The following is a 122,203-nucleotide window of genomic DNA, read 5'->3' on the forward strand; positions in this document are numbered from 1 at the left end:
TGATGAGAATGAAACCGTATGTTCTGTTTTTGGGTTTTTTTTTTTTTTTTTTTTTTTGGTATCTGGATGGAACAATCTAAATGACATTAAAAGATTGTAACTTCCAATGGCGAAGGATAACAAGGAAAACAATTAAATAATAAACGTACAAAGCCAACGAGGGTATATGTCCATAGCATCAGCTTTACTTAAGATCGTATGTGATCATTAATAGCAAATCCCATGCGTTGGTGATCGAAATTGATATGTTGCTTAACAAGTTAAGTTTCTCTGTCAAAAATTAATTACATAGATATTTTCACTGTTCAAAGATTGGCTAGTTTAGTCGCGTGTAATTGGATGGGACATGATATTCGTGTTCTGAGCAAATTTTTTTGCTGACTATGAACACGAATTATTCAACATTTATGAAAATATTCAAACATTCAAAAGTAGAGCAAGCTAGACCAAGCCAATGCCGTTGGCATGTTATAGCATCGGCGTAAGCCCATGTATTTCAATATTTTATTTTCCTTTTTATCCTTAATGATTTTAAAACCGACATGATGTCAAATAACTTTGTCTAAATATTGTAAATTAAACAAATGTTAAATAAATCATATAGAAAATATAACAACATTTTCCAACACAAGTCCCAAAAAAAATATACCAAAGCCAATGTCGTTGGCATGTTATAGCATCGGCTTAGACACATGTTTTCTAAATTTTATTTTCCTTTTTATTATGAATGATTTTATAACCCACATGATGTCAAATTACTTTTTCTAAAGATTGAAGATTAAATAAATGTTAAACAAATCATACAGGAAATATAACAACATTTTCCAACACAAGTCGAAAAAAAATATACCAAAGCCAACGTTGTTGGCATGTTATAGTGTCGGCTTAGACACACATTTTCTAAATTTTATTTTTCTTTTTATCTTGAGTGATTTTAAAACCCACGTGATGTCAAATAAATTTTTCTAAATATTGTAGATTACCTTTACAAATATTGACAAAAAATAGAAATACAAAAAAATTAACCAATGCCAACGCTATTTACATGTATTATCGTCGGCTTATGTCTCATTTTATTTTTTATTTTAATATTCCTTGTTACCTGTATTGATTACAAAATATTTTAAATAGCATTTACAAATAATTAGATGCTTGAAGAACCAACTCGCATCTTTTCATATTGGATGTATTTATTTATTTATTTTGTTTGGACTCTTCTTCATTGTTTAGGTTTTTTGAAGATACATAATATTGTTGAAGCAGATGCTAGGGTCGGCATTGCCTTATGCTTTCTTAAATAGTTTTTTTTTTTTAAAATTGATTTATGCGCGTGTTCTTATCAACGGTCTGATCCATACCGTGTCCACCACTCTGGTGGCCGGAACAGATTCGTGGTTACTTCTAATGTTCTCATTGTTGTCTGTTGATGCCTCTACAATCATCATTCCAATTGTCTACAGTACTTAAGTTATGGATTCATGTGCTGAAATGGCCTCGTCGCTAATGATGCTGATACAGCAGCCTCGACTAAAATGGCCGCACCCAATCCTACATCCAAATAACACAAACGAAGAGGACATACAAGGATGGAATGTATTACGACGGATGAGCCACCTCAATAGAATGAGTTCAGAGTTGCAATAAACCGTCCAGCCGTGCACATGAACAACTTGGAAGGGTCTCTGGTTAGAAGTACAATACCAATTTCTATTTGTCAGTGGAAAGACATGCCTGAAGACCTCAAGAACAGCCTATAGAAAGAGATAAAAGTAATACATGTAAAGTTTATTTGTAAATTAGTTATGAATTGGTATTGCTCATTCAATATGTATATGAAATCTGGAAGTGTTTGTTAATTTGTAATTCGCATAAATCTTCCAATAAATATGAGAGTTTAAAGAAGCAAACTCTCGTAGATTGTGCTATGAAATGGAGGAGATTCAAGAGTGATATGTATGTAAACTATGTCAGATCGTATTTGGGCACGCTTGAATTTTTGAAGCACCGACCACAAGTATATGATTTTATAACCCAGGACGTTTAGGATGAGTTTGTAAGTCAGAGGGTGACCGACAACTGCCAGGTATTTTTGTATTCGCCAACCATTAATGTTTAGTTCTCCTTATATATCCAAATGCACTTCAATGTTTGCTAGCATATTTAACTTATTGCATGTGTGTCAATTTTTTGTAGGAAATAAGTAAAAAATTTTCCGAACGAAGACAATTAAACAAGTATCCACATCGAATGGGTGCATTGGGATATGCGAGATTGGAAGTGCTCATGGTCTGAAAAATAATAATGTTAGTTTTGAAGTTCATATATTATTTAATTTCATCACATGTGAAATTCATATTTATTTTCAATATTCGTAACAAAAGGAAAGATGCACCCAAGATTACATAGGCCAAGAGGACCTATGGACTCGGCACGAATGGGAAAGGATGGAAAATTTGCAAATGAAGATGTTGAACGTGTAGTGGAAATGATTGTAAGTTATGTTATTCATGATACAACTGTTTGAAATTAATTACATATGCCTAAACGCTACACATTATTGTTGTTGACATGCAGTGAAATTATATTATTTTCTTGTAGGATGGCTTAAGGAACCAAGCCAACAAAGGGGAATTTGAGTCCTCCCCTCTGGATGATATCCTTATGCAAGCATTGGGGACCGAGCAGATTGAAGGTCGGCTTAGGGGTCGTGGCAAACATTATATCGTTAAAAAAATTTTCGACATCCATAGGCCACATCCCAAAAAAGTGGCTAAGTCCGACGAAATTAAGCAGCTACGGTTGATGATCCATGGTTTGTGGGAGGCCATCAAAGGGAATCCCAACGTTGACAAGCTCAATAAATTAGCAGAGGCATGTGGTTTTACGCTCGAATCAAATCCTCAAACACATGGGGAGCAGTCATCTCCCAATGAGGCACACAACGAGGATGTGATACATGATGATGATGTTGGCAATCGTCTGACGCCATCACATCATGACCTCAATGCTCCTCCTGTCTATCCACCACGAAGGACAATTTCAAAGGTTTTTTAACAACTCACAAATAAGTCAACTTTAAATTTGTCAATCATATATAATTTTTCTACTTTTATTTTCACTATTTAAAAACTATTGAACTTGTGTATTTTATTGTCACATCCATGTGCAGTGTACAATTAGATATGTAATAATTAATTTGTAACATTGTTTGTTATGTAAGGTGTTGAATGCCAGCTTACCCAAGGCAGTTTCCAAAATATTATAGCACGTGGCACTGTTGTAACACCCTGTCCCGAAATACACTAAAATTTCTCAAATTTGACCAAGGTTGACCGGTTTTGACAGTCGTTGACCGAAAAAGGGTCAAATGTTGACTTTTTACTCCCGATGGAATCTCACATTGACTGAGGTACCGTTACGAAGTACACATTGTCACAAGTCCATAGACTAGTAGCACGTTAAAAACGGAGCTACGGTTTGAAAGTTATGGGCAAAACAATTTGAGGTCCAAACTGTCCAAGGGATGCCGGAGTTGACTTTTTGTTCATGCAAAGTTGAGCTTTGACTCATGCATGGTTGTGAAGTACTCGTCGATACAAGTTCATAGACTAGCGGCACGCTTAAATTGGACATCTGGTTAAAAAGTTATGGACATGTGAAGTTTTCTAAATACCGTAATATTTTAATATATTTGGCTTGAGTGAATAGTATATGCCACGTGTCACAATTTCAGCCAATCCTGTGAGTAAACAGTGTCACCCACAGGTGGCTTTTATTTTGGCAAAACACGGGAGCCGGGGAGAGGAGAGAGAAAGAAGGGATGAGAGAGAGAGAGAGAGAGAAAGAGAGAGCTAGAGAAAGAAACAAACCGGCCACCACCGTTTACCCATTTTCGGTCATTGGAACAGTACACGCACCACCCCACCTTGAAGCCCACCTGAAAACCGGCCGGCCAGCCAAAAATCACAGCCAACCGACCGCCGACGCACCCGGACCGAGGCTTTTTCCGACGGCGGCGCCGATCACTTCAAACCCAGATTTCTCCCTATTCCGACCTCTGTTTGCCTCACCACCGGTCCCGTTGAGTTACACATCACCAGATCTACCTTCCCACAAAAAATCACGGCCAGTGGCCACCGGACGCGCCGTCGGTGGTGGCGGATTCCAGTGATGACGGCGGCCCACCGAGAAATTGACTTTCTGGCGAGTTTCCAGTTGCATCGCCCCTCCTTTCCCACTAATTCTGACCCTCTGAACCCAAATCCAGTGTCTACTTTCCTCAGTTCACGACGGATTGTGAGAATCGAAGGCTTAAAATCTGTGAGCTTTCCGACGAGATTCCGGCCACCACGGGTCCGATCTCCGGGAGGTAAGCCTCAATTCGTGATCCTCGTTCCACAAGCTTCGATTCGGTATATTACTCGTCAATTTTGGTTAACGTTTATGTTAAACCCTCCGGGTACCGAGTATTATTTATCCGAATAAAATATTAATTTATTTGAGATGTGTAATGTTGTTGTTCGAGGAGCACATATGCGTCATGGAATTGATCCCATGGAGGATCTTGGGTTAATTATGTGCTCCAGGTGAGTGACCCACCTTCAAAATTATTTTGGGTGATTAATTATATATTTTGTTTTAATTGATTATTTGAAAAATATGTTTTATGTGTTGGTGATTTAATAAAATTACTCCTTAAGTTTATATTGTTAATTTATGATAATTTTAATGTGTGTTTTGGTGCCCAAAAAAAAAATATATATATATATATATATATTTGTGAATTTAAAGGAATGGTGGTTTTAATTCCTTTAATTTATGGTTATGTTTATTATTAGATTTATTATGCATAATTATATGATTTTAATACCTTATGAATTTATGTGATTTAATATTTACTTTGGTATGGATTGATTGTATGGATTTGAAGGAAATTATTTATTTTAAATTTATTATATATTGAGGAATTGTGGAATCTAATTAGTTATGAAGTTTGTGTGGGTTTAGAGGATATGTTAATTTAAATTAATTTTTGAGAATTTGAGAAAAATATGGATTTAAATTATTATGTTTCAAAAATATTTATGCATTCAAATACTAATGGCTTGACCTTATGCCAATGAAAAATTTATATATTCAAATTGATGGATTTGAACTTGATGGATTTTAAAGTGGTGGATTTATGATGAGGATTAAAGAAAAATGTGAGAATGTGAGTTTGAAAAATGGTATAATTTCCACGGTAAATTTTGGAAAAACTGGGTATTTTAATAATAATATAGTTATTTGTTTTAGATGCACCATACACATACTAGTGTTCTGTGTATATGGATGTGATTAGTGCGCACATGGATATAATGAGCGCGCAGGTGGGTGTGAGTAGTGCGCAGGTGATTTATGGGGTTGTCCTGTGGTTACCATCAGATGATGGTAGGCCACCCCTCCATGGCCGGGACACCTGTTAGCAGCGGCGCGGTGGGACGCCACCCGACCATATGCCGGTTTCTCTCTTTAACCTCTTGTCTGGTGGTACCTTGGAACCCTAGGTACCGTTGGCGCCACTGGTATATAGTGGGTACATCAAGTGATTTTTAGAACATGGATTTCAAAATAAATATTTGAAATTGTATTTAAATTAAGAATATATTTAATGTTGTTTTTATTATTTATTTAAATTTAAAGCTTTACACAAATTTTATGAAATTGTTATCATGATTTTATTACCTATTCTCATTAATGTTTAAAAGTTATTTGCCTTGATTTTATCATTTAAATCGATTGGTATTTTAAAATAAATTCTATTATATTTTTATCATTTGTTTTATAGATGTTTAAATTGATTTAAATTGTTTCTTTGATTATTTTCTTGATTTAAACAATAAATTTTATAATTTATATATTGGGTTTATTTTTGTTCTTATGCCAAATTTCTTTAATATAAGTTTATTTATGATTTTATTTATTGTATCCAATGATGTCTTATTCTATATTTCCATTATAAAATTTGGATATTTAAATTCTTGTATATTATTTGTTTATGACATTTATTAATCATTTAGTAATTATTATGAAATTATTTTTATTTCTATTCCTATTTTCATTATAAATTTTGGATGCTTGATTTATTATATTTTATTTGACATTTAGTTAACTAAATGTTTCCTTGGTTTTCGGGGAATACAAATAATGGGATTTGCGAAAATGTTTTAAAATGGAAACTTTTCCAACGGAGTGAATGGTGAGAGTTTTGAGAGAAATATTATTTTCAATTAATTATTATTTATTCTTAATTAACCAAATGTAATATAATTATTATTACTATTATAATTGTACAGTAGATAGGGTCACTCACTGAGATGATTAGCATCTCATATTTTTAAATTTCATTCTCCTAGGTACAATGATTAGGTACAATGATTGGGAGACGTTGATCGTCCGGGGCGAGTCCGATGTCTCGGTTCATTGCCGAAAGTCCAAGAAGCATTTATTTCCTTTTTCCTCTTCATCTTGTATTGCTTCTTTATCTGACATTGTATTAATTCCACATTTATTTGTATAATGCTCTGTATATTGTATTGGACATTTAGCTACTAATTATGCACTGATTTACTGTTATTCATTTAGAGTGCTGCAAATTTGTGGAATTAAATTGTAGTAATGTGGGAGGAATAAGGGGATGTATATAGAAGTGTGTTTTCAATGCAGGAAATTTGTGGTAAGTCCAACCCTTAGGGGAGGTTATGCCGGATTTTCCATTGGAAGGTCCAGTAGGATTTCCCTGGGATCAGGACTTGTCTAAGGTTCCGGTGAGGAATTTTGGACGGGTCCTAACAGATGGTATCAGAGCCAGTACTCTGATCCATGTGCCAGGGAGGATGCTGGGCCCCAAGGGATGAGGATTGTGAGATCTCACATCGGTTGGAAAGGGGAACGAAGCATGCCTTATAAAAGGGTGTGAATACTTTTCACTCGAGAGGCCTTTTAAAATCGTGCGGGCTGGACCCAAAGCGGACAGTATCTCATGCGGGTGGACTGGGCTGTTACACTATGGCCCCTTCTCTCCCAACGGATAGATGCGATGGTGTTATGCTTGGTTTGCATCGTTTGAAGGTCATTGTAGATGAGGTGTTCCAGCCAATTGTCCCTTTGCCTATTCTGACGTCTAACTATATGCAAGTCAGAGAAGCCGCATGTGCATTACTTGCATGACCTTCAAATCTTGTTATTATCCCAAATATAGAGGTACAATTTCATGGGATTATTTGTGATATTTGCATGTATAACTTTCATCTATGTAGGGTGTTGCTGATGTACTTAAATAATGTTCCATTGATATTTATAGGGAATGTCCAACTTACCATATGTACCACTAATAGAGGATACACATGTGGAGGAGACACACGTGGAGGAGACGCACGTGGAGGAGACACATGTGGAGGAGACACATGTGGAGGAAGTTCCATATGGTTCTAACCCACCACCCGTGGAGGAGACACATGTACCACATGTGGAGGAGACATATGTATCTCCCAGGGAGGAAACCCATGTCGAGGATGACTAATGTGGTGATCTCTTAGTTTTTACCCCACCCATCCGGGTGTTACTAAGCCAGATCAAGGCCATGGATATAAATAATATTTGGATGTTCGACATGGAGAAAGAAAGTGTAGGGGATGTAGACCAGTTGTGCGTAGTGAAGGCTGACATCCTTGATTTTTGTAACATGCGGGAAATATCTGCAGAGTGCATATTGTTCTACATTAGGTAACAAAACTACATCTATGTATAGAGTGTCTGAAATTTCAATTCAATCAATTATAATTATCAATATCAATTTTTTTATTTACTTGTACATACTTCAAATGATTTTAGTAGACATTTATATACTAGATTGGAAACCACACATGGTGCACGAAGGTTTTGCTTTGTTCATCCTGGACTGACTGCACCGGTTGGTTATGCAAACCCAAATGCTAGAACGAAAAATATTGTGGGTAGAGGGAGATCTGCAATTCACAACCAATTATGGTTCTTTCCGCACTGTTCAGGGTATGTGATGTTAAGTTCCAATAATTAGTTAGCCAAGTAATTTAATAGTTATGCACATATTAACTAATAATTTATTATTGGTTTGTAGCAATTATTGGATGTTAGGGGTTGTTGACCCATTCTACGCAACAGCTTGGTTTTTTGATTCTTTGGCAAGTCATAACAATGAAATCAATAAGGACTTAGGAAGATGATCGACAAGTAAGTTCAATAGAAACTTAATTTTAATAATTTATTTGTAATGAAATTTACAAAAAAATTCATAATATTATAATAATGCTACAATGTATGTGTTGATATAGTGCATTCGTTGCATGGAAGAAAGAGACCAGAACCGTAACCATAAAAAAAAATTGACTGGCAAACCCATACACAGGTAAATTAGGATGGTTAAAATTGAGTATTATTGTTGTTTGTTTACATACTTATCAAATACAAGTAGTATTTCTTACATAATATGATGTTAACATTTATGATTGCAAATGTAGACTTCTAAGCAGCCTGGTAGTACGGAATGTGGTTACTACATAATGATGATAATGCGGGACATCATCAAGGACAAATACCTCGCAAAAACTTAAACTCACATGTGAGAACCACCAATTTGCCTGTACTTCAGTGCAATTTATTTATTTTTATTAAACTGTTTTGTACATATGTATCCAATTTGTAATAAACTAATCACATGTGTAGTATGAGGGAGTGAAGTGGCCACAAGATGTTGTCAACCAATTACGAGCTGAATGGGCATCTGCTATGATCAAAGCTATTTCAAACTCATGACAATTTCTGCTTGGTGGCCTCATTGGGTTTTGTAAATTTTGTTCATTCTTTGGTACTTATTATTGATTTATTAAATAATGATTTTGTAGCTTTTGTAAAAAATATTTTTTATTTATGTAGTGTACTGGTTTTTTTATTTTTCGTTTACAAAATCATTTTTTTTAATGATTTTCTTCCTATCGTTTAAATTCCTTTGTTATAATTTTGTCTTAAACAATTCATTCGAATAATTATAAGCATCAATGGTAATGACAATAGTGAAGGCTAAAAAGGGAAAGAAATTTAAAAAATGAGGCCTAAGCCAACGCTGGTACACACCAACGGCGATGGCGTTGGTATTTTTAAAGTTTTTCCACTCTCTTTTAAACTATCATCTTTTTAATGATTTTTTTACTTTTGTTTAAATTCCTTTGTTATTAGTTTGTCTTATACAATCCATTCGAATAAGCACACCCATCAATGAGGCATACACCGACGTTGGTATATGTGAGCAGTGTTGGATTCGGCATTTTTTAAGCATTTCATTTTTCTTTTAAAATTTGTTAAGGATACAAAAAAATAAAAAGGAGGCCTACGTCAATGCTGGTACATGTAAATAGCGTTTGCTTTGGTCATTTAAAATTTAAATTCCTTTGTTATAATTTTGTCTTAAACAATTCATTCGAATAATTACAAGCATCAATAGCAATTACAATAGTGAAGGATAAATAGGAAAAAAAAAAATGGCTTACGCTGACATCGGCTCATGTCAACAGCATTGGCTTTACTATTTTTAAATTTTGTCAATTCTCTTGGACAATTTGTACTTTTTAATGTGCACTTATTTGACCCAAATCAGACGAGAAATTTACAGGCATTAAATTAAGATGATGATGATGATGCAAAAATGTAACGTCAGCATTGGTCCCTTGGTAGTCGTAAGACATCATCATTTTGTTCTACCTTGATTCCTTACATGATTTTGCAAAGTTTGTTGAATTCCTAAGTAATTATTTCGACCAAAATCGTTGCAAAAACATGTAAGAATCAAACAAAATTACAAAGGCAATACACTGAATAAATTCTCTTAAGCCGACGCTTGGTCATGTACCTAGCGTCGTAAGACGACGATGACGCAAAAACGTAATGTCGGCGTTGGTCCCTTGGTAAACGTAACACATCATCTTTTTGCTCAAGCATGATTCTTTACATGATTTTGCAAAGTTTTTTTGAATTCCACAGTAATTATTTTAACCAAAACCGGTGCAAAAACATACAAGAATCAAACAAAATTATGAAGGCAATAAAGTCAATAAATTATCTTAAGCCGACACTTGGTCATTTATCTAGTGTCGGCATTTATGAGTAAGACGACGATGAAGTTAAAATGTAACATCGGCGTTGGTCCCCTAGTAAACGTAACACATCATCTTTTTGTCTAGCTTGATTCTTTACATGATTTTGCAAAGTTTTTTTGAATTCCTCAGTAATTATTTCAACCAAAATCGGTACAAAAACATGTAAGAATCAAACGAAATTACCAAGGCAATACACTCAATAAATAATCTTAAGCCGACGCTTAGTCATTTACATAGTGTCGATATTTATGATTAAGATGACGACGACGCGAAAACGTAACGTCAGCATTGGTCCCCTGGTAAATGAAACACATCACCTTTTTGTTCTACCTTGATTCTTTACATGATTTTGCAAAGTTGTTTGAATTCCTCAGTAATTATTTCGACCAAAATTGGTGCAAAAACGTGCAAGAATCAAATGAAATTACAAACGAAATAAACTCAATAAATTATCTAATGCCGATGCCTGACCATTTACCTAGCGTCGGCGTTTATGATTAAGATGATGATGATGCGAAAATACAACATCGATGTTGGTCCCCTGGTAAACGTAACACATCATCTTTTTGTTCAAGCTTGATTCTTTACATGATTTTGCAAAGTTTGTTTGAATTCCTTAGTAATTATTTTGACCAAAATTGGTGCAAAAACCTACAAGAACCAAGAGAAATTACGAAGGCAATAAAGTCAACAAATTATCTTAAGCCGACGCTTGGTCATTTACCTAGCGTCGACGTTTATGAGTAAGACAACGATGAAGTTAAAACATAACGTCGGTGTTGGTCCCCTAGTAAACGTAACACATCATCTTTTTGTTCTAGCTTGATTCTTTACATGATTTTGTAAAAGTTTGTTTGAATTCCTCAGTAATTATTTCGACCAAAATCGATGCAAAAACATGCAAGAATCAAACGAAATTACAAAGGCAATACAATCAGTGAATAATCTTAAGCCGACGCTTGGTCATTTACATAGCATCGGTATTTATAATTAAGATGACGATGGCGGGAAAACGTAATGTCAGTGTTGGTCCCCTGGTAAACGTAACACATCATCTTTTTGTTCTACCTTTATTCTTCAAATGATTTTGTAAAACTTTGTTTGAATTCCTCAGTAATTATTTCAACCAAATCGGTGTAAAAACTTGCAAGAATCAAATGAAATTACAAAGGAAATACACTTAATAAATTATCTTAAGCCAACGCTTGGTCATTTACCTAGAGTCGGCGTTTATAATTAAGATGACGATGATGCGAAAACATAACGTCGGTGTTGGTCCCCTGGTAAACATAACACATCATCTTTTTGTTCTACCTTGATTCTTTACATGATTTTGTAAGAGTTTTTTTGAATTCCTCAGTAATTATTCGGACCAAAATTGGTGTAAAAACTTGCAAGAATCAAACAAAATTACAAAGGAAATACACTCAGTAAGTTATTCGAAGCTAATGTTTGGTCATTTACCTAGCGCCGGCATTTATAATTAAGATGATGATGACGTGAAAACGTAACGTTGGCGTTGGTCCCCTAGTAAACGTAACACATCATCTTTTTGTTCAAGCTTGATTTTTTACATGATTTTGCAAAGTTTGTTTGAATTCCTCAGTAATTATTTTGACCAAAATCGGTGCAAAAACGTACAAGTATCAAACAAAATTATGAAGGCAAGAAAATCAATAAATAATCTTAAGCTGACGCATGGTCATTTACCTAGCGTCGACATGTATCATTAAGACGATGATGACGTGAAAATGTAATGTTGGCTTTGGTCCCCTGGTAAACGTAACACATCATCTTTTTGTTCAAGCTTAATTCCTTACATGATTTTGCAAAGTTTGTTTGAATTCCTCAGTAATTATTTTGACCAAAATCGGTGAAAAAACGTACAAGAATCAAACGAAATTACGAAGGTAATAAAGTCAACAAATTGTCTTAAACCGATGCTTGGTCATTTACCTAGTGTCGGCGTTTATGAGTAAGACGACGATGAAGTTAAAAGGTAACGTCAGTGTTGGTCTCGTGGTAAACGTAACACATCATGTTTTTGTTCTAGCTTGATTCTTTACATAATTTTACAAAAGTTTGTTTGAATTCCTCAGTAATTATTTCGATCAAAATCGATGCAAAAACATGTAAGAATCAAATTAAATTACAAAGGTAATACACTCAATAAATAATCTTAAGCCGATGTTTGGTCATTTACATAGCGTCAGCGTTTATAATTAAGATGACAATGATGCGAAAATGTAACGTCAGCATTGGTCCCCTGGTAAATGTAACACATCATCTTTTTGTTCTACCTTTATTCTTCACATGATTTTGTAAAAGTATATTTGAATTCCTCAGTAATTATTTTGACCAAAATCGTTGCTAAAACTTGCAAGAATTAAGTGAAATTACAAAGGAAATACACTCAATAAATTATCTTAAGCCGATGCTTGGTCATTTACCTAGCGTTGTCGTTTATAATTAAGAAGACGATGACGCAAAAATGTAACGTCGGCATTGGTCCCTTTGGTAAATGTAACACATCATCTTTTTGTTCAAGCATGATTTTTTACATGATTTTGCAAAGTTTGTTTGAATTCCTCAGTAATTATTTCGACCAAAATCGATGTAAAAACGTAGAAGAATCAAATGAACTTATGAAGGCAATAAAATCAATAAATAATCTTAAGCCGACGCTTGGTCATTTACATAGCATCGGCGTTTATTATTAAGACAACGATGATGCAAAAACGTAACATCAGCGTTTGTCCGCTGGGAAACGTAACACATAATCTTTTTGTTCTAGCTTGATTCTTTACATGATTTTGCAAAAGTTTGTTTGAATTCCTCAATAATTATTTTGACCAAAATCGGTGCAAAAACTTACAACAATCAAATGAAATTACAAAGGAAATACACTCAATAAATTATTTGAAGCCGATGCTTGGTCGTTTACCTAGCGTCGGCGTTTATAGCTAAGACGACAATGACACGAAACGTAACGTCAGCGTTGGTCCCCTGGTAAACGTAACACATCATCTTTTTGCTCAAGCTTGATTCTTTACGTGATTTCGGAAAGTTTGTTTGATATCCTCAGTAATTAATTTAACCAAAATTGGTGCAAAAACTTGCAAGAATCAAACAAAATTACAAAGGCAATACACATAATAAATTATCCTAATTTTCTAGACGTACGCCGACGAGTGGTCGTTGATGTAGCGTCAGTGTTTCTACCTACGATGACGATGAAGTGTCAACGTAGCGTCGGCATTTGTTCCCTAATAAAGATAACATATCTTTTTGTACTAGCTTGATTCTTTACATGATTTTGCACAATTTGTTTGAATTCCTCAGTAATTATTTTGACCAAAATTGGTACAAAAACTTACAAGAAGCAAACGAAATCACAAAGGCAATACAGTCAATAAATTGTCCTAATTTTTTGCCCATAATCCAATGATTGGTCTTTGAACTAGTGTCGGCGTTGATACATACGATGACGATGTAGATAAAAGGTTGCATCGGCGTTGGTCCCCTAATAAAATAACATATCTTTTTGTTCCTGCTTTATTCTTTTCATGATTTGCAAAGTTTGTTTGAATTCCTCAATAATGATTTTGACCAAAATCGGTACAAAAACTTACAAGAAGCAAACAAAATCACAAAGGCAATACAGTCAATAAATTATCCTATTTTGTGGATGTAAGCCGACAAGTGGTCATTGGTATAGTGTCGGCGTTGTTCCATAAGATGACGGGTAGTCGTCAACATAGTATCGACGTTAGTCCCCTAATAAACGTAACATATCTTTTTGTTCTACCTTTATTCTTTACATGATTTTGCAAAGTTTGATTGAATTCCTCAGTAATTATTTTGGCCAAAATCCGTACAAAAACTTACAAGAAGCAAACAAAATCACAAAGGCAATACAGTCAATAAATTATCCTAATGTTGTGGTCAATGATTGGTTGTTGAACTAGTGTTGGCGTTTACACATAAAATGATCAGGAAGAGAAACCATAGCGTCAACGTTGGCCCCCTACTCAACATAACATATCTTTTTGTCTAGCTTTATTTTTCACATGATTTTGCAAAGTTTGTTTCAATTATAATTTTGTCTAGATCGGTACAAAAACTTACAGAAGCAACAAAATTACAAAAGCGATATAGTTAATAAATTATCCTAATATTGTGGTCGTAAGCCGACGAATGGTCATTGACCTAGGATTTTACAAAGTTTGTTTAAATTCCTCAGTAATTATTTTGTCCAAAATTGGTGCAATAACTTACAAGAAGCAAACGAAATTAGTCAATGAGTTATCCTAATGTTGTGGCCTTAAGCCAACGAGTGGTCGTTGATCTAGCGTTGGCGTTTATATGAAAGACGACGATGAAGCTTCAATGTAGAGTTGGCGTTGGTCCACTAAATTATCATAACATCTCTTTATGTTCTTGCTTTATTTTTTGCATGATTTTGCAAAGTTTATCTAAATTCCTCAGTAATTATTTTGTCCATAATCGGTGCAAAGTTTGATCTATCGTCGGATTTTCTGATTGATTTAATCTTAGAAATTTTTGTAAATTTTGAGGTTTGTTAATGATTTTTGTAACAAAACCTTAGTTATTATCTTGTCTAAAATTATTTAAAAAATTTACAAGCATCAAGGGAAATTTCAATAGTAGTGAAGGATAACAAGAAAAAAGGCACTTGAAAAAAAAAAAACAAATACAAACGCCGACGCTACAATATCTAAATAGGATCGGCATTGGTGTACATTTCGATTGTTTTATTTGTTTAATTAGATTTTTTTTAACAATTTTCTATATTTTGTTTACAATTATACGTCATTTTTTTGGGTCTAAAATCATGTTGCAATTTAACAAGATCATCAAAATTATAACATTGACATATAACAAGAATTTTTTTGTTCTAAAGCCAACGCTTGTTTGTTTTCGTAGCATCAGCGGTGGTCCATTTTTTAATTTCTTCATTTTCTTTGTAACTTCTTTTCTTTCTAATATATTTTTTATTTTGTTTAGAATCCTTTATCATTATTTTGTCTAAAATCATTCAAACAATTTACAAGATCAATGGAAATTAGAGTGGTGAAAGATAACATTCATAAACAAGTAATAAAAACAAGGGGTAAGCTTTACATGTCAAACCACAACTTTGCTGATTGATTTAATCATAGGAACTTTTGTAAATTTTATGGTTTGTTAACGATTTTTCTAAAACATTTACAAGCGTCAATGGAAATTTCAATAGTGAAGGATAACTAGAAAAAAAGCACTTAAACAACAGAGTCGAAAATAGCCGACGCTATTATTTATAAATAGCATCGTCCTTGGTGTACTTTTTAATGTTTTAATTTCGTTCATGATTTTTTTTTTATTATTGATTTTGTATATTTTGTTTAACATTATTTGTGATTATTTTGTATAAAATCATTAGAAAATTTACAAGCATCAATGGAAATTACAATAGTGAAGAATAACAATAAAACAAAATTTAAATAAAAAAATATAATACGTCGTCGCTTTTACATGTATGTAACGTCGGTTTTGGTTCAAGTGTGTCAATTTTGATTTTTTTTTTTTAAATTATCTTATGACTTTTGTTTCAAAACCTTTATCATTATTTTGATGTAATGAGAAATTTATGGAATCGACAAGTTGCACTAAACTTTACCAAGTGTTTCCATTAGTACCATTTTATATTATTCATTTAAAATCGACAACAAATAGAAAAATGCCATTTAATTAATGAAGTCATAATGCATTGTTCAACAACATAAGTCAAATTTTTTTGGGATACATTTGCTTCTTAACAAGGACATAGCAGAATTTAGTACATAATTAGTTTACCAACACACACATATATTGTCACTTGGTTAATAGCCAAACATTTTAAATAAACTAAATAATAAAATTACCGCAACTATAACAATCTTAAGGTCATATTGGTGGCTCCTCTTAGTACTCTTCTGAATTGCTTCAAGAATATTATTAGATTTCTCCACTTGCAAGGACAAACGATGAATTTTACCGATAAGTATATCCATTTTGTCAACCTTAAGCTCTCCTTCTTTTGTCCAAATGAATTTACCACATTCTTTTTCCTATGTCAATTGAATTTATAAAATGAAAACCGAATGAAAATTTAATTAATTTATAAGCAAAAACAAATGACAATTCAACACATTCACAATTCTGTATGACCTGTTTCCATCTAAGCATTTCCAAAATTGACGATTTGGGTTCTTATCTGTCCGTAATGTTTTTAAATGCATATATTTTTCACATGAGCACATTCGGATCGGTTGAACTTCACTAGTATTAGTTGACATGCTTACACAACCAATCTCTAGCTGTGACTTCTGAATAAGACAATGCAAGATTTAATAAGCCATTGGTTCACATTAAATAAAATAAAATAAAAATAAAGCAGAGGCTCACAATTACTAACCTTTGGGATTGTCAAGGAGAAGGCCTGGACAGTGGAAGAAAAGAATATCTAGGGCTGGGAGCGGGGAGATGGCGAATTTTATTTGGGAACTTAGAAACACTGAGAGATGGTGGGATTTGAATGGAGAATTTTGAAACAGTTCGAGATGGTGGATTTTATTGAGAATTTTGAAAATTTAAAATCGTAAGAGATGGATTTGGAAATTTTGAAATGATGAGGTCTGTGAACAGTTGTGCGGCGCGGGAAATAAAATGGGAAATCTAGCCTTTCATATATTGTTGATTTGAGGAAGTTGTTGCCGGAAAGAGTTATATTTGGTTTCTCTGCATCTACTGGAGAAGTGATAGAAATTCATAACCTTCTTTCTTGGTCATTTAACTCAACCTTGGTGGATGAGAGAAATCTCTTATAAACACGTAAAAAGTGCTTGATAAAAGAGGGTGTTCGGATGTTCTATTTATCTTTTAATAGGAGTCTTTAGAAGTCATAATTTCTCTTAACGAGAAATTGTATTTTGGTGTTAAATATAAGACAAATTTGTCTAATCAATACGAATATTTTCAGTTCTTTTGTTATAAAATTTGAAGTCTATGTTATCTATATATATATACAATGAGATTCAAAAAAAATAAAGAAACGAAAGTTAAAGATAAATGATCAATTTTAAAACTTTTGAATTTAATAAGTGATAATATATGATATCAAATTTAAAAATTTTAAATGATCGAATCAATCTATTTTCAATATTTTTAAATAATAGTAAGTCCACCTGCGAGAATCAACAACCCATGTTGACCGCAACTTACTAGTAGCTCGCACTGCCCTTTAATTTTATTTACAGAAATCATCGCTTCATTTATTCCAATTATTGATTTATTTATTTATTGGAGCTTTCCAGGAAATCCAGGTTGATTAACTTTCTAATTGCTGACATTGCTGTTTACAAAATAAAATATTATTTTTCAAAAAAAAAAAAAACAACTATTTGATATAAAAGCGGAGAGACCAATACAATAGATATTGAAGCCACAATTCGCAGTGGAACATGCAAGAAAAGCAATCAACAATAACAAATTTGTTGGCGTTGTACGACCAATTATTGCTACATTATTTAAACATTAGAAGTTGATATTCCAAGCTCGCAATTATATTCACTTGCACATTATTCTTAAAATGCGGCGTCAAGTCTTCGTCTATAAAATTAGGTCCACAAAATATTACTTTCAATGAAGTTTCTTAATTGACAAATAATGAAAATTTTTGTTTGAAATTCGAGTACAAACCAGATATTCATACACATATATTCACCAAGTATTGAATTAAGGTGTTGAGGTTTCTACTTCCACTTTATCTCCTCCCTCTCTTCAGTGTTTGCCTTTGCTTGTTTTTGGGGGGGCAAAACACATGGCAATCTCTTTGTGGATATCTCAAACTACTTCACCTACTATATTTTGTATACTTTTCTACCTTCCTTTGGCTTATCCAATTCACTTTAAAGTAGCTGGATTTGTTCCCAATGAACCAAATGTTCTATATTTGGGAGATGCAAAACCCGAAGTTGGAACAGTTGAGTTCAATGATGTTCAATATCTCTGCCGTGTTGGTCAAGTAATCTCAGCGAAAAGAGTTCGAATTTGAGATGCTGACACTAAAGAGCTCTCTGACTTCACATCACATTTCACCCTCACCATGATACACTTTACAGTAGCCAGTGTTGCATTCTTTCTTGCTTCTGTTGGATTTCAGATTCCGCCAAACCTGCTAGTGGTTTTCTACGCCTATTCAATACCACCACCAGTGACTCTTCGGTACCAGATTGTTCACGTCGAATTCGACTCTTTCTCGAACCCTGATTGGGATCCTCCTATTGAGCATGTGGGGATCAATAGTAACTCAATTTCTTTAGTTGTCTACACACCTTGGAATGCAAGCTTCCATAACAATGACATCCGTGATGTATGGATCAAATACAATGCTGCTTCTCAAAATCTAAATATCTCTCGAAGCTACCAAAATACCTCTAATCCCAAAGAGAAAACTAGTCTTTCTTACAAAATTGACCTGATGAAAGTTCTTCCAGAGTGAGTCACCGTTGGTTTTTCAGTGACCACTGGTCATTTTGTAGAGCGGCATGTACTTCTATCATTGGATTTTACTTCAACATTGAATACTACGGAAACAGATTAGCATGAGAATGAAAAGGATAAACTAGTACCGGTGGGTCTAACAGTTTCACTAGGTGTTCTAGTGGCAGGGCTAGTTATAGCCTTTGTGTTCTTTTGGAAGTGAAAGTGAAAAAATAGACAAGTAGAGGAGATGGTAAACTTAACATTAATGAATGATGATCTTGAAAGAGGAGTAGGACCGAGAAGGTTTTCTTACACCGATCTAGCTTCAGCAGGGAACAACTTTTCGAATGTTAGGAAGTTGGGTGAAGGAGGCTTTAGCACTGTCTACAAAGGATATCTGAAATTGTCAAGCGGGTCTAAGCAGGGAAAAAAAGAGTACATAATAGAGATGAAGGTCATTAGCAGCTTGAGACACCGAAACCTAGGGCAACTCTTTGGTAAGAGAGGTCCTCTCAATTGGGCCTTGAGATACAAGATATGTCTTCGAATAGCCTCTGCATTGCTGTATGTTCATGACGAGTGGGAACAATGTGTCGTGCATAGAGATATCGAATCAAGCACTATGATGCTAGATTCCAGCTTCAATGTCAAACTTGGAGACTTTGGATTAGCATGATTAGTGGACCACGAGCTCAGTCCTAAGATAACTGATAGGACCGACCCCGGGAATCTTCCCAGGATCCCCCGGGTAGTCCCGCCTAGTGAAATCCCACTGGACAATCCCTATAGAATATCCAATGGAACCTCATCTTTAAACATGAACAACAAACACAAGCGATAACAATAATATCTCAATATGTATATAAAAATAAATAAATAAATCCACAACCGCGTAAAGTCTACAACCGATCTACTGTACTATAGGCCATAACTACACGCATAAGTACCATATGATCACTACTGAGTCCCATATCTAAAATCAGAGCATTCTAAGAGTATCAACGAAGTCCAGGAGTACAAATAAGTAATAAATAAATCCAGAAGATAACAGTAGATAAAGGAAAGATAAATACGGCTGCTGTCGTGGAAGGAACAAAACGATAAGCTATGCGCGAGGTAGACTGCTACTAGTTGCTTGGGCCTAAAGGAATGAATTTAAAACAATAAAATGTAAGATAAAGAAATCTCAGTGAGTGGCATAATTAATAGAAAAATAATAATTTATTTCTGAAAAATGTTTCTCTCAAGACCTCTCGTTCCACTCGTTTGAAAAGTTCCCCTTTAAAAATCGTTTCACAAAATCCAAACTTGTACCCCAATTAATATCATAAAAACCGATGCTTAAAAATATAAATGAACAATCATTGTAATATATGAAATGTCTCAAATCAAGATATAAATATTGAGCATAAAATATAATAAATACAGTTCCAAAAATAAATATGAAAATGCAGAAATCACCACAATATTTGTAAATCAATAATATATACAAACATATACAATGTACCACACGATGTACCAATCTATAAGCCGTGGGATACACCCACCTCACGACCCTCAATATATGAACGGTGTCGTGAAAATAATAAATAACTGTTGGGATGTACCCAACCTCACGGTCCGTGGCAATAATAAACCGTTGGATGATACCAGCCTCACGGCACCGTGGTATCCGACCTCACAGTCTATGGTAATAATAGATAACCGTTGGATGAACCAACCTCACGGCACCGTGATAACCCAGCGCGTTATAATATAATACTAAACCAAACTCTGGTACTATATGATACATCAATTTAAAATAACCGATACAGTATCATAAATCATAATTTAATATTCATGCTCAACCGCTTATCTAAATATTTCCAAAAAACTTCAAATCATGATTTCTCACTAAAATAAGAAAATACCACAGTAAAATATATTCACCATAAACCGATTTTAAGCATCTAAAAATTTATAAAATATTTGAACATGCTTAAAATCATATAATTTTCAATATGCCTTCTCAAATCAATTAATTTCCAAAGTGATTTAAAACCTCAATTCAAATACCAAAAAATTTAAATACCACAAGTTCATTCATGATCTCATTAGAGTTGCCAAACGTTTAAAATATTGACAAAAGTTATACAAAATGATAACACATATATGTAAAAGCAGATCCTCATGCATCCATAGAATAAAAATTCAAATCCAATGATAGGTATAAGTAAAATACTCAAACCACATATATATATATTATACTATATACCCAAAACATTTTTAAAACTAATAACCACTCACAGTACTGTAGATGCTAACGCCTGCTCCTTTACAGGATCGCCTCAAGGCTCAACTCGAGTGGCTGTAATATAATAAAATATTTCTCAGGCTCCAAACAACTAAACCAAAGACACTTGTATAGCCCAAATGTCTCAAAATGATTTACAGTACTATAAAATTGTGTAAATTGGACACCGAGCAGTCCAATTATACCCCGTGTCCTTAGGACCCGGTACATAAAATTGGAAATTTTCACCTGAAGCCTAATATTTCAAAATCGAATCACCTAATGGGTCCTAATAATATTCAATTTCACTAATTCAACTCCAATTTTAACTAATTTAACCCATTTTGTCCAAACACAGTTCCCAACTTATCCGAAAATTAACTAATTGACCCAAAAATAGAAAAATTATCAAACAACCTCCAAAATTTACAAACTTTACATTGACGGAAAGCCCAAGAGACAAGGAACCTACTAGTATGCTCACCTTGGTCCAAAGTTTCCTCCGATGGCCAGAAAACACTGTTGAAGCATCGGCCGAATTTTCCATTGTCAGATCTTTCAAACGATGAGGAATCTGAACAAAATAACCATGGAAATGAGCTCAGAGGGGTCAAAAATAATGGAAAAGGTGTATGGGTTGGTCTGAAATGGCCAAGAAATGAGAAAATCCGACGACCAACCTCGTCGGTCGCAGCGGACTTTGCCGGCCCGATCTGCGCACTTCCGGCAGCTTCTTGCCTTTAAATTTCATGGCTGAGCTTGCCTTCAAGTGACCTTTCTAGTTGGCTATGTGTGTAAGTGATGGTTGGCCAGAAATGGGCAAAACGGCGATGACTCGGTTCGACGGTAAACGAGTCGAAATAACCCAATTCGGACCCACAGGTCTGAAGAGAGAATTTCTCGGGTTTTGTGGAAGAAATGGGTATTTTGGGCTATTTTTCCTGTTTGACACGCTTACCTAGTCTTATATAAAGCCTTGGGTCACTAAGAGATAGAAACTGGGGACTGGCTTGGACACTAATTTAAAACTTATGCTTAAAATTTTTCAGAACCATAACTTTTTATCCGTAACTCAGAATTTGGCCTGCCATTAGTCTATGAACTCGTATCGATGAGATCTACACAATGGTATCTCAGTCAAACCAAAAATATTGGCTATTGAAAAAGTCAACTTGAACCCATATATTGTTTACAAAAAGTCAACTTGAACCCATATATTGTTTACTTGGTCAAACTTGGTCAAACTTAGTCAATTTAGTTAAACTTGTTTAATCATGTATATTTTTTTACTACGGGGTGTTACAACGTATCCCCCTTGAAGAAATTTCATCCACGAAATTCATACTTTAGTTTTGGAAGAGGTAAGGATACTAACTCCGCATTTGATCCTCTCGTTCCCAAGTCGCCTCCTCGACAATTTGGTTTCTCCAAAGAACCTTCACCAAAGCTATAGTCTTGTTGCGAAGCCTTTTCTCTTCCCTTCCTAAAATATGCACTAGATGTTCCTCATAAGACAAGTCATCCTTAAATTCAATCTCCGGTGTCTCCAACACATGTGATGGGTCTGAAATATACTTGCAGAGCATGGAGATGTGAAAAACATCATGGACTCGAGAAAGCTCCTCCGACAAGTCAATCCTGTAAGCCACTAGACCTATCCTCTCTACTATCTAATACGGTCCAATGTAGCAAGGACTTAACTTCCCTCGTTTTCCAAAATGTACTACACCTTTCCAAAGAGAGAGCCTTAGAATACTCGATCGCTAACCTCAATCTTGAAATCCTTCCTGCACACATCCGCATAGCTCTTTTGCCTATCTTGTACTGCTTTCAACTTGGCCAGTATAATATTGACCTTGTCCACTGTCGCCTATACAATCTCAGGGCCTATAAGTTTCCTTTCACCCGTCTCATTCCAACATAAAGGAGTTCGACATTGTCTCCCATACAATGCCTCATAAGGTGACATCTCAATGCTCGAGTGATAGCTATTGTTGTAGGTGAACTCTGCTAAAGGTAGATACTCATTCTAATTCCCCTTGAACTGTAGCACACATTACCTCAACATGTCCTCTAAGGTCTGAATAGTCCTCTCAGATTGTCCATCGGTCTGAGGGTGAAAAGCGATACTCAAATTCAACTTGACACCTAGTTCATTAATTAATCGATATAATCGATATTGGCACTCCATGCAAGCTCACTATATAATTCATAAAGAGTTCCGCTAACTTTTGAGGAGAAAACTTCTCACGAATGGGTAGGAAATGTGCAAACTTAGTGAGTCGATCCACGATCACCCAAATACCGTCATGCCTTTGAACTGTGGGGGGAAGCTTGAATACAAAATCCATCGTGATGCGTTCCCATTTCCATTCTAGGATGGGTAAGGGCTATAGAAGTCCAAAAGGCTTTTGTCTCTCTACTTTCATTTATTGGCAAATGAAACACTTGGATACATAATCAGTAACTTTTCTTTTCATCCCTGCCCACCAATAATGCTTTTTCAGGGTATGGTACATCTTGATGCTACTAGGGTGCATGGCATATGCAGAACTATGCGCTTCATCCAGTACTTGCCTTTTCAGCTCTTCATTTTCGGGAACATAAAGACTAGAACCAATCACCAATGCTCTATTGCCTCTGATAGTGAAATCCGACTTCCCCCTTGTTTAACTTTCCTTCTTATGCTCATTAAGTAAGGGACTTCAAATTGGACCTCAAAAACACTTTAATATTGGTCGTAGTCAAAAGCTAGTAAAAATTCCTCATGAAGTATGCATGCACAAATTAACATCCAACTGTGCAACTCAAACATCAAAGAAATGGTGCAATCATAATCCTCGAGCAATCTTATCCATCTCCTTTGCCTTAAGTTCAACTCCTTATGAGTAAGCAAATACTTAAGGCTCTTATGATCAGTAAGGGTTTAACAAGCAACTCTATACAAGTAGTGCCTCCAAGCTTTCAATATAAAGATCATTGCAGCAAGCTCTAACTCATAAGTCGGATAATTCAGCCAGTGCTTCTTCAACTGTCTAGAAGCATAAATAATAACTCATAACTTTCTAAAAGAAAATCCATCCATCAATTCAAAAAGAAGGCTTAGAACTTAAATTTAATTTCCTCAAAACAAATGCTAGTGTCACAAAGTTAAAATGTAAATTACTCTCTTTGCCTCCGATTACACTCCTAGTACTTGCAATTATAAAATCCATTTTCCTCATTGATTATCCAATTTCCTTAACCTCGACAAACATCTTTCTTTTAACCAAATTCATCAAAGTCATAAAACAAAGTTCCTTATATTTATTCCAATGGAAAGCTTTAGATTGCTTATAAAGCCTAAAAGAAATCCTCAAGATTGTCAACACCAAGAAATATGAAGCTAAAAGATCAAGTCCAAGTCCTCTCATAATCTCAAATATCATTTTTGAAGATACCTCAAATTCTTCCAATTTCAAACACACTCCAAGAAGACATATCTCGAGTAATAAAGAAATTTAAATATTAATTTTAATATCACAACCAAATACTATAAACTAGTTACTAGATTCTCAAACCATAAGAAAACATTCATTACTTGCTTATATTCTAGTTATGCCCCAAAAATCATATTCCTTAGGAGATTAAGTTATCATCAAGAATATCAACCACCTTAGATCCATAAAACATCATCGATATAAAACCCTCAATCCTTAAGAAAACAAAATATCAAAACCAAGATCTAAAATCATCATCCAAAAGTAGATGCTACAAAACCAACTTATGAAATTCAACGCTTAATTCTCAGTAAATTGTCCTACACAAGATCACCAAAATGCATAAACAAACTTTATCTATACTAGATTCTAATATTAAGAACCTTAATTTCCATGCAACGAAGATAACTACTCTTAAACACCTGACGAGGTTAAAATAATCCTCTTATGGATGTGGAACTTTTCAGGTAACACCCCTAACGAACTTAAGTCATCTCGACTAGTGTAACATATTCACGTAAAACAAAAGAGTGTGTGGTCCTTGAGCCAATAAAATATGTCTGTCACAACCAAGCATAGATAATGTACCTGTCACAACATCAAAGTGATCCTCCTAATTGATCATAGTGTATACCTTACCTCTGGTAAGTTGTCATCCCTTCTGACCTCTGCCTTTGGCTGTGGACGAAGACTATTGTCTAGTGTTGGTAGAATCTCTTGAAGTCGGGCCTGTTTATGTATCATGTACTTTGTACCCATCAATTAGCTGAAATTGTGCACCCGATCGTAAAGCTCTAGCATGACCATATTCTCGATAAGGTTAATCATTTTTAAAGTGTTCCGACTGCTTGTAATGAAATCATGATCCATCCCACTGGCACTACCCATCATGAAACCTGCCACATAAGCTACCTCGGACTGCAGATCTCTAAAAACAAAAAAAGCTGCTATTGTTGTTCACTGTCCATTGTCCTGAACCCTGAGTGGTGTCTCAACTTTAACCACTTAATCTTAATAAAGGTTGGAGAACAAAGCTCAATGTGAAATGCAGTCTTAAACTATGTTCAAGGGTGATGTCTCCTAGTCCTTTCATATGTCCACCACTTCCTCGAGTTTCCTTCTAGCATAAAGCTAACTAATGTGACCTTATCCTCATCCAGAGATTGCATAGGATCCATGGAGCCATCACAACTAACTGCTCCAAGTCTACAAGCCTACTTAACAGAATACCTAATAAACTCACTCCTCTCGAGTGATCAAGTCAGGCGCTCGACAAGATGCTCCAAATAAGTGGACGCATCTGTACCTCCAATTATAGCATGCTGGCAACCACGTCTGCCTCCTCCCGACATCAAGAAAAAGTTCTATATCATAGAATAAGCCAAAATATATTTAACAACCAACAAAAGGGTAGGTATGGAAGGTAAAATACAGGATGAGTTGTACAGTAATGCATAACCCCAAGGAATTTAGAACCTAAAGCTCTGATACCAAGCTGACAGGACCGACCCCAGAAACCTTCCCAGGATCCCCCGGGTGGCCTCGTCTAGGGAAGTCCCACTGGACAATCCCTATAGAATATCCAATGGAACCTCATCTTAAAACGTGGACAACAAACACAAGCAATAACAATAATACCTCAATATGTATATAAAAATAAAATAAATCCACAACCACGTAAAGTCTACAACCGGCCTACTGTACTACAGGCCATAACTACATGCATAAGTACCATGGTCTCTATGAGTCCCATATCTAAAAACAGAGCATTCTAAGAGTATCAACGAAGTCCAGGAGTACAAATAAGTAATAAATAAATCCAGAAGATAACAGTAGATAAAGGAAAGATAAATACGGCTGCTGTTGTGGAAGGAACAAAACGATAAGCTGTGCACGAGGTAGACTGCTACTAGCTGCCTAGGCCTAGGAGAACGAATTTAAAACAATAAAACGTGAGATAAAGAAATCTCAGTGAGTGGCACAGTATAATAGAAAAATAATAATTTATTTCTGAAAAATGTTTCTCTCAAGACCTCTCGTTCCACTCGTTTGAAAAGTTTTCCATTTAAAAATCATTTCACAAAACTCAAACTTGTACCCCAATTAATATCATAAAAACCGATGCTCAAAAGTATGAATGAACAATCATTGTAATATTATGAAATGTCTCAAATCAAGATATAAATATTGAGCATAAAATATAATAAATACAGTTCCACCAAATAAATATGAAAATGCAGAAATCACCACAATATTTGTAAATCAACAATATATACAAACATATACGATGTACCATACGATGTACCAATTTGTAAACCTTGGGATCCACCCACTTCACGACCCTCAATATATGAACGGTGTCGTGGAAATAATAAATAACCGTCGGGACATACCCAATCTCACGGTCTGTGGCAATAATAAACCGTTGGATGATACCAACCTCACGGCACCGTAGTAATAATAATAAACCATCGGATAAATCCGACCTCATAGTCCAGGGTAATAATAGATAACCGTTGGAGAAACCAACCTTACAACACCGTGGTAAACCCAGCTCGCTGTAATATAATACTAAACCAAACTCTGGTACTATACGGTACATCAATTTAAAATAACCGATACAGTATCTTACCGTATCATAAATCATAATTTAATATTCACGCTCAACCGCTTGTCTAAATATTTCAAAAAAACTTCAAATCATGATTTCTTACTAAAATAAGAAAATACCACAGTGAAATATATTCACCATAAATTGATTTTAAGCATCTAAAAATTTATAAAATATTTGAACATGCTTAAAATCATATAATTTTCAATATGCCTTCTCAAATCGATTAATTTCCAAAGTGATTTAAAACCTCAATTCAAATACCAAAATATTTAAATACCACAAGTTCATTCATGATCTCATTAGAGTTGCCAAACGTTTAAAATATTGACAAAAGTCATACAAAATGATAACACATATATGTAAAAGTAGATCCTTATGCATCCATAATGAACATTCAAATCCAACGATAGGTATAAGTAAAATACTCAAACCACATATATATATATATATATATATATATATATTATATGCTCACCTCGGTCCAAAGTTTCCTCCGGTGGCCGAAAAACACTGTTGAAGCATCGGTCGAATTTTTCGTTGTCGGATCTTTCAAATGGTGAGGAATCTGGACAAAATGACCGTGGAAATGAGCTTAGAGGGGTCAAAAATAGTGGAAAAGGTGTATGGGTTGGCCTAAAACGGCCAAAAAATGAGAAAATCCGACGACCCACATCGCCGACCGCCGCGGACTTTGCCGGCCTGATCTAGGCGCGTCCGGGAGCTTCTTGCCATGAAACTTCACGGCTGAGCTCACCTTCAAGTGACCTTTTTAGTTGGCTAGCACGTGTAAGTGGTGGTTTTCCGAAAATGGGCAAAACAGCGATGACCCGGTTAGATGGTAAACAGGTCGAAACAACCTAGTTTGGACCCACGGGTCTGAGGAGAGAATTTCTTGGGTTTTGGGGAAGAAATGGGTATTTTGGGCTTTGTTTTCTATTTGACATGCTTACCTAAGCTTATATAAAGTCTTGGGTCACTAACAGACAAAAACTGAGGACTGGCTTGGACACTGATTTAAAACTTATGATTAAAACTTCTCAAAACCATAACTTTTTATCCGTAACTTAGAATTTGGTGTGCCACCAGTCTATCAACTCGTATCGACGATGGTACCTCAGTCAAACCAAAAATATTGGCTATTGAAAAAGTCAACTTGAACCCATATATTGTTCACTTGGTTAAACTTAGTCAATTTGGTCAAACTTGTTTAATCATATATATATTTTTAGTACGGGGTGTTACATAACAGGGTTGGCTGGGACATTAGGCTACTTGGCACTGGAATATATAAGCACAAGAAGGGCTAGTAAAGAGTCAGATGTGTATAGCTTTGCGATGGTTGCCTTAGAGATTCTCATGGAAGGAAATCAGCAAATCCGATGGAAGAAGAGTCATAAATGAGATTGGTAGAGCAGGTTTGGGATCTTTATGGGAAAGGAAACCTTATTCTGGGCATGGATGAGAGGCTGCATACAAAGTTTGATCAGAGACAAATAGAATGTTTGATGATTGTGGGATTGTGGTGTGCTTACCCTGATCAAAATTTGAGGCCATCAATTAGGCAACCAATTCAAGTGCTTAGTTTTTAAGCAGCATTGCCTGAGCTTCCATCTAGAATGCTTGTCCTTTTTTATGATGCAGCTACACTTCCTTTCAACTCTCCTCAGCCTTTTCCAACATGAAGCCTTTGAAGCGGGTCGTTGATTTGTAAAACCATACTAGGATTTTGTTTTTGTGGAGCATACTTGTAAATTATTACTTTTATACAAGCATGCTAATAATAAAACTTTGTAAAGCATAAATGTTAAAGCCCTTATTTGTATGAATTAGAAAGCCATTTTTTCATCAAAAACACAAAGCACTGCATTCGTTTAGCAAATTTGAGGCTTGCAACATCTTTGTAGAGTTGATTTTGAATGTCATAATTAAAATGCAAAATATATATATAATTCAAAACAATTATTTGAACTTTTTAAATTACAATAAGGGACAATTCTTACTAATCTACACCTACTTTATTAGCATTTTATAAAAATCAATAATCATTTGGCATCAAAATTTGTTAAACTAATTTGGCATCTTTACTATTATTTATAGAATATAATTTATAATCATACCTTTGTTCAATGCATGCCTGATCCAGTATTTCTTTCTCAAATCTCTGCTAAGCTAAAAAAATTTGAATAATTAAACGCTTTAAAGGAAATAAATATGAAGCAGAGGTGAAGACAAGAAAATTCAAAGATGCTAATGCAAAGCTGTTACAAAAAATAGAACGAAAATAATAGTAATAAAAGAATAAAAACAAAACATACACAGATTTATGTGTAAAACCTTTAAAGGAAAAAAACCACAGGCAAAGAGAGGTAAGCTCTTATTGATAAAGATTGATATAAAAGATGAGCAAAACATAGAGGTAAAAAACTCTATATATCCGAAAATCCCTGAAAGTCCTATCGGCCCTCGACCTCCGCTACCACCACAGAGTCCTAATTTTTCCTCAAAATAAATTTCATCAGATGGGTCACACCACGATATTTTCAGATCAGATCAATAAGAATTCGAATCACCAACTCTAACAAAAACCAACAAGTAAATCTTCATAATATTTAATCCGTCTCCTGACTGACTGATGGTTATGATGGCCATTTTATAAATATTTGTAGTTAGTCTGCCTAACTTGATGGACAAGATATATCAATTGTGCCCCATTCTTAGATTACATTAATTAATTATATACATATGCTGTTTTTACTTTACATATGTCGTTCAGGAAAGTCTTCTGCTATTAAATTCTGTGTTAATTATAATCATAAAGAAAACGACAGACTTGTTTGAAAATAAATGAATAAAATAATGAAAAAAAGACTAATTTAATATTTAATAGAGATGCGAGGTAGAATTGTAAGTCCAAATCAGCCAATGAGAATGCACCACTTTGCTTGGGTTGCCTCTTACAGTCAGATCGTTGACTGTGGATGAAGATTGGGCCGTTTCAGTAATACTGCCTAGTCCCTATCAACGGCATCTACAACCCGGCCCATTTCCGTTACTACTCTTTTGATGTCAATTTATTAATTTATTATTATTATTATTATTGTTACAGAGATTACAATATATTTTAATATAAAAGGAGGGGAGATTTAACTTTAACATAAACATAATTGACTTCAGGATTTGAAAACATATTTTCGATGATTTTACTCGGGCCAAGTCTGTGAATATAATTTATTTTATTCATTTTTTGCTTCCATTTTTAATGACTGTTTCTAGATATAAGAAATTAAGTTTTTTTTTTTTTTTTTCTCCAAAGGGGAATTTTAGCGAGATCAAAATTTGAATCTAGAATTTGGGTGTGTATTCTTGTGGTTCTACTACCATGGGATCAAGGCTTTTTAACTATTTAAAGGTTGGAAAACTAAATTATTATCTTAGTCCTGGTTGATCTACCTTTACCAAATTAGCCTCAATTTCCATGCTAGTTTTCTTTTGTTTTCTTTTTTAAAGGAAATATGAAATAAACTAAGCCGAAGCATGGAGTACATCATCTTCCAGAAGAGGATGGCCAGTCAGGTGGAAATTTTTTAGTAATTTCCATGTTAGTTCAAGTCTCTGGCATATGGTAGATTTACATCTTAATTATACCAATAATTCATTTACGCCAAATGTTATTGAACATTAATTTTTTATTATTATTATTTTATCTCTTTTCCGTCATTGATTCCGATCTTTATTAGACTTTCCGATTAATATAATGTTTTCCATATTTAGTAGATTTTCTGATTTATATAATTAAGACCAGATGATGAATAAATTCATTTGTTTACAAACAAATACCTATCTTAGATTTAGTCAAAGCTGATTCTGCGGAAAAATCTCATTGATCTGTACTTCTACGCCACGTTTAAAAGTAATTATATATTCATTTGTTTTTGTTTGTACCTACAATGAAATTGCATAGTGGTCTTTCTTTATATTATCATCCACTCAATTAACTTTCTTTGAAGCTTCTTCTTACCAATCACACAAAATTAAGAAAGCTTTGTCTGAAATTAATTACAGCATCATTAAAGTAACTTGCATATACAAGTATACGCATAGTTTCAGTGTCTACCTTGTTTCTCTGAAACACATATGGGAACCTCAAGAGCTGCACAATTGCTATTCTGTATCCTTTTCAACCTTCCTTTAGCTTATTCAATTCAATTCCAAATACCTCGTTTCGAACCAAGTAATCCAAATGTTCTTTATCAGGGAGCTGCTGATTCACTTATCTATATTTAATTTTAATATTTTACCATTAACATCTATTGACACATATAATTTTGGTAAACGTTTTCAGTAAACAATTTGGCACATGTAACCAAGTTCAAAATTAACGAGAAAAAGGAAAAAAGAAAAAGAAAAACCGTAAAAAAAGCTCAATAATCAAAAATATCTTTTCTCACTCTTCTTACTTTTGCAGTCATTGTTTGGTATTGAATATTCATGGGATTCAAAACTCAGGCTAAAATGCTCAATACTATATTCAAATGTCATTGGTAATGACTGGCCGGCTCAACAGGGCTGATGTAGCATCATATTATATCTGAAACTTTTTCGTGTAAAATTATATATTAACAACACCAGCAACGGAACTTATGATGAATATATATATATATATATATATATTTAAAAACTCTTTGTAGATTCAGACCAATACAGACGGCAACCGGCGTTTTCTCTGAGGTTAGGTACAAATCTAAACATAAATGATACAAACTAAAAATCTCTTTAAGCCACTTGTCTCATTCCATTTTTCAATATTCTCCAAAATCATCTTCATCTTTTTTGTCTTGTTAATTTGTATCGTCTTCGGTATCCGCTTCTGTTGTTTTATAGAAACCCATTATTCAAACCTAATTAGGAAAAAAGAAATCAAAATTAGATACATAGTATACCTTAAGGATGCTTGAGTTGCAGTATAGAAAAGGCCAAAAAGAAAATTAGACAACCATATAACTATATGGGGCTTGATATATTTACCATAAACAAAAAAGTTGGGGCATAATATATTAGACAAATTTTATCAATATAGACAAATCTTGATAACGGTCACCATGGCATTGCATTTAACGGCTCATGATATACTTAGCATTTGATCAAACGCCTTAGAAAGTCCCATTAAGGAGGCTTTAATTACTAGGTCGTCAATCTTAAATTGTGTGTGATCTAATTAAGACCTGGCAAGTAATTGAATAAGAACAAATAACGCTGCTTATCCACTAAAATTGTCATTGTTAATAAGACCGAGTTACTGTAATTAGGACAACCATATAGTTGAACTACTCCTTGATCTCTCCACCCCAAAACCAATCCCTCTGTTCTCTTCCTCTGCTTTCTTCCTCTGTAGACCTTTCAACAATGGCTCTTTCCAACCCTTATCCATACCTTTTCAACGTCATCGTCTTCTTCCTGTTGCTAATCACGAATGCCAAGTCCGTTTTCTTCAACTTTACCTCTTTCCATCCTAACATGGTTGACATACAATTCGAAGGTGATGCATTTCCATCCGGTAATGTTCTGCAGCTCACTAAGAATCAAGCTGATGGTCCCCTCACTGGCAGCATAGGCCGAGCGTCGTATAACAAACCGGTGAAGATTTGGGATGCAGGAACACGAAAGCTTACAGATTTCACCACCCATTTCTCATTCATCATGAAACAACTTGATGCCCAAATATATGGTCATGGCATAGCCTTCTTTATTGCACCATTTGATGCAAAGCTTCCTCAGAATTCAAGTGGGGGTTACCTTGCACTATTCAGCAATGATACTGCTTTCAATCTCTCGAGCAATCAGATTGTTGCTGTTGAGTTTGATAGTTTCTGGAATGAATGGGATCCGAGCTCTGATCACGTAGGAATCAATATCAACTCCATCATCTCAGTAACAAATGTGACATGGAAAAGTAGCATTAAAAACGGATCAATAGCAAATGCTTGGGTAAGTTATAACTCCACCACTCAAAATCTAAGTGTTTATCTTACGTACGCTGAAAATCCAAAATTTGGTGGGAAATCTAGCCTTTCATATATTGTTGATTTGAGGAAGTTGTTGCCGGAAAGGGTTAGATTTGGTTTCTCTGCAGCTACTGGAGAAGTGATAGAAATACATAACCTTCTTTCCTGGTCATTTAACTCAACCTTGGTGGATGAGAGAAAGAAAAGCAAAACAGGAGTATGGATTGGTATAGCTGTGGGATTTGGTGTTTTGGCCAGTGGGTTAGCTCTACTTTGGGTAATCTTGAGGATTACAGTGAGGAATAAGGAAAAGGAGGCATACGATGCCTCCATGGATGACGAATTTCAGAAAGGAACTGGTCCAAAGAGGTTCACTTACCGTGAACTGAGCCGTGCAACCAAAAACTTTGCAGAGGAAGGGAAGCTCGGAGAGGGAGGATTCGGAGGTGTCTACAAAGGTTTATTAGCTGAATCCAACACAGAAGTGGCAGTGAAGAGGGTTTCAAGAGGATCAAAGCAGGGGAAAAAGGAGTACATATCAGAAGTGAAAATCATCAGCCGTTTGAGACACAGGAATTTGGTTCAACTCATTGGTTGGTGCCACGAACAAGGTGAGTTCCTTCTTGTCTACGAGTTTCTTCCCAATGGAAGCCTTGATTCTCATCTATTCCACGAGAAAATCTTGCTAACTTGGACTGTAAGGTACAGAATAGCACTTGGCTTGGCCTCTGCTCTGTTGTACCTTCATGAAGAGTGGGAACAATGTGTTGTGCATAGAGATATCAAGTCCAGCAATGTCATGTTGGATTCAAATTTCAATGCTAAACTCGGAGATTTCGGCCTAGCAAGGCTTGTAGACCATGAATTAGGGTCCCAAACAACAGTTTTGGCGGGCACCATGGGTTACTTAGCTCCAGAGTGTGTCACAATTGGTAGAGCTAGTAAAGAATCCGATGTCTATAGTTTTGGGGTGGTTGCACTTGAAATCAGCTGTGGAAGGAGGCCAGTTGAGCCAAAGGCAGATCCAAGCCAGGTAAGGCTGGTTGAGTGGGTTTGGGACCTCTATGGTCAAGGCCAAATCCTTAAAGCAGTTGACAAGGGATTAAAAATGGACTTCGATGAGCGACAGGTTGAGTGCTTGATGGTTGTTGGGCTATGGTGTTGCCATCCTGACCTGGCTAACCGGCCCTCTATAAAGCAGGTGATAAGTATTCTGAATCTTGAAGCTCCATTGCCTAGCCTGCCTGCAAAGTTGCCAGTGCCAATGTACTATGCACCTCCATTGCAAATGTGTAGATTCTCATATGCATCATCTGGTTCTCCACATACAGGGTCAATTACAGATCGAACTCAATGTTCTTGTAGCAGTTGCACTACTTATTCATCCACATCAGCAGGCTCTTCTAAATCTCTGTTGAAGTCTCATAAACCTGGGATGTAAAATGTCAAAGCTTCTTTTGTTTCAAGTCCAGTTGACGGAAAGCAAATAAAATAGGGGAAAAAAAAAATAGTAGTTAGCGAACCTCAATTAGATATTAATTATTGTGTGTGCTGCTTCAGCTATGGTAAGAACTTCTTGGTTGAACTGTAGTTCATTTGGTGATTGTATTAATTAATTCTTTGGAGTCTATATTAACAAAAAGCGAAGATTGCAATCTAAAGGATGTAGTGATAAGTTGTATACTGGTTGTTTAGCAGGTGGGTTGTTTGTGTATTTTTGTCAATTATTTGGTCTTCCAAATCCTGTATTTTGCAGATCGGCAATTGCATCTTTTTCTTCCTTACAACGACCATGACCGCTACTGATAATAAGGATTAGGTCAGGACATTATACTTACAACAAAGATAGAAATTACAAGTTAATAAAACAAAATGAAACTAAAAATGACTGTGTTCTGTATCCCAATGCAACGTCTTTATCCCCCCAATGAAGAGATACAAGTTTACCATAGTTCAACCGAAATAAATCAAAACAAAGAGACTCCGAACACGTGCACCGTAATTCAGAGTTACACTTTTCTTGCTTTTCATCTTTGGTCCACAAGAGTATTCTAAACCCCTTTAGACCACCCAAATCTCTCTTCCCAGCTGAAAGAAACCTAGATTTCTAGCCTGCAGAAGAAGATTGAGGAAACACAAGAAATAGAATTTCTGAATGTCGAATACCTTGATTTCTGAAGCTCTGATTTGTTTTTAGAAACCAAACACCCCTTCCACATGTCAATACCCGAACCAATGAATTCTAGCCACCTATGATACAGAACACATTGCTTTTTGTCTCCATGAAAACTGATATTTGTCTCCATTAATAACTATTTTTAGCGGGATCCATACTTACATGTCAATTAGTAATTGACTGCATTTAAATTAATTTTAACATTTTAAAAATTAAAATCCTAAATGGAAACCTAATAGTAACTAACATATAATTGTAAGTCCCACTAGTGATGGTATCATGGTGAGAAATATAATTTTTATGATATTAGCTTTTAAACTAACAATGCGTTTCACATGCAAAGCTTTCAAATCTTTACCTTTCGTCCTTAACTTTGATTTGTTTTCCTAAAATTTGATTTGATGATATACTGAGAATATACTTTTAGGTCTTTGATTCAACCAAGTCTGGTTGAACCCCTTTTTTTTAGTTAATATATTCTAATGCCTAAAATAAAAAAATAAAAAAAAATTAGCAGATTTGATTTGTATTCACACTTTCGACAGGATGTTCAGAGAAATCAGTTGAAGAACATTTTGGAATCTTTCACGTACTATTTTTAACTTGGGATTTATATTTATTTATTTAATTTTTTATTGCCTTTAACAAAGTATGACAAAGAAGACAGTGCATTTCTAATTTGCTATATTTTATTCGAGCTGCTTTATTATTATTATTATTGTTATTGTTATTATTATTATAATAGGTTGGAGTTGGTCAAATCATCCGGATTTTTATCGGTAAAATAAACCAATTCAGCTATTCTAAAACTATTCCAGCAAATAGTCATTAGCCGGCACATACTTGTTTGAATTTTTAATGTGTGTGAACTGGTCATAGATATGTTCTCACTTAATTGATATCTACTTTTCAATTATGCAAATATTTCCATTTGACTGATATTTGCGGTGATGCGTTTTTTGTCCGTTCTCTTATAATGCTTTGATTGGCTCATTAAATCAAAAACCATTTTTCTCCCATTGGACCTAATTGGATAAGTATTATATTTTTTTTTATTAATACCATCATTAATATTGAATATATTATTTTATTATAATAATTATAAATTGTGACATATGTCAAGCCTGGGTAAGCATGTTGACGTGTCTATGGACATGTGTCAAATGACAATATGTTCTGAAAAACTACAAAAAGGGTCCATTAATTTTGGAGCTAGTAGATTGTGTATACAAGCTTTTAGCTTGATGAGTCACTTGAGAAAACTGGTTGTAAAGAGCATATATAGCTCAATTGGAGATTCTAGTTAATAACAAGTTGCAAACCATGGATTCATCATCAATTGTTGCTTTTTTAGATATGAATTGGTAAGTTGATCTTGTAAAAACGTGCATGCTTATTATATTGATTATTAAATCATCAAACAAAGTTTTGTTTATTTCGCTTCGTTAACAGCATGCAATTTTATCGATATTGACCAGCAACTCACCAGTAACTCCTGCATATGGAGTTATTTTTTTTAAGAAAGACTACAAGAATTTTAATCTTTAGTGACAAAATTCTTAGCAATAAAAGTAAAATGAAAAACTGTCATGTAAGATCTGTATTTATGATAAAAATAAGTCTGTTTAGCTATTAGGTTTTAAAACAGTTTTCTGTTTATTTCCAAAACAAAAAAATTACTTGTTTGGCCATCAATTTTAAAAAATAAATTAAAAAATTTTTTTAAAAACATTAAAATGATATTTTTTGTCTTTTATTTTTTAATTTTGAAAACTACTTTCAAACATCACTGATCAAACACTATTATTTTTAAAAAACAAATAAAAATAATTTTTTTTATTTTTTATTTTTAAAATAATATTTTAAAAATTAAAAACAAAAAACATGGTCAGGGCCTTAAGTTTTTTCGTCACTAAGATTTGTGGCCAATAAAACAATTTTGCACTAATGACAATCTATTTCTCAAATTGTAAAATTACAACCAGACCCCCCAGAAAGAGTGTACAATGAAAGAACAAGAAAAGTAGATTATGACTTTTCAAAAACTGAGAGGATAATGATGATATTTTAAAAACCAGACAAATTAAATTATAATCAAATCCGTTTTCAAATCAGGTGGATGAAATGAGCTCCCAGACGCTTTTTTGCCAATCAGTGGGCAACTTTTTTCTTCTTCTGGTAGAACCGGTCTACATCTTGATTGTCTTCTCTAGGAATATGAATGGCACTATTATGATAAGGTATTTTTTCCAAATTTTGAAGGAGCGCTGTTATATCATCAAATATGGTAGGCGTGTCACATGTTAGAGAGTAGTTGTGCGAGATTTTAAAGCCATCAATGAGAGCTTTCTGGTTGAACGTGCAAAAAAAGCAATTGATAGTAACAAGTTTAAAGCTTTGTACGATTTTTCAAAATAAGGAGTTTATGGTTCAAGCTCGCAGTAGTGTCGATTCATACATTATTATTTGAAGAGCTTTTATGTGGCCTATAGTTTCAACATTTTTTTAATCTACATCTATATTATTAAATTAGCATCCAAACGTTCTCATGCGACATTATTCCAAAACCTTCAAATTAAGTTTAACTTTTTATCTTCTAAATTACATTAACCATAGCATAATTTTAATTCTGATTATACCTTATTTAGGAAGAGGAATTTCCTTGTGCACCGGCATTTTTAAGTTAAAGAATCATAACCTGTAAGATTTACACTGATGCTAACTGCTTACGAACTTTTGAAACTTAATATTGTGCAAAGAAGTTGAAATTTCAAAGGATTGGTGTCAAACACCCTCATTTGAATACACGGCATCAACGTCAAGTCTTACGTTTAAATTATCAAGCTAAAAAAGTCTTCGTCTATAATATCACGTACAGAAATTACTCTCCATGAAGTTTCTTAATTGACAATAATGAAATGTTGTTCGAAATTCGAGTGTCACACGAATTTTTTTTCTAATTTTTTTTGTGGAGTGAGAAAATCTGAAACCCAAAGAAAGAAAAGAAACGAAAAAGAAAAACAGAGAAGAGAGAGAGAAGAAAGAACTATGTTTAGTTTTCTGGAAACTTCGATGCAACTATTTTCATTAACTATGTTGATATTTATACAATAGACAAAACTGTATATTTTGTTGTTTCATTTTTTATTTTATTTTTTTGTTTTTTTGTTTTTAACATAAAGTGGTTGCTGTTTATGTCATATCAGTAAAAGCATTTTGACGTGGCTACTTCTTACAACATGGAGTTACTCGGATATTTATTTATACATATTCACTAAGGATTGATTTACACTATGGTTAATCAAGAAATTGATGAAAGAAAAAGTATCGTATTTATTTGGTTATATATTGAATTGCTACTAGAGATTCGAGTTTTGGATTTGAAAGAGAAAGTCAATGGCGTGTGTATATATATATATATATATATTATAATATATGTACTATATAAATAATTTTTTGGTCATATAATAAATTGGTGGAATGAGAAATTTTGATTTGGCAAAAGCAGTGCCATTGAATTTTTCCTGAAGGACCCACTCTCTGCTTAAAAGAGTTATATACGAACTTCACTAATCTTTTATTGCAAGAGAAAGAAAAACATCTCTATAATTATTAAAAATATGATGAAAGTGGATTATTAAAGTCACGTGTTAGTTTTTTTAAGATTTTTATTTAATTTTAAGAATAAATCATTTCTTTTAAGGAAAAAAAAAAAATAGAAGTTGGGTAAGTCTATTGTCGAACTGTATATATTATTCACTGCTCTTACTTTTGCAAACACAGGGCAAAACCTTATAACAAATTGGCTTACAATGGTTTATCGGACGGTCATAATCCAGTAAACCATATGCATCACCAAGCTTTATAATGGATGCCCATCACATTGCATTTAACGGTTCACGATATTATATATATAACACTTCTAAGAAAATTCCACTGAGGGTTTTTAATTACTGGTTCATAATTTTAAACCTACACTCTGTGTATCTGGTTGGTTTTTATTTTGTGATATTAACATCTAAACTAAAATCTGGCAAGTAAGTAATCAGTGAGTACACTTTAAAGCTGACCATTCAATTGACCTCGTCAATGACACCAAGTTCTTATAAAAAAGGGAAAATAACACCTTGTAATTAGGACAACCATATAGCGAACTAGTCGTTGGCCACTCTTCCCAAAATCATCCCCCCTCTTCTCTCCCTCTGCATTCTTGCTCTATATGCCTTTCCAACCATGGCTCTTAACCCATGTCCATACCTCTCCAAAATCATCTTCTTCCTGTTGCTAATCACAAATGCTGAGTCAGTTTTCTTCAACTTTACCTCTTTCCATCCAAACATGCCTGAGATAAAATCCGAACAGGATGCATTTCCATCCAATAATGTTATTCAGCTCACAAAGAATCAAGTTGATGGTAAACTTAACGGCAGCCTTGGCCGAGCCTCGTATAGTGAAAGTATGCAACTTTGGGATGCCAGTGAAAAGGGTTGTTGTTGACTGATAAAGGAAAGTTATTTTTTATTGAATAAGAAACTAATATTTATATACAGGTACAGTTGGTGTAGATGACTATAAATGAGTACTGATAAAAACTATTTACAACACAGATAAGGGAATCTTGAAGATAGATTCACTTGAACTACTAATCTCTATCATGCCCCCTCAAGCTAAGTGTGGAAAGAACACTTAGCTTGGGTCGAAGAAACTGTAACCTTTGTTTGGATAGTGGCTTGGTGAGAGCATCAGCAATTTGCTCTTTGTTACAAATGTGACACACACGCAGATCACCTTGAGATACCTTTTCACGGACAAAGTGGAAGTCAACCTTGATATGTTTCATCTTAGAGTGAAGAACAGGGTTGGCACAAATGTACGTAGCACTCACATCATCACAATAGATGATTGGAACTTGAGGTATAACTAATTTCAACTCAGATAACAAAGATCGAAGCCAACATAATTCAAATGTAGCAATAGCAACCGAGTGATACTCAGCTTCAGTAGAGGAATGAGAGATCGTATGTTGCTTCTTGGACATCCAAGAAATTGGGTTGGAACCAAGATACATGACATATGCAGAGGTTGAAGTACTGTCATCCTTATTACTAGCCCAATCAGCATCGCAAAAGGCTTGAAGAAATGTGGAAGTGTTACGTGTAAGAAATAAACCAAAGGAACTTGTACCTTTAATATACCAAAGAAGTCTTTTGACAGCAGCCCAGTGAGTTTCAGTAGGCTTATGCATAAATTAAGACAATTTATTGACAGCAAACGAAGTATTAGGACGGGTCAGAGATAAGTATTGAAGACTTCCAACAACCTGGCGATACTGAGTGGCATCGGTCAGATTAGTTCCATCCATGAGAGTTAGAGTAGCAGAGGTTTCTTTTAGATCATGATTTAAGCCATTGAGTACATAAATTGTTATCTCTTCATCTTTGAGTGGTTCATTAAGTAAGGCTAATTCGTCTACTGCTGCTTTGATTTCAAAAATATAAGTTGTGATACTGCATGATCCTTGTGGTCGAACAAGGTTTTCCCTCCATAACTCACATGATGTTTTAGCTGAAGCCACCATTGATGCAAGGTCAGGAGACAGAGAGGCAAGGAGAGATCCAAAAAGAAGGTAAGTGCGTAACCATAAAGGAGAGAGCCATCAACATAACTGGTAAGTGCGTAACCATAAAGGAGAGCATCCCATTGTGCTTTCCAAGTGAAGAAGTTAATTGGGGTGAGCCGAATTGGTGCTTGTGTAGCAACGTTAATGAAGACCAAATTGGCAAAGTCATAGGTAGGAGTATCAGTCAGAGAAGAGTAAGAAGCAGAAGAGATGGGTGTGTGGTCAGCCATAGCAAAGAAAAAAAGGAAGAAAAAAAAAGAGAAAAGAATGAAAAACTCAGCACAGATTGGATCGGAAAAAAAAACTTTGTTAGTGCTTTTAATGCTCTGATACCATGAAAAAAGTTGTTGACTGATAAAGGAAAGTTATTTTTTATTGAATAAGAAACTAATATTTATATATAGGTACAGTTGGTGTAGATGACTACAAATGAATAATGATAAAAACTATTTACAACAAATAAGGGAATCTTGAATATAGACTCACGTGAACTACTAATCTCTATCAGCCAGAACAGGAAGGCTCACAGACTTCACCACTCATTTCTCATTCATCATGAAACAAGTCGATCCAATACAACAAGTAGTGTCCGGTGATGGCATGGCCTTCTTTATTGCATCATTTGAAGCAAAAATTCCCAAGACCTTAAGTGGTGGTTACCTTACACTATGTAGGGGTAGAAAATAAATAACTTCTATTATATTAATGACATTTACAACACAACTACATAGACACACATACATAATAGCACACACATACATAATAACACTTGGGACTCTTTAACACTTAAAACACCCGACATACTTTAATGACTCTAACATACTTTACTGACTCTAACATGAGAGCTCTCTCACTCTGGGAGCCTACTCTACCCACTTGAGTAGCTCACATTAGATGGCAGCCATCTTTCCTTTATATAGCTTGCCCATGTCGGTTGCTGACATTCTTAAGGCTTCTAGATTTCTCCACAACGTTGGTGCTCCACATTGCAATCTTAGATATTTTCTTCACCAATTCCAAAGCTTTACTTGCTGTCCATGTACATAAAACATAATAGAGAATTCTAGAAATCTAAATCAATGTTGAATATCCTTCACACTATTCAGTGGCAAAACTGCCTTGGATGCCTCAAGAAATCAAATTGTTGCCGTAGAGTTCGATACTTTTTCGGAACGAGTGGGATAACAGCTCTGGTCACATAGTATCAACTCCCTCGTCTCAGTGGCAAATGTAACATGGGCAGATGGCCTTAAAAGCGAATCAACATCAAATCGTGGGTAAGTTACAACTCCACCACTCATAATCTAAGTGTATTTCTTACATACGCTGAAAATCCAAAATTTAGTGGGGAGTCTAGCCTTTCATATGTTGTTGATTTCAGGAAGTTGCTGCCTGAACGTGTTAGATTTGGTTTCTCTGCATCCACCGGAGATGTAGTAGAAATACATAACCTTCTTTCTTGGTCATTCAACTCAACCTTGGAGGATGTGAAAAACGAAAGCCCTGTGGATGATAAAAACAAAGCCCGGCGGTGGATAAGAAAAAAGAAAAAAGAAAAAGAGGCAAAACTGGAGTGTGGGTTGGTTTAACCGTAGGATTTAGTGTTTTGGTCTTCAGATTAGCTCTACTTTGGGTTATTTTGAGGAGGCAGGTAGGAATAAGGAAATAAAGGAGGAACACGAAGCCTCCATGGATGACGAATTTCAGAAAGGAACTGGGCCAAAGAGGTTCATGTACTATGTATTGAGCCGTGCGATAACAACTTTGCAGAGGAAGGGAAGCTCGGAGAAGGAGGATTCGGAAGTGTCTACAAGGGTTTATTAGCTGAATCCAACCCAGAAATTGCAGTGAAGAGGGTTTCAAGAGATTCAAAGCAGCGAAAAAAGAAGTACATATTAGAAGTGAAAATCATCAGCCGTTTGAGACATAGGAATTTGGTTCAACTCATTGGTTGGTGCCACGAACAGGGTGACTTCCTTCTTGTCTACAAGTTTCTTCCCAATGGGAGCCTTGATTCTCATCTATTCCATGGGAAAGTCACGCTAACTTGGACACTAAGGCATAAGATCGCCCTTGGCTTGGCCTCTGCCCCGTTGTATCTTCATGGAGAGTGGGAGCAATGTGTGTTGTGCATAAAGATATCAAGTCAAGCAATGTCATGTTGGATTCGAATTTCAATGCTAAGCTTGGAGATTTTGGCCTGGCGAGGCTTGTAGACCATGAATTGGGCTTACAACCAACAGCTTTGGCAGGAACTTTAGGATACTTAGCCCCAGAATATGTGGCAACTGGTATAGCTAGTAAAGAATCCGATATGTATAGTTTTGGGGTGGTTGCTCTTGAAATCTGCTGTGGAAGAAAGGCAATTGAGCAAAAGGCAGATCCGAGCGAGGCAAAGTTGGTTGACTGGGTTTGGAACCTCTATGGACAAGGCCAAATTCTTGAAGCTGTTGACAAGGGATTAAGAATGGACTTCGACGAGCAGCAGGTCAACTGCTTGATGGTTATAGGGCAGCGGTGTTACCATTCTGATCTGGCTATCCGGCCCTCTATAAAGCAAGTGATAAATGTTCTCAACTTTCAAGCTCCATTGCCAAGCCTGCCAGCAAAGTTGCCAGTGCCAATGTATGTTGCCTCTCCATTGGAAATGTGTGGATTCTCATATATATCATCTGGTCCTCCGCATACAGGGTCGCTTACGGGCAAAATGCAGGGTGCTTGTAGCAGTTGCACTACTAATTCGTCAACATCAGCAGGCTCTTCTGAAACACTATTGAAATAATCACAAAGCAGGGATGTAGAATGTCAAAAGTTTCTTCTTTTTTTTTTTTTTTTTTTTTGTTTAACGACCAGTCGAAAGAAAGGAAGAAAATTAAGAAAGGAAGAAATTAGTCAGCCTCAATTAGATAATATTGTTGTGTGTGCTCCTTCATTTATGCTAATAATTTGTTGGTTTTTTTTATTTTTTTTTGTTTTTTTTTTCTTTTTATGCTAATAACTTGTCGGTCGATCAGTAATTTAAGTGGGGACTATGCTAATTCACTCTGTGGAGTCAATATCCTCACAAAAAATCTTTCGATCTGAAGGATGTAGTTAAAAATTGTATACTGGCTGTTGTTTAGCAGGTGGTTATTTATTTTTCCTTTTTTTATTTTTTAAACATTTGCTGCAAATTATGAATTTTGCAGATTAGCAACTGTATCTTTTTCAAAATTAGACATCATTGCACGTTATGATTATCTATCCGTTCCTTAGCATATCTTTGTTTCTTTTTTTCTTTTTTGCATTACATATCTTTTTCCTTTTTTTTTGGGGGGGGGGGGGGGGGGGGGGGGGGGCGGGGGGGGACCAAATATGTCTTTTTTGCAATACATATCCTTTTTTCTTTCTTCTTTTTTTTTTTTTTTTTTTTTTTTTGCAAAGACATATTTTGTTTCTTTCTTTTTTCTTTTTCTTTTTTTTTTTACACGTTTTGAAGCACATTTCCACTCCACCATGCACTATCATGTCGCTTGTTTACAAAAAATAAAAAAAAAATCAAAAATAAAAAATGAACACTTTTGTGATACTGGCTAAAAACACTCCAACTTTCAAGTCAAAAAGTGTTTTGAATATTAATGTCAAAGTGTTGATGGAGATAGCGAAAGATGGGCGTACCTAATCCTGGAAGAATAAAAGTGTATTACAACCGTTCTTTTGACATGTTATTACCTTGTTCCACAAGAAAAACCGACTTCCAACCCTAATGGGTTAGACCACAAAGCTATATATTAGGGGGGAAAAAAAAAAGGAGAGGATTTCTTAATAACCTTTAGTTGAAAACAATGTCAGATTGTAGTTCCACGAAGTGAGATATTGAATCTATCCAAGTGTTGGTCTTGAAAATTTGTTAAGAAAGTAACATGGATGATCAGGGATAAGTTAAGTTTGGAATTATTACATTGCACACATTGTTGCTTCTTGTTGATTGATTCTTTCAAACATTCCATGACGAGGATGCAAGGCAAGAAAGGGTAAGATGAATGGACAATATAGTAAGGTGGATTGTGATGACTAGGGGTGAACTAGTGTGATGCTATCGGGGTAAATATAAGCCGGTGTGAGGCATTAGCAGGCTATTTTATCAACGAAGGCCACATGGCATCCAATCCTACATCATTCATATGTGGAATAGTAATGGTTTAAATGTAAAGTAAACATTTTCTTAACAACCAGGCCTTTTCAAAGCAGTTGGTTTCAGAGTTCGAAAAGTTAAGCATACTCTAATACAAATAATTCTAAAATGGTGGTGTCTTGGGAATTTTCATTGAAAAATCCCATACATTATGGAGTGCAGTAAAAAAAATTATAGACAATATCGATAGAGCATGAGAGTGGGATTGTAACAATCATCCCAAGAAATACCTAAAATTTTTTAATTTTAATTAAGTTGACTTGGTTTGACTAGCTAAACTGTATGTGGATCCTAAATTTGACTTTTTTGTATAACCAGGTTTCAGCTTTGACCAGTATACCATTGAATAGAGCTCGTTGACATAAATTCATAGATTAGTGGTATGTCCAATTTTAAAAAACAGTTTAAAAGTTATGAATTTGGGAAGGTTTAACTTCAAACTTTTTATCAACATCAAAATCAATATCAATTATGTCTTAAAAGGGCTTGGTTGTGTATATATACTAGGGTACCAGCTTGTATGTGGGGAAACAATACTCAAAGTACCCATATATACTAGTTTTCTCCTTTCCCATTGGCAAAACCCGATCTGCACACATCCAGTGTGCAACAGAGCAATCAGGCCAAAATACCCAAAATTTGACCCAATCCTTTCTCACTGCAACCTCCACCGGATTATCCATCCCACCACCAGCCGATCAACCAAAACCCAAGCTAGAATATGCCTCCACAAGTTAAGCTTTGAGCAAAAAGCCTTCAAGGCCATTTTGGTCCAAACACTGGAATCCAACAGCTTTTCGACTTTGGGACGTCCTAATCTACTAAATTTAGACATCTTGAATCCAAATATGGCCTTGATTTTGCTTAATTCCAAGCCATTTGTGAGTTATGAGGATTTGAAGTTTTGGCTGGGATTTTCCAGCCACCATCTACGATAATTAATTGAGGTAAGTTCATCATTATGTTACCCATCTTTTAAGCTTTTCATTGGTATAAAGTTTGTGAATTTTAGACCTCATTTAAATATATTTCCATTTTTGGATCAATTAATTAAATAGCGAGTAAAATTGAATAGTGTTTGGATAACATAAGACTAAATTGAATTTGATTTTGTATAATTAGATATTAATAGATACCATTGGAGGGTTTAATTCATAAAATTAGCCTTTCGATAAAAAACTACAATTTTGAGTACGTGATCCTAAGGATTCACAATATAATTGGACCACTTAGTATCCAATTTAGGTAATTTTATAGTTGAATAAAAATATTTTAAAATATTTGATACGCACCAATATCTTTGGTTTGGTTTTTTTAGCCTAAAAATAATTATAGGTACCCCACATTACACTTAGAGGCAACCCTACAGAAAAGCAGGAATAATCATCTCCAATATTTATGAGTGGCTTACTTTTTACATGAATTTGGACAAACTAGTCTGAAATGTATCAGTAGCAGCCTCTTTTCAAACACTATTGAAATAATCTCAAAGCTGGGATGTAGAATGTCGAAAGTTTCTTCTTTTGTTTTACAACCAGTTGAAAGAAAGGAAGAAAATTAAGAAAAGAAGAAGTTAGTCAGCCCAATTAGATAATATTGTTGTGTGTGCTCCTTCATTTATGCTAATAATTTGTTGGTTTTTTTTTAAATTTTTTTCTTTTTATCTATATATTGAAATATTATTCGATATTGCATGTGTTCGTTTGTTCACATTTTAAGTGGGATTCCATTAGATATTCTTTAGGGATTATTCAGTGGGACTTCACTAGGCAGGATCATCCGGGAAAGCCTGGGAGGGTTCTTAGGGCGGGTCCTATCAGTAAGCCTGACTATATATATATACACAATAAACTTGACCCTTGGATTATTTCAAAGGCTGAGATAAAAAATTCATTTATAATCGTCTAGATCCCAACATGATTCACTTTGCCTAAACAAGTTTAAGATTAAAAAATAGATTTATGATTCACTGAATCCCCACAATATTCACTTTTCCCAAATAAAAGAATTTAGTATGTCATTATATCTATATTTAACCACTAATTGATTTTTAAATTTAGCCATTGATATGATTCAATGACTAATAAAGGAGAACCTAATGTTAAAACTATCAAATTGACTTGATGTAAGCTGGCTTTAAATATACGTACATACAACAATGCTCTTATTATGTCAACCTAATTATCATTGAGACTTTTTTTTTTTTTCAGCTTTTGGATCATTTCAAGGACTAAGATTAAAAAATGCATTTGTTATCATCTGGGTACGTAGAGGGTTATATCACTGAATCTATATTTGATCAACAATTGAATTTTAAATTTTAACTTCTGGTGTGATCAAATGATTAATAATGAAAGATCTTATACTAAATAAATTAGGTCAACCTGATATAAATCTAACTCTCTTTATGTATATGTGTTAACTACTAGTTGTTATTTGAGCTCAAATCATTTGAAATAAACCAATTTCAGTTGCAATATAATTCAAAGACCCATTATGATTCACTAGAAAATCCAGCGAGAGTTATTAACCCATGTTGATCGGCAACTGACCACTAGCTCCCACTTCTCCTGAATTCTCTTTACTGAATATTTATTTGGATATATTTCATCAAATTTGGAATAATTAAAGTTTAATCTTCTAAGTCTTGAAAATTAGAATTAACACTCTATAGAGGATGTTAATATTATAAGGAAAGAAAGTAATAATTTTAGGACACCTAAATGGAAGTTAATGACATTTTTAAAACTAGAAAGATCAAATTGTATTTAAATTAAAATTTAAAGTAGATAAATGAAATTAATCTATTAGGTTTGCTATAGAAAGAATTAAGTTCACTTTGTAAAGTGAAAACTTAACACTTAACATCATTTCAAAAGAGCCAATTTGGCTCCATAGTGGACACTTCTTTATAAAACAAACCAATGTAATAGACCTGTACACTCCAACATACAACTAACCTTCTCGAAATGATATTTGCCATTAGGTTATTACCTTATGAAATCAATCTGGTCTTTTTTTTTTTTTAATTTAATAGCAAAATCAATTAACCTATTTATCTTTATGCTAACTTTCGTTAAAACCCGGACAAGTATTGCAAATGAAAGGATGGGCTTGAAAATAAAACCTGGACAAGTACTTAGATTACATGTATTTAGAAATTTTAATTGAGAACTTAGAAGATACAAGTAAGTATACAAACTAATCTTTTATAGTGGCGTCAAGTCTTTGTTTACTAATGCAAAAAATTGATATGCTCGTTATGTAGTTATTTCCTTAGATACTCCTCTTTAGAGTTTGATCTCTTTTTACCCTACCTCACGAGGGTTTCAGAGAGAGGGAATGGTATTAGAAATTTTTCCCAGGGAGAGATTATATTTCCCCTTCAACCCTTCAATCCTTCCTGCTTTTACATTTGTCCCTGCATTGATGACGTTTGGCAAACACAGAAATGCGATTTGGCGACATGTGGGGAGCTCATGGACAAATATTTCCCTTCCCTGATATCTCCTAGCGGGTCAATTGGGTATTTACTTTTATCACCATTTATCTACCTTAATGAGCCCATGAGAAGAGATATATCTTGTTTGCCAAACACTAGTTTTTTCCTTATTTTACTCTTAATAATAGGCCTTATTAAACAATGTGAACTTAATTACTGTAGGTTGCTTTTCCATAGATACAATAATTTATATTGGAATAAATTTGATAAATTTTATTCTACTAGATGTATTATGTTAGGCGCATGACACTCTATTGCATGTAATATTTATGAATTTTTTTCACTGAATAATTGGTAAGAAATAAACGTAAATTTTTATTAAACATATGAGAATTTTTTTTCAAAATTTTAAAAAAATTTCTATATAATATTATTTTTTATACACTATCATTTAAATATATAAAAAATATAAATTAACTTTATACAATATTTTTAATATCTAAAATATTCATAATTTATAAAGTTTTAATTAATCACTTACAAATCGCTTATAACTTTACAAAGTTTTTTCATAAATTGATCGATTACAAATTCAACGACACCACTCTATCAAAGCTTTTCACAATGCTTTTCGAAGAAACTAATAGCCATAAAACTTTCACAAAATTTTTTTTCTTTGGACATGAAAAGATATATTTGTTGGAGTATTAGGTTACATATTTTTTTAATACATTTGAGATATTTAATTATATATTTTCAAATATATTTAAAATGTTTATATCTGAAAACATTTAATCGTATATTTTTAAATGCATTTTAAATATTCATTTATGTTATCAGATGCACGAAATACTTTCTATGAAGTTTCTTCGTTTCAAGCATCACTTCGGTATTTATTAATACACATTTTCACCTACGATTCAGCATTGATATATGCTTAATAATTTGGTCAACTCAATAAATTAAATAAAGGAAAAGTCTCATAAATATTGTGTTAGAATTCAGGATTCAAAAGAATCATGGACTGGTATATACTTTTTTAGTCATACATTGAATTAGAATAAGAAATTGTAGTTCAGAACTTAGAAAGAAAACGTGCCATTGAATTGTCCCAAAGGGACCCACTTTGTGCTTAAACTATAAAATATACAAAGTTTTTTTTTTACCAAAAGAAACTAAATATTCAAAGTTATTATTATTATTATTATTTTTGGCAAGAAAAAAAAAATGTCTTACAAGAAGTATTCAGAATTAATGCAAATGTAAGTAGATAATTAAAAGTCATATAATTCACTGATTTCCAAACAGAGGGCATGACTTCGATCCCCCCCGCCATATAAAAAAAAATGTAAAAATAAAATAAATAAATAAAACGAAAATTAAGTATAAATTATTAATAAGAACAACCAAAAACAAAAAAAAAAAAAGATCTTATCACTCTGTTTTCTCCCTGCTCTGCTTTCTTCGTCTGTATGCCTTTCAACAATGGCGGTTTCCAACCCATGTCCATATCTCTTCAGGATCACCTTATTCCTGTTTCTAACCACAAACGCCGAGTCATATTTCTACAACTTTACCTCTTCCAATCAAAGCATGCATGACATACTTAGGGAAGGTGATGCAATTAAATACGAAAATGGTCTCCAGCTCACAAAAAATCGACTCGACAGTAGCATCAGACAAAGCACCGGCCGAGCCTCGTATGATAAAAAAGTGAAGCTTTGGGATGCCGAAACGAATACTCTTACAGACTTCATCACCCATTACTCATTCATCATAAATACAGCGAATGGGGGCTGGGTCGGTGACGGCATGGCCTTCTTTATTGCACCATTTGATGCAAGACTTCCTCCCAATTCGCAAGGGTCAAACCTTGGATTATTCAGTGCTGAAACTGCCTTACATAAGTCAAAAAATGATATCGTTGCTGTGGAGTTTGATACTTGTCAGAATGTGGAGTGGGAACGGAGGAATTATAACGTAGGAATCAATATCAACAGCATCATTTCTGAAACAAATGTGTCGTGCAATAGTAGCGTGAAGAACGGAGAAATAGCAAATGCATGGGTAACTTACAACTGCACCACTAAAAATCTAAGTGGTTTTCTTACATACCCTAAAAACCCAGAATTCCATGGGCAATCTAGCCTTTCACATACTGTAGATTTCCGCCAGCGGTTGCCAGAATGGGCTAGATTTGGATTCTTTGCATCCACTGGATCTTTTGTAGAAACACATAACCTTCTTTCTTAGTCATTCAACTCAACCTTGGTGGATGACAAAAAGAAAAGAAAAGCAGGACTTCGGATTGGTTTAGCCATCGAGTTTAGTGTGTCGGGTTGTGGATTGGCTCTATCTTTGTTTGTTTGGAGGAAGAGGGCTCAGAGGAATAGGGAAATAAAGGAGGCATACGACTCCTCCACGGATGTTGAATTTCAGCAAGGAACAGGCCCAAAGAGGTTCATGTACCATGAACTCAGCCGTGCCACCAATAACTTTGCACACGAGGGCAAGCTTGGAAAGGAAGGATTTGGAGGAGTCTACAAGGGATTAATAGCAGAATCCAACGTGGAAGTGGCTGTGAAGAGAGTTTCAAAAGGATCAAAATAGGGGCAAAATGAGTACATATCAGAAATGAAAATCATCAGCCGTTTGAGACATAGGAATTTGGTTCAACTCATTGATTGGTGCCACGAAGAGGGTGAGTTCCTTCTTGTGAACGAGTTTCTTTCCAATGGAACTCTTGATTCTCATCTATTATGAGGGAAAGTCACGCTAACTTGGACTCCAAGGCGTAAAATAGCCCTTGGCTTGGCCTCTCACCTTATGTATCTTCATGAAGAGTGGGAGCAATGTGTTGTGCATAGAGATATCAAGTCAAGCAATGTTATGTTGGATTTGAATTTCAATGCTAAGCTTGGATATTTTGGCCTAGCGAGGCTCGTAGACAATGAATTGGGTGCCCAAACTACAGTTTTGGCAGGCACAATGGGATACTTAGCCCCAGAGTGTGCTACAACGGGTAAAGCTAGTAAAGAATCCGATGTCTATAGTTTCAGGGTGGTTGCCCTTGAAATCTGCTGTGGAAGAAGGCCAGTTGAATGAAAGAGTGTTAGTGTAATGTCACTTTTGTTGCTATCATAAGTTGCTTTATGGTGATTAGTTACTATACTTTTAGCTTTTTGGTAAAAATACCATTGTATTAGGTAGCCAAAGTATGGCTTGTCTTTTGGTGGTATGATTACTGTAATAGTTGGTGAAAAGTAGGTGATTTACTGTTGTAAGCTTGTGTTTATATATTTTTGTCCAGAAATAAACGAAGTAAGTTTTCCACACCAATTCAAGCTTCTTTTTCTTTCCTTTTCATTTTGCTGTGTTTTTTTGTCTAAAAATCCCACAAATGATATCAGAGCTCTAATGATCTTAGTGGGGCTGTGAATGAAATAGCAAAAAAATACAAAAAACTTCCTTCTACCTTTCCTCCCTTTTTTAAAATGGCTTCAACTCATTTTTCTGCTCCATCACCTCCTATATTTTCTGGAGAAAATTATGCCATGTGATCTATAAAAATGAAAGCTTACCTTCAAGCTTTTGACTTGTGGGAAGTTGTAGAAACCGATAGAAATCCTCCTCCTTTGACAGCAAATCCTACTATTGCACAGATAAAGTAACACAGTGAGGACGTTGCAAAAAAATTTAAGGCTTTATCTGCTTTACATGTTGGTGTTTCAAATGTGATGTTCGCCAGAATTATGGCTTGCACTACAACCAAAGAGGTCTGGGACAAGCTGAAAGAAGAGTTCCAGGAAAGTGTAAGAACAAGACAGATGCAGGTATTGAATTTAAGAAGGGAGTTCGAAACTTTAAGAATGAACAATTTTGAGTTGGTTAAAGACTTCATTGACAGACTCATGAAGGTATTAAACTAGATCAGAATTCTTGGAGGGGAGCTAAGTGACAAAAGAGTGGTGGACAAAGTGCTGGTCAGCTTGCCAGAAAAGTTCGAAACAAAGATCTTATCCTTGGAGGAGTCAAAAGACCTAAATCATATTTCTTTGTCAGAGCTTGTTAATGCTTTACAAGCAACTGAACAAAGAAAATCTATAAGACAAGAAGAAACTTCAGAAAGTGTTTTTCTAGCACTACAAGAAAGCAACACTCTAGCAAACAATAATTAAAGGAAGCAGCAAGGTGGAGGAAATAATGACAAAGGACGATATGGTGCTAGTACAAATAGAGAGGGTGAAAGAAAGAAGTTTGTGATGTGCTCTCATTGCAAAAGGACAACCATTCTAAATAATATTGCTGGTTTAGGTCTAATGTTCAATGTAAAGCTTGCAAACAACTTGGACATGTTGAAAAAGTTTGCAAAAACAAAGGAGAACCAATACAACAAGCACACCAGGTACAAGTTGCTGATGAAGCATGGCAAAGTGAGGAAAGGCTCTTTGTTGCTACATGTTATGCAGAAAATGGTAACAAAGAAGCTTGGTTGGTGGATAGTGGCTGCACTCAATATATGACACATGGTGCTGATCTCTTCAAGAGCTTGGATAGAAGCTTTGTTTCCAAAGTCCAAATAGGAAATTGAAGTTTTATTCAAGTTCAAGGCAAAGAAGATGTGGCTGTAGAAACTTCAATAGGTACTAAACTCATTTTAGATGTGTTATATGTACCTAAAATTAATCAAAGCTTATTGAGTGTGGGACAAATGCTTGAAAATGGATATTCTTTGAAATTTCAAGCTAAGTCATGCACAATATATGATCAACATGGAAATGAAATTCTAAATGTTGGAATAAAGATAAAAGCTTTGTAGTGTAATGGAATTGGGAAAAGAGTGAAGCTCAAGCCTCAGAAGAGAGTTTCATTCAAGAACATGGTGAAATTCAGGAGGAGGCTGATTCAAATGATGAAGATGTTGTTAGCATTCGAGGTACAAGACCCTTCACTAATGTATCTGAGAGATGCATCTAAGGTACAAGACCCTTGGCTGATGCATCCGAGATAAGCATCCGAGGTACAAGACCCTTGGCTGATGCATCCAAGAGAAGCATCCGAGGTACAAGACCTTTGGCTGATGTGTATAAGAGAAGCATCCGAGGTACAAGACCCTTGGCTGATGTATATGAGAGAGGCATTCGAGGTATAAAAGCCTTGACCGATGTCCAAGATACAAAACCCATATCTAATGTCCGAGATACAAAACCCATGTTCGATGTCCAAGGTACAAGACTCCTGACTGATGTCCTAGATACAAGACCCCTGACCAATGTCTGACTGATGTCTGAGGTAGTAGACCCCTAACCGATGTCCGAGGTATAAGACCACTGGCCGATGTACGAGATACAAGACCCCTGGTCGATGTCCAAGATACAAGACCCCTGGCCAATGTCCGAGATATAAAACCTTTGACCGATGTCTGAGGTACAAGATCATTGATTAATGTATATGAGAGATGCAATCTAGCATTGTGTAATCCAATTACTTTCTATGATGCAAATCAGTTTGAGACATAGAGAGAGGCCATGGAAACTGAAATCAACATGATAAACAAAAACAAAACTTGGGAATTGGTGAACAAACCTCAAGGCAAAAAGGCAATTGGAGTGAAGTGGGTCTTTAGGACGAAACTCAATGCAGATGGTACAATAAACAAGCATAAAGCAAGATTGGTAGATAAGGATTATGTGCAGCAACCAGGTATTGATTGTGGAGATACGTTTACACCAATTTAAGCTTCTTTCTCTTTTGTTTTTGCTGTGTTTTTTGTTCTATAATCCCACAAATGGTATCAAAGCACCAGTTGTGGGATTGCACCAGTTGTAAGACATGAGACAATCAGATTTCTACTAGCACTTACTGCTCAAAAAGGTTGGAAAGTTTAACATTTAGATGTGAAATCTGCATTTCTAAATGATTATTTACAAGAAAATGTATATGTTGAACAACCTGAAGGCTTTATTGTTAAAGGAAAGGAAGACAAAATGTATAAGTTGAAAGAAATGGTGAAGTGAAGCTGGTTCATTGTAGTTCTGAGGTCCAGCTTGCTGATATTTTGACAAAAGCTTTGTTAAGAAACAGGTTTGAAACATTAAGAAATGATCTTAGTGTTTCCAGCAAAAGTGCTAAGGAGGAGTGTTAGTGTAATGTCACTTTTGTTGCTGTCATAAGTTACTTTGTAATGATTAGTTACTGTACTTGCAGCTTTTTAATAAAAACACAGTTGTGTTAGGTAGTCAAAGTATGACTTGTCTTTTGGTAGTATTATTATTGTAATAGTAGGTGAAAAATAGGTGATTTACTGTTGTAAGCTTGTGTTTATATATTTTTGTCCAGAAATGAATGAAGTAAGTTTTCCGCACCAATTCAAGCTTCTTTTTCTTTCCTTTTCGTTTTGTTGTGTTTTTTGTCTAAAAATCCCACAAAGGCAGATCCAGGCAAGGTAATCCTGGTGGAGTGGGTTTGGAACCTCTATGGACAAAGCCAAATTCTTAAAGCAGTTGACAAGGACTTAAGATTGGATTTCGACCAGCAGCAGGTTGAGCGCTTGATGGTTGCTGGGCTATGGTGTTGCCATCCTGATCCGGCCTTTCAACCCTCTATAAAGCAAGTGATAAATGTTCTGAATTTTGAAGCTCCATGCCAAGCCTGCCTGCAAAGTTGCCAATGCCAGTGCTAGTGCCAGTGTGTTTTGCCCCTCTATTGCAGATGAGTAGATTCTCATGTACACATCTGGTCCTCCATATACAGGGTTGCATACAGGCAAAATGCAGTGTGTTTGTAGCTGTTGCACTACCAATTCATCAACATCAGCAGGCTCTTCTTAAACTTTATTGAAATAATCACAAAGCTTTAAGATAAAATGCAAAAAGCTTCTTCTTTTGTTTTATGTCCAGTTGAAAGAAAGGAAGAAAACTAAGAAAAGAAGTTAGTCAGCTTTCAATTAGATAATTGTGTGCTCCTTCATTTACGCTAATAATTTGTTGGTGTTTTTTTTTTTTTTTTATATTCTAATAACTTGTTGGTTGATCAGTTTTAAGTGGGGACTATGTTAATTCATTCTTTGGAATCTATACGTTCACAAAAAATCTTTCAATCTAAAGGATGGGGTAATAAATTTTATACTGGTTGTTGTTCAACAGGTGGGTTACGTACATCCGTTAATCATTTGGTTGCAAATTGTGAATTTTGCAAATTAGCATTTAGAAGCTGTATATTTCTCAAAATTAAAGATCATTACACATTATGATTATCTATCTGTTCACTAGCATATCTTGTTTATACCCTTTTTTTTTTTTTTTGCCTTTTTTGCAATGCGTATCTTTTTCTTTTCTTTTTTTTTTTTTTGGGGGGGGGGGGGACCAAATATGTCTTTTTTGCAATACATTTTTTTTCTTTTTTGCAGTGCATATCTGGTTTCTTTATTTATTTATTTATTTTTCTTTTTACACGTTTTGAAAGAACATTTGCACACCACCATGCACCGCAATGTAGCTTCTCTCCATTTCTATGGTACCAGTAAAAAAATACTCTAACGTTTAAGTTAGAAGTTGTTGCTAGGGATAGCGATAGATGGGTGTACCTTATGTTAGAAGAATAATAGAATATTTCTAATCTTTCTTTTGACATGTGATTTCCTTGTTTCTTAAGGAAATTGGCTTTTAACTTTAATGGGCTAGACCACAGCACCGTATATGACGAAACTAGTATTTTTCAATAACATTTAGTTTAAAACAACACCGTATTATAGTTCCATGAAGTGATATATCAAATCTGTCAAATTGCTGGTCACAGCAGATCTATTAAAATTAGAATTTAACATTTAATATCATTTTAGAAGGGTCAATTTTGCTTCAAAATAGACATTTCTTTGTAAAACATGCTAATGTAGTAGATTTATACACTCCAACACACAACTAACATTTTCGAAATGATATTTGGTATTAAATTCTTATTTTATAGAGTAAACCTACTCCATTTTATAGCAAAATTGATTAACTTATTTATCTTTATGCTAACTTTCATTAAAACTTGGACAAGTATTGCAAATGAAATGAAGGGCTTGGCAATAAACCTGGACAAGTACTTAGGGTGCATGTATTGAGAAATTTAATTGAGAACTTAGAAGATACGAGTAGCATATAAACTAATCTTTTTATAGTGGTGTCAAGACTTTGTTTATTGTTAATGTAAAAAATTGATATGCTAGTTAGGTAATTATTTCCTCATATATCCCTTTTTAGAGTTTGATCTCTTTTGGTGTATTTAATTTAGAATTTGAAGGATTTTAAAAGTTTTTAAAAGTTTAGAGGTATTCGATTTAGATTTTAAAGGAGTTCATACAAGTTTAATGATATTCAATTTAGATTTTAATGGATTTTATAAAAGTCTATTAAAATCCAGGTGTATTGAATTAGGACTTTGTAGAATTTTTTTAAAATCTTATGATATTCAAAAAATCATTGATTTTAAAATATTTTAAAAAATGATGGATTTTAATGGATTTGAAAGAATTTTAACAGTGAAATTGTGAAGAAAATTATCAATATGAAATTCAACCTTAAACCCAAATATTTCGTTAGATTCTTATAAAATTTTTATGAAGTCTGTAGAATTCCATAACAATCTACCAAATCCTTTAAAATTTATATCTCATTTTAAATTTATCAAATTCCAAATTGAATACATCCCTATTAATCTACCTCACGAGAGTTTTAGGGGTAGAAAATGGTAATAGAAATTTTTCCCAAGGTGAGATTATATTTCCTCTCCAATCCTTCCTGCTTTTACATTTCTCCCTGCATCGATGACATTTGGCCAATGCACAAACGCTTTTTGATCACTTGTGGGGAACTCATGGACAAATCTTTCCCTATCCTGACGTCTCCCAGCCGGTCGATTGGGCATTTAATTTTATTACCATTCGTCTACCTTAATGGGCCCATGAGAAAAGAAATGTCTTGTTCGCCGAACACTAGTTTTTCCTTATTTTCCTCTTTATATTTCCTCTCCAATCCTTCCTGCTTTTACATTTCTCCCTGCATCGATGACATTTGGCAAATGCACAAACGCGTTTTGATGACTTGTGGGGAACTCATGGACAAATCTTTCCCTATCCTCACGTCCCAGCCGGTCGATTGGGCATTTTATTTTATCACCATTCGTCTACCTCAATGGGCCCATGAGAAGAGAAATGTCTTGTTTGCCGAACACTAGTTTTTCCTTATTTTCCTCTCAATAATAGGCCTATTAAACGATGTGAACTCGACGTAGGTTGCTTTTCCATACAAACAAACATTTATATTGGCACAAATTTGACAAATTTTATTCTACTGGATGTATTATGTTAAGCGCATGACACTCCATTGACACTCATTGACACTCCATTGCATGTAATATTTATGAAATTTTTTCACAGATTATATATATAATTGGTTGCCAAATCCCAACATAAGCCGGGCAACAACAACGAAATTAACGTAAATTTGGTTATACATATACATGAAATAATGTTGTCCGTAAGGACCCCTTTGTGCTTGGGTGACCGAGAAAGGGACGCCCCATAAATTTCGAAGGAAAAGTCTTCATTTATGTTATTAGGGGCACGAAATACTTTCTATGAAGTTTCTTCATTTCCAGCATCACTTCGATAATACACATTTTCACCTACGATTCAACATTAATTTAGAGCATTTCAAGAAGCTCTTCATCCATTATATATTCTTTATTTTGAAGAGTAAATATTTAAAATCAAAATTCAACATATTCGGTATTTTGATTTTTTAAAATACAAAATGGATTTGACTTTCCAAATTTGAAAAGTCAGAAATATTCTTTATTTTTAATATTATATTAATATTATTGAATATTTATCAAAATTCAACACCATTATATTGTATTAATATATTTTAAAAATATTTATTGTTAAAAACAAAAAATAAAAATAAATATAACAATAAATGTTCATTATAAAAATAAAAATAAAAAATATGATACAGAAAGCATTTTAAATATTCCAATTTTTATATTTAAATATGCTCTTTATATTTAAAAAGTTCTTAAAACATTAGATACAAAAAAAGTCTCAAAAATATTTGGTTAGAATTCAGGATTCAAAAGAGTCATGGAGAGATATACTTTCATTCTCATATATTAAATTAGAATAAGAAATTTAGTTTGGAACTTAGAAAAACGTGCCATTGAATGTTCCAAAAGGACCAACTTTTTGCTTACACTACAAGATATACAAAGTTTTTTTTTTTTAATACAAATGTAAGTAGATTATTAAAAATCATATAATTCACTGATTTCCAAACAGAGGGCATGACTTCGATCCCCCCCGCTATATAACAAAAATAAAAATAAAATAAATAAATAAAACGAAAATTAAGTATAAATTATTAATAAGAACAACCAAAAACCAAAAAAAAAAAAGATCTTATCTCCTGTTTTCTCCCTGCCCTGCTTTCTTCCTCTGTATGCCTTTCAAACAATGGCGGTTTCCAACCCATGTCCATATCTCTTCAGGATCACCCTCTTCCTGTTTCCAATCATAAACGCCGAGTCATTTTTCTACAACTTTAACTCTTCCGGTCAAAGCATGGACGACATACTCCCGGAAGGTGATGCAATTAAATACAATGATGGTCTCCAGCTCACGAAAAATCGACTCGACAGTCCCATCAAATCAAGCAGCGGCCGAGCGTCGTATGATAAAAAAGTGAAGCTTTGGGATGCCGGAACGAATACTCTCACAGACTTCACCACCCATTTCTCATTCATCATAAATACAACGAATGGTAGCTGGGGCGGTGACGGCATGGCCTTATTTATTGCACCATTTGATGCAAGACTTCCTCCGAATTCGCAAGGGTCAAACCTTGGATTATTCAGTGCTGAAACTGCCTTCAATAAGTCGGCAAATCATATTGTTGCTGTGGAGTTTGATACTTATCAGAATTTGGATTGGGATCAGCGTGAAGGTCACATAGGAATCAATATCAACAGCATCATCTCAGAAACATATGTGTTATGGAATAGTAGCATGAAAAACGGATCAACAGCAAATGCATGGGTAACTTACAACTCCACCACTAAAAATCTACGTGTTTTTCTTACATACGCTAAAAACCCAGAATTCCATGGGGAATCTAGCCTTTCATATACTGTAGATTTCCGCGAGTGGTTGCCGGAATATGTTAGATTTGGATTCTCTGCATCCACTGGATCGGATGTAGAAATACATAACCTTCTTTCTTGGTCATTCAACTCAACCTTGGAGGATGACAAAAAGGAGAGCAAAGCAAGACTTTGGATCGGTTTAGCCGTCGGGCTTAGTGTTTCGGGTTGTGGATTAGCTCTCTTCTGGTTTGTTTGGAGGAGGAGGGCTCGGAGGAATAAGGAAATAAAGGAGGCATACGATGCCTCCATGGATGTTGAATTTCAGAAAGGAACTGGGCCAAAGAGGTTCATGTACCATGAACTCAGCCGTGCCACCAACAACTTTGCACACGAAGGCAAGCTTGGAGAGGGAGGATTTGGAGGAGTCTACAAGGGATTATTAGCAGAATCCAACATGGAAGTGGCGGTGAAGAGGGTTTCAAGCGGATCAAAGCAGGGGAAAAAGGAGTACATATCAGAAGTCAAAATCATCAGCCGTTTGAGACATAGGAATTTGGTTCAACTCATTGGTTGGTGCCATGAACAGGGTGAATTCCTTCTCGTCTATGAGTTTCTTCCCAATGGAAGCCTTGATTCTCATCTATTCCGTCGGAAAGTCACGCTAACTTGGACTCTAAGGCATAAAATAGCCCTTGGCTTGGCCTCTGTCCTGTTGTATCTTCACGAAGAGTGGGAGCAATGTGTTGTGCATAGAGATATCAAGTCAAGCAATGTCATGTTGGATTCGAATTTTAATGCTAAGCTCGGAGATTTTGGCCTAGCAAGGCTTGTAGACCATGAATTGGGTTCCCAAACAACAGTTTTGGCAGGCACAATGGGATACTTAGCCCCAGAGTGTGTCACAACTGGTAGAGCTAGTAAAGAATCCGATGTGTATAGTTTTGGGGTGGTTGCACTTGAAATCTGCTGTGGAAGAAGGCCAGTTGAACAAAAGGCAGATCCAAGCGAGGTAAGGCTGGTGGAGTGGGTTTGGAACCTCTATGGACAAGGCCAAATTCTTGAAGCAGTTGACAAGGGATTAAACATGGACTTCGATGAGCGACAGGTTGAGTGCTTGTTGGTTGTTGGACTATGGTGTTGCCATCCTGATCCTGCGTTTCGACCCTCTATAAAGCAAGTGATAAATGTTCTGAATTTTGAAACTCCATTGCCAAGCCTGCCAGCAAAGTTGCCAGTGCCAATGTATTTTGCCCCTCCATTGCAAATGTGTAGCTTCTCATCTACATCATCTGGTCCTCCACATACAGGGTTGGTTACGGATAGAACTCAGTGTTCTTGCAGCAGTTGCACTACTTATTCGTCCAAATCAACAGGCTCTTCTGAAGCTCTATTGAAATCTCACACAGCTGGGATTTAGGATGCCAAATGTTCCTCTTTTGTTTCAAATTTAATTAAGGAAGAAGAAGTTAGTGAGCCTCAATTAGATATTAATTATTGTGTGTACTCCTTCAATATCTATGGTAAACAATTCTTGGTTAAACATTAATTCAATTGGGGAGTGCAATAATTAATCTAAAGGATGTAGCGTGTAATTGTATACTGGTTGTTGATTGTTGGTGGGCGTATTTTTGTCAATCATTTGATCTTGCAAATCCTGTAATATTGCATATTGACAATTTTTTTCTATTTCTTCATTAGTATTAAATGATAAGAATTAGTATGAATGAGAATAAGAATTAGGCCATTTCAAGTTATAATTGCAAAGATAGAGGAAGAGCCTAATTAAGCATAAAAATCTTTCTTGTTCATTTATATATATATATATATATATATAAATATGTGTGTGTGTGTATATGTTTTCCTTCTCTGTGTTTTCTTTTGGTAATTTAGGAGCATATACAAATAATAGCAATGATTTGCCGACTTATCAAGTATTAGATTTGTTGCCTCCGTTTGCTTTGGGTTCTTGAGAACTCCAGACTCCATAAAAAGGTACCCAAACTGCAGTAAAAAAGCCGATGAGTACAGAAACAAGGTCTCCACCATGTATTCAAATCCTAGCAACGCCAAACGGTGTTTCCCTACTTTGATATGATCGAAATTCACTGCGTTAAGTACAACTATGAATTTGATTAATGTCTAGCAGCCTTGCACAAAAAGAAACAAACAAAGAAATAATAATATTAGTTTTTTCTTTTGAAAAAAAAATTAAAAAAGGGGTGCGATGGTGTGTGCTAGTTTTTTTGTCCGTAGACAAGAAGATGACAGTCTAAGACGACTTTTATAATTCAATACCCCAACTAACGGCTTCTTGCCGCATCACTAGCAAAACGCAAAGCATAAACTTGTATCAGTTTTGTAATCGGGCATGAGCTTTAAAACCGAACGGTGCTGCTTAGTATTCGAAGAATGTGAGAAATCAGTTGCAGAATAACATTTTGAAGTCTTTCAAGCACTAATTAACTTGTGGGATTAACTAAGGCTTTGGTCAAATCAAGAAATTAATAAAGGAAAAGTCTAGTAAATATTTGGTTAGAAAAATCAGGACCCGAACGAAAAATCAGTGGCGTATTTTTTTCATTTTGCTGAATAAATCAATGACGTATAGCAAATAGGATTACCTCGGCAAGACATTCCTTTCATTTTTCCTCTATGTTTACGGAATTTATTTCTTTTTGGGGTTATAATTGATGGTTGTTTATCAATTTCATCTTTGCTATAGAACTGAACATGAGAGTTTATTCTCATCTAGCTCATCGCAATTAAAATGATTAAAAAATAATATATGTGTATTTATATGTATATATTTAAAGAATAATATATTGATAGTAGAAATACCAAATAAATATATTGATATGTATTAATTAAATAAATAAATCTTTAAAAGCATAAATATAACTAAATATCAACAAATAAAAAGTTAAGATATGGTATTTGATATTATCTTGATATATCTATTTGACATTTTTGGTATTATTCTCTCTCTCTCTCTCTATATATATATATATATATACTTTTCTAGTCATAGATTTTAATTCATAACGTGGAAACATTAGAATGTTTCAAAGGGACCCACTTTGTGTTTAAATGAGTAATATACAATTTTTTTAATAAGTAATATAGAAAGTTAACTAGTTTTCTGGGTAAGAAAAAGAAACATGTCCTTTTTCTTTTGCTAAAAAATAATGTCTTACTATAATTATGGAGAATATAATGTAATTAAGTAGATAATTTTATATAGAGTTTAAGTTTTGTTATTTGTTATTAGTTGAACATGGTTGACATGGCTATTATTTATTGATTGCATTTAATTATATATTGGTTTCTTAATCTAAAAAATTAATATGAAAAAATAAACCTTTTTAAATTGCTAAATGACATATGAATTGCATTTGTGATGATTATCAGTTTGTTTAATATTTTTATTCAATTTAAATTATAAAAAAAAAATTTAAGAAAAATATAGGGAAAAAAAAATCTTGGGTGATCTATTGCTGAATTCAATTTAAATCATAAATAATTTTGGATGCACCTACAAAGTTTCCAGCGCCCTAAAATCTATTGCCAAATTTGTTAAAAAAAAAAAAAAAAAAAATTGTCTTTCACTACTCTTCCGTTTGCAAACTCAGGCTAAAACCGTAAAACTGAGTGGCTAATTAAATATATTATTACCGGATGAGCTAAAATCAAAATCTTGTGATTAACGATTCATCATAATAGAATACGTAAGGATGCTTGTATAGCAATGTAGATATGGCTAGTACATACAAGAAAAGTCAAAAAGAAAGTTTGAAAACCATATAACTTAATGGTTTAATAAGTTAATTAAAATCCTGTCCTTATTTAAGCTTCATCTAAGCTTTAAAAGATTCAAAGACAAGTGTCCATCAATCCATTCAAAGGTTAAGATTATTTTTCTTTCTTTTTAATTTCAAAATTTCCAAATATAGTTTGTTTTTCAATAAATATTTAGTAAATACATAAATAAATAATGATCAACTACTTATTAATTAAAAACAAAACTATAGAAATGTTAAAAAAAACAAAAAAGAAAAAAGTGCTTTTAAAATCTTTACATATAAGAATTGAAGAAGAAATATTTTCTGAAGCTCCTTTTTGAGAGTGTTCAGTGGCCCCGTAGAGGTAGAAGTAAAACCAAGTTCAAAATCTTCAAAAAAAAATATATTCAAAATGAATGAAAAAAAAAATCTAAAATCTGTTTTAAGTATTACAAAAATCTGAAAAAAATATAAGTTTTTTCAAGAAGAATAAAAATTTAAAAATGTGTACAATCACTAAAATAATATTTCCAACTTATATAGATTGAAAATACTTACTTATAACTAATGTTATTGGTTTTGCTTCATACTTAAATTTGTATAACTTTTATATCAAAATACTCCTTGTTAAAATGCACTTTTATTATCAAAGATTTCTTTTATAAGTATAAAATGTTAAGTATTCAAAGTAATTTATATTTTAAATTTTTTTATTAGATAATTATATTAATTAATATTATTATTACATTTTTTAAAAGGAGGAGATTCATGGATTAAAAAAAAAAAAAAGTTGCATTAGAGACTAAATTTACATATTTATTATATTATGTGCTTATTGGAAGTTTTAGAAACTAAAAATGAGAGAAAAATAATCTTAACCATACAATAGATTAATGACCACATATTTTATATGTAGACTAAACTTTATACTTGCATTTGATGAAACGCCTAAAGAGTCTATAACAGGGACCCATAAATATTTACCCAAAACAAAAAAAAAAAAAGGGACCCATAAATTACTTTGGTCATCAATAATCTCAAACCGTGTATATCTATCTGGTTGGTTTTTTTTTTTTTTTTTTTTTTCCTTTGTGATATCATTAAGTATTGAATTAGAATATTATATTAAGCTAAGTATTCACTAAATTGACATAGATGATAAAATACAGGTTACTGTAATTAGGAAAACCATATATAAATTGTTTGTGACTCCTTGGCCTCTCTCCATCCAAAACCTCTCTGCTCTCCACCTCTGCATGTATGCCTTCTCCAAGAATGGCTTTTTCAACCCATGTCCACACCTCTGCAACATCATCTTCTTCTTGTTTCTAATCATGAATGCCGAGTCAGTTTTCTTCAACTTTACTTAATTCCAACCAAACATGGCTGACACAGAATTCGGAAATGATACAGTGACAGCCAGTAACGTTGTCCGGCTCACAAAAAATCAAGTTGACGGTGAATTCCTTCTTGTCTATCAGTTTCTTCCCAGTGGAAGCCTTGACTCTCATCTATTTCGCATGGAACGTAAGGTACAAATAGCCCTTGGCTCGGCCTCTGGTCTGTTGTAGCTTCATGAAGAGTGGGAACATTATGTTGTGCATAGACACATCAATTTAAGCAATGTCATGTTGGATTCGAATTTCAATGCTAAGCTTGGAGATTTTGGCCTTGCAAGGCTTGTAGACCATGAAATGGGTTCCCAAACAACAGTTTTGGCAGGCACAATGGGATACTTATGATCAAACAATGGGCATGTAAGATGTTACACTGTCATTGGCGTGCTTTCTCGACTCACGTTCTTTGGACCCAGTCTTTTGCTTCACTTATAGAAAGGAAGCCCAAGCCCAGAATTAGATGAAATTGGGGAAAAGGTTTTTCACCACCTCAGTCCAAAAAATCAAATAAAATAAATATGCACGTTTTGCAGGATACAACTTCCTTGTTATCCAACTCATTCTAATATTTAAGGGAAAATAACATATGAATGATTCTAGCCTATAAACATCCTAACATTTTAGAAACATTTTGAATTTTTTAAAGGCACTCTGTCTATTGTAGAGGAAAGGAAAAAAAAGAAAAAAAAAAAGAGCATATATGATTATTATTATTATTATTATTATTTTGTTTTCGGATGAAAGCATATACTATAAAAAATTTGGACAACTTCTACAAAAATTCCAATGACAAATGAAAATTTATCATTTTACATAGGTAATTAGTGACAAAAATTTTCGTTGTCATATTTAATGATTTGATAATTTCATTGGTGATAAATTTTTATTTTGTTAACTATTTTTATAACTAATTGCCTTTTAAATTTTAAAGGTAAATTTTTTTTAAATTTTTATGATATTAATAGTGATAAAATTTTATGTTTGTAATTAATTTTAAGATATTGCATGTCATAGATAATATTTTTTATGTCACAGATAACTTTTTTTACTTGTCAGTTTATATAAGTGATTGGTGATAAAAAAAAATTTGTCATATTTACTAATTAAATTATTTAATTAGTGATAAATTTTTATTTTGTCACCTAGTACTAATTGCTTTGGAGGGAATTTTTTTTGAATTTATTTGATGACAATGGTGACAAACATTGTTTTGTAACTATTTTAAATATAAATATAAAAGGAAAAGAGAGACACCCCCTCGACGAAGCTTTCTTCTTCTCCAGCCAGCAGCCCCGATGCTTTGCAAAACCCACGCAGGCCGGATTTCCACCGGAAAATACTTCCAATCTCGACGCCGATCCACCACACCGCCGCCTCAGCCACCAAGCCTAGTCTACCAGTGACTGAGCCACGGGGAAAATACTCCAAATGACTGCTCGACGCGCTGGGGAAGAGCTAGACTCGGGCGATCAGTATTTCAATCCAGTCACCGGAAATCAGTGGTTCTCAGACCTTAAGGCCGCCCTTTTCCACCATTAGTGGACTTCTTAAGCTCGAATCGAAGCTCGGATTGGCTCAAAATTTGTTCGTTTGCAAAGTACGAAGGAACCCACTTTGACAGCAACTTTCAGGGAAAGTTTACGGTCACCGGCGGCCACCTTTGAGCAAAGTAAGCTCACAAACTTGTTACTCTCTTTACAAGATTCATTTCAGTATATAATTTGTCCATTATTGTTGGTTCTTTAAGATTTTGCCATTTTTGAGCTGTGATTTTTCCTGGAATTAGATGGAAGTTTCATTCAAGGATACTGCCAACTATATATGATAGTATTCAATGCATGATATTGTACGCTTTTGTTACTGGTTTTCTCCAAGCTCAATTCGTTTCTTTTTCATGACTATATGTGTGTGTGTGTGTATATATATATATATCTATGTTGTTAGTTCCAGATGTGATTGACCATGGTGAACTGAGAGAAAGAAAAGGGCTAGCTAGCTTCTTTTGCTTGGTATACAAAGTGAAGTGGGTGGACAGGTGGAGGGGTGTGTGTGTGTGTGTAAATAAATAAAGGTGGTGCGTATAAATATTAATTTGTAAATTATTATTTTTTTTTTATTTTTTTTTTTTTGGGTTAGAAAATTTGTAAATTATGTTAGTGTAGAAGGAGATGTGTATGGTATGGGATTTAAATTGAATTGAATAGGGGAGTAAATTAAAGGTGGTGGTCGAGAATGTAAAAAATGAATTCATCTATAATCTCCACTGAGCAGTAAATATAGGCAACTGACTTAGTCCCAATATGCCTGCAGCTGTTCCCAAAGAAATTTACTTCTTTCACCTGTTTTTGCCTTTCCCCTTTATCATCTATCTTTTTCCTTATCGTTCACTTTTGCACTATTAATAAATATTATATTCATTTCTTCTTCTGCTGTAAGTTGAAATATATATATATACTAATTTGAGAAGAAAGAATGTGAAATGGATGCTCTGCATCCAAAAGCATATTCTGTCTCATTTGAAGCTTTAAGTTATTTCTTGCTTCCTCTATATTAGGGCAATTTTGAACTCTCCATATTCTATCAGAGTTCAATTCCTCTGCTTATGATCTTACTACCTATTTGCTTCTGCTCTAATATATATATATATATATTATATATATCTACACTATATATATATATACTATAGTGCCTTTTTTTTTTTTTTTTTTTTTTAAAAGAGCTCCATTTTGTAATTAATGTCTGCAGGTTTTACCAACTCCAACCCATTTGGCCATGGTCATGGAATATGCATTTGTCGGCTGTTCACTTTTCCGGGGTGGTGGTTGGTGTATTACACAGTCATGACTTGTTTCTCTTTCTTATTCTATAGGAGGGTGGACTGACCTACACAATAAAAATTGGCAACTTGATGAAGGTAAGCTGCAATATGCCATCGTGGATGGTCTGAGATGGCTTAAAGATGGGAAGATTGCTGGTATAAAAGTTCTTTCAGCTTGATAGATTTTTGGGTGAAATGGAATAAATATGTTTTGGATAAAAAATGGGATACTAGGTATTGGGTTACTATAATTTGGGTATTTGGATATTTGGCAAAGGCTAAGTGGGACACACATGAGTGAGATAGAATGTAGAATATATATATATATATATATATATGCAAAGAGAGAATGTTAATATAATGGGCTAGTAGTAGTGGAATAGGTGGAACTAATGAAATAGCTTGCTAGTTGATTAGCTGATTTGCTTTGTTCATTACAAGTGTTCATACATATATATAGGCAGTGTCTGCACACTCACATAAGTACTCTGTTTGTTTTATATATGGGCATATTATGTAATTGTATAAGCTCTGATTGGTAGATAAAAGTTTGCAATTATTTTTAGAAATAATTTCAGGAATGTACTTTTCATTTATACTTCTTAAAATCTATGTACTAATATTATGTTAGTAAATATTTGGTAAGTTGGTGCCAATGATGCAAATTCAGCAGCTTGAGCAGATGGGCATGCTCTATCTCTTCTGGCTGCCAAGACGAGCAAAGCTGGACCAAGTTATGGTCAAGCTCATGCTGCAGCTGCACACATAAGAAAACGTATCGGGGTTGGAAAAAGAGAAATAAATTCCTAATAAAAGACAAGGTAAATGCCTAAGCTAATTTTATACTTCAGTTTTTTTCCAACTGCCTTGAAAAGAGTAAGTTCAATGAAATATTTGTCCTCCTCTGTTATGCCAATGGTTGCGGCAAAGAAGTTAAAAGTTTTCTTGTCCTGGCCTAGTTTTTAATTGGAGATTTTTCATCTAAGAATTGTTCATATATACTTTTCTAGTCATAGATTTTAATTCATAACGTGGAAACATTAGAATGTTTCAAAGGGACCCACTTTGTGTTTAAATGAGTAATATACAATTTTTTTTACTAAGTAATATAGAAAGTTAACTAGTTTTCTGGGTAAGAAAAAGAAATATGTCCTTTTTCTTTTGCTAAAAAATAATGTCTTACCAGAATTATTGAGAATATAATGTAATTAAGTATTATTAGTTGAACATGGTTGACATGGCTATTATTTATTGATTCCATTTAATTATATATTGGTTTCTTAATCTAAAAAATTAATTTGAAAAAATAAACCTTTTTAAATTGCTAGATGACATATGAATTGCACTTGTGATGATTATCAGTTCTTTTGAGATTTTTATTCAATTTAAATTAAAAAAAAATTAAGAAAAATAACCCAAAAAAAATTGGGTGATCTATTGCCGAATTCAATTTAAGTTATAAATAATTTTGGATGCACCTCCGAAGTTTCCAGTGCCCTAAAATCTATTGGCAAATTTGTAAAAAAATAAAATAAAAAAAGAAAAAAGAAAAAAGAAACTGTCTTTCACTACTCTCCCGTTTGCAAACTCAGGCTAAAACCATAAAACTAAGTGGCTAATTAAATATAATTTTACCGGATGAGCTAAAATCAAAATCTTGTGATTAACGATTCGTCATAATAGAATACGTAAGGATGCTTGTGTAGCAGTACAGATATGGCTACGTACATACAAGAAAAGTCAAAAAGGAATTTCGAAAGCCATATGACTAAAGAGTATTATCAGTGGTAATTGTTGGCAGTGAATATATGGTTTTTATATATATAGGATATACTTCCATATAAATTGTTTTTATTTATATATATATATATATATATAGGTTTAATATGTATATGGTTTTTATATATATATATATATATAGAATTTACTGTTATATATATTATTTTTATTGCTCTCTATATATATATATATCTACTGTTATGTAAGATGGTGACAGTTATCATTAGTAACAAACATCATTTTTTATAATAAATGGTTTAATAAGTTAACTATGGATCCTATCCTTATTTAAGCTTCATCTAAAGATTCAAAGACAAGTGTCCATCGATCCATTCAAAGATTAAGGTTATTTTTTTCTCTTTTTAATTTCAAAATTTCCAAATATAGTTTGTTTTTCAATAAATATTTAGTAAATACATAAATAAATAATGATCAACTACCTATTAATTACAAAAAATCAAAAAATAAAAACAAAACTATAGAAATGTTAAAAATAAAATAAAATAAAAAGTGCTTTTAAAATCTTTACATATAAGAATTGAAGAAGAAATATCTTCTCAAGCTCCTTTTTGAGAGTGTCAGTGGCCTCGTAGAGGCAGAAGTAAAACCAAGTTCAAAATCTTCAAAAAAAATATATTCAAAATGAATGAAAAAAAAAAATCTAAAATCCGTTTTAAATATTAAAATAAAAATTTAAAAATGTGTACAATCACTAAAATAATGTTTCCAACTTATATAAATTAAAAAAATTACTTATAACTAATGTTATTGGTTATGCTTCATGCTTAAACTTGAATTTGTATAACTTTTATCTCAAAATACTCCCTGTTAAAATGCACTTTTATTATCAAAGATTTCTTTTATAAGTATAAAATGTTAAGTATTCAAAATTTTTTATATTTTAAAATCTTTTATTAGATAATTATATTAATTAATATTATTATTACATTTTTTAAAAGGAGGAGATTCAGGGATAAAAATAAAAATAAGAAAAAAAAAAGTTGCATTAGAGACTAAATTTATACATTTATTATATTATGTGCTTATTTGAAGTTTTAGAAACTAAAAATGAAAGAAAAATAATCTTAACCATACAATAGATTAATGACCACATATTTTATTTTATATGCAGACTAAGCTTTATTCTTGCATTTGATGAAACGTCTAAAGAGTCTCCAATAGGGACCCAAAAATTTTTAGCCAAAAAAAAAAATAAAAAATAGGGACCCATAAATTACTTTGGTCATCAATAATCTTAAACCGTGTATATCTATCTGGTTGGTTTTTTTCCCTTTTGTGATATCATTAAGTATTGAATTAGAATATTATATTAAGCTAACTATTCACTAAATTGACATAGATAATAAAATACAGGTTACTGTAATTAGGAAAACCATATATAAATTGTTTGTGACTCCTTGCCCTCTCCATCCAAAACCTCTCTGCTCTCTTCCTTTGCATGTATGCCTTCTCCAAGAATGGCTCTTTTCAACCCATGTCCACACCTCTGCAACATCATCTTTGTCCTGTTTCTAATCATGAATGTCGAGTCAGTTTTCTTCAACTTTACTTAATTCCAACCAAACATAGCTGACATAGAATTCGAAAATGATACAGTGACAGCCAGTAACGTTGTCCGGCTCACAAAAAATCAAGTTGACGGTGACCTTACTGGCAGCGTAGGCCGAGTCTCGTACAACAAAACAGTGAAGCTTTGGGATAACAGTACAAGTATGGCTCACAGACTTCACCACTCATTTCTCATTCCTGACAGTATAGCCTTCTTTTTTGCATCATTTGAAGCAAGACTTCCGAACAATTCAGATGGGAGGCACCTTGGATTATTCAGTCTTGATGAAACTGCTTTAAATGCCTCGAGCAATTTAACTGTTGGTGTTAAGTTTGATAATTTCAAGAATGGATGGAATCCGAGCTCTGATCACATTGCAATCAGTATCAACTCCATCATCTCGGTACCAAATCTAGCAAGGAAAAGTAGAAGGAACAATACCAAATGCTTGGGTAATTTATAATACGCAAAATTCAAGGGGGAATCTAGTCTTTCATATATTGTTGATTTGAGGAATTTTTTGCCGGAACGGGTTAGATTTGGTTTCTCTGCATCCATTGCAATAGGAACAGAAATACAAAACCTTCTTTCTTTGTCATTCAACTCAACCTTGGATGATGAGGAACAGCGTATAAGCTTGGTGGATGAGAAAAAGAAAAGCAAAGCAGAACTGCGGATTGGTTTAGAGGCCGGGTTTAGTCTTCTGGTTTGTGGATTATTTCTAGTTTGGTTGTTTGGAGGAGGGCTTGGAGGAATACTGAAATAAAGGAGGTATAAGGTGCCTCCATGGATGTGGGATTCCAGAAAGGAACTGGACCAAAGAGGTTCATATACTGTGACTTGAGCCGTGCGACCAACAAATTTGCAGAGGAAGGCGTGCTTGGAGAGGGAGGATTTGGAGGTTTCTACAAGGGTTTATTAGCAGAATCCAACATGGAAGTGGCATCAAAAAGGGTTTTAAGAGGATCAAAACAGAGGAAAAAGGAGTACATATCAGAAGTCAAAATCATCAGCCGTTTGAGACATAGGAATTTGGCTCAACTGATTGGGTGGTGCCATGAACAGGGTGAATTCCTTCTTGTCTATGAGTTTCTTCCCAATGGAAGCCTTGCCTCTCATCTATTCCGTAGGAAAGTCTTGCTAATTTGGAACGCAAGGTACAAAATAGCCCTTGGCTCAGCCTCTGCTCTGTTGTGGCTTCATGAAGAGTGGGAACAGTATGTTGTGCATAGACACATCAAGTTAAGCAATGTCATGTTGGATTTGAATTTCAATGCTAAGCTCGGAGATTTTGGCCTTGCAAGGCTTGTAGACCATGAATTGGGTTCCCAAACAACAGTTTTGGCAGGCACAATGGGATACTTTACCCCGGAGTGTGTCACAACGGGTAAAGCTAGTAAAGAATCCGATATGTATAGTTTCGGGGTGGCTGCCATTGACATCTTCTGTGGAAGAAGGCCAGTTGAACAAAAGGCAGATCCAAGTGAGGTAAGGTTGGTGGAGTGGGTTTGGAACCTCTATGGACAAGGCCAAATTCTAGAAGCAGTTGACAAGGGATTGAGAATGTACTTCGATGAACGACAGGTGGAGAAGCCTATGCAAAGTTGCCAGTGCCAATGTATTTTGCACCTCCATTGCAAATGTGTAGATTGTCATATACAGCATCATCTGGTCATCCATATACAGTGTCAGTTACAGATAGAACTCAGTGTTCTTGTAGCAGTTGCACTAATTATTCATCCACGTTGGCAGGCTCTTCTGAAACTCTATTGAAATCTCATAAAGCTGGTATGTAGAATGCCGACGCTTCTTCTTTTGTTTCAAGACAACCGTTTTAAGAAAGGGAAATAAATAAGAAAAAGTGAAGTTAGTGATTCTCAATTAGATATCAATTATTGTGTGAGCTATTCCATATATGTCTGTAACTTGTTGATTAATCAGTAATTCAGGTGGGGTTCGGGACTGTATTAATTAATTCTTTGGTGGCTAACATTTTTTTTTTTTTTTTCTGGTGCAATATAAGGATGTAGTGAAAAATTGTATACTGGTTGTTTGTATTTTTCTTTCTTTTTTTTTTCTTTTATTTATTTGGTCTTCCAAATCTTGTATTTTGCATATTGGCGATTGTATTTTTTTTTTTCAAAATCATAAGGCCATTACACGTTATTGATTATCTACCAATGCCTTATCAATATATCTTATTTCTTTTCTTTTTCTTTTTTTATAATATATACATATATATATATATATATATATATATTTATATCTTCTTCTTTTTTCATTACAACTCGAAGAGGAAGGATTTTCAACAAGGTCTAGATTTGAACCCTGAATTGGAGATATAACCTAGGAATATTTGTTTTCACACATTATTAATATATCTTGTTTCTTGAGTTTGAATTTTAGATACTATATCGTAAACCATATTTTTAAAGTTGTATTTCAAATCATATCATCGTCTATAAATTTAAATATTTATAATTCTGATAAAAAACTAAAATAAAAAATAAAATAACAATAATGAATAATCATTGATCAAAAAAATTGGTTTAAGTTATTGAATTAATATAATTTTATTTATATATTTTGTATGTGTTTTTTTTTTTTTTTGGATAATATTATAATTGGATTATGGCTAAGCTCTTGGGTTTTTTCGAAAAGTAGCCATCCCGTAAATGGTTTTTTGAAGAATAGCAAAAAAATTTTTTTTTTAAAACTAGCCATCTTGGGACAAAAATACTCTTGATAAAATTGAAAATTACGCAATAGATTTTTTTTACCCTTTCCTTCTTCCTCTACACAGTCGTTCATGTTTGTGCAAGGGTTTCTCTAACATGCCACAAACACTCTTTGCATCTCATCTCCTCTCACTCTCATTTTCTTATATTTTCTCATATCTGAAATTAAACTCAAGTAAAAATTTTATCTTTTTTCTTATTAGATGAAACTAAGGAAATATGTGTTTTTTCTCTTTTTTCTTGTATTTTTTGTTAGTTTTGGAATTTTTAAGCTTTTATTTAATATGGGTATGGAATAATAATTTATGAGCTGTTATATGTGAGTTTAAAGATATTTAGGTGGCATATGATTTGAAAATGGGGGAAAATTTATGTAAAACTGAAAAATTGCATAAAACAGTAAAAACGAAGGAAATTTGGTGAAAAAAATGAACTTCCGCCATTTTCCTCTAGTTTGTCTGTTTTCGCAAGTTTGTCGCTAATTTTTTGCCAATTTTCCGCCAGTTTTCCGCCAGTAGGAAAAAGCTATATTTGGCCCAAAAAAAAAAACAGAATCAACTTTTTTAATAAAGTTAATATGTTTGTTTAGTATTATTCAAATTTTTATATATTTATTGATTTAGTTTAATGTTATTCATTTAATTTTGTAGTAAAATGGAATATGATGATATTGTAATTACGGTTTTATACAATGGAACATTGGTACAAAATGATGGTGGTAATTGGGAATATCGAAATGGTAAACATATAATGGTTTCCGTCGGCCAGAGATGCACAAAGTCAGAGTTAGAGGATGAGATTTTTAATTCTATTAAGATAGATCGAAATGAATATTTGCTAAAGCTAAAATGGATATATGGACGATGTGCAGAAAAGTTGAATCCTACAGAAATACGCTGTGATAGGGATGTGAAATGCTGTCTTCAAGAAGTGAAGAATGCAGGGATGATAATGATGCGGCCTCCAATGTATGTTGAGGTGATTTTGAAAGTTGAACGTGTATGTAGAAATGTTCATCAAACAGCCTTTGCTTCGAATAGTGGGAGTAATCTTCATTCTTTTTCTTGTCCTCCAATTGGCGTTCGACTACCATAAGTTTTTGGTACTAAACCTATTCAGTCTACATCTCAGGAAATTATGCTTCAAGAAACTCAATTTAGAGATCAAGTTGATGTTCGTGGGGCCTGGACATCATTTAACATCCACGAAAGAGTTGATGTTGGAGGTGACTATGCTAAATGGTTTCCTAACGATGAGAAGTATGAGCAGTTGCATAATATTGATCATGATGAGAATTACAATGCACCAGGGGATGATGTTGATCATAATGATGTAGATTTTGTCATGAGTTGCCGGACAATGATAATGATATGCGTCCTGAAATGAACAATGAAGGAGTTGATGATGTTAGGGTTCATCATGCTACAAGTGACCACATATCATCGAGCAACAGAAGTGGTTCTATGGCCATATTTTCGTCAAAGTTCACTGGCTGTGAGAGCATAGTAGTTGGACAATTATTTCACAACAAACGTGACTTACAGAATAAACTGAGTAACTATTGCATGCGAGAAAATAAGGAGTTCAAGGTGACACAGTCAACTACACAACGGTATGAGGTTGTATGCTTGGAAAATACTTGTAAATGGTGACTACGTGCAACCACATTTAAAAATGGAGAAATATTTGTTGTGAGAAGTTTTGATAATGTACATAGTTGCTCGTTAGATATCGTGCATCGAGAACATAAGCAGGCCAGTAGTCGGGTTATCGGGCAATGTATCAAATCTAAATATGAAGGTATTGAATGTGTTTACAAACCCAAAGAAATTCAACATGATTTTTTGCAGAAATATGGGGTGAATATAAGCTACAACAAAGCATGGAGAGGTAAAGAGTATGCACTTAACAGTGTTAGGGATCTCCAGAGGAGAATTTTGCTAAGTTGCCTGCCTACTGTTATGAGTTAGTGTCAAAGAACCCTGGGATTTTTACACGTATCAAAACAGACGATAATAACAATTTTGTATATTTCTTTATGGCGATTGGAGCAAGCATTAGGGGATTTAAATCCCACAAAAGACCCGTGTTGGCTGTTGATACAACTACATTGAAAGGGAAATACAAAGGGTACATGTATATTGCATCGGGCATGGATAGCAATAAACAAATATATCCTTTGGCTTTTGGCATTGGAGATGGAGAGAACGAGCAAGAATATACATGGTTTTTCCAAAACCTCAAGGATGCCATCGGAGATTTTCTGGATTTGGTGTTTGTGAGTGATAGATACCCCACTATTGAAAGGGCATTACGCAAAGTTTTTCCCAATGCATACCATGCGTTATGCACGTACCATATAAGTAGAAATATTAAAGTAAATGGACATGCGAAAGATGAAACAATAATACAATGTTTCATGCTTGCAGCTAGTGCATATTTGGTTGAAGATTTTGAGTTTTATATGGGGCAAATTGAGGCAAAAAACAGTAAGGCTACCCAGTACATTCGATCATGTGACCCTACAAGGTGGGCATGTTCTCTTTCTCCATGTAGAAGGTACACTATCATGACCACCAATATTGCAGAAAGCTTGAATGGTATTTTGCTAGATGCTAGAGAGATGCCAATAGTAGTATTAATTGAGCACATATGGAATTTACTGCAAAGGTAGTTTTATGAGCGACGTACTGCAAGTGCAAAATTGAAGAAGCCTGTGACTGACCATATGGAAGAGCAACTCAAACTATGAAATTTAGAGTCCATCAGACTACGTGTGAAAGTCATTAATATGCATGAATTTCTTGTGGAAGGTGGGAGTTTGAGGGGTACAGTTAATCTCCAATAAGAAACATGCTCATACAAAGTCTTCGATCTTGATCAATATCCTTGTGATCATTGTATTGCTGCTTGCAGAGACCACAAAATTGCTCCTTATGGTATGTGTTCTCATTACTACACCGCGGATGCATATCGTGCACCTTATGATGAGTCCATTTACCCTGTGTTAGATGAAAAACAGTGGCATGCCCTAGATGACGTGGCAAGTCATATTGTTCTTCTACCAAGATGGACACATAAGCGAGCTGGTAGGCCGAGGATGCAATGCATACCATTCGAAGGTGAAGATGTTATTGGACATAGATGTAGCCGATGTGGTGGCGTTGGACATTATAGGCAGAGATGTACGAATCCATTATCTTATGCTTCGAATTAGAAAGTTTTAATTTAGTGTTATGGTTTAATATGTTTTGATAATTATTTCATATCTTGGATATTATATTTTCTACTCCACGGTGGAAGATTTATTAGCAATCTTTTTTTATTTTGAATTTAATCCCAAATGAAAAGAAGCTTTCTGGAGTTGATTTTCAATCTTTAGTTTACATCTCATTTTATGAAATGTCCAAATGATTTTGAAAAGAAAAACAAATATATATCTTTTTTTCTTTTCTTTAAAATGGTTATTGATTTTAAATGTCAATACATTTTTTGTTAAATCCATCTTCATCTTATATAATATTTGTCTCCACTCTCAATTTTTTTACCCCACTATTAACTTAAATAATCTATTAAAAATTGATTTTCCAAGTGGAGGAAATTAGTTTCTGATAGGAGTAAAAATTATTCAACGATTTCCGGTTGGAGAAAATTTTTTCCAACAGGAGGAAAATGATTTCCGCTTGGAGGAAAAATTTTCCGCTGGGTGGAAAATTATCCAGAGGCTTAAATTGATCTCCATATGGGATTTTCGACTGGAGGAAAATTTTTCCTCTAGGAGAAAAATTTTTCCGCCTAGAGGAAATATTTTCCGACAAGTGAAAAATTTTTTAGAATTTACAATTGAGCTTGTAAGACGTTTGTGCATAATGGAATTCTAACAAATAAACATGGCACATTTTCTATAAAGTCAATTAGTTATCCTTACATCAATAACACATCGTTATCTTTGTTAAATGAACATTATAAACGACCATTATCTTTACAATTAAAAATCTAATATAATAAAAAATATGCATCTATAAACATGACAAAAGGAAAGAAAAATGCATCACCACCCAGCTCATATGCTTAGTTCTTTGTTGTAAGCCTCATATGCATACTTCCTCCTAAAGAACTCCATGTCATCTTGTGTGAATGTCACTGGTAATCTAGCATGTAAAAACTCGATGGTCTTGAGTGTAAACATGCCATAATCACCATTACAAAAAAACAATTATTATAACATATATTAGTATTATTAGAACCATATTCAATAGTTAATATTTATTCAACAAACATGTACGTATTAAGGGGCTTTACCCATTACTTTGCTGAGGGAAATTTTGTGCCAATTCACATGTAAACTCATCAACAGAGTCTACAAGATCCGGTCGCTGCTCATAAAAAGATACAGACCGCAGTAAATAAGGTAACATAATGCATAATTTCTAGAAATAAATTTCTCCCCTGTTTCGATTGCCAGCCTTATTTGAGTCACACACAGTCATATGATACTCTTTCAAGTCCATGTGCGCTACCAGCCAATGTATGTTGTGCTTGTTTAGTGGAATCAACAACTGTCAATACATTGCAGGATTTCAGTTAGCACAACAAATAAAGGAAGGCACATGAATAAATGAATAGTTAACATTACACAATTTGGACATGTATATTGTACATGATTTACGCATTTCCATGGCTTCGACTCCTTCATTCAAATACCCAATACATATTCTTGCATTGCATATGAGAATTGGAACGTAGATGGATTGGCGAGGAATTTTCCATAACACTACTCAATGTATACCTACAACAAAATAAATTATTAGTTACCTAAAATCACAATAGCCATATATAGGACACTTGGCCTTTAATACATCTTTACTTACCCAAAATCCTCCATCTATCACCTCAAAACTAGGATAAAAAACATCAGGGAATCGATTGGCACGTACACGAACTAAGTAAGGCAGGACTTCCATATGCTGCATTGAAAGACGAGTTAATTTTAAATTACATCCATGCAATTGAACAACTATCTATGGAATTTATCAAATTATAAAATAAAAATCTTGATCAAAAAAATACTTACATCGTGATTCAGCCACTTCTCACTGATTATAAGCAACTAGAAAAAGTCTTTACCTGTAGACAAAATGTCCATATCAACCTTTGCTGCCCAACCGAACTTCATAAATTGGTCAAAATTTTTTACAAATCGCGTGGGTACTGGTTTGTATGGGTTGAACTTCAAAGTAAAAGATGCACCGGATAAAGTGCGTTGTAGTTTTTTCCACAAGCCTCCAACACTGTAAGGAGTTGCAATAGCTGCTGCCGCCTTCCTATCCCACCTCCCAATATCTATACTTTGCTTAGCAGCTGCTGCCTTTCTTGCATGTCTCCCGGCTGGAAACTTTGATGGAGACACTTTCTCGATAATCGTAACACTTGGTCCTGCATCGTCTACAATGAATGGACATGATTGTCTATCAACGGGGGTCGCATCAGGACCAAACTCTTCCTTATTTTCATCCCCTTCAACGTCCGCTTCCATCCCATCTCCCAACCCGTCAGAACCAACTTCCACTCCTTGGTGCTTCATTAACTTATCAAGCTTGGTCTCCAAACTTGCAAACTCTCTAAGCATGGCGATTCTTAAATCCTTAACGTCTTGCTGTACATTAGCCACTTCATCTTCAAGGATAGTTAATCTCTCTCTCAAAGGTACCTAAAAGAAACAATAATGATTAGTACTTGCAATAATAAAAAAGATAAACATTCATACAATTTATTCAAACCTCATCATGGGATGGAGTCGTTGGAGGTTGGGATGGAGTCGATGGTTTAACACGAACATGAGCAGCAACTCCTGCAGTCGATGATGAAGGCTGGTCTGTCGGCTTATCTCCCATTCGTCGCCTCCCTCCTTTACCCTTACTTTCCACAGATGCCTGTTTTCGTTTCTTACTTCTTCCACTACTTGTAAGTGGAACACCTTCATCTTTTTCACCATGACTTCCCTATGGTGGCTTATCTCAGACAGCAGGTGCAACACTATATGGGGTAGTGTCATGATGTACATCCCATGCAATTTTGCCAATATATGCACGCTCAAATTCAGTTACATTCATTAAGCCATGAACAGGATACTGCAAAAGACAAAAGGGATTATCATCAAGTGATTATTAAGTAATACTAATATTTCTACAAATACTGCAAAAGTCTATAAATAATATTACTATGTTGGAATGTATATATATATATATATATATATATTTATATTTGTACATATAAGTGGAAGAAATCATATACTTACATGACGATGATCGAAGAGTTCAGTGGCCTTCTCAAATATTGGCACTTGTGAAATATGCCAATTAAGAATTCTAGGAAATGCCATGTCCGGCAACTTCTTTCCAAATGCTTAACCTAACGAAAGAATTGTCTCAAAACCCCAAATCTGTCAAACAATTAATTAATAATGAATAAGTAAAGAAATACACACCATAAATACAAGTGTAACAAACTTTAAATAATAGTGTAACAAACTTACCATGAAAGCCAAAGGAAACCCACAAAGACTATAACTCTTTGACTTGCTTAAAGCCATTTGCTCTCTATGCTCAAAAGTACTCTTCAACGATCTAATGGTGGTGGCATATGATAAAGTACCCCATGGATAGTTATTGAAGTACTCTAAATTGTCCACCATCTCCAAGTGATTATGGGGTGTAGTGGCCATGCTTTCTTTGCCTAGAAGAACTGTCTCTAGGAAATATAATAAAGCCAACTTCAATATATCATCGTCGGCTTCATCATCGTCTTGACATTGTGCGGTCATGAAAGCTTCGGTTATCTCTGAGTTAGTGACCTTTCGCTTTTCGTCAAAATATGTGTCACTAATACGAGTAGAGATGTTAACTTGCCTATTGGTTTCGTAACCAAACCATAGACTTATAATTATGGTGAAGTCTCTCCACGTAAATCTAGCACCACACCCTCCAAAATTGAATACCACAGAATCCTTGTCGTCGTAAACACATTGCCTATACAGCATGTTGTTGATGATGTGGCCACTAAATTGTATCTCGTTGGCCTTCAAAAAGTGGCCAAAACAACTATCCTCGAACTTCTTTATTTGGGTTGGAGTCAGCTTGAACTTAATATCCGACACGGCTTTTCAGAAGTTCGATCTACAATTAACCTTTGCCCTTGTTATCTCCGAGTCACAAAACCTTCATTGGTAATCTGAATCCATTTATCTGCAAATCAAATACAACAAAGCATAACATATGGAGGAAACGTTTTTTCCAACATGAGGAAAGCTTGGAGGAAAAAGTTTCAGCTTGGAGGAAAAAATTTCCTCCTGGCGGAAAACTTTTTCCTTCAGGCGGAAAATTTTCCAAAACCTAAATGACATACACCTAACGGGATTTGTGTAAAAATATAATGAAAATGGCTAAAGAATCTTTTCGAACCAGTGCATATGTGGATTTAAAAACTACAATATCTTCTATATATTAGTGTACATTATACATTATGAAACAAACCAACTATGGGCATGTGACATTGCTTCCTACGGATAACCTATAGTTCTAACACATATATTATGGTTTCACATTCAAACCTCCCATTAAATTCAAACAAAAACACAACTTCATAATAGTTTTAATTTCACATTTCACATTCTAACCACACAACACAAACATTTCCGTCACACCAAATAACACAATATTATAAGCATAGCTCATAATGACAAAGGTTCAAAATTGAGCTATTTATAAAGAGATGACTTATCATCTCTAAAATAATCCATCATGGAAATTATCAACAATTCTGAAAAACCATTCAATCAGCACAAATAAACGTTCTCAGATTAGTTCGTTACATTAAAGCGAAATTAGTTTACAACATTTTTCTGTTTTAATCAGAGAAGCAACTTACATTAATGGGGGACAAACCGCCACCAATGCTTCTCTATTTATTTATATATATATCTCTCTCTCTCTTTCTTTATCTCTGTAAGTGTGTGTGTAATTTTCTCAGCAAACACTTGTAACTCTAACGATGGCAACTTTTGTCCTTCAATTTTCTGCTCATTCCATCACTTGCTTCTCCAATGTTGAAAAATATAGAAAATCAATATTAGTAAGGATCCCAACAAATCTTTCCTTCGACAACTACTAAAGATAAAAGAGAAATTCCAGCACCTGAAGGCAAATTACAACAACCTCTATATAAGATCAACAGGGGTAGAAAAATAAATGTAATACACAATTCATACATATTTCCAGTTGAAAAAATGCATATGTGAAAATGAAATCCAACAAGTTATATGTTTTTCAACGTATGCTCAATGAATCCTAGAAAAGTAGAGAAGGAAATGTGTAGGCTAGAACCCAGAGGTATTGACCACAACAATGACAAGCAATTTCAATGATATAATACACCTACAATTCACGAATTGAATTAGAACAGGTTACTAATTCAGAAAAACAAATTAGAATTACAGGATCAATAATCCCATATACAAACAATTTTCTAAGAGCAAAAACCATATTTGCAACTTATGTAACCTCTTTTTTCTATACATGTATTTTTAAACTACATCTGAATTTAAGCCACAGAAATATAAAGAGGTTAATTTCTAAACGACATCCTGTTTGCATAGCCTCTTAAGTTTATAAAAGACATGCATATTATAATTGCAGATACACAGCAAGAGGCTATTCAAAAAATTAGTAAACAACTAGATCTTCCTTGCATTGTTAAACCATAAAGTTTACATGCTTAAGCAAGCAGAAATAATTTTCTATAAGATACTTAAATGGTGATTTTAGCAATCAAAATCTTCTCATTCTCAAGAAAATGTCTCATTAATAGCTACAGGTGTTTGCTTTGTCTCCCACAAAAATCAAGAAAAGGTTTTCTGGAACTAGAAATAAAGAAATCCATGGACCAAGAATAATATTATGCATATCAAGCTTTTAAAATCAAGTTATGGTATCTGCTAAGGGCTTGTAGAGAGTAAAAGAATGATTTCTTCACCTATATGCTTCAACTATAAATGATGAGTTGCACATCTAAAAACTTATTCAGGTACTTAGAGAAGAACATGCCAAATGCCTATAGAACACCCTAACCATTTCAATTTCACACTACTTCCCAGATATATATGCGTAGCACTGATGAATTCCCTTCCTCAAATCATCACCATGTGGACTAGACTAGAGAGAGTAATTGGCACCAACTTACATAATAAAATGAAACAGTCAACATCAAATATTTAGGCATGTTATCCAAAACAAAATGCCCTCAGAACCGTATTAGACACAAACACAACCACTCTCATCGTCGTCTTCATCACCATCATCACCTCCACACCCACCAACACCTTCACCACCACCACCACTAATGCTGACGCTGGAGATCTCCTTATCAGACATAGACATCAAAGTCTATTTATCTATTATATGTAGAAAACTTTTTTCCTTATCAAACCTATAAAACCAAAAAAAAAAAATGACAAAAAAAAAACCACTTTTTTGGTACATAATGTATAAAAATGAAGAGGGAATAATAAGGAAAACAAAAACCCAGTTGAGAACGGAATCAAATTGAAAGTTTTTATAGGGAATAGGTGGAGATGTTAAAGTGAAGGTAAAAAAATAATAATAATAATAATAAGAGAGCGAAACTAACCTTTGAAGAAGTTGGACTATACATCATAAACAACGGGAAAGGAGGAAGATTTATGGGTCCCGAGCTTCCTAGTTTGGACTTGTGAAAGTGGAGGTTGCTTCTTCAACCTCAATAACAAATCGAAAGAAAGGAACTGTGAGTAGAGTCGAATGGTGTGTTTCGAAAGGGAAAGGCTAAAAGAAAAAGGGAGCGAAACTAACCTTTGAAAAAGTTGGACTGTGCAACATCAACAATGGAAAAGGAGGAAGATTTTTGGGTCCCCAACTTCGTAATTTGGACTTGTGAAAGTAGAGGTTGCTTTTTCAACCTCAATAATGGATAGGAGGAAAGGAATTGTGAGTAGGGTCAAATGGTCTATTTCAAAAGGGAAAGGAAAGCCCTAGCTGTGTTTGAGTGATGTGTTTCGAACGGGAAAGGTAAAGCCCTAGTGTGTTCGAAGGCCTTGCTGTGTTTCAAAAAGGAAAGGAAAAAGGAAAGAAGAGAAAATAAGTGTTTTGGTAGGGAAAAAAGATTTAAAATAATAATAATAATAAAGGGTATTTTAGTCCGGATGTCCTAAAAGGTGGCTAGTTTTTTTTTTTTTTTTTTTTAAATGGCTATTCTTCAAAAAACCATTTATGGGATGGCTACTTTTCCAAAAACACCCTACGCTCTCCTTTCTGTATGACTAGATCCTTGTGTATGATCAAACAATGGGCATGTAAGATGTTACACTGTCATCGGCGTGCTTTCTCTACGCATGTTCTTTGGATCCAGTCTTTTACGTCACTTACTTAACAGAAGCCCAAGCCCAAAATTAGATGAAATTGAAGGAAAAGTTTTTCCCCACCAAAAAATCAAATAAAATAAATAGGCACGTTTTGCAGGATACAACTTCCTTGTTACCCAACTCATCCTAATATTTAAGGGAAAATAATCTATGAATCATAATTCTAGCCTATAAACATCCTAACATTTTAGAAACATTTTGAATTTTTTAAAAGCACTCTGTCTATTGTAGATGTAAAGGGGGGAAAAAAAAAAAAAGAGAAAGCATATATGATTATATATGATTATTATTTTATTTCTTCTATAATCATAAATGTTTCAATTGAGCTTTCTAAAATCAATTTTGACATATTTATAATTTTTATTTGAAAAATTATTTCAATGTGGTTCAATTGAGTTAAAGTTAATGGATTCCACCAAATTAAGGTTATGTGCACCTCACTTGACCTATCAAAAATTATTTTTTATTATTTTTTAAATTTTATTTGTTTATTTTGTACTAGTAAAAGAAACAAATAATTTAGTATCCCCTAAAATAACTTAATTTCATTTTGGATCCTTAAAATCAATTTTTTCATATTGATAAAGAATATTAGATGTTTAACAAAATTTAAGAGCTAAAAAAAAATTAGATGCTAAAAAAATTTTAAGAACACGACAGAAATACCAGATAGTAAAAAAAAATTTTACAGTCTTAAAAAAATATCAAATATTTAAAAAATTTGAAGAGTCCAAAAAAATACCAAATAGCAAAAAAAAAAAAATTAAAGTATAATAAAAAAATATCACATATTCAAAAAAATTCCGAGAGCTTCATAAAAGTATTAGATATCCAAACAATTTTGAAAGCCAAAAAAATTACCAGTTGGTTAAAAAAAATCTGAGTGTTTGAAAGAATACTAGATATTCAAAAAAAAAAAAAAAAAAAAGAAACCAAGAACCCAAAATAAAATAAACTAGATGTTAAAACAAAATCTAAAAGTATGGAAAAAATCATGTGGTAAAAAAAATACTGGATATTTAAACATTTGATACTTTTATTAGATTCTCGAAATTTTTTTTAATATCTAATATTTCTTATCATGCTTTCAATTTTTTTTTTCATCTAGTATTTTTTTGAACTCTCAGATTTTTTTTGAGCCTTTGGTATTTTTTGGTATTTTTTGATATTGTCAAAATTGTTTTTAGTATCCTGTCTTTTTATTGCGTTTTTAAAATTTTATCAGCATATAATTTTTTTTTTTTAAACTCTTAGATTTTATTAAATATCTAATATTATTTATCAATGTGAGAAAATTGATTTTAGAGACCCAAAATGAAATTCAGTGATTTTAGAGGATATTAAAATGTTTTTTTCTTTTACTCCCACAAAACAACAAATGAAATTTAAAAAATAATAAAAAATAATTTTTGAGTGCACGTGACCCCAATTTGACGGAATTCATTAAATTTAACGCAATTGGACCACATTGAAATAATTTTTCAAACAGAATATATCAATGTGTCAAAATTGATTTTAAAAAACTTAATTAAAATATTTGTGATTATAAATGATATTAAAGTGCATTTATCCCTTATTATTATATTATTATTATTTTTTTTCGGATGAAAGCATATACTATAAAAAATCTGGACAACTCCTACAAAAATCTCAATGACAAATGAAAATTTATCACTTTATATAGACAATTAGTGACAAATTTTTTTTTTTGTCACATTTAATGATTAGATCATTTCATTGGTGATAAATTCTTATTTTGTCAACTGTTTTTGTAACTAATTGCCTTTTAAATTTTAAAGGTAAAATTTTTTTAAATTTATATGATATTAATAGTGATAAAATTTTATGTTTGTAATTAATTTTAAGATATTGCATGTCACAGATAATTTTGTTTACTTGTCAGTTCATATAATTAATTGGTGATAAAATTTTTTTTTGTCATATTTAATGATTAAATTATTTAATTAATGATAAATTCTTATTTTGTCGCCTACATTGGTACTAATTGCTCTTTTGGAGGGAAATTTTTTTTGAATTTATTTGATGACAATTGTGACAAACATTGTTTTATAACTATTTTAAATATAAAAATAAACAGAAAAAGAGAGACATCCCCTCGATGAAGCTTTCTTCTTCTCCAGCCAGCAGCCCCGATGCTTTGCAAAACCCACGCAGGCCGGATTTCCACCGGAAAATCGTTCCAATCTCGATGCCGATCCACCACACCGCCGCCTCAGCCACCAAGCCCAGTCTACCAGTGACTGAACCACGGTGACAGTACTCCAAATGACTGCCCGACGCGCCGGGGGAGAGCTAGACTCGGGGATCAGTATTTCAGTCCGGTCACCAGAAATCAGTGGTTCTTAGATCTTAAGGCCGCCCTTTTCCACCATTAGTGGACTTCTTGAGCTCGAATCGAAGCTCGGATTGGCTCAAAATTTGTTCGTTTGCAAAGTATGAAGGAACCCACTATGACAGCAACTTTCAGGCGAAGTTTACGGTCACCGGCGGCCACCTTTGAGCAAAGTAAGCCCACAAACTTGTTACTCTCTTCACAAGATTCATTTCGGTATATAATTTGTCCATTATTGTTTGTTATTTAAGATTTTTCCATTTTTGAGCTGTGATTTTTCCTGGAATTAGAATGGAAGTTTCATTCAAGGATACTGCCAACTATATATGATAGTATTCAATGCATGATATTGTACGCTTTTGTTACTGGTTTTCTTCAAGCTCAATTCGTTTCTTTTTCATGACTATATGTGTGTGTGTGTATATATATATATATATATATATCTATGTTGTTAGTTCCAGATGTGATTAACCATGGTGAACTGAGAGATAGAAAAGAGCTAGCTAGCTTCTTTTGCTTGGTATGCAAAGTGAAGTGGGTGGACAGGTGGAGGTGTGTGTGTGTGTGTGTGTGTGTGTGTGTGTGTGTGTGTGTGTAAATAAATAAAGGTGGTGCGTATAAATATTAATTTGTAAATTATTATTATTATTATTATTTTTTTTTGGTTAGAAAATTTGTAAATTATGTTAGTGTAGAAGGAGATGTGTATGGTATGAGATTTAAATTGAATTGAATAGGGGAGTAAATTAAAGGTGGTGGTCGAGAATGTAAAAAATGAATTCATTCTGTAATCTCCACTGGGCAGTAAATATACGCAACTGACTTAGCCCCAATATGCCTGCAGCTATTCCTCAAGAAATTTACTTCTTTCACCTGTTTTTGCCCTTTACCCTTATCATCTATCTTTTTCCTTATCGTTCACTTTTGCACTATTAATAAATATTTTATTCATTTCTTCTTCTGCTGTAAGTTGCTATATATATATATATATATATATACTAATTTGAGAAGAAAGAATGTGAAATGGATGCTCTGCATCCAAAACAAAACCATATTCTATCTCATTTGAAGCTTTAAGTTATTTCTTGCTTCCTCTATATTAGGCAATTTTGAACTCTCCATATTCTATCAGAGTTCAATTCCTCTGCTTATGACCTTACTACCTATTTGCTTCTTCTCTAATATATATCTATATATATATACCTATATATATTATATATATTTTATATATATCTACACTATATATATATATACTACAGTGCTTTTTTTTTTTCCCCCCAAAAAAAAAAATGAGCTCCATTTTGTATTTACTATTTTGTAATTAATGTCTGCAGGTTTTACCAACTCCAACCCATTTGGCCATGGTCATGGAATATGCATTTGTCGGCTGTTCACTTTTCCGGGCGTGGTAGTTGGTGTATTACACTGTCATGACTTGTTTCTCTTTCTTATTCTATAGGAGGGTGGACTGACCTACACAATAAAAATTGGCAACTTGATGAAGGTAAGCTGCAATATGCTATCGTGGATGGTCTGGGATGGCTTAAAGATGGGAAGATTGCTGCTATAAAAGTTCTTTCAGCTTGATAGATTTTTGGGTGAAATGGAATAAATATGTTTTGGATAAAAAATGGGATACTAGGTATTGGGTTACTATAGTTTGGGTATTTGGATATTTGGCAAAGGCTAAGTGGGACACACATGAGTGAGATAGAATGTAGAATATATATGCGAAGAGAGAATGTTAATATAATGGGTCAGTAGTAGTGGAATAGGTGGAACTAGTGAAATAGCTTGCTAGTTGATTAGCTCATTTGCTTTGTTTATTACAAGTGTTCACACATATATATAGGCAGTGTCTGCACACTCACATAAGTACTCTGTTTGTTATATATATGGGCATATTATGTAATTGTATAAGCTCTGATTGGTAGATAGAAGTTTGCAAATATTTTTAGAAATAATTTCAGGAATGTACTTTGCATTTATACTTCTTAAAATCAATGTACTTTGCATTTATACTTCTTAAAATCTATGTACTAATATTATGTTAGTAAATATTTGGTAAGTTGGTGCCAATGATGCAAATTCAGCAGCTTGAGCAGATGAGCATGCTTTATCTTTTCTGGCTGCCAAGACGAGCAAAGCTGGACCAAGTTATGGACAAGCTCATGCTGCAGCTGTGCAAATAAGAAAACGTATCGGGGTTGGAAAAAGAGAAATAAATTCCTAATAAAAGACAAGGTAAATGCCTAAGCTAACTTTATACTTCAGTTTTTTTCCAAATGCCTTGAAAAAAGTAAGTTCAATGAAATATTTGTCCTCCTCTGTTGTGCCAATGGTTGCAGCAAAGAAGTTAAAAGTTTTCTTGTCCTGGCCTCGTTTTTAATTGGAGATTTTTCATCTAAGAATTGTTCTTATTGCTTTTGAAAGATTGTTCTCAATATTGATGGAATTTTATACTCTGATAGTGTGATTATTACTGATTCTCATATAACTATGATTGATAGATTTGTAATTAGTGGTTGGGAAGTTGGGGGAATTGAAGAAGAGGTCGGAATGCTTGGCAGGTAAAGGACAACTTATAGGAACTTAAGAAGTCTTGAGCTTGTTCTTTACTGTTTGCTAATTAAATTAGTTTTCTACTCAATGATTCATTTTTTTTATTATATAGGATCCTTGGAGACTATATTAATGAAATGCATTGGAAGATGGAGATTGTGAAGTTTTAGTGGGTATAGGCAACCATCTTGTATATGTATTTATTTTTTCCCTAGAATTACAAACTGTTTTTGTTTATGTTTTTCTTTTAATGTAATCTTGTTGTATTTGGTACACATTATATGGTATTATTTGTAGTACAAGATAACCGTTTAATAAAGTATTATTCTTTTATGTTAATTGTATTTCAAAAGTATCATGTTATATTTGTAAATGATAATTAATGATTGATATTATTTTTAGTTACAAAACTATTGTCACCAAATAAAAAATGTAGTTTCGGTGACAAATGCTGAGTGTATATATAATTATATATTTCCAAATGTTTGTTTGACATAAGGAATAGTAATAACCAGTAAAAGAATAGTGAAATTCGAAACAAGACTACAGTTTTAGCCATAGAGCTGAGGCCAAAACCATCCACAGAAAACCTCCTGGTATGGAGGCAGTGTAATTGGCGTCCACGAAAGACCATTCTTTGGCAAATATAACACAAACTATTGACATGTCTCCCAACTTCTTGTCTTACAAATGTTTATTTTGTTTTATTTTATTTTATTTTTTTCCCGAATGTTTATAGTTTCTGTCATGTAGTGAAGAACAAGTCAACCAGAGGGGCCTCTTCTGTTCTATATTAAGGATTAATACCCTATGTTTTTCTTGTGTAGCTCTACTTTGGATAATCTTGAGGTGCACAGTGAGGAATAAGGAAAAGGAGGTAGACGATGCCTCCATGGATGATGAATTTCAGAAAGGAACTGGTCCAAAGAGATTCACTTACCGTGAACTGAGCTGCACAACTAACAACTTTGCAGAGGAAGGGAAGCTCAGAGAGGGAGGATTCAAAGGTTTATGAGCTGAATCGAACACAGAAGTGGCAGTGAAGAGGGTTTCAAGAGGATCAAAGCAGGGGAGAAAGGAGTATATATCAGAAGTGAAAATCATCAGCCAGTTGAGACATAGGAATTTGGTTCAACTCATTGGTTGGTGCCGCGAACTAGGCAAGTTCCTTCTCGTCTACGAGTTTCTTCCCAATGGAAGCCTTGATTCTCATCTATTATGTGAGAAAGTCATGCTAACTTGGACTGTAAGGTACAAAATAGGACTTGGCTAGGTCTCTGCTCTGTTGTACCTTCATGAAGAGTGGGAACAATGTGTTGTGCATAGAGATATCAAGTCCAGCAATGTCATGTTGGATTCAAATTTCAATGCTAAGCTTGGAGATTTCGGTCTAGCAAGGCTTGTAGACCATGAATTGGGGTCCCAAGCAACAGTTTTGGCGGGCACCATGGGATACTTAGCTCCAGAGCATGTCACAATTGGTAGAGCTAGTAAAGAATCCAATGTCTATAGTTTTGGGGTGGTTGCACTAGAAATCAGCTGTGGAAGGAGGCCAGAAGGCAGATCCAAGCCAGGTAAGGCTGGTGGAGTGGGTTTGGGACCTCTATGGTCAAGGCCAAATCCTTAAAGCAGTTGACAAGGGATTAAAAATGGACTTCGATGAGCGGTGCATGATGGTTGGTGGGCTATGGTATTGCCATCCTGACCCTGCTAACCGGCCATCTATAAAGCAAGTGATAAATGTTCTGAATCTTGAAGCTCCATTGCCTAGCCTGCCTGCAAAGTTGCCAGTGCCAATGTATTATGCACCTCCATTGCAAATGTGTAGATTCTCATATGCATCATCTGGTCCTCCACATACAGGGTCAGTGACAGATCGAACCCAATGTTCTTGTAGCAGTTGCACTACTTATTCATCCACATCAGCAGGCTCTTCTAAAGCTCTGTTAAAATCTCATGAAGCTGGGATGTAAAATGTCAAAGCTTCTTTTGTTTCAAGTCCACCAGCTGAAGGAAAGGAAATAAAATAGGGGGAAAAAAAAAATAGCCGTTAGTGAGCCTCAATTAGATATTAATTAATGTGTGTGCTCCTTCATCCATGGTAAGAACTTCTTGGTTGAACTATAGTTCATTTGGGGATTGTATTAATTAATTCTTTGGAGTCTATATTAACAAAAAACAAAGATTGCAATCTAAAGGATGTAGGGATAAATTGTATACTGGTTGTTGTTTAGCAGGTTGGTTGCTTATGTATTTTTGTAAATCATTTGGTCTTCCAAATCCTGTATTTTCTATATCAGCAATTGTATCTTTTTCTTCCTTAAAACGACCATGGCCGCTACTGATAATAAGGATTAGGTCAGGACATTATACTTACAACAAAGATAGAAATTACAAGTTAACAAAACAAAAAGGGCCAAAAAAAAAGAAGAAAAAAGAAATGTCTCTGTTCTGTATCCCAAATTCAACGTCTTTAACATAGGACCCCTTCTGTGTTTTGTTTCAATGCGCACCAAAATGAAATAATGCCGCTTGATTATTCTAAAGGGACCCCTTAGTGCTTGCGTGAACGGGTAACGGACGGCTCTTAAATTTCAAAAAAAAAGTCTTCATTTATGTTATCAAGTGCGCCTAGTACCTTCTATAAAGTTTCTTAATTTCGAGCATCACTTCAATAGTCCACATTTTCACCTACGATTCAGCATTGACTTAGGCTTGATAATTTGGTCAACTCAAAATTTAAATACAGAAAAAGTCTCAGAAATATTTTGTCAGAATTCAGGATTCAAAAGAGTCATGGAGAGGTATATAATTTTATAGTCATATATTAAATTAGAATAAGAAATTTTAGTTCGGAACTTAGAAAAACAACCAAAACTAAAAAAAATAAAATAAAATAAAAATCTTATCTCTCTGTTTTCTCCCTTATCTGCTTTCTTCCTCCGTATGCCTTTCAACAATGGCAGTTTCCAATCCATGTCCATACCTCTTGAGGATCGCCTTATTCCTGATTCTAATCACAACCGCCGAGTCATTTTTCTACAACTTTACCTCTTCCAATCAAAGCACAGACGGCATACTCTTTGAAGGTGATGCAACTAAACACAATGATGGTCTCCACCTCACAAACAATCCAGTCGACCGTAACCTCAACCAAAGCAAGGGTAGAGCCTCGTATGATAAAAAAGTGAAGCTTTGGGATGCCAGAGCGAAAACTCTTGCAGACTTCACCACCCATTTCTCATTCATCATTAAAAAAATGGATGGTATTCAATATTACGGTGACGGTATGGCCTTCTTTATTGCACCATTTGATGCAAAACTTCCTGCCACTGCATACGGGGGAAGCCTTGGAATATTCAGTTCTGAAACTTTGTTCAATAAGTCGAGAAATCAAATTATTGCTGTGGAGTTTGATACTTACAAGAATGAATGGGATCAGAGTGATGATCACGTAGGAATCGATGTCAACGACATCTTCTCAGAAGAATCTTTGCCACTGAATAGAAGCATGAAAAACGGTGAAATAGCAAATGCATGGGTAACTTACAACTCCACCACTAAAAATCTAAGTGTTTTTCTTACATACGCTAAAAACCCAGAATTCCATGGTCAATCCAACCTTTCACATACTATAGATTTACGGGAGCATTTGCCGGAATGGGTTAGATTTGGATTCTCTGGTTCCACTGGATTAGGAGCAGAAATACATAACCTTCTTTCTTGGTCATTCAACTCAACCTTGAACCACGTGGTGGATAAGAGAAAAAACAGAGGCGAAAGAGGAGTGTGGATTGGTTTAACGGTGGGATTTGGTGTTTTGATCTGCGGATTAGCTCTACTTTGGTTTATTTGGAGAAGGACGGCAGCTAGGAATAAGGAAATAAAGGAGGAAAACGATGTCTCCATGGATGATGAAATTCAGGAAGGAACTGGGCCAAGGAGGTTCATATACCATGAATTAATTCGTGCGACTAACAACTTTGCAGAGGAAGGAAAGCTCGGAAAAGGAGGATTCGGAAGTGTCTACAAGGGTTTATTAGCTGAATCCAATACAGAAATTGCGGTGAAGAGGGTTTCAAGAGATTCAAGGCAGGGGAAAAAGGAGTACATGTCAGAAGTGAAAATCATCAGCCGCTTGAGACATAGGAATTTGGTTCAACTCATTGGTTGGTGCCACGAACAGGGTGAGTTCCTTCTCGTCTACGAGTTTCTTCCCAATGGAAGCCTTGATTCTCATCTATTCTTCGGGAAAGTCACGCTAACTTGGACTCTAAGACATAAAATAGCCCTTGGGTTGGCCTCTGCCCTGTTGTATCTTCATGAAGAGTGGGAGCAATGTGTTGTGCATAGAGATATCAAGTCAAGCAATGTCATGTTGGATTCGAATTTCAATGCTAAGCTTGGAGATTTTGGCCTAGCAAGGCTTATAGACCATGAATTGGGTGCCCAAACTACAGTTTTGGCAGGCACCATGGGATACTTAGCTCCAGAGTGTATCACAATTGGTAGAGCTAGTAAAGAATCCGATGTCTATAGTTTTGGGGTGGTTGCCCTTGAAATCTGCTGTGGAAGAAGGCCAGTTGAACGAAAGGCAGATCCAAGCGAGGTAAGCCTGGTGGAGTGGGTTTGGAACCTCTATGGACAAGGCCAAATTCTTGAAGCAGTTGACAAGAGATTAAGATTGGATTTCGACCAGCAGCAGGTCTGTCGCTTGATGGTTGTTGGACTATGGTGTTGCCATCCTGATCCGGCCGTTCGACCCTCTATAAAGCAAGTGATAAATGTTCTGAATTTTGAAGCTCCATTGCCAAGCCTGCCTGCAACGTTGCCAGTGCCAATGTATTCGGCCCCTTCATTCCAAATGCGTAGCTTCTCATTTACATCATCTGATCCTCCAAATACAGGGTCGCTTACAGGCATAATGCAGTGTTCTTGTAGCAGTTGCACTGCTAATCCATCAACATCAGCAGGCTCTTCTGAAACTCCATTCAAATAATCACAAAGCTTTAATGTAGAATGCAAAAAGCTTCTTCCTTTGTTTTATGTCCGGTTGAAAGAAAGGAGCAAACTAAGAAAAGAAGTTAGTCAGCCTTCAATTAGATAATTGTTTGCTCCTTCATTTATGCTAATAATTTGTTGGTGTTTTTTTTTTTTTTTTTTTAATAAAACATGCCAATATGGTACATCTATACACTCCAACATACAACTAACCTTCTCGAAATGATGTTATAAAATAAACCTACTCCATTTTATAGCAAAATTGATTATCCTATTTAGCTTTATGCTAACTTTCGTTAAAACTTGGACAAGTATTGCAAATGAAAGAACGGTCTTGGCAATAAAACCTGGACAAGTACATAGGGTGCATGTATTGAGAAATTTTAATTGAGAACTTAGAAGATACCAGTAGTATACAAACTAATCTTTTTATAGTGCCGTCAAGTCTTTGTTTAATGTTAATGCAAAAAATTGATATGCTCGTTATGTAATTATTTCCTTATATACTCCTTTTTAGAGTTTGATCTCTTTTTACTCTACCTCACGAGGGTATCAGGGAGAGGGAATGGCATTAGAAGTTTTTCCCAGGGTTAAATTATATTTCCTCTCCAATCCTTCCTGCTTTGACATTTCTACCTGCATTGACTACATTTGGTAAACGCAATAATGCGTTTTGATGACTTGTGGGGAGCTCATGGACAAATCTTTCCCTATCCTGACGTCTCCCAGCGGCTCAATTGGGCATTTAATTTTATCAGCATTTGTCTACCTCAGTGGGTCCATGAGAGCGATATGTCTTGTTTGCCAAACACTAGTTTTTCCTTATTTTCCTGGTAATAATAGGCCTTTTTAAATGATGTGAACTTAATTAATGTAGGTTACTTTTCCATACATACGAACATTTATATCGGAATAAATTAGATAAATTCTATTTTTCTGGATGTATTATGTTAAGCGCATGACACTCCATTGCATGTAATATTTATGAATTTTTTTCAGAGAGCATATATATAATTGGTTTCTTATAAGTGAGATTTTACTCAGTTATTTAACCCTTAATGATTAATTAATGCTAAAAGAATTCAAGCTTTATTTTATTTCCAATGTATTTTGTTGAAAATTTTAAAGGTTAGCTTTAGACTGGAGTTAGTGGCATGTTATTGACAAAAATATCAAGTTTGGAGCAATTTTAGCTAACATGGAATGTTCCATGCTATGAAATAACGTGTACCCCATACTCCACGCCATGGTTTTGTGCCAAAATGGAGTGGAGCCTCACTCCATGCCATGCCCCACTCCACAGCACCCTCCACGCCAAAGTCCACTCCACACCACCCTCCACGCCTAAGCCTTTTCATCACCTTTGTTTTTTTTTAAATAAAATAAAATAAAATAAAACTTCTTTCCTCCAATATTTAATGTCCTCCTATGACAGTGTCAATTGCAGATCTATGGTGACTGTTTTTTTATAAAGAAATTAGTGATATGGAACTTTAAAGCCTTTTTTTTTTTTTTTTTTTTTGTGGGGGAATTGTGGAGTGTTTGAATTTTAGCTCACATTTTTTTTGGAAAAATTAGAAAAAAAAAATGCAAAGTAAAAGATCCTAGAAATTTCTGAAGCAACTTAGTAGACTTCTAAAAATAGATAGAGTTTCACTGGCAACTAGATGCTTTATGGCAATGCATAAGAATTATTTGAAAAATAATAATAATAATAATAATAAACTTATATGTCATTAGAGCCTAGCTGCCTTGGAGAACCATTAGATCTTCATTGTAGGCTGGAACTTGAAGGCAAGGTGACGGTGACTTTTTTCTAGTGGTAGGGGCGGTGATGCTAAATATATAAAACCCTAACCCTAATAAAAGAAAGAGAAAAATAAGGAGAGAAGAAGGTAAAGGGGTTTTTGGGAAATTATTATATATGGGAACTGTATAGAGCTCAAACGAAATTGTAAAAAGAATCTCTCGTTTGAATAACTTTTGTCTCAAAATAATCTTTGTTGAAATGCACTTTTATTATTAGAGATTTCATTTAGAAGTAGTAAAGTCAAATATTCAAAGTTTTTTTTATATTTTAAAAATTTATAATAGATAATTATATTATGAATATTCTTATTACATTTTTTGAAAGGAGATTTATGATTTTTTTTTTTTATCAATGAATCTCTAAAAGAAGTCAAAAAAAAAAAAAAAAAAAAAGAAGTTCCAATAGAGACTCAATTTTATGCATTTATTATATTATGTCCTCGTTTAGAAGTTTTAGAAACTAAAATAAAAGGAAAATGATCTTAACCATATAATTGATTAATGGCCAAATCTCATTAGATCCTTAAAAGCTTAGATGAAGCTTACATTAGAAGAGGATCCATGTCCTATGTTATATATATATATATATATATATGCATACTAAGCTTTATATTTGCTTTTAATGAAACGCCTAGAGTCAATAATACGGACCTATAAATTACTTTGGTCATCAATAATCTTAAACTGTGTATATCTATCTGGTTGGTTTTTTTTTTTTTTTTTTTTTTTCCTTTTTGATATCATTTAGCATTTTAATTTAGATATGGCGAGTATTCATTTATAATATTATATCAAGTTGACAATTCACTAAATTGACATAGATAATAAAACACAGGTTACTGTAATTAGGAAAACCATATATAAAATGTTTGTGACTCCTTGGCCTCTCCATCTAGAACCTCTCTGTTTTTTTTCCTCTGCATGCATGCCTTCTCCAAGAATGGCTCTTTTCAACCCATGTCCACACCTCTGCAACATCATTTTCTTTCTGTTTCTAATCACGAATGCCGTGTCAGTTTTCTTCAACTGTACCTACTTCCAACCAAATAGGGCTGACATAGAATTCGAAAATGATACAGTTGCAGCCAGTAACGTTGTCCAGCTGACAGAAAATCAAGTCTACGGTGACCTTATTGGCATCATAGGCCGAGTCTCCTATAATAAAACAGTAAGGCTTTGGGATAGCAGTACAAGTATGGCTCACAGACTTCACCACTCATTTCTCATTCCTAACGGAATAACCTTCTTTATTGCACCATTTGAAGCAAGACTTCCTAACAATTCAGATGGGAGACACCTTGGATTATTCAGTCGTGATGAAACTGCTTTAAATGCCTTGAGCAATAAAACTGTTGCTGTTGAGTTTGATAGTTTCAAGAATGAATGGGATCCAGGCTCTGATCACGTAGGAATCAGTATCAACTCCATCATCTCGGTACAAATCTAGCAAGGAAAAGTAGCATTAAAGATGAAACAATAGCAAATGCATGGGTAATTTATAATTCCGCCACTCAAAATCTAGGTATTTTTTATTACATATGCTAAAAATGCAAAATTCAAGGGGGAACCTAGTCTTTCATATATTGTTGATTTGAGTTATTTGTTGCCAGAACGGGTTAGATTTGGTTTGTGTCTGCATCCACCGGAATGGGAAGAGAAATACATAACATTCTTTCTTGGTCATTCAACTCAACCTTCGACCATGAGGAACAGCGCATAAGCTTGGTGGGAAAAGCAAAGCAGGACTGCAGATTGGTTTAGCGGCCAGATTTAGTGTTTTGGTCTGTGGATTAGCCTTAGTTTGGTTTGTTTGGAGAAGAAGGGCATGGAGGAATACTAAAATAAAGGAGGTATACAATGCCTCCATGGATGTTGAATTCGAGAAAGGAACATTGCTAAAAAGGTTCATGTACTATGACTTAAGCCGTGTGACCAACAAATTCGTACAGGAAGGCAAGCTTGTAGAGAGAGGATTTGGAGGTGTCTACAGTTTATTAGCAGAATCCAACATGGAAGTGGAATTGAAGAGGGTTTTAAGGGGATCAAAACAGGGGGAAAATGAGTACATATCAGAAGTTAAATCCATCAGCCATTTGAGACATAGGAATTGGGCTTAATTCCTTGGTTGGTGCCATGAACAGAGTGAATTCTTTCTTGTCCATGAGTTTCTTCCCGATGGAAGCCTTGTTTCTTATCTATTCCGTGGGAAAGTCATGATAACTTGGGACATAAGGTACAAAATAGCCCTTGGCTCGGCCTCTACTATGTTGCAGCTTCATGAAGAGTGGGAACATTATGTTGTTTATAGACACATCAAGTTAAACAATGTCATGTTGGACTCGAATTTCAATGCTAAGCTGGGAGATTTTGGCCTCGTAAGGCTTGTACACCATGAGTTGCGTTCCCAAACAAGAGTTTTGGTAGGCACAATGGGATACTTAGCCCCGGAGTGTGTCACAACTGGTAGAGCTAGTAAAAAATCCGATGTCTATAGTTTCAGGGTGGTTGCCCTTGAAATCTGTTGTGGAAGAAAGCCAGTTGAACAAAAGGCTGATCTAAGCGAGGTAAGCCTGGTTTGGAACCGATACGGACGAGGCCAAATTCTTGAAACAGTTGACAAAGGATTAAGAATGGACTTCAATCAACGACAGGTGGAGTGCTTGATGGTAGTAGTGTTGGATTTATGCTTTTGGAGCAAGCTAATCCATGATCAGGAGCCTTGATTAATAATGGATCGTGGGATCTCTAAACTAGCTCATTAAATGATAGAGCCCATTTAATTAATTATTAAGTTACAAGAAGGAGCCCATTAATTGGGCCCAAGGTATTATGAAACCGTAGGAGGATCAAGATTAGCATTCTATAAATATACTGCTTATTAGCCTTTAGATAGAGGTTTTTACGTATTATTTTCTAGAGATTGAGAATCTCAGTAGAGAATTAAAAACACCTTGAGAGAAAAATAGAAATTGTAACTTTCAGAGTGTTTTTCAAATTAACTTTTTTGTTTCTTTTGTGATCAGGTGCGCCCACACACAGATCTGTCAGTAGAGAATAGTTTGGAAGGTCCTATGCATAAAGGTTAGTAAAATAAATGGATAATGACATTATTTATCACATGTTTTATTCAATCTTGATCAGGCTTCCGATTTTTACATAATACCAACAATTGGTATCAGAACCGTGATTGAATCGGTGTGTGCTAAATCGAATCCAATTTTTTTTTTTTTACAGTTTTATTTTCATGTTTATGTGATGTATATTAGAAATATGGCACCTAGTATTCTATTATTCATATTATTTATAATTTTTGTATTATGAATGAAAGATTTGGTTTTGGTCTTAATCCATGGTAGATTTTTGCTTGTATTTTTTTTGAGATGTAACAAGGAGGCTAATCATAAAATTAGGGTTTCCTCCTTGATTGATTTATTTATTTATTTATTTTTCCTGTAATTTTTATTTCAATTTTTTTATGTAAATTCGGATTTATTGCAAAAATATATAAAAGTATCCGGGAAAAAACTGTATATACGTTTTTGTTTGTCATTTTTCATGCAGATTGGAGCTGCGCCTTGACAAACCAACTCCATAAGAAGTTGAAGGACATGAAGAAGGATTGGTGGGAGGAGAATGGTTGCCGGAAACATCTTCATGCGCCACACACGCCACCTAAAGTGGCTGAGAGTGGGATTCACGTGCCTTAATTCATCTGGAGCGTGGAGGTGCGTGCATGGTCAGGCTTTGATGATTTTTGGTGCGATGGTTCTTCCGGTGTCTATCTATCTTCCTGTAAAATTTCATGATGATCCTAGGTTTGTGTGGCAGCTGGCGGCGGTTTTGGTGCTCCAGATCAGGGGACATGTTAGGGCTTTATGTTTTTTGGGCTAAAAATCCTAGAAACCAATTATAACCTGGCCCACATCCCATAGACTTACAAGACCTGAAGAAAAGAAGAAGTACGGATTAGATATCAAGTTGGGCTTCTTAGCCTTATTGGGCTTGTAATTTTCTTTTCTAGGAAACCATGGATTAGGGCCTATTAATTATTCTATGTTTATAATTGTATAAATTATATAGATATAACATATGATATATGCTTAACATGCCATTTAGAATAGGTGATGCCATATAATTGCATCATTTGATATATACATGTGCATAATAATATTTGTTTTATCTAGATAATATTATTATGGAAAACCTTAATTAATTAATGTAACATATTGAATGGGTGAATGTTAAAAATTAATTCAATTAATTTGAAAACTGCGGGCTCCATTAAAGGTCCAATAATAAAATGATTATGTGATGCCCCAACGGATAAGCATGATCGGATTTTATTGGATTGGATCTAAAATAATTTCAAAATTTTAATAAGATTGTACAGCCTAACGTCGACAATGCTTAAATATCAAAGATAACTTTGAAATTAAAATTAACGATTATTACATTCAATTTTAGTGACATTAATAATCCTCCTAACGATGCTCTATTAGTGTTATTAAAAGCCCAAAGATTATTGAAACAATGGTTGATTTCTAAAATTAATTTTGAATGATGTGTGTTTGTGTTATTTGAGAAAGCTCTATTTAAGGAGGTAGGTTTTTAAAGAGTCTAAAACTCACCTCACATTTCCTGTGAGCTAACTTAGTAGGACATTAAAGCATACCATGTTCAAAGTTTAATTTATTACAAATGTCTTACCCAACGTAAGTATTTGTAATGGAAATTAAATTATTGTTACAATAAACATTAATAATAAGTACTTTAAGGGATTTACATATTTGTATGTTTGTTGTGTTGATTACGTGTTAATATGTGTGCATTTTAATTTTCAGAAAATGGCATCCTTTAATCCTCTTGCTACAATTTTAAATAAAAAACTATTGGATGGAAATAACTACGACCTATAGAAAACCAATCTCTACATTGTCCTTGATTTTGAGAGAATTAAATTCATTACAACAACTCTGAAACCCCAGGAGCCCGTTGCTAATGCTTCAGAGGAAACTAAAAAGCAATTTGCAGAGTGGCAACAGGCGAACACAACAGCTCGCTGTTATATTCTTGCCAGCGTTGCAGAGCATCTGCAGAAACAACTTGATAATCTGAAGTGTGTGTAAGAAATAATTCAAACTCTAGATGGGATGTTTGCTAAAAGTAGCAGTACTGCTAGACAAGCAGCTATAGGGGCACTAATGAACACTCGCATGACTGAAGGAAGTGTGTGGGACTATTGTCTAGAGATGATGGCGCATATCAGTACTGCGGAAGTGATGGGGCTAAGCTAGAACAAGAGATGAAAATAGACATGATCTTGCAATCTTTATCAGGTAGTTTTAGTCAGTTCAAAATGAACTATAATATGAACACACTAAAGCTCACTCCTGTTGAAGTGATGCACGAGTTTGAGAGTGCTGAAAGGTCTCTCGGGAAGCAAGTAAGTGCTTATCATGCTAAAAGTTCCTCAAAAAGGGAACAGGTCCAGCTACCAAACCAGCTGCAATGAAGAAACTGAAAGGCAAATGCTTCGAGTGCGGCCAGAAAGGTCACTAAAAGAATGATTGCCCTAAAATCAGGTATGGGTAGTCTAAACGTTGTTAAGGTTTGTTTAGTGGAAAATTACAATGATAAATGGATCATTGATTCAGGAGCCACTAATCATGTTTGTTACTCTTTGCAGTAGTTCAAATAAAGCAGCCCACTTAATAAAGGACAAAGAAGTTTGAAGTTGGAAAACAGAGAATATGTCTCGGTAATGGTAGTAGGACTAGTGGAGTTATATTTTAATAATAAAACTTTATGTTTATCAGACTATTTATTTGTTCCAGATTTTAAGAGAAATTTAATTTCTGTTAGTTGTTTAGTTGAACATGGTTTAACAATACAGTTTAAATTCTTCAATTTCAATCAAGAGTAATAATACTTTTATTTGTTCCAGATTATTAATGAATGGTCTATATTTTTTAACTTCTTTATCTTATAGTATAAATGCCATTGAAAATACTGATGAAGAGCAACTTCCTTTATCTAAGAAAAGGAAGGTTTCAAATGAAACTTATCTATGGCATTTGCGATTGGATCATATTAATTCTAGCAAAATTCATGATTTGGTTAAAAGTGGAATTTAAAATTTCTTAATCTTTGAACCTATACCAGTATATGAATCATATTTAGAAGGTAAAATGACAAAAAAGGCCTTTTCAAGGCGAAAGGAAATCATGCCACCATACAATTAGAATTGGTACATACTGATGTATGTGGACCAATGAGCGTTCAAGCCAGAGGCAGGTATGAGTATTTCATCACATTTACTGATGACTCCTTAAGATATAGTTATGTTTACCTAATGCGCCATAAGTCTGAAGCTTTTGATAAATTTTGAGATTATGAGGCTACGGCAGAAAAGCAATTGGGTGTCCATATCAAGCAGCTTCAGTCTGACCGAGATGGTAAATACTTGTCTAGAGAGTTCAAGTCTTACTTGGCTAAAAAAGGGATAGTTTCTCAATTATCATCTCCGGAAACGCCCCAACAAAATGGAGTCTTTGAAAGGAGAAAAAGAACCCTTTTAAATATGGTGAGGTCAGTGCTTAGTTATTCATCATTACCTAAATCATTCTAGGGATATGCCTTAGAAACAGCTGTATACATACTAAACCTGATTTCATCTAAATCTGTTTCAAAGACACCCACAGAATTATGGAAAGGGCACAAACCTAGTTTAAACCATATTCAGATATGGGGTGCCCGGCACATGTCACCATATTCGGATTTGGGGTGCCTCGACACATGTCTTAGCATAGAAATCTCAAAAAAATTGGAATCTCGTACAGAATTATATATGTTTATTTGCTACCCCAAAGGAACGAGAGGTGAAATATTTTATAATCCAAAGGAAAAGACGGTGATGGTGAGTACTCATGCCACTTTCTTAGAAGAGGATTATATGAACAATTTTAAACCTAAAAGTAAAGTGCTTCTCAAAGAGCTTGACTCGGTTCGAGATCCATCAGAAACTCCTAGTTTTCCACTCCTATTTTCTGTTGATGTTCAAAGAGGGAAAAATGTACAAACTGTACCCGAAGGTGAACAAACACAGGAAACAGCTCAAGATCCAATTCAAGAAACTCAAAAATAAGAACATAATGAAGAGATTGGTAATCCACCAGAACCACAAAACTTGGATCCTCCTGTATATGTACAACAACCAGTGCAGCAAACTCGTAGTGGGAGAATGATACATAAACCTGCAAAGTATGCCTTGTTAGGAAATACTTATTAAGTCGTTCTGAATAATTCTGATGACGACCCTACCACATACAAAAAGGAATTGGAGGATGTTGATGTGCAAGAGTGGAGAAAGCCATGGACCGTGAGATGGAATCTATAGATTCTAACTCAATCTGGTCTCTTGTAGAAGCACCTAAAATGGTAAATCCAATTGGGTGTAAGTGGATCTACAAGAGAAAGAGAGGACCAGATGAGAAGGTTGAAACCTTCAAAGCTACATTGGTGGCAAAAGGTTATACCCAGAAAGAGGACATAGATTATGATGAAACCTTTTCATCAGTAGCCATGCTTAAATCTGTCCGGATTCTCTTAGCTATAGTAACAGCTCTCGATTATGAGATCTGGCAAATAGATGTCAAAACAGCTTTTCTAAATGGGGAGCTGGAAGAGGACATCTATATGCAACAACCAGAAGGGTTCATAACAAAAGGTCAAGAACACATGCTTTGCAAGTTGCATAGGTCAATTTATGAACTTAAGCAAGCATTCAGATCATGGAACATCAGGTTTAATAAAGTTATCAAATCATACGGTTTTGGAAAAAGCTAGATGAACCATGTGTGTATAAAAAGATTCAAAGTATAGTGGTAATCTTTCTGGTTTTTTACATAAATAACATTCAATTAATTGGAAATAGTGTGAAAGTGTTGTCAGACGTAAAGGGTTACCTAAAAAAGCAGTTTGACATGAAGGACTTGGGTGAAGCTAACTATATTCCAGGAATCAAACTGTCAGGACCCGTCCAGAATTCCTCCCCGGAACCCTAGACAAGCCCTGACCCCAGGGAAATACCACCGAACCTTCCAACGGAAAATCCAGCAGCACCTCCCCTAAAGGAAGGACTTACCAAAAGTTACCTGCACTGAAAACACACTCTATACTCATCCCCTTATTCCTCCCGCAAACTACAAATTGATTCCACAATTCACAGCACTTCACAACAATAGCGGTAAACCAGTGCACATAAGTGTCCAAATAGTATACAGAGCTTATGAAGTGCTATTTAACAGAAATACAACAAAGACGAAAGAAATAATACACTGAAAAGAATGAGTACAAAGGTACTTCTCGAAACACGATAGCAGCGGAAAATTGGTTCACTCCGAAAGAACGTCTACCACCTCTTGCACCTAAGGGAACGGAACTTAAAAACGTGAGATGCTAATCATCTCAATGAGTGACCCTAACTACTGAACACTTTTAATGATAATAATAATAATAATATAACAAATAAGGGAATTAAATAATTACCAACGATTAATAAATAAATAATAATAACTGTTGGAAATAATAATTTCCCTCAAAACTCTCACCAATCACTCCGTTGGAAATATTCCCTTTTTAAAACGATTTCACAAAACCCGATATTCGTACTTCCCGAAAACCAAGGGATCAAACATTTGATAAACAATAATTAAATAAATACCCCAATATATAATTAAAATGTAATAAATTATAATAAATAATTTTTGAACACCTTTGGGGTTTGAAACTTTACTTAAAAATTACACTTGACGTACCACACCATATACAAGTGATGCCCTTCGATACCCAGCGTCCCGAGCACCGACTGGCGGGGAGGTTAAAGAGAGAAACTTGCAAACGGCACTTTGGCGTCCCGATAGTACCGTTGCTAAAACCGTCATCTCGGCCAAGGAGGGGGGCGGCTGTGGCCAATAACAAACTTGCTTGCCTACGGTCCAATGGCAACTACGGGAGACATAATACTTGCACGCTAAACCACATAATACTTGCGCGCTAAACCATGTGTCCATACACCAGAACACCAATACTGTATGAGTGCGTCTAAAATAATTATTAAACCAACCGTACCGTTTTCCAAAATTACCGTGGGAAATATATCAAAATTTCACACTTACCATCCCACATATTTTTATTTAACAAACTGGTACGAAAACATCGATAACAAATAAACCATAATTTTCTCGTAATACGAGGTTCAACAATTAAAATACCGCGGGCATAATTATAAAATTTAACCACCAATTTAACAAATATTTTCATAAAATATTTAAACCAATTATGCCCAAAATAATACTTAAAACCACGTACGACTATTACCGAAATATACTTTGCTCATGCATAATAATTCAAATTAAATCACAATAAAACCATAACTAAATTGTACCACATGAGCATAATTTAAATACCAATTAAACATAATTAATTGCCCAAAATATTTTTAAAGGTGGGTCACTCATCTTAAGCGCGTAAATCAGCTAAGATCCTCCACAGGATCAACTCCACTACTCGCGCGTGCACCTAAAACATCCACAGTATACCAACCAAATATATTAATATTTTAATCGGGTAATTCCCAAATGGGTACCCAGGAAGCGAACACAACGACGACTAAAAGTTACGAGTTATATACCGAATCGAAGCTCGAGTGATGAGGATCACGGGTTCGGTCTTACTTTCCGGTGATCGGATCCGAGGTGGTCGGAATCTTGCCGGAAAGCTTTCGGGTTTCGACTCCTCAATTCTCCCAAACCGTCGCGAATTGGCGGAAAAAGATGCCGGATTCGGGTTCAGGAGGTCGAACACAGTGGACAAGGAGTGGCGGTTTGACTGGGTACTCGCCAGAACAGTAACTTCCGGCGAGCCGCCGCGGTCACAGGCAACCGTCGCCCGCGGCGGCGCGTGCGATGGCCGTTGGCTGAGATTTTTTGCAGATTTGTAGATCGAGGGGAGAGGAATCCAACGGGACCGACGGTGAGGCAAACGGAGGCCGGACGGCGAAGAAATCGGGGTTTGAAGAATTTCGGCCCCTCGCGGGAAAAAGCTCCGATCTCGGCACATCGGAGGTCCAGTGGCCGTGAAATTTGGTGGGTAGGCTAGACTTGAGGAGGTGGTGAGGGGTGGCTAGCACGTGTGGCTTGAAAATAGCCGGAAAGGGGTCAAACGGTGGTGGCCGGCGATGGAGGGAAAAATTGCCGCCGATCTTCACCGCCTCGATCCGGGCGCGTCCGGAGACCAACGGCCGTGAAATTTTGGGGTTTTGCCGGAAATGGAGAGAGGCGTCCGTTTGGCCGGCGCGTGTAACGTGAATCGGCCGGAAAATTTGAAGATTCCGGCAGCCGGTCGGTTTGTCTCTCTCTCTCTCTTCCCCAAGATTTTTGTCAAATAAAAGCCACCGTGGTGATACTGTTCATTCCACGTGGACCAATCAGGTGCTGACATGTGGCGTTACTGTGCACTTAAGCCAGATATAATAAAATATTATGGTATCCCGCGAACTTCAAACGTCCATAACTTTTTAACCAAATGTCCGATTCAAGCGTGCCGCTAGTCTATGAACTCGTATCGACAAGTACTTTACAACCATACAAGAGTCAAAACAAAATTACACCACAAGAAAAAGTCAACTCCCGACACCTTTTGGACTGTTTGCACCTCAACTTGTTTTGCCCATAACTTTCAAACTGTAGCTCCATTTTCGACGTGCTACTAGTCTACGAACTCGGGGCATCATGCACTTCGCCACGGTACCTTGGTCAACTTGAAATTCCAACAGGAACAAAAAGTCAACTTTTGACCGGCTCGGTCAACATGCACGGATTCCGGTGCGATTTAGGACGGGGTGTTACACAAACTTTTTGCGATTGGAAGAATAAGATGTTAGCTCTATCCTAAGCTTCCTACATTGACAAAATAGTGACCAGGTTTGGCATGGAAAATTCCAAAAGGGGTTTTCTACCCTTTAGACATGGAATTTATCTTTTTAAGGAGCAATCACCAAAAACTCCCGAAAAGAAAGAACTCATGAGTAAGAAACCTTATGCTTTGGCTGTTGGTAGTTTCATGTATGCCATGCTCTGTACCAGGCCAAATATCTGCTATGCAGTGGGAGTAGTAAGCCAGTACCAATCAGATCATGAAGTAAAACACTGAACTGCAGTGAAGCATATACTCAAGTATTTAAAGAGAACAAGAGATTATATATTGGTGTATTCCAGTGGGAGTCTTGAAACACTTGGTTATGCAGACTTTAATTTTCAAGGGGATATTGATTCTAGTAAATCAATATCAGGATATGTGTTTACCTTAAATGGGGGAACCATTTGTTGGAGGAGTGTTAAAATAACTTATGTTGCTGACTCCACAACTGAAGCTGAATATGTGGTTGCATCTGAAGCTGCAAAGGAAGCGGTATAGCTCAAGAAATTTCTTTTGGATATTCATGTGATGCCAAATGCAGATTGGTCCATTACCCTTTACTGTGATAACAATAGGGCCGTAGCACAATCTAAAGAACCCAGGTCTCACAAAAAGCAGAAACACATATTAAAAAAGTACCACTTGATCCGTGACTTCATTGATAGAGGAGATACAGTGGTTACTAAAATACCATCTGAGGAGAGCCTAGCAGACCCTTTTACTAAGACTCTTCCTGAACGAGTGTTTAAGAAGCATGTAAATTGTATGGGTTTTAAAAGAATCCCAGTCTTACTTTAGAGTAAGTGAGAATTGGTTACATTTATCCTCTAGGAGCAAGACTAATTGTAATATCATTTTCTGATTTAATAGTATGAATCTTTTAAATTTTTATGCACACTTTGTTTTACATATAAGGTTCAGATTAATTATGTAGTATATGATCATATGGATACGTTCATAGAAGACATGATCATAAGTTCTCATAATTAATGAATTGTCTCACAGTTGTTAAATAAAGCTGGATACTTTATTTAGATTGCAATATTTTATGAAATAATTTGTCTTGATTATTATAGGATATTAGAATGAATTATGGTCATTCTGAGAGGATCAGAACAGATTTAATTAAGGATAAATTTCTGTAAAAGGAATTAAATCTCAAGCAATATTGGATATGTTATTTTTTCTTAATCTTGAGTATATTATAAATAGGTAATTAAGTGACTATGATTCTTTGAGTTATCAATATATGAGGTCTATTTTGAACCGCCAATATCTTGATGATTTGGGAATTATGGTTCATTGATTACTAAGTATTTATGAAATATACAAAATGGAATTTGTATGAAATATCCTCTTGACATGTTTTGGTACTCGGATATTGAAAGTCACTGGCCAATGTATTAGATCCGTTAGAGAAACTGATAAATCAGGAGAATAAATAATTAATTGCTTAACAGAAATTATTATCGATTAATTATTGATATTTTACAGAAGAAAAATACATTTGATATAAACGTTATTAATCTTGGAGTTCACATCTAGGCTTTTAGTGGAGTAGCACTAGATGAGATCAAAATCCCAGGCTTGCTCAGAGTAAGTGGGAGATTGTTGGATTTATGCTTTTGGAGCAAGCTAATCCATGATTAGGAGCCTTTATTAATAATGGGTCATGGGATCCCCAAACTAGCTCATTAAATGATAAAGCCTATTTAATTAATTATTAAGTTACAAGAAGGAGCCCATGAATTGGGCCCAAGGTGTTATGAAATCCTAGGAGGATTAGGATTAGCAGACTATAAATATACTGCTTACTAGCTTTCAGATAGAGATTTTTACGTATTATTTTCTAGAGATTGAGAATCTCAGTAGAGAGTTAAAAACACCTTGAGAGAAAAACAAAAATTGTGAGTTTTAAAGTGTTTTTCAAATTAACCTTCTTGTTTCTTTTGTGATAAGGTGCGCCCACACATAGATCTATCACTAGAGAATAGTTTGGAAGGTCCTGCACATAAAGGTTAGTAAAATAAATGGATAATGACATTATTTATCATATGCTTTATTCAATCTTGATCAGACTTCCGCTGTATACATGATACCAGCAAGTAGGACTATGGTGTTGCCATCCTGATCCAGCAAATCTACACATCTACATTGTACTTTGAAACTTCATTGTCAAGCCTGCCTACAAAGTTGCCAGTGCCAATGTATTTTGCACCTCCATTGCAAATGTGTAGATTGTCATATACATCATAATCTGGTCATCCATATACAGGGTCGGTTACAGATATAACACAGTGTTATTGTAATAGCTACACTAATTATTCATCCACGTTGGCAAGCTCTTCTAAAACTCTATTGAAATCTCATAAAGCTGGTATGTAGAATGCCAACGCTTCTTCTTTTGTTTCAAGACACCAGTTTTAAGAAAGGGAAATAAATAAGAAAAAGTGAAGTTAGTGAGTCACAATTTGATATCAATTATTGTGTGAGCTACTCCATATATGTTAGTAACTTGTTGATTAATCAGTAATTCCGGTGGTGTTGGGGACTGTATTAATTAATTCTTCGGTGGCTAACAAATTTTTATTTTATTTTTTTAATTTTTGGTGCAGTATAAAAGATGTAGTGAAAAATTGTATACTGGTTGTTTGTATTTTTCTTTTTTCTTTTTTTATTTATTTGTTCTTGCAAATCTTGTCTTTTGCATATTGGCGACTGTATACATTTTTTTTCTTTTCAAAATAATAAGGCCATTACACGTTATTGATTATCTACCTATGCCTTATCAATATTTCTTATTTCTTTTCTTTTCTTTTTTTATAATATATATATGTGTATATATATATATATCTTTTTTTTTTTTTTAAATTACAACTTGAAGAGGAAGGATTGTGAACAGGGTCTAGATTTGAACCCTGAATTGGAGGTATAACCTAGGAATATTTGTTTTCATACATTATCAATATATCTTGTTTCTTGAGTTTGAGTTTTAGATACTACATCATAAACCACATTTTTAAAGTTGTATTTTAAATTTTATCATCGTCTATAAATTTAAAAATTTATAATCCTGATAAAAGAAATAAAAAATAAAATAAAATAACAATAATGAATAATCATTGTTCAAAGAAATTGGTTAAATTATTGAATTAATATAATTTTATTTATATATTTTGTATGTGTTTTTTTTTTTTTTTTTTTAATAATGTTATAATTGGATTATGGCTACTCTCCGTTTTGTATGACTGGATCCTTGTGTATGATCAAACAATGGGTATGTAAGATGTTACACTGCCATTGGTGTGCTTTCTCTATGCATGTTCTTTTGGACCCAGTCTTTTGCTTCACTTATCGAAAAGAAGCCCAAGCCCAAAATTAGATGAAATTGGGGGAAATGTTTTTCCCCACCAAAAAATCAAATCAAATAAATATGCACGTTTTGCAGGGTACAACTTCCTTGTTATCCAACTCATCCTAATATTTAAGGGAAAATAATCTATGAATCATAATTCTAGCCTATAAAACGCTACATTTTAGAAACATTTTGAATTTTTTAAAGGCACTCTGTCTATTGTACTGGGTGAAAGCATATATGATTATTCAGTTAAACTAAACTATAGGTATATGTATTACATATTTCCAAATGATTGTTTGACGTAAGGAATAGTAATAACCAGTAAAAGAATAGCGAAATTGGAGACAAGACCACAGTTTTAGCCATAGAGATGAGGCCATAACCATCCACAGAAAACCCCCTGGTATGGAGGCAGTGTAATGGGCGTCCACGAAAGACCGTTCTTTGGCAGATATAACACAAACTATTGACACGTCTCCCAACTTCTTGTCTTACAAATGTTTATTTTATTTTATTAATTTTTTTTTTCCCGAATGTTTATAGTTTCTGTCATGTAGTGAAGAACAAGTCTACCAGGGGGGCCTCTTCTGCTCTATATTAATACCCTTTGTTTTTCTTGTGTAGTGGGTCGGCTTAGGGAAACCTTATTATAAAAATAAATAAATAAATAAAAAATGAGAAACCAGTGGTAAGGTTTGTACACTCTTCTAAATGTTCTAATTATAAAATTGGAGTTAGTTGGAATTTTTATCTAATTGGTTAATCCACTGGCTTTTTTTTTAATAGGATTTTGATCAGAAAGAAAAGGATGGAGAATCTGAGACACTGAATAGCATTTTGATTTGTTTATTAATCTTAATAAATGTCATTAGGTTAACAATTAGATTGCAAAAAAGTCAAAAGGGCTAAAAAAAAAAAGGGTATCTAATACTAAAAAGTGTTACTAGATAAGTTAATCTAGTAGGCAACATGAAAACTAAAACAGAACTACCTAACGAAAAGCTTTGATTAAACTAACAGGAATTTATGTTTTATATTTTCCTATAAGTGCTAATACATTCTATTGTTGGGATTCAGCATCCATGTGAGAACGGGATAAAGTTAGGAGCTTTATTAAAGAGTTTATTTCATAGCCTAAATATGATAATTAAGTTCAAGCAAATCATATTCATTTTTGAAAAAATTATTGTATAGTTTTCCGATTCAATCAAAGTTAAACTGAACACATGTAGTCTTTATGATATTCACACACAATTTTTTGTTTTGTTTGATGACCTAAATATGATAAATTACAGAACAAGATTCATTTCTAGTTAACCCAAGTCAATCTGCTTTATATTGAGAAACATTTACAGGAGAGAGTATGAGTCAACAATTTCATTAAATGAGGTGTAATTATATATAGCAATCATAAATATAAAGTGATTTACCAAAAAAAATCATAAATATAAAGTGTAAAAATACAGCACCCTCTAAATGCATATAATTAATTAATCAATTAATTTTAGTCCACTATATATCTTCTCTGTCCACCACGTTGGATAAACTTATATATTCGGCACTGTGACTGAGTTTTTTTTTTTTTTAATATATATAAATAATAGTGTGACTGAGTTAGCAGGCTTTTTCTGGCCCATACTCCTCTGTTTTTTCCATCAATTAGATTGAACACATATCAACTTTGGACCGCTCAAGCTCTCTACCCTTTTTGGTCATGCAGTCAACAATTATTATGCATTGCATTTATAAATTCTTCCTTCGCATGTCGCAATTCATTTATAGTCCCAACAAAAGCACTCTCACACCCATTTTGTTCTTTTGTGGTCCTTTTCATAGAATTGCACAAAAAGAAAAGAAAAGAAAAGAAAGTGTCATGTAAGCAGAGGCAAGAAGGGAACTGTGGATGAAGCAAAAAAGTAGTGGATCGGAAAGTATTGAGTACAAAATATGTCACGGGAGGCTGTTGTGTGAAAATGTGGCTCCCATGTTCAATGCTCGTGGATTCCCCTTTTTTTTTTTTAATTTTTTTTTTTTAACAGCTTTCTTTTTCCCTTCGGTGCCTTCTTGACTCATCCATTTTAATTAATTTCGTTTAGTCATATAAATCCAAATGCCACTTTGGAACTATCCATACATATATATATATATAGATGTATGTATGTAAAAGGTATATATGTTGAAGGCTCTAGTTGGGTCCAAAGTGGGTTTATACCTGACTGTTGAAATGGAAGACAGAATGCTTGGAGATGAAAAAAAAAAAAAAAAAAAAAATTCTTTGACGCCGTAAAAGATGGAAAGCTAACGAATTAGAATTCAATGAAATGTTTGTGTGTGGATGATATGTGTTTGTAATTAGCAAGAATTTATAAAGTCGTAATTTGTCCCTTCACACCATATTTGACGTTTATACATGTAAAACATATTACATGAAAATATTCATAACAAAAGGACTGCCAAATGAATAACGTTTCAACATAAACAAAATTAATTAGTTGTGTAATTAATTTATTGGTTAAAACGTAACATTAACGTTGTGATTTTGATTTGTTAATTAATGGGTCTAATTAAGATGTCATTTTTCACGGCAACAGGATCATAATCATTGATGGGTATGAAAAAAAGATTGAAGTTCATTTTAGTCTACTTGATTTGCTGTATGTTTTGAAATAAAAGCTTCGCGTCCATGATTCGTTGGCTAGCACATGAACTTCTAAACTTTATAGTTTCTGATCCACTAACGAATAGAGACTATCCTCCAAAAACTATAGAGTATATCCTTAATTATAAAATATGTGTACGTTGTTTTCATGTTTGATGTTTTGCTATTTAATTAACATGCATGCTGGAACTTCTTCTTCCTCTTTTTCTTTTTTCTTTTTTTTTTTTTTTTTTGCATATATAAAATTTGGAAAGCTGGAACAGTTTTTGATAAATGAATAAATTCAGAATTTGTATTTATATATACATGTCAATCTCCAATTGATCTAAGAGCATCAACATTTGGCTCAAATTAATTGTTGAATTATTATTATTATTATTATTATTGTTACTATTTTTTAAATATCAGACATTAATTTGACTCAATTTCATAGATAATGGTATTAAAAACTTAAAGCTCGAGGCCAAAAAAGCCCTGTCTGAGCAAAGCAAAACGACTTGGCCGATTATTCACCAAAATAAATTAAAAGAATAAAAAGGAATTGGCATGCGAATTTTCTTCGTATATATACTTTGGTCAACCTGATTAAAAGTCGACAAAGGCAACCATGGAAAATTGTGGTTTTGTAAATGAAATCACGCCGTCGAGTCCTCAAATAAAAAGCTATTAATTTCTATTTTTCTTCATCATAGATTTCTTGAAATAATAAACTGCTCTACGTTCCATTATGTAGCTATCTCGGTTTTCCTCGATTAATTTGGTAGGGTTTGGTTTTTTTTTGGTTGCTCTCAATTATAATATACCACGATGATAATATTTGTTGTAGTTAGGCAACCGTATTTTGCATAATTTAATCTAGAAATTCAACCTATAAGAAGCGTCAATTTGGTGCATCAAAGTATTTTATATTTTAATCCTCGTTCCAAGTCACAGAATTGTCAAAATTTTTGGTATAACTGCACAAAACCACACGGTTCAAACTCAAAAAAAATAAAAAATAAATCAATTCAACATTTTTGTTAAGAAGTTCAAAAAAATTTCAAAAAGTCGGTACAAACTCTAATAAAATGTCAATGGGATTAAGTTCACAATACCCTTCCAACATACCAATTCCATTACTGTTTCCCCAATAACCAAATTACCAAATCTGTTTTGGGAAACCAAACAGTGCCTAACTTGACCGTGAAAATTCCATCAAAAGCAGGGGATTATTGGAATTTCCACCAAATAAAATCATTAAAAAATAAAAAAATAAAAAGTCAATTAAGTTTAACACCAAATGAAAGAAGTCCTTCTTGGCTTTCGGTTATGTTAAAGATCATTCACTTGGCATTATATATATGCCTGCCCGTTATTTTTTGAAGCTCTCGAGCTTCCATACAGAATATATAACGACCAAAGAGAGAGAGAGAGAGAGAGAGAGAGAGAGAGAGAGAGAGAAGAAAAAACATATACCCTCTTTCTCTGCTTTTTTGTTTTCCCGTGACTTTCAAAATCTTTCCTTTCAACATACTGATTTTTGCTGTAAATATTCTCACATAATATTCATCAAATTAATTAAGGTATAGAAAAAAAGCCCACCATTTTTTTTTTTTTCCTTTTCCGAAATTTACAAGAATTTTCTTCTTGGGTTTTTAATGAGATTTTATTTGCTCCATGCAAATTCGTTTACTATTTCAATGTAGTTTTGTTTTTCAGGTCGGTTTTTGGAGAACAATGGAGAAGATAGGCAGCAGCCGGAGACAATATCGTTTGGCACTTGGGTTATCAGCAATGGTTGTCGTATTGTTTTTTGTGTTTTCTGGTTTTTCCGTGAAGACCCCAGTAAGGTTCTTCCTCGTATCTTTTTGCTCTTCTTTTTTATTATTATTATTATTATTTTAATTTCATTGATACCCTTAGAAGCAAAACAGAGGACCAATTCTGCATTGTCTTTGAGGATTAAAGTATCTTCAACTTCAGCCCCTAACAGAGTCCATGCCAAGTTCTTCGTTTTATCACTCTTTCTCTCTCCTTTTTTTTTTTTTTAATTAGATTTTTAATTTCCCATGATTAGACTACTATTCTGCATTTTCAGTCTCTGCCATGTCCTTAAAACAACATTTGGTTTATACTGTGTCGTTTTGGTACTGTGAGATTCTCGTTAATTAATATAGACTATAGAAACGTCCTATCCAGTTCCTGATAACTATGATCATCAGGTTCTACACAACAAATTTCAAAAGCTATGACGAAGGGGTCCTAGAAAATGACAAGTTTCAAAGGCTATGAAATTACAGTTTTACCCAAGGCAATGGGTTATTTGCTCATGTTACTGTAGCCCGTGAATGTTGTTTGTTTTGTCCTTCCCTTTTAGGCAGAGTTGTCCCCAAATATTTCACAACATAGGTTATGAGCTTGTAATAAAAATAAAATTGTTTTAGTTAAGAAAATTGGTTGTCCATTATTTTCAAAGTAATAAAGAGAAAAATATAAGTAGTTTTTTTCCAAAGTCTATTTGACTATTAAGGTTCGCATTAAACAATCAAATTCTTCTTGTAATTAGTATATGGTTTAAACTTAATTAGTTACATGATGTGGTTGAGGCTATTGGCCAATGTCGCTATAAAATTGACGCTATCAGCTTTCTTGAAGATACATATAAAAGTAAAAAGTCCGTGAGACGCATCAATATGAAAATGACGTTAACAAATACTGGACCATTTGAAAGAATTTCTTTAGTACGAAAAATGAACCACATACACACATAGTCATGCAGTCCTCTCTCGATAATCTTGTTTGACTATATTTCATGCTTTGCAGCTCCATAGCCAAACTTCCTGGAAAATAATTCATATTGCTATTTTCTTTGGGTTGTCATCATATAATATAGGGGAAGGATTTCACCTAAACCTGATCCAATTAAAATTATAAAAATATTTTTTCAATAGTTTTACTACTATATCAAATCTCCTAATATAATTTTTTATTATTTGGTTGTTCATGTATATATCATATTTATTCATACTAAATATATTTTGTGAAATTAATTTATAGCTATATATTTTTTTTCCAGTTGATATATATATGTATTATATTCATACATTTTTTTTTTTGGTTTGGTGTTTTATTTACAGAAGAGTTCTCAGGAGCATCAGCCGCCGAGAATTACGATCGTCTACTGGGATCAAGCTAATACGTCGGCAGGTAAAAAGCATTGGCACTCTTTTCAGTTATTTTTTATCCATGCCCGTCAAATTTTCTTTTATTCTAAATTTACATTTTTGAATTAGTTTCAATGAACTCCTTTGACAAAAAAAAAAAAAAAAAAAGAAGAAGAATTAGTTTACAAGTTTCCATTTTAAAAGCAATTTTATAGCTAAATATTAATTGTTCATGTTTTAAAACAATAATATTGTGTATTTGCTAAAATATTAATTGTTCAAGGAAGGGATCCATTACCCACGAAAATTTATTTTATGGATGACTTTTTTTTTTTTTTTTTGGTAAAATATATTTTGTGGATGGTTGATTCAGGTTGTGATGGATAATGGGCTTGTCCGGGTCACTTTCTCGAATCCGGGTGGGGATGTAATTGGAATCAAATACAATGGAATCGATAACTTACTTGCCATTGATAACGAAGAAAGTAACAGAGGGTATGCATATATTATTTAATTTATATATTTTTGTTATTAATTTGGAATGGTAATATACAATGACAATTGACTAATTATTATTAATTAAATTACAGGTATTGGGACGTAGTTTGGAACAAACCAGAAGAGAAATCTATTAACATTGACAGGTGTGCATGTAAATATTTGACTAATAAAAAAAGTTATGCATTATAATAACTATATAAAACAAAGTGCATTTAATTCTTAAACTGAAACTATTTTTTTTCTCAGATTACAAGGAACAAGATTTCAGATTATAAAGGAGGACCACAAACAATTAGAAATTTCTTTCACAAAAACATGGAGAATTTCCATGAATGGTACCACAGTTCCTTTGAACGTGGACAAAAGGTACAGTGTGGTCCAAATTCTTTTTTCAATGGGTTAGAAAAATTACAATAAGTTGTGGAAAACCATGTTAATATTGGAATATGAAAATTTGTGAAATTTGGCAGGTACATAATGCTTGCTAATTATTCTGGGTTCTATGCATACGCTACATTTGAGCGCCTTGACGGATGGCCAGCAGTGGGAATGGATCAGATTAGGATTGTTTACAAGCTTCGACAGGACAAGTATAATATAAACTCCTTAATCCTTCCTCTTTAATAATTCAATGAACAACATTTTTGTTGAAATTGATAATAGTAATATTTTGACGCTAATGCTATGTTAACAAAATTGACTGTGGAAATTTATTTTTTGTCTTTTGGGAAAAAAAATTGTTGCAAAATTATATAATATAGTATATGTACGTATAGAAATATAGAAATATCAATACAGATATTCATGGTATTTATTTATTTATAATATTTAAAATAAAGTCTTCTGATTTGATAGCTTACTAACAAGAACTTATAATCAACGGTTAGGTTTCAGTTCATGTCAGTATCGGACGACAGACAAAGGGTGATGCCAACAATTGGGGACCGTGAAAAAGGAGAGAAACTTGCTTATCCTGAAGCTGTTCTCTTAACCAATCCGACCAACTCTGAACTTAGAGGAGAGGTTGTTTTTTTATTTTTCTATTTAATTACCTTGCGAAAAATTAATATATATTACATAATAATTTTTTTGGCTTTTTCCACACCCACCCCCCTTGGTTTGTAATTTTATTTTATTTATTTTATTTTATTTATTTATTTTATTTATTAAATTTTTTTTCCTTTTGCTGTTTAGGTAGATGACAAATACCAATATTCAAGCGAGAGCAAAGACAACAAAGTCCACGGGTGGATCTCTTCTGACCCACCAGTGGGTTTCTGGATAATCACGCCCAGTAGCGAGTTCCGAACTGCTGGCCCCATCAAGCAAGACCTCACCTCTCATGCCGGTCCAATTGCTCTCTCCGTAAGTCCACCGATTATTCAAATTTTGGACTCTGAAATATTGAGAAAAGAAAGATAAGGGGAAAAAAAGCCTGCTAATAATAATAATAATAGAGCGAAAATTTTATATTTTTGTTAAAACATATAACCTTTCTTAACATATATGATTTTATTTTCTTATTTTTTTTGTCTTGTTGTTATATTTTTCTTTGATTATTTATTTTGTTCTAATCAATTAAAATTCCTAATTTTAACATGGCACATTCACTAGAAAATGTCAAAATGGGTTTACTTAGGTAAAAAGTACCAAATGAAGAACAATTTTTGTTAACTTGGTTAAAAATTGATGTTATCCAGATGTTTACCAGCACTCACTATGCTGGAAAGGACCTAGGAATGGAATTCAAAGAAGGGGAAGCATGGAAAAAGGTTTATGGCCCTGTTTCTATCTATCTTAATTCTGTTTCAGCCGATAAAGATTCACTCACACTTTGGGAAAATGCTAAAGACCAGGTATTGTAATTTCTAAATCAAACTTTCATTCTCTATATAACACAAATTTTACATACTATTATAGTATTTTTATACATAAACTAACACTTGGATATATATTTGATATACTAGATGCAAGAAGAAGTTGGACAATGGCCATACAATTTCCCTCAGTCTGAAGATTTTGTTTATGCTGATAAACGGGGTTCTATCGGTGGTCAGTTATTTATCCGTGATCGGTACGTATTCGAAAAATGTATCACTTGCAAAGATTATACTATACAAATGCATTTTGAATAATGTTGATGTGTAACATATTGGTTCTGGTTATAGATACATGCACAATAAGCTTATTTGGGGTGGCTTTGCATATGTGGGTTTGGCAGCACCTGGAGATGTAGGATCATGGCAAAAGGAAAGCAAGGTATGTATAATTTTCTTTCATAAGATGGATTTTCCTACTTTATAAGCTAATGAAAATGGTGCATATTGATATAAGTAGCCCTGATTTTTTATAGGGGTATCAATTCTGGACTCAAGCAGACAAGAGAGGTTATTTCTCAATTACAAATGTCCTACCTGGAAATTATAGTCTGTATGCATGGGTTCCTGGCGTTATTGGTGATTACAAATATAATGATATTATCACCATTCAATCAGGTAAATTTAGCTTCCAAGTCCAACCATTACATTGTCACTAAAAGTAGCCCAATTTGTTGATATTTTACTAAGATGATTTGACTTCCAAATGCAGGGTCTAATATGACATTGGACCGTATTGTATATGAACCTCCAAGAAATGGTCCTACTCTTTGGGAAATCGGTATCCCTGATCGCTCTGCTGCTGAATTCTACATACCAGACCCCTATCCTACACTTATGAATGAATTGTACAACAATCATCCAGAGAAGTAGGTTCACATATCCTACCACAGTCTAATATACCTTTTACTTCAATTTTTATGAATTTTTTGGTTAATGGATTTATGACATTGCATTACAATAAACAAACAGGTTTAGGCAATATGGCTTGTGGGAGCGTTATGCAGATTTATATCCCAATAAAGATCTCACCTACACAGTCGGCGCTGATGACTACCGAAAAGATTGGTTTTTCGCCCAAGTAACCAGGTAAAATAAATATATAGTTGCTTGTTCAACAAGAAATTCTTTAGTTTGCCTTTTGTTTGTTAATTTCAAAGTTGTTTGGTTTCTCTAATTTTATTTCTTCGAGTTTGCAGGAGTGCAGCAAATGGAACATACAAAGCAACAACATGGCAGGTTATATTCACACTTGAAAATGAGCCAGAGACTGGAAATTACACTCTCCGACTAGCATTGGCCTCAGCCACTGATTCTGAATTGCAGGTACATATATATACATATGTATGGTTAAAATTTTATCTTTGAAATGGATAAATAAAATAAAAGAAAATTCACTGACCCTATTATGCAAATGGATTTGAATTAAATTAGGTTCGGTTCAACAATGAGACAGCCAAAGCTCATTTCACAACAGGGCTAATAGGCAAAGACAATGCCATTGCAAGGCATGGAATCCACGGGCTGTACTGGTTGTATAGCATCGATGTGCCAAGTTCACTTCTTTTCAAAGGAGAAAACAAAATCTATTTTACTCAATCAAGAAGCATAAATCCTTTCCAAGGAGTTATGTATGACTATGTCAGACTAGAACGACCTCCTCAAACTTAATTAGTTTTGTAATTATTATTGTTCTTGTAATTAATTTTCCCTCGTTCACACACACAGCCATTTTATTTTCTCAGCCCCAAAAAAAAAATATATATATATATATATATTATATCCTAGATATATAGCTGATTTATATCTCTATCTAGCACCATGTAAATTTTCTATACCTCCATGCTATCTTGTTGGAGCCTGCTTCCACTTGACGAAATCAGAGTCGATCTAATCATTCTTCTATTCCAGGAATAAAAATCGTCTATTATTTAATTTGTTGTGAAAAATCATAAAGCATTTAATAATTTTTTTTTATTTTCTTTTTGTGTTTGTGTCCTCTTTTTCATCTACTCTTATCATTGTTCAAATTTTATAAAGAAAGTAAAAAAAGAAAAAAGAAAAAGCTTAAAGTTTCGTCTATTTCTATAATTGGTAGTTAAAAGGCAAAAGAAGAAAAAACTTAAAATTTCGTCTACTTTTATACTTGCTAATTAAAAGGCTGTCTATAAGTTTATTTCTGAAAGCATTTTTTTTTATTTTGCATTTTTTCCTTGTATTTCAAAAAGTATCAAATATTATTTAGGCTATTAAAATTTATCAAAAAGTAACAACGAGATCAAGCAAATAAAAAGCAGGATGCTGATGATTCTCCCCCAGTGAATTTCTTCTGAGCAAAGCAAAAGGATAAAATAGATCCTTATCTATGCGACTATTACCAACCCAAGTGGTGCGCCAAAAGTTGTAGGACCTTGCACTAATGACTCTTATGATGTCATATCCTAACCAAAATGGCGGTGTCCATCGCGGTGGCAAAAAAAAAAAAAAAAAAAAAAAAAAAACTATACTTCTTTTAATCCAAAAAAAAAAAAAAAAAAAACTAATACTTTCATTTTCTTTTACAATTTAATTAATTAATATTTTTATAATTAGTACATAGTTGCCCACTATTATTATTATTATTTTTTTTTCCTTTTCCAAAATTTACAAGAATTTTCTTCTTGGGTTTTTAATGAGATTTTATTTGCTCCATGCAAATTCGTTTACTATTTCAATGTCGTGTTGTTTTTCAGTTCGGTTTTTGGTGAACGATGAAGAAGATAGGCAGCAGGCGGAGACAATATCGTTTGGCACTTGGGTTGTCAGCAATGGTTGTCGTATTGTTGTTTGTGTTTTCTGGTTTTTCCGTGAAGACCCCCAGTAAGGTTCTTCCTCATATCTTTTTACTCTTCTATTATTATTATTATTATTTTAATTTCATTGATACCCTTAGAAGCAAAACAGAGGACCAATTCTGCATTGTCTTTGAGGATTAAAGTATCTTCAACTTCAGCCCCTAACAAAGTCCATGCCAAGTCCTTCGTTTTGTCACTCTTTTTCTTCTTCTTTTTTAATTAGATTTTTTATTTCCCATGATGAGACTACTATTCTGCATTTTCAGTCTCTGTCATGTCCTTAAAACAACATTTCGTTCATACTGTGTCGTTTTGGTACTGTGGGATTCTCGTTAATTAATATAGACTATAGAAACGTCCTATCCAGTTCCTAATAACTATGATCATCAGGCTCTACACAACAAATTTCAAAGGCTATGACGAAAGGGTCCTAGAAAATGACAAGTTTCAAAGGCTATGAAATTACAGTTTTACCCAAGGCAATTACAGTTTTAACCAAGGCAATGGGTTATTCACTTATTTAACTGTAGCCCGTGAATGTTGTTTGTTTTGTTCTTCCGTTTTAGGCAGAGTTGTCCCCAAATATTTCACAACATAGGTTATGAGCTTGTAATAAAAATAAAATTGTTTTGGTAAAGAAAATTGGTTGTCCATTATTTTCAAAGTAATAAAGAGAAAAATATAAGTAGATTTTTTCCTAAGTCTATTTGACTATTAAGGCTCGTATTAAGCAATCAAATTCTTCTTGTAATTAGTATATGGTTTAAGCTTAATTAGTTACATGATGTGGTTGACTTGAGGCTATTGGGCCAATGTAGCTATAAAATTGACGCTGTCAGCTTTCTTGAAGATACATATAAAAGAAAAAAGTCTGTGCGACTCATGAACATGAAAATGACGTTTGCAAATATTGGACCATTTGAAAGAATTTCGTCAGTACGAAAAATGAACCACATAGTCATGCAGTCTTCTCTCGATAATGTTTTTTTGACTATAT

The 122,203-nt window shown here is 34.1% G+C and overlaps 5 protein-coding genes and 6 pseudogenes across 6 annotated transcripts; 10 read left to right on the plus strand and 1 right to left on the minus strand.

The window, feature by feature from the left end:
- Positions 1–18,030: 18,030 nt before the first annotated feature.
- On the plus strand, positions 18,031–28,742 carry LOC107425092 (L-type lectin-domain containing receptor kinase IX.1-like; annotated as a pseudogene).
- Positions 28,743–32,111: 3,369 nt separating this feature from the next.
- LOC107425093 (L-type lectin-domain containing receptor kinase IX.1) lies at positions 32,112–35,329 on the plus strand. Its single transcript, XM_048479654.2, has one exon. The coding sequence runs from the start codon at positions 32,464–32,466 to the stop codon at positions 34,501–34,503; it is 2,040 nt and encodes a 679-aa protein (XP_048335611.1). The 5' UTR covers positions 32,112–32,463; the 3' UTR covers positions 34,504–35,329.
- A 4,247-nt stretch (positions 35,330–39,576) lies between these two features.
- Positions 39,577–43,640, plus strand: LOC107425094 (L-type lectin-domain containing receptor kinase IX.1-like; annotated as a pseudogene).
- A 6,427-nt stretch (positions 43,641–50,067) lies between these two features.
- On the plus strand, positions 50,068–55,314 carry LOC107425095 (L-type lectin-domain containing receptor kinase IX.1-like; annotated as a pseudogene).
- Positions 55,315–58,867: 3,553 nt separating this feature from the next.
- LOC112488771 (L-type lectin-domain containing receptor kinase IX.1-like) lies at positions 58,868–61,282 on the plus strand. Its single transcript, XM_025076315.3, has one exon. It carries the CDS (start codon positions 58,970–58,972, stop codon positions 61,013–61,015), a length of 2,046 nt encoding a protein of 681 aa, XP_024932083.3. The 5' UTR covers positions 58,868–58,969; the 3' UTR covers positions 61,016–61,282.
- A 9,631-nt stretch (positions 61,283–70,913) lies between these two features.
- Positions 70,914–72,857, plus strand: LOC107425096 (L-type lectin-domain containing receptor kinase IX.1-like; annotated as a pseudogene).
- A 5,298-nt stretch (positions 72,858–78,155) lies between these two features.
- Positions 78,156–79,804, minus strand: LOC112490581 (uncharacterized). The gene is made up of 3 exons (XM_060818880.1): positions 79,460–79,804; positions 78,963–79,389; positions 78,156–78,238 (listed from the first exon to the last, which is right to left on the minus strand). The coding sequence occupies exons 1-3, from the start codon at positions 79,571–79,573 to the stop codon at positions 78,156–78,158; spliced, it is 624 nt and encodes a 207-aa protein (XP_060674863.1). The 5' UTR covers positions 79,574–79,804.
- A 6,447-nt stretch (positions 79,805–86,251) lies between these two features.
- LOC107425126 (L-type lectin-domain containing receptor kinase IX.1-like) lies at positions 86,252–91,280 on the plus strand (annotated as a pseudogene).
- Positions 91,281–91,504: 224 nt separating this feature from the next.
- Positions 91,505–94,235, plus strand: LOC107425125 (L-type lectin-domain containing receptor kinase IX.1). Its single transcript, XM_016035058.4, has one exon. The coding sequence runs from the start codon at positions 92,007–92,009 to the stop codon at positions 94,044–94,046; it is 2,040 nt and encodes a 679-aa protein (XP_015890544.3). The 5' UTR covers positions 91,505–92,006; the 3' UTR covers positions 94,047–94,235.
- A 2,562-nt stretch (positions 94,236–96,797) lies between these two features.
- Positions 96,798–109,090, plus strand: LOC132804474 (L-type lectin-domain containing receptor kinase IX.1-like; annotated as a pseudogene).
- A 5,117-nt stretch (positions 109,091–114,207) lies between these two features.
- LOC107425104 (uncharacterized) lies at positions 114,208–120,184 on the plus strand. 2 transcript variants are annotated; one of them, XM_016035028.4, is made up of 17 exons: positions 114,208–114,413; positions 114,537–114,680; positions 115,968–116,037; positions 116,368–116,489; positions 116,585–116,638; positions 116,742–116,861; positions 116,966–117,085; positions 117,383–117,518; positions 117,690–117,860; positions 118,196–118,351; positions 118,463–118,569; positions 118,664–118,754; positions 118,849–118,990; positions 119,085–119,241; positions 119,345–119,461; positions 119,572–119,698; positions 119,807–120,184. In XM_016035028.4, exons 2-17 carry the CDS (start codon positions 114,568–114,570, stop codon positions 120,041–120,043), a joined length of 2,040 nt encoding a protein of 679 aa, XP_015890514.3. In that variant the 5' UTR covers positions 114,208–114,413; positions 114,537–114,567; the 3' UTR covers positions 120,044–120,184. The 2 variants fall into 2 exon arrangements, with proteins under 2 accessions (XP_015890514.3, XP_015890515.3); XM_016035029.4 differs by having other exon boundaries at positions 114,550–114,680.
- The last annotated feature ends 2,019 nt before the right edge of the window (positions 120,185–122,203 follow it).

The sequence above is a fragment of the Ziziphus jujuba genome, chromosome 7 (assembly GCF_031755915.1).
Source record: "Ziziphus jujuba cultivar Dongzao chromosome 7, ASM3175591v1".
In the NCBI taxonomy this organism is placed as follows: domain Eukaryota; kingdom Viridiplantae; phylum Streptophyta; class Magnoliopsida; order Rosales; family Rhamnaceae; genus Ziziphus; species Ziziphus jujuba.

Coding starts and splice junctions, on each gene's coding strand:
- LOC107425093 (XM_048479654.2), top strand. CDS start 32,464: ATGGCTCTTTCCAACCCTTATCCATACCTTTTCAACGTCATCGTCTTC.
- LOC112488771 (XM_025076315.3), top strand. CDS start 58,970: ATGGCGGTTTCCAACCCATGTCCATATCTCTTCAGGATCACCCTCTTC.
- LOC107425104 (XM_016035028.4), top strand. CDS start 114,568: ATGGAGAAGATAGGCAGCAGCCGGAGACAATATCGTTTGGCACTTGGG. Junction 117,086..117,382: donor TACAAGCTTCGACAGGACAA/GTATAATATAAA, acceptor ATCAACGGTTAG/GTTTCAGTTCATGTCAGTAT. Junction 118,755..118,848: donor CATGGCAAAAGGAAAGCAAG/GTATGTATAATT, acceptor GATTTTTTATAG/GGGTATCAATTCTGGACTCA.
- LOC112490581 (XM_060818880.1), bottom strand. CDS start 79,573: ATGGGAGATAAGCCGACAGACCAGCCTTCATCATCGACTGCAGGAGTT. Junction 79,390..79,459: donor CGACTCCATCCCATGATGAG/GTTTGAATAAAT, acceptor TGTTTCTTTTAG/GTACCTTTGAGAGAGAGATT. Junction 78,239..78,962: donor AACTCCTTACAGTGTTGGAG/GCTTGTGGAAAA, acceptor ATGTATTGACAG/TTGTTGATTCCACTAAACAA.
- LOC107425125 (XM_016035058.4), top strand. CDS start 92,007: ATGGCAGTTTCCAATCCATGTCCATACCTCTTGAGGATCGCCTTATTC.